The sequence below is a fragment of the Alligator mississippiensis genome, chromosome 2 (genome assembly GCF_030867095.1).
Source record: "Alligator mississippiensis isolate rAllMis1 chromosome 2, rAllMis1, whole genome shotgun sequence".
Taxonomy (NCBI): Eukaryota; Metazoa; Chordata; order Crocodylia; family Alligatoridae; genus Alligator; species Alligator mississippiensis.
Window position 1 is genome coordinate 170,649,317 of NC_081825.1, and position 108,142 is coordinate 170,757,458.

General features: G+C 47.1%; 4 protein-coding genes across 5 annotated transcripts; 3 read left to right on the forward strand and 1 right to left on the reverse strand.

Annotated features, from left to right (window-relative positions):
- Positions 1–23,742: 23,742 nt before the first annotated feature.
- Positions 23,743–44,379, reverse strand: LOC132248273 (uncharacterized). The gene is made up of 7 exons (XM_059721312.1): positions 44,302–44,379; positions 43,796–43,999; positions 37,890–37,967; positions 25,411–25,554; positions 24,906–25,070; positions 24,543–24,667; positions 23,743–23,846 (listed from the first exon to the last, which is right to left on the reverse strand). Exons 1-7 carry the CDS (start codon positions 44,377–44,379, stop codon positions 23,783–23,785), a joined length of 858 nt encoding a protein of 285 aa, XP_059577295.1. The 3' UTR covers positions 23,743–23,782.
- Positions 44,380–56,674: 12,295 nt separating this feature from the next.
- On the forward strand, positions 56,675–59,806 carry LOC102569407 (C-X-C motif chemokine 10). The gene is made up of 4 exons (XM_006270817.3): positions 56,675–56,804; positions 57,953–58,079; positions 58,383–58,472; positions 59,181–59,806. The coding sequence occupies exons 1-4, from the start codon at positions 56,744–56,746 to the stop codon at positions 59,203–59,205; spliced, it is 303 nt and encodes a 100-aa protein (XP_006270879.1). The 5' UTR covers positions 56,675–56,743; the 3' UTR covers positions 59,206–59,806.
- Positions 59,807–63,716: 3,910 nt separating this feature from the next.
- Positions 63,717–67,744, forward strand: LOC102569643 (C-X-C motif chemokine 10). 2 transcript variants are annotated; one of them, XM_059722402.1, is made up of 4 exons: positions 63,717–63,847; positions 64,570–64,675; positions 64,978–65,067; positions 67,527–67,744. In XM_059722402.1, exons 1-4 carry the CDS (start codon positions 63,787–63,789, stop codon positions 67,537–67,539), a joined length of 270 nt encoding a protein of 89 aa, XP_059578385.1. In that variant the 5' UTR covers positions 63,717–63,786; the 3' UTR covers positions 67,540–67,744. The 2 variants fall into 2 exon arrangements, with proteins under 2 accessions (XP_059578385.1, XP_006270880.1); XM_006270818.3 differs by lacking the exon at positions 67,527–67,744 and adding an exon at positions 66,308–66,755 and having other exon boundaries at positions 63,718–63,847.
- A 1,045-nt stretch (positions 67,745–68,789) lies between these two features.
- SDAD1 (SDA1 domain containing 1) lies at positions 68,790–105,530 on the forward strand. Its single transcript, XM_014607399.3, has 22 exons — positions 68,790–68,950; positions 70,498–70,602; positions 73,396–73,494; positions 73,911–74,021; positions 75,770–75,841; positions 75,937–76,037; positions 77,796–77,853; positions 78,694–78,768; positions 83,909–84,010; positions 84,761–84,830; positions 86,073–86,176; positions 92,919–92,976; positions 94,671–94,729; positions 95,714–95,790; positions 96,907–97,004; positions 97,849–97,925; positions 99,075–99,204; positions 100,373–100,464; positions 100,824–101,014; positions 102,424–102,508; positions 102,981–103,142; positions 104,982–105,530. Exons 1-22 carry the CDS (start codon positions 68,861–68,863, stop codon positions 105,030–105,032), a joined length of 2,067 nt encoding a protein of 688 aa, XP_014462885.1. The 5' UTR covers positions 68,790–68,860; the 3' UTR covers positions 105,033–105,530.
- The last annotated feature ends 2,612 nt before the right edge of the window (positions 105,531–108,142 follow it).

Genomic DNA, 108,142 nt, shown 5'->3' on the forward strand with positions numbered 1-108,142 from the left:
GCTATTTAAATCTGTTACCATCTCATCCCCTAGCTCCTAAAGAAAACTGTACCTGAAATACATTTCTAAAACTCAAACATTTCTCTTCATATTGGAATGTAAATCCTATTTTAATTAGGGACAGATTCTATTCCATAAATTAAGTATGTAAGTGGACTTACACACCTAAGTGCAATTCTGTTCATCCTTCTCAAGTTCCTGAGCAGGACTTAAGTATGAACTCTCAGGTGCCTAAGTGCCAAAGTCAAATGGGTAGAATAGAGCCTGGCCCTTATCTCCCAGAATCTACATATATCTTCATCATACGCTAGACTTGTCCACATGCCCACTGCTAATATGTACTGTAGTCTAAATCAGCATTCCTCAACGCATGGGTCATGACCCAAAAGTGGGTTGCAAGCTTATATGAAAGGGTGGTGAATAAACTTTAAAAATAGATCAACAAACTTTAAAAATGGATTCGCCTTTAAAGGAGAAAAACGTGGAAAACCATGGGTTTTCCCTTGCAGGCTGGCAGAGTTCCAGCCTGCAAGGGACTGCTTGGGGGCCCCCATGCCCCACCCTCCCTGCCCCACACACTGAAGCCTGGGGCGTGGGGGCAGGGGGCAGCGGGTTAGGAGTGAGAGGCGCTAGGTCGGATCTGGCCATTGATGTTTACAAATGGGTGCTGATATAAAAAAGATTGAGAACCACTGGTCTAGAGGATAATCTAGAGGATGGTCGAGAGGCTCTTTTCATAAACATGCTTGTCGTGGAAACACACGCAGAGTACTTTTGGGTCAGGTCAGCAGAAGCTTTTATTCAAAAGAAACTACAGCTGTAGGGAGAGTTCCAAAGTGTCATGGATTTCCCAAGCACTTGGACGGGGTCCCCCCCCCAAGAGCAAAATCAGGAGGCTTATATACTTTTTAACAGTCGCTTACAACTCACGTGATCATATAGTGAAATTAGCATGAAAAGCGGCTATAATATTACTTCATTATTTCTTTGCTGTAATCAGGATGGGAACTATGGGGGAGGCGAGGTTAGTTCACAAACCTCCTTCTTGCACCTGGAAATCTACTTTGTACATACTTTTTTGCTACCTTCAAGGCTGCGGTGAGGGAAGCAGTTGCAGAAGAGTTACAAAGAACAAACACTTGCCCTTATCTGTTCTACTGTACAGAGCCAGCAATTCTACACAAAGCGGTTATGTCATCTTATAACTAAAATAATCAAAGTTTAAGGCATATATTTTTTCTGATTCCACAGCCCCCCCCTTTGAGACTATTTAGTCTCACTTTAGCCTTAAATTTCCATTTTCATGAGCCCCTCTATTTCATCATGCAGCCTTTTATGTTTTCTTTCAATCTGCTCACACTTTTGTAACACCATTATTCTAGACTCTGCTGTGGGTTTTTTTGTCTTGTTAAAGCTTCTCCTGCTGGCTTTCACGCAGCAGAGGATCAGTTGCATTAAGACATAGAACATTATCAGAACTATCAAGACAAACAATATTCCATACAGGATTTTCTTGCCAAGGGCCCCGAAATCTGGGAGCCAGGAGGTTAGCCGAGACCACATTTTTTTTAGACCCCAGTCAGTATTTTCTGAGGCCACTTGATGTAGGACCCTTAACTGATTTCGGATTTTGCGACTGTCAGTTTCGATTCGCATGTCCTGATTGACATAGACACAACAGGTGGAGTTTATTAAGGCACATACTCCTCCCTGGGATACCAATAGGTAATCTAGGGCTATGCAGTGTTGTATAGTTACTTGTGAGATCTGGGAGATTTCTTTTTGCAGAGCCTGAATTGCATCTGCAGTGGCATTTCCCATAGCTTCCATTGTGGCTGAAATGTTAATTATGGCTAGTTCTAATTCTCTTACTCTAAGCCACGGTATGAAGGTTCTCACAAATCGATGGAACCCTGTGTTTCTGGTAGCTAAGGGGTTAACCGCCCTTTTCATGTGATGGTTGAAATTTTTTATTTGTTTCAGATATATTGCACTATGCATTTCGAAACCAGGGATAACACGTCCAAGAGTGCATGCCCCCACCCAATTCCAGGGCAAGATTTTATGAGCCCTGTTTCCTCAGAGCCAGTAAAGGCCTGGGGTAGAAAGGGTACTCAAATCTTGACAGTTGTTGTGCCATATCTGGCACTTTCGATTGATATGCATCGTATAGGACGGACCACATTCAGCTGCTATCCTGCTGGACCGAGATATATTACAAGAAGTAAAATTGGAGTCAATGTAAAATTCCGATTTGTTTGCAATGAGAGCAACATGAGGTTCCTTAGAAAAGTTGTAGACCATGAATCCTGTACAACTGAGAGAGGGTACGTTACCCAACAGGATTCCACTGGTGCTATTAGGGCTATAATCTAGAGTAGTTAGGCAATGAGGGTAGTGTCCTACAGGTGTGGCTTTATTATAAGCTTCGGTGTTGTTGGATCTGTAACAGAAAGGCGCCTCTACTCTTGGGGAGATTATCCAGTCAGCAGGGGCGGCCCTCCATTCTTTAGGAGCGGACCAATGGGCAGCTAACGAGTAGAGTCTAACGAAGCCGCCGTTTATTGTTCCCCATTGCTGGAGGGATATTGGTACTCCGATCATTGGGATTCCTTGGTGCAGGTGCGCTGGGCTGTGAGAGCATATCCAGCAGTCACTTTTATTTCCAGCTTGAGCCACCGCATGGGAGATCTGCAAATACAAATTTTTCTCACACCCCCCTTGGGTGATACTGAGATACCCAAGTGTGATATATAAGGATATCAGTGCCATTTTTAGATATAGGAGGGACAAAGAATCTTAACAACAAACATAACCAGCACCAGTAAGAAAAAGAACACTACCAGCCAAACCCAGGATGGCAGCCAAAGTCTTTCTTCGTCCTCTGGGCTCAAGTTACCTAAACAACTGATAATGTCGGCTCTTGGTCTTGATCGAGGTGGTGATCTTCCGAATGGGAGCATTCACTTTCTTCGAGGCCGAAGATGATATCTTCGTTCTTCAACTGATGAATCCAGCTGGGCTGAGGTGTTGGGTTCAGGGGAGAGGTTATTAGCACTTGCACCCTGATGCTCCTCACTTGCCTGAGTGAGGTCCTGAGGGTCTTTGTCCTTGGCCTCAGGGAAAGATCCCAACCTTGGTTGGAATACAGCTGCTTCGGGGTCCAATGGAGGTGATACCTTCTTGCAGTGCGAGGCGTGAGTCCACGTTTGGTGACCTTGGCAACGAACAGCAGAATTAGTGGTCAGAAGTACCTGGAAAGGTCCTTTCCATCTGGGTTGAAGTGCGTTTTTCCGTTGATAGACCTTTACGTAGATCCAATCCCCTGGTTCGAGGTTGTGACAGGGAACATCCGGTGGTTGAGGTAAGGCTTCTTGGACCTGTGAATGAACAGACCTGGCATATTTCATTAATGCCTTGCAATAATTTAGTACAGTTTCATCAGTTAATTGTAGGTCTGTTTGGTGAGGGGCAACAGGTGGTGTAGCTGGCATCCTCATGGGTCGTGCCATGAGTATTTCATAAGGGGTTAGGCCATGTTTTCTGTTAACAGTGTTTCTAATGTGCATAAGAGCAATGGGCAGTGCATCAGGCCATTTGAGGCCTGTTTCAGCACAAATCTTCGAAATGCGCGTTTTTAAATCAGATTTTTTACGTTCTACAGCACCACTTGATTGTGGATGATAACTACAGTGTAGGTGTTGCTGTATGTTGAGTGCTTGGCAGATGTTTTTTACTATCTGTCCTGTGAAATGGGTGCCGCGGTCACTATCTATTGTGAGGGGCAATCCAAATCTAGGGATGAATTCTTTGAGCAATTTCTTTGCTACAGTGATGGAATCAGCATGTACGCATGGGTAGGCTTCCACCCATCCAGAGAACACATCAATAATAACAAGAATGTACTCATAAGAACAGCACTTAGGTAGCTGCACAAAATCAATTTGCAGATTTACAAACGGTCCCCATGGAGGGGGATGGGCTGTGGGTGTCGTTTTTACCCGTTGCCCAATGTTGTGAGCTAAGCAGATGGGACAGGAGCTACAGTACTGTTGTGCCATGGAAGGAAAATTTGGGGCAAACCAATTTCTTTGTACTGTAGCAATCATTCCTCCTTTGCTCGTATGGGCCACAGAGTGGGTTAAACGAGCAAGACGTGGCAAAAACTCTCTAGGCGCCACCAGGTGGCCGTCCGGGGAGCGCCAGAGAGAGTCGGGGTGCAGTGAACATCCTGCACGCAGCCAGTCATTTATTTCCTTTTTTGGGGCCTGATTTTGAAGAAGGGCCAGACTTGAAAGGCTAGCCAAAGGAGACTGGTCTGCTGAAAAACAAACAAAAACAGAGTTAGGAGCCTGTGGGCCAGAAAGGGGCGCATTTCTGGCAGAACGGTCTGCCAGATCATTTCCTCGTGTGACATCATCAAAGGGTTTCTCATGAGCTTTACATTTAACAATAGCAATAGCAAGAGGCGATTGAACAGCTTCTAAGAGCGCTTTTACATAACAACCATGACTGATTTGGGTCCCTGATGAAGTGAGGAACCCTCTTTGTTTCCAGATTTGTCCAAAATCATGAACAACACCAAAAGCATACTTAGAGTCAGTATAAATGGTTGTGGTTTGATTTTTTGCAAGAATGCAAGCACGTGTTAAAGCAATGAGTTCAGCAACTTGAGCAGAACGAGCTTGGGGTAAAGAATAGGCTTCCAAAACAGCATACTGAGTGCATACTGCATATCCCGCAACTAATTTGCCTGCATCATTTCTAAGACAGGAACCATCAACAAACAAAACAAAGTCAGAGTTCGGGATAGGAATGTCCTTGAGGTCAGTTTGAGGGGTTAACAATTGAGTTGTGATAGACAGGCAATCATGAGGCTCACCATCAGAGGCAATAGGCAGAAGTGACGCAGGATTCAGAATTGAACAGCAATTTAAGGTTACATTTGCAGCTGACAGTAGAAGTTTCTCATATTTAGTAAGACGGGAATTGGAAATGTGCTGAGTTTTGCCCTTGAGCAGAAGGACCATCACAGCATGTGGAACTGCAACGGTTAAAGAGTGTCCCAAAACTAGAGAATCTGCCTTTTCAACCAACAAGGCAGCAGCTGCAACTGAACGGAGGCAAGGAGGAAGTCCCGCAGCTACGGGATCAAGGGCAGAGCTGTAATATGCAATTGGGCGATGCTTTTCACCATGCAGCTGAGTGAGTATTCCTAAAGCAATTCCTTCCTGTTCATGACAAAACAAGGTAAAGGGTTTCTTATAATTAGGAAGTCCAAGAGCGGGAGCAAGAGTGAGGGCTTGCTTAAGGGCCACAAATGCTTGTTCGGCTTCAGGAGTCCAAGGGAGGGGTTTCGGGGTGGTATCATGAGTGAATGCTTGCAAGGGTTTTGCGAAAGCAGCATAACCCAAGATCCACTGTCTATAATAACCCGTTGCACCTAAGAATCCCCTCATCTGTTTTCTAGTCATAGGTTTGGGAATGTTGAGGATAGCTTCAACTCTACTAGGGGAAAGGTGTCGTTCTCCTGCTGAGATATCATGCCCTAAATAATGTACCTTAGACTTGCAGAGCTGCAATTTAGATTTTGAGGCCTTGTGGCCTTTCTGAGCTAAAGCTGTGAGGAGTGTCAAAGTATCTTGCTTACAGGCCTCCAAAGTGGGTGAGGCTAACAATAGATCATCAACGTACTGAACAAGGGTGGACCCCCCTTTGAACGTGATAGGATCCAAATCTTTTTTTAGGATCTGGGAAAACAGGGTTGGGGACTCTGTATATCCCTGAGGGAGTCTTGTCCAGGTATATTGAAATCCCTGATAAGTAAATGCAAACAGATACTGGCTATCCTTATGAACGGGGATAGAAAAAAAAGCAGAACAAAGATCCACTACTGTGAAATATGTAGCATCTGAAGGGATACAGGAAAGAATAGTGGCAGGGTTAGGGACCACGGGGAAAGCAGGTAAAACAGCGGCATTTACAGCTCGAAGATCTTGCACAAAGCGATACATATCTTTACCAGGTTTTTTGACAGGTAGGATAGGTGTGTTGCAAGGGGAGCGTATTGGGACAATAATCCCTTGCTCAAGGAGTGAGGAAACGACAGGCTTGATCCCTTCCTCAGCTTCCTTTGAGATGGGGTACTGTGGGACACGAGGAAGTGGCTTGGCAGGGTTCAGGATGATACGCACTGGTTCAGCACTCAGCATGTGCCCCACTTCATTCGCATGGGTGGACCACAGCTGTGGAGGTACTCGTGCCAACAGTTCCTCTTGCAAGTAGGAAGTGTCAGGATCAGAGTACTCCTGGGTTAGCAAAGCCACAAGCTTGGTTTCCCTCTGTTCCGGTACCTCAAGGTAAACACCATCTGGGCTACAATAAATCACACATCCCAGTTTACACAGCAAATCCTTACCAAGAAGGTTGACAGGTGCACAGGGGCTAAGAAGAAAGGCATGATTTTCAGACAAAGGGCCAATAGAGATGGAGACAGGTTCAGAGACGGGATGTGGGATAGGTTGTCTGCCTATACCGACAGCATTTACAGTTTCAGGAGAATAAGGTAGAAAAGGAAACTCAGCAGCCTTTAGCGTGGAGCGGGACGCTCCGGTGTCAACAAGACAGGAGACAGGTTTACCAGAAATAAGGCATTCAACAAACGGACCAGATTGGTCAGTAGCAAGCAAAGGAGCAATGATGTCACTGTCCCTCAGGCTGTCCTATTCAACACTGGGAAAATTGACAGGAAGTGGAGGTGGGGGCTGGGGTCTGGGTCCTTGGCTGGGGCGGTTGGGGCATTCTGATTTCCAATGTCCTTCTTGCTTGCAATAATGACATTGGTTCCCATAGCCTGGGTTTTGTGGGCTCAAGGATCTATCTCTTCCCCTGAATCTACCCGGGCCTCCCCTTCCCCGTCCTCGTCCCCTTCCTCTACCTGGACCCTGCAACTGAGAAATCTGTAAGGCCATTAACTTAAACTCGGCATTGTCTTTAGACCGTTCCAATTTGTTATGAAAATGGTTAGCCGCAGCAAGGACTTCAGTCAAATCTTTAGTTTTCCAGCCAATAATTACTGTTTGAATTTTCTCAGCAATTTTAGGGTTAAGTCCCTGGACGAATGCTGCCACTATTGCTTGTTTAGCATTTCCGACTGGGTTATCCATTCCTGAGTATCGTTCAAATGCCTGTTTGAGGCATTCTAAATAGTCACTGGGGTGTTCATTTTTGTTTTGTTTACAGGTTTTTATTTTGGTCCAGTCTGCCTTTTTTAGGCAAATTGTGAGAACTGCCTGAACCAAAGCATTTCTCTTGTCAATAAAGTCTTGGCCAATCCCTGGGTTTTGATCTGGCCAAGTACAGGCAGCGTACAGACGTAGCATAGTTTCCTTGGGCAAAATGGATCACATGAGCTGATTAATGTCAGCCCATGTTGGATTATAACAATTTATAACAGTCTGCAATTCTTCCTGAAATTTTTCTGGGTCTTCCCTGATTTTTGGGAACTTTTGAGTTAAATTGTAGAGATCACCTGGAGTCCAGGGTGCATGCACAGTTACTATATTTTGTCCATCGGTGCCAATGCCTGGCATTTGTCTTAGGGGGTAAACTTGTGCAGTTCGGGATCTCAGATTGATGGGAGATCTTTCCATGCCTATTCCCATTCTTCTAAATACACCTGTGGTGGGTTGTGACCCAGGAGTAAATTGCCACACTGGTGATGATTGAGTGGCAGATATGGTGGATGAGTCCGGACTATTAAGCTCCGTGGATGAATTTACTGAAGGAGCTTCAGCTAATGGGTCACTAGCCTGGGCTGCAGCCTGATGTTGAACCGGTTGTTGCTGATGTGGGAGTCCCAGGAGAGCAGGGTTCGAACAAAGGTCAAGGATATCCTCTGCTGGCTCCGGTGGTGGGGGCGCCCTGGGCAATGCTGGATACATCGGAGCGGTGGCCAGCGTGTAATTTGGGGGAGCAGCCAATTTCTCCCGAACAGCTTTTAACTGCTGTTTTAATTTTTCTTGAGAGTCTTTTAGGCTCCTAGTTTGAGATTCTGTCCGCCTTTTGGACATTTCATCATACCAATAAAAGAACGCGTCCCACTGGTTTTGTGGTGTTTTGGATCCACGGGACTCTAACGCCCCTCTCAAGTGCACTATTTTATCCTGATCAAATGTTCCTTCCTGTGGAAAATGTTTCACAGGATCATCCCTAGTATACCAGTTCCACTTATCCAGGTACTTGCAAGTCTCGGGAGAATAGTGTGTGTACATAAAGTACGCTGGAGTCCCCTTAGGGGGGACAGGAACTTGTTTAGACTGACTTGTTCCCATTTTCAGTCACACAGGGAGACGTAGGAGAGGCTTATTTAGGATGTCCGGGCCGCTCAGTGCCTTGCCCCACAGTTTTTCACTGCCCAGACAAAAGGCTTCTGACCCGACACCGGCTCATAAAATGGAAATGGGGAGGGAAACACTAGAGGGATCCTTTCACTCCTGCTTTTGGCAGAAGCTACTGGGACAAGGGGTTTGGAAAAGACAAAATCACTCAGACGCCCTGTCCACTGGGTCACGAGGTTCCAGTTGGGCCCCCTTGCTTTCAAAACTGCCCTGTCAGGCAGAATTGGGGCGGCTGAGCCCAACCGTAGTCTCAGTCCTGGTCAGTGGCTCATATTTCTAAATACACACAAATGCACATTTATTCAGTCAGCCAGACCTCCTACCCCACACTGCCTTAGTTAATTAACTACAAGCCCGATGTGCTGTTGGATGAAGGTGCCTCAAACAGTTTCTCCCTAAATAAAACGTACGTTACCAGACACAAAATGGGATCCTTTACCAGACAGAAAATTTTAGCCGGCAGTAAGGTTCAGACTGACCTGTTTTAACAGGGTTCAGATCCAGTTACCACGGCCAAGTTGGGAGCCTACAGGCAGTCCTCCTCCGAAACCCCAATAGAGATTTTGAATTAGGTCTCTTACCTCTCAAGTTTGGCACCTCAGGGTTCGGGGGGGGGGCAGCCTGTGGTCCTCCTTCCTCAGCCTGTGTTCTGGATCTGAGTCACAGCACCAGGAATTGTCGTGGAAACACACGCAGAGTACTTTTGGGTCAGGTCAGCAGAAGCTTTTATTCAAAAGAAACTATAGCTGTAGGGGGAGTTCCAAAGTGTCATGGATTTCCCAAGCACTTGGAAGGGGTCCCCCCCCAAGAGCAAAATCAGGAGGCTTATATACTTTTTAACAGTCGCTTACAACTCACGTGATCATATAGTGAAATTAGCATGAAAAGTGGCTATAATATTACTTCATTATTTCTTTGCTGTAATCAGGATGGGAACTATGGGGGAGGCGAGGTTAGTTCACAAACCTCCTTCTTGCACCTGGAAATCTACTTTGTACATACTTTTTTGCTACCTTCAAGGCCGCGGTGAGGGAAGCAGTTGCAGAAGAGTTACAAAGAACAAACACTTGCCCTTATCTGTTCTACTGTACAGAGCCAGCAATTCTACACAAAGCGGTTATGTCATCTTATAACTAAAATAATCAAAGTTTAAGGCATATATTTTTTCTGATTCCACATGCTCCATCCAAGCAATCCTAGGAGCACTCCAGGGGAGTTAAACAGTGCAGTGCTACTTTGCAGGCCCCATGTTTAGTGTGATATTTTAGGCTTTCTTGTCTCCACCGAGCTCCAAATAAAGGCTTTATCATGCTCAATGGATAGTCAAAAATTCATCTGTCATTAAAAGCAAAGTCAAGCTTTCTCCTGCCCCTGATAAACAAAGTCCATTATGTCATGCCTGCTCCAGATGTGAAATGAGGGTGGAAGATAACTGCAAGTCTCTCCAGAGGCCCAGCACCTTCTATGAGAGTGGGGCAGCAGGTGTTGTAAGGTGTTTATTTTAAAGGCAGAGAGCACTGACAGGAGGAAGCCAAGGATTAATGTGTGTGTGCGTACCCATATTGCTCTGTTCTCAGTTCTCCTGTGCCAGTGATAATACAGGCTGACAGCTACTCAGGACTGTTTTCTACAGTGTGACAAATGTGCTATGTAACATTCCTTAAAGCAGGGACTGGCAACCTACAGCCCCTGGGCCAGATCTGGCCTGCAGAACCATTGGGTCTGGCCCATGGAGCTGGGACCTAGGCAATGTTCAATGACTTGGGGCCTCACCTGTATCAAGCTGCTTCTCCAGAGAGAAGCAAGAGCAAGGAGAAGCAGCAGCCACAGTGACCAAGTCCTACCTCCTGCCTGCTGTAGACCCAAGCTGGGCCATTTTGGTTCACTGCCAGGAAACATTACCAACCCTTGCTCTACACTATAGCAAAACATAGGGACCTGGCCCTGTGTCCAGAGTGAACTTAAAACTGTGGGCCATCCAAGCTGTTTGGAGGACACAGCTGTAGCAGTCATCAGGTTAAATAAAACACAGGCCTATAAAAATAACAACAACAACAAATGAATTGTGGAGCAGTAGGCAACCTCTGCAGACCCTTTGTCTGGCTCTAACCGCCTAGCAAATTAACTGAGAGACCATCTCCCAATTACTAAGTTTCTCGGTGTCAGTAGTTAGGTAGCATCTTTAGATTACAAATTATATCACTGCAACAGCTGCCCCACCAGCGCGGCCAGTGATGCTGTGTGGCAGCAGAGAGCTATGTTGTGGCAGGCCCTCAAACCTGGCTGTAGAGGGGGAATGGTTAGAGCTCTTCCCTGACAGGCCTTTCCTCTCAAAGCCACATAAGTCTGTGCCAGGCAGACGGAGCACTTAGAACCAGTGTTTAAAAGTCCTCCCAGCCAAAGGAGTTCACTGGTTTCTCAGTCCTTGGTGGACAGGGCTGGAGAATACTAGAGCTATGTGTGAAAGCACCATTCCAGCCCTGGCTCTCACTGGCCAACTGGGAGAACCGGCTGGCTGGAACCTGGTATAAAATACATTTAAACTTGCTTCCCAAATCCTCTGTCAACACTGGATGTGAGGTTGCTCCATTCTCTAGCTCCTCCCTCCTACCTCCCAACCCCCCACTCCCACTAAAAGCCAATCACATCCAGACACAGCTAAACCCCTCTGTGTTTCAGTTTCCCATGAGGCCCCCAGCACACACAGGGGCTTCACCCACACCAGTCAGCTGGGTCTGGTAGCTTAGATGTTTCACCAGTGGGTCTTGAATAAGTGGTGACTATGGTGACATTCAGTTGCAGAGGTACGGTAGCTGTAGTGACATTGTCACTGTTGCATCCGACCAGTTCAGCAAACCCTTTAGTAAAAGACACTCTAGCCATTCTCTCAGCTCGCACTAGGAAGCTCTGCAGGAAGCTGGTGGCACAGCACAGGTGACACAGAGAACAAGACCACTTGTGGGGCGCACAGCTCTTGGCAGCCTCAGTGACCTGCCATCACCACAATGCAGTGCTCAGTATCACACAAATGCCAACACAGCCTTACGTAGCAGGGCACACAGCGGGTTCCCACACAGAGGGAGCCTCCCAGCGGCACTGCAGCTGAGTACTACAATATGGCCACTTATGGCCTCAGATGGCATTTTATGGAAAGAGTTCAAATGAACCTCGCTGCACCTGCTTCTTATTGGTTGCGTGCTCTCTAACATCAATGGAAATAATGTTCTCCCTTCCTCTCTTGGAGTCTCACTACACAGCCCTAAATTGATTAACAACCCGCAAAGGCTGCTCAGGTTTCACACTGCCATACAGCCTAGCAAATGCAGCACTGTTACACTAACCCCCTTGTCCCATGATGGCCTCTCATTTGACAGCTCATTCTCTGGGAGGATGTCTTGGACTTTGTGGCACACGCTTAAGTACAATCCCATGCTTTAGCTAACAGTCATCCCTGCAAGCTGCAAGTGATGATAAGATCCAAAGTGCCAGCAGGGCTTCTGTGGGTCTATTACATTTTGCTATTGACTAAAAAATAAGTGGTTCCCAATGTTCTTAGATTCAGGGCACCCCTCCATAAGTTTTAGTAGCACCCTCCCATTTCAGTAACTAATAGAAATATAGTATGACTGTTATACTATAAGCATTACAATTATACTATTAATTAATGTTTTAATAATTGCATTACTAATCTAATATATAATATAAAATAGAACAATCACTTTTTCAGGCTGCCTCCTCCCTGACTCTGCCTGGCCCCATGCACATTTGCTCCCAGCGCTATACCTGGGCTCCCTCCACATGGGTCCAGGTCACCAATGGGGACCAGGCATCAACTGGCCAATTTCTGCCCTTAGTTATCCTAGGATAACCCTACTTTACCTCTAGTCCCAGGGTCAAAATGGACAGAAATAGCCAAGGACACCTGGCCAGCAAGCATGAGGTAGCAGACTTCACACTTGGGGATGTTACAGGGTTGGAGAGTGGATAACAAAACATGAGGCCTGAAGGAGCGACTATCCCCTTACCCCAGATCTGTACCTGAGGGGCAAGCCCAGCTCCTGCTACCACAGCTGCTCCTCAGGTATTCACACATTGGGGAACAGAACCACCTGCCCCCACGGCCCCTCCTACCAGCCCTGGGAACATGCCAGGGATAGGAGACAACCAGGCTAAAAAGCATGGCTCCGCATTCACATGGCTGCCCGCCCACAGCATTTCATGTTGCTCAAAGTGGCTGGTGCAGGGGTTGCCAGGAGGGAGGAGGCAGGAGGCAGTCATGGTGCCCCTTGTCCATGGGACTCTGGGGCACTGCACTTACCTCCTTGTATTGGAGCTAGGCACCAAAGCACCTATACAAGGATCATGCATGACCCCAATTGAGAATCACTGCAATAGATGTAGCCCTAATGACCTACTTGGAACAACTACTCACTTTATGGATTTGCATATTCCACATCAGAGGCAGCTCTTTGATTAGTCATGGAGTTCTCTTTAAGGAGAAGAGATGAGCCATTGAGAATGAACCTGCAGTAGAGAGATACTTCATAAACAGCATGGAGAACTGGGACTAGAATCCGGAGGTGCTTGCCATGTTGCACTGTAATCAGGCTTCCTCTTGCTTTCTCTCCTGTTACCCTTAGAAATCTCATGCTCTCAGCTACAGTGACCCACACAATAGGAGTGGTGGAAAAGATTGTCCCCCATACTAACTTTGTCTCTGCCCTAGTGGTTGAAGCACTGTCTTGGAAGTGGCGGGAGTGGGATGAGGAGTTGAGGGGCAGGGCAGACCAAAGAAGAAGAGCTATGTGTTTAAACCCCCTAGAATTCAGGTCTCACATTTTCTCGACAAGTGTCCTGACCACTAGGCTATTATATAATAAAGGGGCGTACCAGGCCATCCCTTGTCTTTGCGCTCCCTTCTTGTAAACCCACAGGCACTCTGTGACCAAGCTGCTAGCTCACTGCCTGAAGCAAGTCAGAGCCTCAGCTCCCAGCTGCTGTACTTGAGTCTCAATCTACTAGGCTAGGGACAGACATTAAAAAAGCCTGATCCTGAATTGGTTCAATCTTTTCAGATTAATCTAACCTGGCTAGGCTGAACCAGTTTGTAACTGAACAGGCATCCCCTCTGGACTGAGAAAATGCAGGCACATGCCTGCAGTGGCTAAGGCTAGAAGCTGGGGGGTGCTAGAGCAGCCCTCCCTTCCCTCCCATAGTGCTGAGCTGAGCAGGGGGCATGACCAGGCCTCAGCAAGACTCTCTGATTAGGGAGCCCCACCCCCCTCACAGCTCCTGACCAGCCCAGCAGGGAGTTGATAACAGCATTTATCACCCCATCAGAAAACAAAAGCCTCTCTCATTAGTTCAAGCTCTTCTTAAACACCTTTTTTCAAGAAAGGAATCAGCTGACCTGTTGATTAGCTCCAAAACCCCTAAGTGGACACTGTCCTGTCTGCCTTACACAGACACCTCTTAGCATTAGCTAGCATACCACATGCTGGCTATGGTCTGTGATAGATGGGAGGAAGAGGGGGAAATCCCTGCTTGAGCAGCGAAGTGGTGGGGGGCAGGGGAAAGCCAGGCAGACCCTGCTGTGCCTGTTGTGTCTGCCGAAGCTCCAGCCAGGGAGCAGAGGGGTGGGACCAGCCCTGCTGTGGAGCAGAGAGCCCCGCCCAGGGCTGCAAAGCATCTGGGATGCTGGGGGGGACTCTGGTTTAAGTTAAATCAGGAAGGGATCTGGGACAGACATTGCATAAACCAGTTTGACCCAAGTCAATTAAGTCTGATACTATATTCAACCAGGTTTATTTCAAACCAGTTTCAGCCATTTTCAAACTGGTTTATGTGCACTGAACATCTATTCTGTTATAGGATTAAACAAGTTTCTGATCACTTAAACCGGTTTATGCGTAATGTCTGTCCCTAGCCCTAATGGGCAGACACATATGGCAGCCACCTTGTAGATATCACCATGTATACTCTAAATGGACAACCTAGTCTAGGTCAGTTGTCTACCCCAAGTGGACAACCTAATCTTCTGCAGAGCCCTGGGGCTCCATGATAAGTCATCAGGTATTCCACAAAGAGATGGGGGCGGTGGGGGAAGGGGGTGGGTGCCAATAGTAGAGCGGGCTGAGAGTGGGGCAAGCCAGCACTGTTGAGCCAGGTCACTTGATGTCAGTCTTTAGGATGGGGTAGGGGCTGACAGTAGCAGAAGTGACATGAAAGTGTTCCACAACTTTAGGAAATTTGAAAAGTTCTGGTCTAGGTAGAGTTTCAGTCCCCTGGTGCAACCGAAGCAGCAGCCAATCCTAGGGAGAGTAGTTCAGTCACTGAGGGCAAGAGGTCCTAAATGAGAAAGAAAAAAGCACATGCAGGAAGAGATACCTGGTCAGGAAAAGACAGGGAGCCATTTCCTTCTGTAGAAACTGGGATCTTTCATTGTGCCTTCATGCATTGCACTAAAGGCTGCAAAAACAGGCACTGTAGAGGTTCTTGTGGGTGCGCTGAGGTACACTGTGTTCCTGTGCAGCAGAGGCCTCACATAAGCAGTTCCACAGGCTGGAATATTTACAAAATGAAGAAACCAACCAATGAAAACTGCAGCATGGGCTGCACACAGCTCTGCTAAGAAGGATGGCAGAGTGGGCAGGCCACATCCTGCCAATTTCCTCACAGCAGCATTTGCGCTAGGAATGGCATTTTGCCAGTGCCTTTAAAGTGCAAGGACTGAGTATTTTAGCTCCCCTCCCCTGCTGCATGTGTGGTCACGCACATGCACACATACATGCATGGATACAAGCACACACACTCCATATCTCACTTCTAAAAATAATTTCCCCCTGTTGCAGGTAAGGACCCATTTATGTGAGAGGTGGTTGGTAGATGTGCAGGCATACAGATGCATCAAACAGATACTTTTAATCCAATTACTTTTAAATCTCCCTCATTTCAAGCCTTGGCATTTCTAATGTGTTTTCTCCCACTTGTTGCAGGCTTGAAAAAGCTCACACAAGTTTTGAGTCCTTCACGACTTTGCCGCAGCCTCTATCACACATCTGCTCTCCTAAAAGAAAAAAATAATTCATATTTAATAATATTATTTTCCTCTTTTACACTGTATAATTGTAAGAAAGAGCTTGTTACCTGTGAACGCATGGTTTGACAGTCACTGCTGTAGAGTTCCAAGAGTTTTTTGAAACAAAAAAAAACAAAACCCCAAGCTATAAAAGCAAAAAGAGAACATGTATTTTTATTGCAAACATTGTAAAAGGATCTTACACTGGGTTGGTTACAATTTTTGTGCTTGACTTTTAAATGCTTGTCATTAAAATTGTCCTTTTTTTTCTGTCAGTGGCAGGTTCCATGCACGTTTTTAAATCTGGGTCAAATTTAAAGTGTATTTTTAATTTTATAGGCATTTTACTCATCCTGGCAGTGGGCCAGGGTGAGTTAATGCATTCTGAATGTGTTGACTACAGATCTATATATATTTATAGTATTATTTTTATTCTCAGTTGTACTGTATGATACCAGCCAAGACAATCAGCAACCTACTTAATTGTAAGTTTTTACCTTATGGCTGTGTTTACAGCTGGCTGTGCAAAGCTTTAGCACTGATCAGAGATGTGCAGGGAAAAGCGGTATGTGTAGCAAGTTGAAGATTTGCCTACAATAACTTGTGATTGCTGAGAGCACTCTTTGTGAGTGTTTACTGGGTGCAAAATTACATGGTATTGTTCCATGAGGAGGACTGGCTGTGTCCAGTAACTGCTTGAAATCTTTATGGGCAATGTAAACTGCTGTATAGGGAAAAAAATCCCCCAATTAAGAAATGCACATAAGTTCATGCTTAGATCAAACTGAAGTCAATTGGACTTAAACACATGCCTATGATTATGCTTTGCTTGACTGGGACCATAAAAGTTTATGCTTTTCCAGCCACTTGCTATGTAATGTACTGGTATTTCAGTACTAAAGTTAAGACAAGAAGGGAGGATTTGCCAGTCTTTGCTTAACCAAATTCTTTACTAAGTCATTTTTGAAGCAATATTTATAATGTTTACTGAGTTATATACCAGCAAAAAGAATGTCCAGGAATTTTTTTCTCTATTCCTTCTTATTCTGTGGAGGAACAATATAAAAATCAGTCTTCAGTTTCACGCAAAAGGATTGACAACTTATTATATCTACAGATGACAATCAGCCATGTCCCTGCCCCAAAAAGGAAGCTAGGCTGCAGGTTGCATTGATTTGTTCAAGAAGGAGCTTGACTGTTGATTAATATGGTGAACATCTATTCATGTTTCCCTGCAGTCTTGGTCACACTTGTGCTGAAGATGCAGTGACAACAATGTTTTTTAACATGACAACACAATATTTTGCTTGTGGAAATAAAAATATTGAGAATTCTTATTTTCTAGTATCACAACGGTGGTAGAAGGGAGAAGATGGAAACTTTCTATTCTACTTTTCAATGAAAGGGACAAAGATGGCTTGAAAACAAATTAAGTCTAAGACACGGAAATAAATCTAAAATAAATGTTGCCATTCTAAATGATAGACTAGGTCTTAAAAAAAATGATTTTAATTTTGTTCTGTGGTAATAGATGAAAGAAAATCCTACATTGTCTGTTCTGCTTTTCTAAATATGTTTAAAGATACTTTTCTATTGTAATTTTTAAAAAAATACAGTGATTATTCTAAGTAATAGCGTGCTGATTTCTTGACAGTGTTAGACTCATCTCCACACTGTGGGACTGAAAGTGCAAATTTCATGCACAGTCTTGCCCTGTGTTCATCATCTTTGCAAATAGTAGTCAGAGGATTCACCTGCTTCTTGGTGACTAGATTCGGAAGACATTCAGCCCAATTTGGTGGCCATATCTCCGAATTCTAATCGAACCAGGGAACTAATTTAAATGTCTTAATCAATTCAAAGCTCTCCGAATCTTTTCGGACAGCTTTGATGATTTGGGCAATCCCTGTTGGCTGCAGCAGGAAGCTACAGCCAAGTCTGAGCGAGTAAGTACTGGGGTGGGGGGGAGACCATGGGGGGACCCCTGCCAGCCCCCGCAACCCCCGCCCACTCCCCCAGCCCTGCCATGGCTGCCCTACCTGCCCCAGCTCAGGACTTTAAAGAAAAGCCCCAGTGCCCCGCCACTCTCCCAGCCCCGCCAACAGATTGAGCGTCCGGGCAAGCTCCGGCCCTTTAGAAAAAAAAAAGAGATAAGAGCCTGGGAAGTCACCATTACTGCAGTGACTTCAGGGCTTCGTGGGGCTCGTGCAGACCCGCCACGTGGTGCGGGGCAGTGGGGATTGCTCCTGGCTGGCATGAGTGGTGAGTCCAGGGCTTTTTCGGGTTTTTTTTCTTGAAGGGCCCAAGCTGGCCTGTGTGGGGCACCCGTGGAGCGGCTGAGGGAATGAGTGGGAGGGTCAGGAGGCTCATGCAGAGCCTCCAACACAGCGTGGGGCCATGGGGTGCAGTGGGGATCGCCCCCTGCTCAGCAGAACCCAGTGAGCAGCGCTTTGTTTTTTACAAGTGCTGGGAGCTGGGGAAGCAATTGCCAGACTGGGAGAGGGGCTGGGATCGGGGGCGGGCTACTACCAAATCTTCCAATCAGATTAGGCCAAATCGAATCGGGACTGTGATTCGAATCACCGAATCGAGTCACTATCCCCTAAATTGTCTGAATCCAAATCCGAAGCAAATACTAGCCACTTAGCACAGGCCTACTGTGTACCTATGCGTTACTCTAATTTTCATGCTGGGTAATATGGCCATGTTGCCCCCTTTTCAGATGATTATTAATTTACTTTCAGACTAAGGGACTTCATGTTTCAAACCAGAAAGTCTCCGTTCCCTTGACCGTCTTTGTGGAACTTCCTTTGACTTCCCATTCCTCTCTTGTCAACTCTGGGACCTCAGGCCCAGATTGGTGACAACCACGCACTCCCTGCCATGTGGTACCCATCCATTGTCCGCAATGATGTCCTGAGCCTGGTCAATTTTTAACTAAAGGTTTATTTCTTAATGGGAGGGAATCGGGATTTTTTAAGGGATACTGAGGGCTCAGGCTTGGAGGAGGTGATCTTCTGACTGCTTCCCCTGCAAGACAAAGGAAGAAGAGGAGGCATGTTAGGAACAGGCTAAAGCCCACCCCTGTCCCAGGGCACAAGCAGCTCCAGCTCGTGGTCCATGTTGTGGCCATGCTGGTTGTTGACTGAGGTCGTCCAGGCTGAGCAGGAGCTACCTGACCACAGCCATCCCTTCCTGCCAGTGTGGGGACACTGCCACGTCCCACAGCTGCTCTGGGCCGTTCAGACAGTGCGGGAAGGCTGTGCTGTCCCTGCACAGAGCACAGTGCCCCTGCCCTGCCCAGCGGGGGCTTCTCCCCACCCCTCTGACAGGCCCTGGATGCTCATCCCCTTGGGCTGCAGGCCTGTCTCTGCCGCAACCAGGCTGCAAAGCCCCATTCTCAGCCCAGGGCCTCCCTGGGGTCTCTGCAAAGTCATATACCTCCGGGGGGGGGGGGGGGGGGGGGGTTGGATGGTGCCTTGAGGAGAAGATCCCCTCTGGAGTGTGAGGAGTCCTCATGTGGGGGTGGGGAGTGGGGGAGTCCAGGAGGCTGTAGGAATTGGGAGAGCAGGGAGCAAAGCCACCAGAGGCGCTAGAGAGAGTGAGATCCAAAACTACTCAGGTCCCTGCCCGCAGAGGCAGCTGTGCTGAGCCCTTCCCTTCTCCAGGGAATTTGTGTCACCCTCCTCCCCATGGCCACACTGACCTGACTCGCAGCTGCCCTTCATCCCGGTGACATTTCTTCTCGCACTGCTTTTTTTTATTTATAATAAGCTCTGTTTGCTGCAGTATGATACTTTGCTGCCTCTGCTGTCTGTCCAGCCGTAACAGCTGTGGGACAGAGGAGGGAAGAAAGAGGGCATCAGGGCATGGAGCAGCGAGAGACCACGGGCAACAAGGCCCCATAGATGCATTGGCTGTACCTTGTTGCCCCTGATGCAGGGACATGTGAGTCCAGTCCTGCAGTGCACTCATGTGCACGTGCCAGGCACCACCACAGGCTCTCACCCACTAACTGCCACCACAGCGTACATATGCACACACTTTTCACCAGTGCGCGTACACACTCATCCCCAAGACGCATGTAGGGGCCACACTCCCACCCACATACTCAAGCATGTACAGACTCCCCCAGATAAACACATGGCCTTAAACACATGTGCACACACACACACCAGCCCACTAGGCCAACAGCCCCAAAACCCAGTCCTCACCAGGCCCATAGCCCACATCAGCCCAGAAGACACAGGGGATACTCACGGCCCTACCTGTCTCCTCACTTCCTGCATCTGCCCCAGCACTGCAGGATTCAGCTTGAGCAGAGGCAGCAGCCGTTCCTCCCTCTTCAGCTTTTTTTCAAGCTTTTTCCCTGCCCTCAGGGCCACTTGGGTGCTCTGGCGGAGCTTCTGGTAGTGCCCCAGGTCACTGATGGTCTGCCAGGGAACATGGGACAGTGCCCTGAGCACAGGGCCACACTTGGACGATCCCAAGGCCCTGGCAATCCCCTGCCACCCTCCATATCACCTGCAGCAGCCTTCTGCCAGCTCAGGGCCCTGGCAGGCAGCTCAGGCTCTGCCCTGTGGGGACCCCAGTGACTCCTCTGCCCTTGGGTGCAAGGATTTCAGGCCGTGCAGCCAGGCCAGGGCACAGGGGAGGGCTGGACGACAACTATAACCTGCCCGCATACAGAGCTGTTGTCAGCAGATCCAGCTGTGCAGATGCCTCACAGCCACTCACTCGGTTCTTGTCCCAGGGCTCCTGGCACCGGAGCATCTCCTCCTCCGCGGGGTCCCAAAACATGCGAGCTCTCATCCTGCCCTTGGAGGTGTCAGGCAGTGGCTGGGGACTCTCGCTCACTTGCTTTTCTTCAAGCGGGGGCAGCTGAAGAAAGACAGCAGATACTTAGCAGAAACCAACCTGAGGCCCAGCCTCTCCCCCAGCCCAGAAACAACTCCCCAGCCGCATGTGGGGAAGCTGCAGGGGCTCGTTGAGCTCAGCGCTGCCCCAGGACCCAGCACTCAAGTCCCCATGTCCTGCTTCACCGAGCAGCAGACAAGAACAAGCAGCATCACTGCTCCCCGCGGGAGAGCTCTGCCCCTTCAGTGCCCAGGCGCTAGGACAGCCCGGGGAGGAGGTTGTGGGGGAACAAGATTTGGCAACCAGGAGGAGCAGATGTGAAAAAACACCAAGCAGGTCGCTTACCTGCACAGTCTGCGAGCTGCTCCTCTCCTCCATGCCCCTGTGGCCAGGATGCTTAGGAACTAAAGGGGTGATTATCATGATGGGTAACTAAAGCTAATAAATAACAGTCCTAACTACCTACCTACTAATTAGACTAATTTTTTGAAAGACTACTACGACTAATTCCTAATATTACTGGCTACCAACACTAATTACTAAGAATACAAATAATGGAACAAAAGGAACAAAAGACAACTACAAAGAAATGCGACAACCCTCTAACTTCACCACTGTCATCTGTGTCAAGCACAGAGTGAGCAGGAAAAATCCTTTGCTCTGCTTTTATCTCTGCCCCAGCACCATCGTCACGGCGATGTGATGGCAAAGAGGACACGCATCACAAAGCCAGCGCAGCCAGGCCTTGTTGAAGCGTAGTTGGGCAGGGGCACTGGGCCAGGTCCTCCACCCAATGCACTACCAGACATTGCCATGGTGGTTAGGTGTCTCAGGGGGATCCTATTCCATCCTGAACCCCTAGCAATGCAGAGGGGCAGTTCCTCCTCCTCTCCGATGCTTCATTATCCCTTATTTGGAGGGCAAGGATAGGCTACATCGATGTGTTAATGGCTGCAGCTTGGACTAGGATTAAAATTAGATGCCCAAGTGCCAGATCCTGCTATGAACCAGGCCCTGCTTTGAGCATCCAACCTGAGCAGCGATCCACCCACGGGACAGGAGCTGGCCTTGAAGGGGGAACAGTGGAGTTGTTCTTCCCTTTTTGTGTCTTAAGTGGCAGTCTGTCTCCTGAAAGGCCCCTCGGGGTGGCACAGCCGGGAATGGTCTAAAGCAGCAGGAGATGCCCACTGTGAGGACAGGATTGCAGGGTGTGAGCATCATGAGTTATCATCATTTTTAGTAATTAGCAGCCCCTAGTTTTAGGAAAATGCTTCATTCATAAATATGGTCCTCCAAGGAATATGGAGGGAAGGTGACGTTCACAGACAGTGCAAGTACATCACTTCCTGGGCGCTCATTTTCACTGCTGATGCTTTAGGCTGCCAAGTCTTGCAAACTGGTTCTCTTTCTCCCCCTGCTGGAGTGTTTTGCTAACAAGGAACAATGTCACCACTGAGACCCCTTTACTGCTCGCCACCCCGCCCAGACCCCGCTTACCACAGCTGTGATCCCGCTGTCGCCGCTGGCAGCACAGCCGTGTCCCCCCAGCTGCCGGGGGCACGTAGCATTCACGGGATAGAACTGAGCATACTGTGTTATACTGGGGTTTGCCTTGGTGGGGGACACGGTTGTGGCTGCAGGAGAAGGTGTGCAATCCCCTGCGGCTGGAAGCCCTGGACAGGAGGGAGCTCAGTGCTGGTGCCTGCTAGGGACCAGGGAGAAGAGCAGCCCAGAGCTGGTGGGAGCCTGCCCAGCTGCCCCCAAGTTCTCGGCTGTATATGTGGGGCCGGGGAAGCCTGCAGGGCCAGGACACTGACATTGCAGTGAGAGAAGAGTTTGGGGCGCTTCGGCTCCAGTGCAGTCAAGTTTAATTTGGGGGATGATACAACCTTGTCCCCCATCCTGGGAGGCAAAAGCAGAAACAACCTGCAGCCAATGTGGCAAAGGTGGAGTCCCCTGCGCCACAGCACTGCCTAGAGCAGCCTGCAAGGGCGTGTGGACATGGGGAGGGGAAAGAGAAGGCAGGGCCAGGCATGCCAGGTGTGCCCACTGGGGCCCTGTGTGACACTTCCCCTCTCTGGGGGCTGATCCTGGGGGCTGGCACTGTGAGGTGCGAGCAGAGCTGACAGATTGGGCTGGCACAGCAGGGCAGCTGCCCTGACAAGAGATCCTGGCCAGGAAAGTCCAAGCCCCTTCATCTCAGAGTAGATCTTTATTGCGACAGCTGCAGTAAATACATCTTCTCTTTTCCTCCTTCATTAGTCAACAGCCAGAAGTGCAATGGTTTCAGTAGGCCTGTGCGATGCTTCGGAAGGTGATTCAATTTGGAGGAGATTCAGCCCCATTTGGTGGCCAAATCTTTGAATCTGATTCAAATCAGGGGATCGATTTAAAGGTCTGAATCCATTCAAAGCTCTCCGAATCTTCAGAAAAGATGAGCTGCAGCCACTCCGAGCTGGTAACTACTCGGGGTAGGGGAGGGGAGCATGGGGGGACCCCTGCCAGCCCCCTGACACCCCTGCTACCCCAGCCCCCCCATGGGTGCCCTGCGCAGGCAAGGTCTGGCCCTTTAAGAAAAAAAAATGGAGAAAAGCCCTGGGACTCACCGCTCCTGCAGCAGGCTTGGGGCATCAGGGGGTCACGGGGGGCTCATGCAGAGCCCTTCACATGGCTCAGGGCAGCGGGGAACTGCGGGGATTTCTCTCGCTAGCAGAGGTGGTGAGTCCATGGTTTTGGGCGGTGGGGGGGTCCTTAAAAGGCTAGAGCTAGCCTGTGCATGGCACCCATGTGGGGGCTTGGGGATCGAGGTGGGGGGGGGCTCAGGGGGCTCGTCCAGAGCCCCCACACAGGATGGGGCAGTGGGGGGCAGTGGGGATTGCCCCCTGCCCGTCAGCACCCTGTGAGCAGGGCTTGTTTTTTTCACAAGTGCCAGGAGCTGGGGCAGCCGTTGCTGAGCTGGGAGCAGGGTAGGAGATGGGCCTGGCCTGGTGATTCAGAGATTTGGCTTCTGACGAATCTCCGAATCAGATTCGGCCGAATTAAATCGGGACTGTGATTCAAATCACTGAATCGAGTCACTATCCCCCAAATCGACCGAATCCAAGTCCAAAGCAAATACAAGCCGCTTCATACCAGCCTACTGTGTACCTATGCGTTACTCTAATTTTCATGCTGGGTAATATGGCCATGTTGCCCCCTTTTCAGATGATTATTAATTTACTTTCAGACTAAGGGACTTCATGTTTCAAACCAGAAAGTCTCCACTCCCTTGACTGTCTTTGTGGCATTTCCTTTCACTTCCCATTCCCCTCTTGTCAACCCTGGGACCTCAGGCCCAGTTTGGTGACAACCACGCACTCCCTGCCCTGTGGTACCCATCCATTGTCCGCAATGATGTCCTGAGCCTGGTCAATTTTTAACTAAAGGTATATTTCTTAATGGGAGGGAATCAGGATTTTTTAAGGGATACTGAGGGCTCAGGCTTGGAGGAGGTGATCTTCTGACTGCTTCCCCTGCAAGACAAAGGAAGAAGAGGAGGCATGTTAGGAACAGGCTAAAGCCCACCCCTGTCCCAGGGCACAGCAGCTCCAGCTCGTGGTCCATGTTGTGGCCATGCTGGTTGTTGACTAAGGTTGTCCAGGCTGAGCAGGAGCTACCTGACAGCAGCCGTCCCTTCCTGCCAGTGTGGGGACACTGCCACGTCCCGCAGCTGCTCTGGGCCGTTCAGACAGTGCGGGAAGGCTGTGCTGTCCCTGCACAGAGCACAGTGCCCCCTGCCCCGCCCAGCCCTGCCCTGCCCTGCCCTGCCCTGCCATGCCCAGTAGGGGCTTCTTCCCACCCCCCTGACAAGCCCTGGATGCTTATCCCCCTGGGCTGCAGGGCTGTCAGGTGCTTTGCGAGCTGGGTGCAAAGCCCCATTCGCAGCCCAGGGCCTCCCTGGGGTCTCTGCAAAGAGGCATATATCTTGGGGAGGACTGTGCCTTGAGAAGAAGATCCCCACTGAGGTGAAGGGAGTCTCCCTGTGGGGGTGGGAAATGGGGGAGTCCAGGGAGCTGTAGGAATAGGGAGCGCAGAGAAAGAAGCCAGCAGAGGCGCTAGAGAGGGCGAGATCCAAAACCACTCAGGTCCCTGCCCGCAGAGGCAGCAGTGCTGAGCCCTTCCCTTCTCTGGGGAATATGTGTCACCCTCCTCCACATGGCCACACCAACCTGACTCGCAGCTGCCCCTCGTCCCGGTGACATTTCTTCTCACACTGCTCTTTTTTATTAATGATCAGCTCTGTTTGCTGCAGTATGATATTTTTCTGCCGCTGCTGTCTGTCCAGCCGGAAGAGCTGTGGGACGGAGGAGGGAACAAGTGGGGCATCAAGGCACAGAGCAGTTAGAGACCACGTGCAACAAGGCCCCACAGATGCACTGGCTGTGCCTTGTTGCCCCGGCTGTGCCTTGTTGCCCCAATGCAGGGACACGTGGAGTCCGGTCCTGCAGTGCACTCGTGTGCCAAAACCCAGCCCTCTCCAGGCCCACAGCCCTCATCAGCCCAAAAGACACAGGGGTTACTCACGGCCCTACCTGTCTCCTCACTTTCTGCATCTGCCCCAGCACTGCAGGATTCGGCTCAAGAAGAGGCAGCAGCCGTTCCTCCCTCTTCAGCTTTTTTTCAAGCCTTTTCCCTGCCCTCAGGGCCACTTGGGTGCTCTGGCAGAGCCTCTGGTAGTGGCCCAGGTCACTGATGGTCTGCCAGGGAACATGGGACAGTGCCCTGAGCACAGGGCCACCACTGGCGAAGGACTGCCTCTCCCACTCGGAGGATCCCAAGGCCCTGGCAACCCCCTGCCACCCTGCGCTTCATCTGCAGCAGCCATCTATCTGCCAGCTCAAGGCCCTGGCAGGCAGCTCAGGCTCTGCCTTGTGGGAACCCCAGGGACTCCTCTGCCCTTGAGTGCAAGGATTTCAGGCTGTGGAGCCAGGCCAGGGCACGGGGGAGGGCTGGACGGCTGGGCGACAACTATAACCTGCCCGTATACAGAGCTGTTGTCAGCAGATCCAGCTGTGCAGATGCCTCACAGCCACTCACTCGGTTCTTGTCCCAGGGCTCCTGGCACCGGAGAATCTCCTCCTTTGCGGGGTCCCAAAACATGCGGGCTCTCATTCTGCCCTTGGAGGTGTCAGGCTGTGGCTGGGCATTCTCGCTTGCTTGCTTTTCTTCAAGCGGGGGCAGCTGAAGAAAGACAGCAGATACTTAGCAGAAACCAACCTGGGGCCCAGCCTCTCCCCAGCCTAGAAACAACTCCCCAGCCACATGTGGGGAAGCTGCAGGGGCTCGTCGAGCTCAGCGCTGCCCCTGGACCCAGCACTCAAGTCCCCATGATGTCCTGCTTCACCGAGCAGCAGGCAAGAACAAGCATCACTGCTCCCCGCGGGAGAGCTCTGCTCGTTCAGTGCCCAGGTGCTAGGACGGCCCAGGGAGGAGGCTGTGGGGGAACTGGAGACCTTGTCCTGCGTTAGGAAAACACTCCAACAATGGAGAGAAAGAGAGATCCAGATTGCAAGATTTGGCAACCAGGAGGAGCAGATGTGAGAAAACACCCAGCAAGTTGCTTACCTGCACAGTCTGCGAACTGCTCCTCTCCTGCATGGCCCTGTGGCCAGGACGCTTAGGTACTAAGGGGGTGATTATCATGATGTAACTAAAGTTAATAAATAACAGTGTTAACTACCTACCTACTAACTAAACTAATTTTAAAGACTACTATGACTAATTGCTTACTGCTAATACTACTCTACCAATACTAATTATGAAGAATACAGATAATGAACAAAAGGAACAAAAGACAACTACAAAGCAATGCGACAACCAACTAACTCTACTATCATCTGTGTCAAGCACAGAGTGAGCAGGATAATCCTTTGCTCTGCTTTTATCTCTGCCCCAGCACCATCGTCACAGCAATGTGATGGCAAGGCGGACACGCATCACAAAGCCGGAGCAGCCAGGCCTTGTTGAAGCGTAGTTGGGCAGGGACACTGGGCCAGGTCCTCCACCCAATGCACTACCAGACATTGCCATGGGGGTTAGGTGTCTCAGGGGGATCCTATTCCATCCTGAACCCCTAGCAATGCAGAGGGGCAGTTCCTCCTCCTCTCCGATGCTTCATTATCCCTTATTTGGAGGGCAAGGATAGGCAACATTGATGTGTTAATGGCTGCAGCTTGAACTAGGATTAAAATTAGACGCCCAAGTGCCAGATCCTGCTATGAACCTGGTCCTGCTCTGAGCATCCAACCTGAGCAGCGACCCACCCAGGGGACAGGGGCTGGCCTGGAAGGGGGAACGGTGGAGTTGTCCTTCCCTTTGTGTGTCGAAGTGGCAGTCTGCCTCCGCCACATAGCTCCTGAAAGGCCCCTCGGGGTGGCACAGCTGGGAATGGTCTAAAGCAGCAGGAAATGCCCACTGTGAGGACAGGATTGCAGGGTGTGAGCATCATGAGTTATCATCATTTTTAGTAATTAATAGCCCCTAGTTTTAGGAATATGCTTCATTCATAAATATGGTAAACCAAGGAATATGGAGGGAAGGTGACGTTCACAGACAGTGCGAGTACATCGCTTCTTGGGCACTCATTTTCACTGCTGATGCTTTAGGCTGCGAAGTCTTGCAAACTGGTTCTCTTGATCCCCCTTGTTGGAGTGTTTTGCTAACAAGGAACAATGTCACCACTGAGACCCCTTCGATGCTCGCCACCCTGCCCCACCTCCTTCTCACCGCCACCATGCTCCTGCTGCCACCTCTGCTAGCACAGCTGTGCCCCCGCAGCCGCCGGGGACACGCAGCATTCATGGAATAGAGCTGAACATACTGTGTTATATTGGGGCTTGCCTTGCTGGGGGACACAGTTGTGGCTGCAGGAAAAGGTGTGCAATCCTGTGCAGCTGGAAAACCCATGGTTTTCTCCATTTGTCCATGGGAAATGGAATACCCAGATCCCTGGTGATTAGCCACCATTTTTACCAATCACCAGCACAATAGTTTTTTGCGTATGTTTGTAAATGCCAACACCTAAACTCACAAAGCAAGAAACCACTACAAATCTCTGGAGATTGCACAAATCACATCAGTATTACTATGCATCTCTTCATAAAAGGTTCACAGGTCTTAGGTCATTGGACATACATGAGAACTGGTCCTAGCCGTCTGTTCTGCAAACTCCACTCTCTCTTCTTCTCTCACCCAGCACACTTTTTGGTTATGGAGGGGACAAAGAAAAAGCAACATTTGGAAGACATCCCAGATACTTCTCAAGGCCAGGGACCAAACTGGTCTTATGCAGAAGTTGAGGCACTGATTGCTATTTGGGGTGAAAGGAAGATGCTCACACAATTCAAAAACCAAAGAAATAAGCCAGTGTACATGACTATTGCAGACCTATTGAAGGAACATGGCTACAATCGGGACTGGGAACAATGTAGGGGTAAGATAAAGTCCTTAAAGTGTGCCTTCCATTGTGTTAAGGACAATAATTCTTGTTCTGGTGCCTCATGCAGAATGATTCCATTTTATGACAAGCTGGCTACCATCCTTAAAAGAGATGCTGCTTTTTCATATCCAAAATACCATAATAATGTGCAGCCAAAAAAACCCAGGTATCTGGGCATGTCGCACGTTTTAAACATACTCCAACCCTTTTTTTTTCTTTAAGAATTATTATGAATGTTAACCTGTACAACACCTTCAAACAAGACTACCTCGTTGTGCATAACTTTTTTTTTGAGTTGATCACCCCAATTTCTCATGCGACTGTTTGGTGCCATCTAGCAGTTCAGCATCTGTGGCAACACTGTGAGTTGTGAGAGGCAGCAGACTGCCCACAAAGCACAGGTTATTATTAAAGCTATTCAGGTTGATTAAATACTTCCTCTTTTTAATACTGATCCAAGTCTTGGTGGTGGATGAGGACAAGGCTTTTACTAGCGTTGTGTAAGAATCCATATCTGTTTCTGTCTGCCTTACTGCAGTCTCAGAAAAACATGTGGTCTGCTTTGGAAAACAGATAGGCCAGAGGCTTACAGCCTATACCCCACCCCTCTACTCACTCCAGTTGGTTTGGTGCTATTCTTGGGAAGGTCTGAGACATCTGAAACCCCCACCAAATGGTTGAGGGCAGTGGGATGGGTTGTTAGAGAGGTCACTACCTCCCACTACCTGACAGGTAGTGCTTGTACCATATGGTCTAGGGCAGACCTTGAAGCATGAGTGGAAGGCTTTGGGGCCTGATGAGTGACCTTTCTGATGGCACAGGCTGTGTGATGGGTAGTGTCATGCACAATGTGTTGGGGACAGGGTATTCTCAGATCAACAGAGCAGTCAAAATGGCTGCTTGGGGCCTGATAGGTCATACCTGTGTCATGTGGTCTAGCCTAGGACATACAGCATGAGGGGCAGGATTTGAGGCCTAAAGGGCTGCCCTTCTGATGTCACAGACTATGTGATGGGTGGTGTCATGCACCATGTGATGGGACAAGGAATTCTGGAACCAATGTGGTGGTCAAAATGGCTGCCAAAATGGCATCTGAGGGGTTGGGGTTTCTGATGTCATGCACTATATGACCGGGGGACAAGGGTGGAATTCCTGATGTCACACATTATGTGACAAGGGCAAGGTACTGAAAGATGGCAGTCAGGGGTGGGGTTTCTGATGTCACACACCATGTAAGGGGAACAGGGTTGGGACTTCTGATGTCACCCACCATACAAAGGAATGGGGGAGATTCTGGTTCCGAGATGCCATCCGCATCCCAGATGGTGGCAGTGTGCAGGACACGTGTCAAAGATGACATGGGCTGTGCCCTATATGTTATGTATCCCAACCTTTTCCATCCCAAGGCATACTTATATTAATAAAAATTTTCCACAGCACACCTGTTAAAGCATTCCCCATCCTCATACCTAGTGTAGCTCCTTGTAGCTCATTGCCATGGCAAAATTCCACGGTGCACATGTTCATTTCTGATGGCACACTTTTGTGCCCCAGCACACTGCTTGGGAAACACTGCTATATTCTACTAGTATATACTGAGGTTGTTTGAATAAAGCTTAACAATTCACAAAAAAGCCAATATAAAAAGATTGCAAATATGGTCAAGTGAATATCATCATCATTACTATTATTTTTATATTTGACCAGTTTCTTTTGCTCTGTTATACAGGTCCTGATCAATAGAAGTCCTTCCACTGGCTTTAATAGGCTTTAGATGAAACTGAGAGCATCATAAGTGAACCAGATTCAGTTACATTTGCTCATGCTAAGCAGGACCTTAGCCACACAGTTGGCTGTAGTTCCCCTTAGAAGTATGGAATAAGAAAAAAGGACATTAAGACATCCCATAAAAATCTTTATCCAAAGACCTTTTATTTACTTACACCAAAGCTGAAGTTTTGCAATACACATCCCTTAGAGACTGACAACATAGAAGTGCTCTACAGAATGAAGTTCTATTCTCCAATACCGAAACACTACAGAATCATGGAATTTAGATATGGAAGAGACCTTTTTGCTTATTTGTGCAGAATCACCCTACTACAAAGTTTTTCTCCCTATTCAAGCCTTGTGTTATTTTTGTACTGAGGTCTGGAAGCTGCATAAGGATAGTTGTCAATTATGACCCAAATGAAGAATAGAACTAACAGTAAGCTCTACTGTTTGCATTTAATCATAAAGTTGGCTCAGGCCTTGGGGATAAAGTACAGCTATCTGTCTTTTAAAGTAATCTCAAAATAAGGGATGCCTGAAATAGAGCATTCTGTCACTTGTATGGGATTTCCGAGGCTTGTCTAATGTCAAGGACAGATATTTGGCTGTGGTGGCTGTCATGACCCAAAGGTCTGATTTTTTTGTGTGTGCGCTTCGGCACTAAGAATTATCCCCGTGGGTATACAACTTCGTTGCACAGAGGAGTTCTGCTGCGCAGAGAACCCGCGTGCAGGGAAGTGTTCCCGCCACTTTGCAGCGATCTTTGCAGGGTGCATTTCCTTTGCAGCACAGAAATGCATGGTACAAAGGTTTCCCGCTCGTCGTATGCAAATTCGTGCCCCGCAATTGGCTAGTTCTAAATTATTCACATGTGGCGGCTAGCGATTGGCCTGCTAGCCGTATAAGAGGCTTGAGCAGTTTCCGCCCAAGCTGAAGAGGACTCCGCATCCATCTCGTGGGGACTCTGGGTGTGCGCGGCAGGGTAATAGAAACCCTGTGTGTCGCTCAGAGGAGTTTGGCGGCCTGATCCACCGCCCACCTCTTCCCGTCTTCGAACGGACCCTACTATAAGATGTAACGACGAGTTTAATGCGCGCTTGTCCTGGACATCCGGAGTTTGTCGTGTTCTGTCTGCGTGGAGCCTTCCAACCTCCACGTGTGTTCGTGTTTTTTGTTGTAACCGCAACTCAAGCAAGTTCTCAGCCTACACCACGACCATCTCGGTGTAAGTAAAATAACCTTAAAATCAACCGTTACGTGTCTGTGCCTAATTCTAGCTCAGCGCCTGCCCTCTCCGACCCGGCCTGCCCGGGCTGCTGGCCACAGCCCGCGTGCAGAGCGACGAAAGCGACCCGGGGTCAGAGCCGGCGCGCACAGTGGCTAGAATAATCTGCTATTTGCAGATAAGACAGGATCTTTTGATTTCAAAATAACAATGACTTTCAGCAACGTTTGCAGTGGCTCTTTAGTTCTCAGTGACAAGAGGATCATTATGACAGCAGGAAGGAGAGATCTGAGGTAAAGTTATTGACCAAGGTGTCTGGTCTGCTATCTCGGTCCTCTCATAAGAGGATGAAGGGGAAGGGGAGTGAGATCAGCAAAGCATCCAAAGAATTCTTTTGACAACCAATTATGTTTTTTTGATAAAGCTTCCATGCATGGTGGGGTCCAGGAGGCAATGGACTCATATGCTTGAGGCCTCCAGTCCTAATCCTGCTGAACCAGGTGCTTGAAACATGGGTGCAACCCTGCAAAAGTTTTTTCTAGTTCAAATGCACTCAGCATGTTGCAGGACTCATCCCATGAAAACTTAGGAAGCAGCTACACATTACTCTTCAGAGAAAGCTGTGAAATGGAAAATATGTATTTTCTTATAAGGGAAAGGATACTAACACTTCCAGCTTTTTCCTTTCTATCTGAGTTTGACAGCTAGGCTTCAACAAGAACGTCAAAAAGACTCAGACTGAAAGGGGAACCACGAGTTGAGGGAGTTCCAATTTTCCACTCATTAAAATGAACATATTATTTAATTGTCAACAAAAAGCAAGGAGGAAAGAATGCATATGTCCCCCTAGTTAATCATGTACCAGTTGTGTCCTGAATTTATAAGCATAGCAAACAAAGGACTTAGATTTAAACCAAGGTAGTTTATGGTCTTGGTCATTGAGGCAGGGTGAGGGGGTAGAGGGATGCAAATAGCTTCATTCGCACTTTTCCCCTTACCCAGTTGGGAATCAGAGCCAGTCCCCACCCCTGCCAGTACTGCCAGAACTTCGTGTGCTCTGGTGCCAAGCCAGCAGCCTGTGCTGGGCAGGCAGGGAGCCCCAAGGAGTCACACATGGCACCCAGCAGGGGAAACCCCAAGCAGGAACTTGGGAAAACTGGGAGGCTTGCCTGAGACATGAAAGCCCTGAGTTCCCAGCTCTACCTATTACAAGTGGTACATTGGCTGGGAATTTCAAACCCAGGTCAGTACAGAAGGATAAGCATTATGGAAAACACACTCCCAAGAGCTGTGCCCAGCAAATCAGTGACACTGGTGCAAAATCTCTTGACACAGATTCTCCAGGGACAGCAGAGGCAAATGGAGGAATTGTTCCATGTGTGGCCAGAGGATCAGGCAGCCCATAGTACTTTGTTTGGGTGACAGCAAACACTAAATGAGAATCTGGAAAGCCAGCCAGGGTCAGGAGCCAGGCCTATAGAAGGATTTAAGATGCCCAAAATAGATGAGGAAGACAACCTGGTGACCTACCTAGAATCGTTCAAGAAACAAGCTTCAGCTGCTGGCTGGGAACAGGAACATAGGGCTTACCAACTAGGACCTCTGTTTGACTGGCCCAGCTCAGGATGCATATAGGGCTCTGTCACAAGAGGAGGACAGGGACTATAACAATATTAAAGAGGTTAAACTGTATAGGATGGAGGTATCAACAGAGCATTACAAGCAAAAGAAGAAAAGGAGGAAAAACAGCCATGCATATTGTTGCAGACCTTGACGCAGAAGTGGCTGAAGCCCAAAATATGATCCTTGAATAGGGTAATCGATGTGATTGTGTTGGAACAATTTATTGGGGACCTAGAAGACAGTAGGCAACAATGGATTAGGAGGCATCAACCACGGTCCTCTGGTGATGCCCTAAGGATTGCCAAAGCATTCATGGAGGCTGAAAGTGCAAGTGTTAAGGAGAAGAAACCTAAGATGTTTTCACCTATCAGCCAAGGGATAAAAGAAGGAACAGATGGGACCCACAAAGTACAACTGGGTGTGTTGCAGAGACAATCAGTGTTATAGTGGGGAACTGGGACATAATGCCCAGACATGCCCCAGGCCCTGAGGAGAACAAGTACCAATGCAAGAATGACCATATCTACCAAGTGAAGAGAAAGAAGAAACAGTCAAGCCAGGACTGATAGACTGCAGTTTCAGCTCAGCTGTAGGAAGGTCCCTGCCCTCAGTGACAATCGGAGACCAGGAGTATCAGGTGGTGATCAATACTGCCTGTACTCAGATGTAGGCCTGGCCCCAAGACTTTTCTGCCCCATGATATTGGGAAGAGACTGGCCTGACCTCAAGACAGTCCTGCAAAAGGCGACAGGGGAACACAGTACTTTCAGACGGCTAAGGTGGAAGGTACAGAGGGAATGGTGGGGCACAGAGAAAAGGTGGCTCCAGAAGGCAGTGACAAAGAGGATATGGATATAGAACAGTTGGTGGGATAAAGATGGTTCTGGACAGACCAGACGGAGGAGGAAATTCTCTAGAATGTCTATGAGAATAGTGTAGTATGCTGAAACAGTGAAGTCTTAAATCCCAAGGTGGTGGCACAGCATCCATGGTTTGAGGTAAGGAAAGACCTCCTATATCAGGTTGATAAAGGGGCAGGGGAAGATGAAGAGAGTGTACAGTTTTTGGTCCCTCAAGGCTATAGGAGGAACCTAATTCAAATAGCCCACTCCTTACCCATAGGAGACCATTTACACTGAGACAAGACAGAAGCCCAACTGTTGAAGAGATACTTTTGGCCAGATATTTATAAAGAAGTAGAAAGGTTTTGGGAAGCATGTCCAATCTGTCATGGCCCTCCCTAAGTGAGTACCTTTGATATCCATGCCAGTGATAGAGAAATTGTTCAACTGGATCATGCTAGATATTGCCAGACCATTCCCAAAGTGTAGCTCCAGGTACCAGTATATACTAATTATTGATTATGCTACCCAGTTTCCAGAGGTGGTGCCCCTACACTCAGTTACTGCTCCAAGATTACAGCAGAATTAATAAAACAGATGGCCCAAGTGGGTCTACCTAAGAAATCATGACAGGCCAAGGAATTAATTTCATGCCCAGGGTTCTAAAAGGCTTCTGCAGGATCTTACAGATCAAATACCTAAGAACGGTCACCTACCACCCTCAAACTGATGATCTGGTAGAAAGGTTCAACAAGATCTTAAAGGGAATGTTGACAACTGCCACACAGGGAGACCCTAGAGAATGAGATCAGTTACTCATCCCTATCTTATTTGCCATCTGAGAGGTGCCACAGGCTTCAATGGGATTCTCCACCTTCAAATTAGTTTATGGGTACCAGCTTCGTGGCTTACATATGGTATGTGAGGGGTGGGAGGGACAAGAGGCCAAAATGGAGATACTCCCTAATTACCTATCAAGACTACAGACGGTGTGACAACTAACACAAGAAAATCTGCAAAAGGCCCAAGGATGCCAGAAAATAAGCATATGGTCAGAGAGCAGAAGAAAAAGAATTTGCTGTGGTGGAAAAAGTCCTACTTCTGTTACTGGACCAGATAGTAAACTATTAACTAGATGGCAGGGGACCTATGAAGTCTCCCAAAGAATAGGACCAGTAGATTATGAAGTTTTATGGTCTGGGGGAAAGTGGGAGAAGCAGTTATACTGCATCAAATTGCTGAAGGAGTGGAAAGAACAAGAGGGTTGGATGATGGACCCAGACCCAGATCCCTTGGAATTAGGCCCCACAACAGGCAGCAATGTCAGGATTCCAGAGGGGAACACCCCACTGATGGATGGACATCTAATGAAGAAACAAAAGAATCAGCTAGTCCAGCTAATTGTGGAATTTCAAGATGTCTTCCAGGATGAACCCGGATTGGTTTAAGGGGTCATTCATTGCATCTATATGCTACCCAGACAGGTAGTCTGAGAACACTGGAGGTGCCTCTCACAGGGGCTATATAAAGGAGTATAAAGGAGTAAAACAAGAGATTGACCACATGATAGCCAAGCAGATTATAACAGAGTCGCAAAGCCAGTGGTGTAGCCCATCAGTAATAGTACCAAAGCCCATAGTGATAGTAATAATACCAAGGCTTTTTAAGACTCTGCATATTCTTTAGAAAGGTTAATAATGGGGACAAAGTTCAATGCTTTTCCCATGCCCTGGGTGAAGGAGATGGTGTAGAGAATTTTGCAGGCCAATTACATCACCACCCTTGATATGACCAATAGTTATTGGTAGATACGTATGACCCATGAAAACCATGAAAAGATGGCATTTGGGTCACCCTAGGGCCTCTTTGAATTTCAGATAATGCTCTTTGGACTCCACGGTACCATGGTGACTTTCCAACATCTCATGGACAAGTTATTAATTCCACATCAAAACTATGCAATGGCCTATATAGATGATGTTATAATATTCTCAGATAGTTGGCAGCAACATTTAAAAGACCCTAGGTCAGTACTAGAAGATTTAAGGGCTACAGGAACCCAAAAATGCCCAACCCAAAAAATGCCAATTAGACCAGAAGGAAACTAAATATTTAGGTTTCATGGTGGGCCAAGGATGGGTCCAACCCATGGTGGATAAAGTGGAGGCCTTACAAGCTTATACTACACTGAAAACCAAAAAACAAAATAAGTCATTTGTAGGACTGGCTAATTACTATTGGAAATTCATCCTGCACTTTTTTGAGATGATAGCATCTCTCACAGACTTGATAAAAGGCCCACAGTACAGGGAGGTAAAGTGGACTGAAGGGGCGCAAGAAGCCTTTGAGTAGGGATCCCATGCTGTTTACGCCCAACTTCAATAAACCTTTCATTCTGAAGAGTGATGCTTCGGGAGTCATCCTGGGGGCAGTGTTGATGTAAAGGATAAATCATAGTATCATAGTAGCTAGGGTTGGAAGGGACCTCAACAGATCATCAAGTCCGACCCCCTGCCTTGGGCAGGAACGGGTGCTGGGGTCATATGACCCCAGTCAAGTGTCTATCCAGCCTCCTCATAAAGACCCCCAAGGTAGGAGCGAGCACCACCTCCCTTGGAAGTTGGTTCCAGGTCTTAGCCACCCTAACGGTAAAGTAATGCCTACTGATATCTAGCCTGAACCTGCTCTCTATCAACTTGTGACAGTTATTCCTAGTTACCCCATGTGGTGCCCAGGGGAACAGGGCATCTCCTATTCCCTGCATTCCCCCCAAATAATGAAATAATAAATAATGTCCATAGCATATGCCCCCCTACTGACTGTCAATGCGAGGAAGAGATCAGTAAGGCTAACCGCAACTTGTCGTGCATCTACAGATGCATCACAAGCAGGTCCAGGGAAGTGAACCTTCCCCTCTATGCAGCATTGGTCAGGCCACAGTTGGAGTAGTGTGTCTAGTTCTGGGCGCCGCACTTCAAGAGGGATGTGGCTACCATTGAGAGGGTTCAGAGGAAGGCCACTCTCCTGGTCAAGGGGTAGCAGGGCAGGCCCTATGAAGAGAGCCTAAGGGCCTGAACCTATTCAGCCTCCACAAGAGAAGGCTGAGAGGGGATCTGGTGGCCATTTACAAACTCACCAGGGGGGACCAGAAGGAATAGGGGGAGGCTCTGTTCCCTCGGGCACCACCCGGGGTTACTAGGAATAATAGCCACAAATTGTTAGAGAGAATGTTCAGGCTGGACATCAGGAGACTTTACTTTACAGTTAGGGCTGCCAGGCTCTGGAATGGGCTCCCAAGTGAGGTGGTACTCTCTCCTACCTTGGGGGTCTTCAAGAGGTGGATGGACAGATATTTGGCTGGGGTGATATGATCCCGGCACCTGTTCTTGCCCGGGACAGAGGGTCGGCCCTGATGATCTGTTTAGGTCCTTTCTGACTCTAAGTACTATGATACTATGAAGCTGGAAGCTCCTGGACCACAAAACTCAGTATGCAGCTGTAATGAAGAGCAAGAGGGTGATGGTACAAACCGAACACCGACAAGAACCAATTAAGGAAAAAGGGAGCCATGCTTCAGGAGCAGCTGTTCCATGAAGCTAGGGTGGACCCGGAGAGTGAGGGAGAGCAGGAGAGCCCCAGCTGAAGACAGGGAAGGAGGTGTGGCACGCCAGAATGAGAGAGGAGCTGATTGGGAATGATGGGGCAGATGGGAATGGAATGATGACTGGCTGGAGAAGTTGGAGAGCTGCGGTGGAACGGAAGATGCAGATGTAGGCTTCATCATCAGGAGTGCGATCCAGGAGCTGGAGCAACTTTGAGAGCCAGAACAGTTCACTGAGCCAGACAGTGAAAAGTAAAACTTTTCTTATATTTCTTTTCAAGAAGTGAGTCGGGCTAGTGCAGCATTATAAAGAAGAAACCAAAAAGAGAAATGATAAACCCAACATTGTTTAGAGACTTAAAAGGTGTGGAATCAGAAAAAAAATAAATGTCTTAAACTTTGATCATTTGAGTTAAAAGATGACTTAACTTCTTGTGGAGAATTGCTGGCTCTGTACAGTAGAACAGATAAGGGAAAGTGTTTGTTCTTTGTAACTCCTCTGCAACTGCTTCGCTCACCACGGCCTTGAATATAGCAAAAAGTATGTACAACTCTGATTTCCAGGTGCAGGCAGGGAATGTTATTTCTCCCTTGTCTCCTCCATAGTTCTCATCCTGATAACAGCAAAGAAGTAATGAAGTAATGTTTATAGCTGCTTTTCTAGCTAATTTCACTATATGATCACATGAGTTGTAAGCGACTGTTAAAAAGTATATAAGCCTCCTGATTTTGCTCTTGGGGGGGAACCCCTTCCAAGTGCTTGGGAGATCCATGTCACTTTGGAGTCCCCCCTACAGCTGTAGTTTCATTTGAATAAAAGCTTCTGCTGACCTGACCCAAAAGTATGTTGCATGTGTTTCCACGACAAAGGGAAGGCACCTTTTTTTATTAGACTGATACTCATAAAAAAGGAAATTAGGGTCATCGAACCCAAAGGACAGGAACTAGTTGTTTTTTTTAATCCCTGAGTTTATCATGTGATGTTTAGAGAAGTATCTAGAACTTAATACTTACCTCCACTGAATAAAAGGTTGAACGGTAACTTGAGGAACCGGATCCTGTTACTTCTTTCAGCCCAGGATACGGTGGTACCTAAGAAACAAGAGAAATAAATGTAAAAAGTTTAGATAGATACCTAATAAAAGAACCTTATTATGAAGAACACACTGTGAGTCTTCATCTTTTGTCAACCAGTTCATTTTTATGAGAAAATTCAAAACACAAGGGAATTGATCGATAACCCCTTTGTCCAGTGGTATTTAAGTCATGTCCTCCTGGTATAAATCCATTAACGTCAAGACGTGGCAGGAGAGATCCGGGGTCACCACTGAAGAAAAAAAGAAGAAATGGGGGGAAAAAATCGGGTAACTTGAGATCAATCTGAGCGATGGTATATTACATACAACAAGAGACTGGACAGAACTCCTCACAGCAGCCGTGGAGAGAGAGTGCTTAGCCATCGAGTAGGGCATGGAGTTATTCCGGTATTACCTTTTGGCCTGGGAATTCACATTAGTCACATTCCACTTGAGTGGCTACAATCAAACAAGTCAGAAAATGCACAGATTATAAGATGGGCACTGTCATTGCAACTATACTGTTTCATGACAGAATACTGACCAAGCAAGAAAAATGTCATCACAGACTTCTTTTCCCATTGACATACTGACAAAGTGACTTCAAAGGAAACCCAGGACTCTGGGCACTCCAAAGCTAAGTAGAATGGAGAATGGGATGCTCACAACTTGAGGCAGGGCGGGATATGTGGCAGGGTGAGAGAGAAAGATAAGAAAATAACTTTGCTTACACCTTTCCCCTTACCCCAGGGGCAGGCAATTATTTCTAGCAGAGGGATACCTAACAAGTTTTAGCAACCTGTGGACAGGCCGCATAGGTAGCCCCACCCCTTGACAGTTGCCCCACCAGCTGGTCACCACATTGGGACCAGAAGTCCTGCCCCTAACTCCTGACCTTTGCCACCAGAAGTCCCTCACCTTGCTGCCCCACAATACTCCTTTTGGGAGGGGGGATTGCCCTTTTAGAACCAGGAAAAAAAAAACAAATCATATACTAGCAGTCAAACACCTACTAAATTTTAATTTTATCACAAAAAATATTTGTCATGACTTGTGATTTGTGTACTGTATATAGAAGACATTGCATAATAACTCAAAAATAAAATCTCACTTCTATATTTTGTGTGAGTCTGTGTGTGTGTGTATGGTGGGGTGTAGGAGTGTGTGGGTGGGTTGTGAGAGGGTGTGGCTATGTAGGGGGGCATAGGGCATGTTGGGATGGATGTATATGTTGATGAGGGTTTTGGGGGCAGGGTGTGGGTGTGAGGGAGGGTGAGGGGTGTAGGGACCCCTCTACACATTCCCCCCATGGTGTGCAGCCCCCACTGCCTGGAAGCAGCAGCAGTGGGGGAGGTCAGGGTACTCGTGCCCGGTGCAGGTGCAGCTCCAGTCAGTGATGTGCGGGAGGGAGCGGAGTCTGCCCTATTGCCGGGGCTCTGTGCCACACACCTGCAGCTCCAGCACTCACAGTAGGGGAAGCCCTGCACTGGAGCCTACTGCCTCCCCCGCTCCCTGTTGCGCAGTTCTCTGCACTCTGCTGGGAGTGGAGGGAGTCCTGCCCCCTGCTTCCCCACGGAGTCCAATGCAGAGCTTCCCTTGTGGCAGTGCAGGAGTTGCAGGTGCACAGCACAGAGCCCCTCTAATACAACTTGCCGGGCAGGCTGCATGGGAGGGCACTCCTCACCCCTAGCACAGCACTGGCCATTTTTATCACAGGGGCTCCATGCTGTGCGCCTGCAGCTCCACACTCACAGTGGGGAAGCCCTGCACAGGACTCCCTGGGGAAGCAGGGGGTGGGGCTCCCTCTACTCCCAGAATAGTGTGGGTACCTGTGCAGCAGGGAGCAGGAGAGGCAGCACGCTCTAGTGTGGGGCTTCCCTCACTGCGAGTGCTCGAGCTGCAGGCACATGGTGCAGAGCCCCCATGATAGAGCAGGCTCCGCTCCCTCACCCTGCACAGCACTGACCAGAGCCACACCCCATTGGATGCCTGCACCAGGCACGAGCACCCTGACCTCCCTGCCTGCTGCTGCTGCCAGCAGCTGGGGCTGCATGCCATGTGCAGAGTGTGTTGGGGGTTCCTACAACCCCCATCCTCACACCCACACGCACACCCTGCCGAGCTGAGTTCCATGCTCCCGTTGCCCCTCTGGGTACAGGCTCCGCTTCTGCCCAGCTGTAACTCCACCCCTGCCACCAGCCTCGCTGCTTCCCTACCTGCTGCCCCAAGTGTGCAGGTTCCAGCTGCAGCAGGAGCCCCATCCAGCAGCTTCTGGCTGGGCAGAGCCCCTCTACCCAAGAGGGTGGGAGCAAGGCCCAATAGGGTATGTTGGGGGGTTGTACACATAGATTCATAGATGTTAGGGTCGGAAAGGACCTCAATAGATCATCGAGTCCGACCCCCTGCATAGGCAGGAAAGAGTGCTGGGTCTAGATGACCCCAGCTAGATGCCTATCTAACCTCCTCTTGAAGACCCCCAGGGTAGGGGAGAGCACCATCTCCCTTGGGAGCCCGTTCCAGACCTTGGCCACTCTAACTGTGAAGAAGTTCTTCCTACCTGCTGCATGGAGACATGAGGCACATGGGTGCCTCAGTCCCACCCTCATGGGCCGAAGGGCTGGGCAGGGTGCAATTCATTGGGAGGTGCCATGGGCTGGATGAAAGTGCCTGGCAGGACATATTTTGCCCACCCTGCCTTACCCAGTCAGGAACCAGAGCCAGTCCCCACCCCTGCCAGCACTGCCAGAATGTCATGTGCTCTGGTGCCAAGCCAGCAGCCCATGCAGTCAGGCAGGAAGCCCCAAGGAGTCATACATGGTGCCTGGCAGGAGAACCCCCAAGCAGGGACTCGGGGAGACCCAGTAGCTTGTCTGAAACATGGAAGCCCTGAGTTTCTGGCTCTACTGGGAACTCCCCTCAGTTAACAAAACTAAACTCAACTGCAGAAGACTAGGATGCTGAAAGGCCGGAGGATTCTGCGTCTGCTTGGCTGGAGTCCTTAGGAAACTGCAATAAGAAAACAACTGCGATAAGCGCTGAGAGAGCTCTGGGCTGCAAACTGAAGGGCAGACCCTGGGAAATGTTGAGGGGCAGATATCCTGCCAACATTTTTTGTTGCTCATGGAGAATAGATTTTTGGGAATTCTGAGCAGGAAGCCTGGAGCCTACTACTGAAAGTCACTCCCCAGCCAGGACTGGGCAGCCGGGTGTCCTGTGAATTCTCCTAGCCGCAGCTCAAGAGCTTAAGGGGCTATATACAGACATAGAGGTTTGTGGCAGGAGTGTAGGGGCATTGGAGCTCCCAATAGTGCCCCCATCTGGTATTGTGCCAGTCTATGGGGGTAAAGGATCACAGGACAGCATTCTGGGGTGCCTGTATGTTATACCTTATCATACAGAACCCCACGGGGACTGGACTAAGACCATGTAGAATTTTGTGGATTTGAGAAAGTTAAAATAGACTGGAGATACGTGCCAGGCAAGGCAAAGGTCCTGCTGAGAAATTTCTACCATTCTTCCAACAAGTCACAGTAGGTGAGTCATAAGCTGGGACCAAACCCTTGCCCAAAGACAATAACAGGCAAATCAGCTGGATCCCAGATATGACCTATTACAGTCATCCTGGTGGGATAAGCCCTATACCAAAGGCAGGAACTTTTACAGGGTGAGCTCAGTGGCACAACTGGCTGGATGTTCTCTGTGGATCAAGCACAGAGTAGGAAACTATCACATACACCCATCTTGCTGCATCTGTAGTCCCTAGTCCCTGTCCAAAATGAGGGAACAGATCCAGGGCAATATATACCTACACAGCACAGCTTCACATGCCCACACAAAGGCCAAGACAGTGAAGAAATAGTCCTGAAGGCAGAGATCTCTGCCAAATGTCACAACATGATTGCCTTGACCTTCATAGATAAATTTCATATGCTAATGAAGAGGTACCATGAGAAGAGAGACCTATAACAAAAAAGGTAATGGCTGATCTAATGTTAGAAAAAATTAAATGGAGGCCTAGGTGATATTTAGACCATAGTATTTTTCTAGTAGAGAAGATGAGATTGGTGTATGAAGCAGCTCTTTTTTTCTCCTTCCCTATAGCAGTAAGTAGAGAGGATTCATGAGGGAAATCTTTAGCAGTCATACTTCTTTTGTAATTGTTTTAAGCTGACAGAACTCAATTATTGCACCAGTACAATAAACCATATGTTGTGGTTCGACTAAGAAAACTGAAACCATGAGAATGCATCACTTTCTTTTTCCTTTCAGGACAGTTGTTTCATTTAATGTAAAACCAAGACAATAAAATCCCAACAGGGTATTTCCAGGGGCATGGTTTTAGTAGCAGAGCTGTATTTGTGATTGTTAACAGGCAGGGGTAGAGGTTCATGCAGTACATGGACTGAACACAAAGCAAGGGAGAAAAGAGTTCTCCTTGTTACACTTTGGCATGGAGATATCATGGGAAATGGAAGGCACTCAGCACCTTGCAGCATTGGCCCCTGGTGTGCTAATTCAGACCAGAATTACCAAAATAGACAAGCTGTCCGGGGAACACAGTGGCGTAGTGGAAGATCAGAGTTGTTTGCATCCGCTTTTAGGGCTCATTCCCATGCCCAAGCCTGCTCCTTTTTCCTGTCCTTTCCCACTACTTCTTCTTTCTGTTCCTGGTCCTGTTTTTTCACTACCCATTTGTCTTCCTTTGTGACCCGCTTTAGTTCCCCTCTTGCCTGTGTTGTGTTATCTTGGTGCCTGGTTGAAAGATCATTGAGGGCAATGGAAAGACTCCCCCAAAGCAAATCAGGTTTGGATTATGTCAATGGCATTTGCCTGCCCTCGTATTTCAAGTGTGCTTTCATCCAGCCCCCACTGAGCTATCCTCTTCTTCTGTACCCACTAATTCTGCACAACCAGGTTAGCCAGCCACCCATTCTGCCTTGCAGGCCTCAAGGCAACAGACCATTCCAATGCACCAGGTGAAAGATACCCACAATTATCTGCCATTAATAAGATCAGTTGGTCCAGAGCAAGTGTGCCAGCCATACTCCTAGAATTCATACAAGAATGCATACAATAATTCATACATCTCCACATTAAATTGCCTCAAACTTATATGGTGTGAGTGTTTTGAGGAGAAATCAAAGTTCTTCATTAGAACCAGAGAAGAGAGGAAGCCAGTCCTGAATAAATGAGGCCTATGCTGCCCAGCTACCAAGTTGTTCCTGCTCAGCAGCAAGAATTAAACCAGGGCAGCGTGTAAGCTCATTTAGAGGAGGATCACACATAAGCCCAACTCTTCTGATATTGACCCATTCTCACTTCACCCCTTCCTTAGCTTATACTTCTCATGCAAGGCAACTGATGTGGCCTTACTTTCAGAGACTCAGGTTTTCATTCCTGCTGCTGAATTTAATTTTTTCCTAAACGTCACCTCTAGTCACAGGAACATGCAAATCTTTGCACAGCAAAGAGTACTCTACAAATACTACAAAGACTTTTTAGCTACTAACACAGGAAGTTACTGAATGTCACTGGGCACATCCGTATGTGCAATTAATGCACCTTAAGGTTACAGCGCAGTAACTTAAGGCACATTAAATTTGACCTGGAAGCATGTCTACATGTGCTTCTTGTCCCAACAGGAGCTGTCTGGTGCAGGGCCTGCTCTGCCCCACTGAAGCAGCCAGGGGGAGCTGCAGGCTCTGGCCACAGCTACCCAGCTGCTAGGGGTACTCTGTAAAAGGCTGCCCTGCACCTTGTTCCCTGGCCATATGCTTCTCCAGCCTGGAGCAGCTGGATGCTGTCCCCAGAGTCAGTGCCCAGCATGCCATGGCTGTTCCTCACCCAGGCCCCAGCAGCAACAATTAGCACTGTGAGCTTCCGCTTGTCACTGCACTTGCCACACTCTGCAGCCACAATGACCACTGCCTGGCCCACCTGGGCCTCACCTCTGTCCTCTCCACCCTGGTACACAGTCTTGCAGCCAGGTGCAGAGCCCAGCTTGTGACCCACTGCCCCTGGGCCACCAGCTACCAGCCCCTGGTGTGCCTCTCAGACACCAACAGGGACGTCAATGGCACCACCATGGTCACCACCACAGCCACTGTCCACGAGCTCCTGGGGCTCAAGCGCTGCTGCCTCTGAGCCTTCCCTGCCAGCTGGGACTGATGGTAGTGCATCATCCAGCACATCTGGAAAGATGACCAGTGGCTGGACTCCTTCCAAATGATCTGGCCCACATTCCAGGAGCTCGTGCAGCAGCTGAGCCTGCACCTGGAGTGGCAGCCTACTGCCATGTACCTGCCCCTTCCCATGGAGACCCAGGTGCCCATCACCCTCCTCAAACTCACCATGCCTATCAGCCTGTGGAACATCAGGGCGATTGCCAACGAAGCTGTCTTGGAGGTCTGTGGCACCCTGAAGGACATGCTGGGCAACACTGTGGCCTGGATCACTGACTCCTGGAGATGGTGGCAAGCTTCCATACCCTCAGCTTCCTCAGTGCACTGGGGACCTAGATGGGACTCACATCCCTGTCACCTGCCCACTTCAGGTGGCCAACCATACTATAGCTGGCAGGGCTTCCACTCCATCATGTTGCAGGCTGTGGTGGACCACCAAGGCACCTTTACAAATAACAGCACCGGCTGGCCTGGCAGCACCCATAACACCTGGATCTTCTGCAACTCTGCCCTGCCAGCCCTGGTGGAGAGTGGCCAGCTCGCGCCAGGTGTCCCAAACCTTCAGCCAGGTGACATGACCATCCCGCCCCTCCTCATAAGAGATCCCACTCTAACAGACAGCCTGGGGCTCTCTGTTCTTTTAAAGCAAAAGCAGTCCAGGGAGTGAGCAGCAGCTTCAGGTCACTGTGGCAATAGGGCAATTAGGCCAATTGGCAGGCGCCTGCAGGCAGCCCAGGCAGTCTGCTGACTTGAAGAGGGCAAGGCCCTGGGAGGATATAAGCCTGAGGCTTGGGCTAGTAAGCTAGTCTCTCCCTGGCAACCACAAGGTGAAGAGCTCCCAGCAGCAGGGCTCCTGAAGGGACTGTGGTGCTGCGCGTGGATCCCCAGTGAAGCTAGGGGAGCTCACTAGGATATAGCCCAGGGCTGGGAGGCTATCCTAAGTGAGGGGTGAGGGAAAGTTTTCCCTCTGAAAGGGGCAGAGGTCTGCTTCTCCTTTATGTTCATGTTATAGCTTGGGGGATTATAGTTTATGTTACAGTTTATACCATTGTTTTGGTTTGGGACTATAGGGGTGGTATACGGAGGTCCCATTAGTGCCCAAGCCCTTCCAGGGCAGATTCAAGGCTTGAGTGACTACTGAGCCTGCAGCAGGCATAGAGTGGATCTACAGAGTCAGACAGGGGCAGGGGTCTGGGGTACAACAAGACAGTGGCCAGAGGCCTGGTACCTGAAAGAGCCAAACCAGAGCTAGTGCCTCAAAGCCAGGTCCAACATAGTGGGCCCAGGCTAGAAGGCCTAGCCAGAGTAAAGGGGGAGAAGACAAGGAGGCCAAAGCCCCAACAGGAGAGAACAACAGTACTGTACCACTAGTGAGGCTTGGAGCATGGTGTAGGGAAGGACTGGAGCCACACAATTATCCCCTGAGGCTTTAGGTGTCCTGCAGGGCACAGTCAACCAGAGAGGCCCAGCAAGGGGTCTGGGGCCTGGGAACAGCATAGCAGAGACTGGTAGGGTTCCAAAGAACTGCAGTGGAGGTCCAGTTGGACTGGGGCCATGTGAAGGCCCGTGGGCAGCCTCATTATTATTATTACATCAAGGCATGGCAGGAGAGAAGGGGAGGTGCCCTAGGACAGAGTGGGGCATGGTTTTGGAGCCACCTGGGGGCTTCATGGCTGCCCCTGGGACCCCAATGAGCTACACCCACCTACCCATGGCTGCTGTGACTCACGCTTCTGTACACCAACCAGCTTGACCCATGGCCAGGCACACTTGAACAGGTGCCAGGGTCACAGTCACGCACTCATCGAGTGCACCTTTAGGCACTTCAAGGTATGCTGGCGCACCTTCACTACCTGCCTCAGGGTCACAAAGGCTAACATCCCCCAGGTCATGGCCACAGTCTGTGTACTGCACAAGATCTGTGAGACCCAGGGGAGCTCCAGCTGCTTGCAGGGTCCTGGGGTGTGGAGACCTGGCACCTGGCCACACGAGCAGTGGCTCGCCCTGGGGAGAAGCTGGAGCTGGCTGTGAGTGGGGCCAACCCTGGCCTGTCCTCCCTCCTAGGCCAGGGTTCATAGGGCCCAGAGTTGCTGGGGCAAGTGCCAGTTCCGGTTGTCCAAACTGGAGGCCAAGACCAAGGGCAGGGGATGTGCTGGTTCCTGCTACTGCTGGCCTAAGGGGTCCTCCCCCAACAAGTACTCATCAGAGCTGGCCCACAGTGGGGGCTCTGGGAGCCCATCTGTGCTTAAGTAGATGTATCACCCGTGGCATAGGTCCCTGGGAGCCAGCTCCTGCATGCAGGGCATGGTCCTGTGGGAAACCCCACACTGGCAATTATGGTCCATGATGCAGACCCACTAAGCCCACAGGGCCTGCACCTTAATGTGTCACTGCTGCCCGGACCACTGGTAGCCATGCTGCCATGTGCAGGCTGCCATATCATCATAAATAAGGGCATTCACCTGGGTAGCTCAACCAAACTGCCTCTGGACATTGGCCTCATCCCAGACTTCTACAAGGTCTTATCTGCTACCCAGTTGGAGCCTCAGGTCATTGTCCCTGGGGTCAGGGATGCTGCCATTACAGGTGTTGGCAGGGGCTGCGTGGGCTCCAGCAAGGACTCTGGGTGCTGTCGGATCTTGCACATGCCCACAGCAGAGGGGCACCATGCCCAGAGGCCTGGCAGCTGCAGGGACAGGCCCTGGGGGGTAAGGCAAAGGGCCTGTGGAACTGCTGACAACACATGACCACAGTGCCCAGGGGCTAGGGAGCAGCAAGCACAGGTCCTGGGGGCCAGGGCAGGGCAGGGCTCTGCAGTGCTGCTGCACATAATGCCCAGGGGCAGGCAGTAGCTGGTACAGGCCCTGGGGTTCAGGCCAGGGGTCTGGAAGACAGCCTAGGACTGCTAAGGATCCATCCTTGCCATGTGGCTGGAGGAACTCCCAACCACATTGCTCTGCACCAGGCAGGAGGCTAGCTCCCTGCAGCTGTGGTTAACTGGGGGCAAATCTGCTCCCGGTCAGCATCTACATGTGCACTACCATGCAGTAGCTAATGCGCAGTTAATCTACTAGCTGTATTTACAGGTAGTAAAATACTGTACATTAGCCTAATTTACTGCACAGTAGTTTCTGCACACAGTTACATGGTGACACTTTACTGCACAGTAGATTAGACGTACCCACTATGTCTTTAAATCAGGGTTTCAACCATACCCTACCAAGGTGTTCACTTTTAATACACATGGTCTACGAAATGACTGAAGCATGCCTCCATTTTTCAGCGTGTGTGCGGTCAGACCTTGTGTCATGGTAATTCAAGCTTGCATTGCAACTACCTCTTCGTATTGTTAGCCTCCTCTGTTTTAACAGACTGTTCAACCTTGCTCAAAGTGACACAGTTTATTACTGTCAGTTACAGTCAGGCTAGAGTTTGTGAGCCTGAACAAATATCCAAAGGAGGCAGATGGATTTGGTGATACTTCTCTCTGGAAGGACATGGCTGTCCATTTTCATATGCAAGAGGAATGAGCTAGGCAGCAAGAAGGTAGGAGGGAGTCTGCCTAGCCTGAAATGATGAAAAACTTCAGGTTCATGAGATCAGACAAGAGGAAGATGCTCTCAGGACTTGTTAATTTACAGATATCTGTAACTTGTTTTTTAAAAGGAAAATGACTGGCTAAGAAATTCCTTTGTTAAACTTGTGTTCCTTGAACTCTGGAACATTGTCCCTGAAAGGCCTAAGATAGAAACCAGAGTACCCATAGCAAGGTGCTAGATTTTACCCAGAACCAGTGAGTTTTCAAGCCTATAAGACCCAGTAGCTAATCCACAGTTACTGACTGGTGACCAGTCAGAGAAGTCTGGTTTAGTTTGTTGCTCCATCATACCAGAAGCATAGACTTTCAAATGTAATTCCCAGAACAAACGAGTAAATTGTTGTGTTTAATGTGTACAAAGGTCTCTGGCTAGCTGCCTACATAACCTCTGTTTTTTTCTGTTATGTGTATTGTACGTAGTGTCCTGGTTTTATCTCTGAAGAGGGAAATTCCTGTGCTATTATGGTCTCAAGTTGTGAATAGGGATTTTTCTCAGCCCATTCAGGACAAAAAGTTTATGTATCGGGTTATAGGTCCTCAAGTTTATATTAGGGTTATACTTCCAAATTCACCTCTTCTCTGGGACATAGTTCTGTTAAAAGAGAAACTCTGAGATCACAAGGGTTAGCACGTATCTTCTGTCCACATGTGCAAATTTTTTTGTAGCTCCTCTCTGAGGACTGGTCAGCCTACATTCTGTATCACTTTTGCAGAGAACCTCTGTTACCCACTACTTTGTATCCTGACAAATTAAAGAGTCATTACCATGCACTGATCACTGAATGTTGAGTGAAAAGTTTAGTTATTCTTGAGGGTCATGTGAAACAGGATGTTATTTCCTGCTAGGGCCCACTGTGTTCTATGCATTTTGCCAGTATAAGAACTGGCATTGTTGGATATTACCATCTAACCCAGGACCACAGGTTAAATCCTTGAGCCCAGGTTAAATCCTTAAATCTGTAACAGGCTCAGTCTTTGTGACTCAATGACCGAAGGGCTAGTACAGCATACACTACAAAGCAAATTACCCATAAATCACTCCTTCAAATAGTTTTCAGTCTAGAAGATGTCTGCCTTTTATGGATCCTAGTCAAGTAGGGCTGGAAGGGATCTCACAAGGTCATCTAGTCCAACCTCCTGCTCAAAGAAGGATCATCTGTGACAAAGCAGGGTCATCCCTGATGTGGGATAAATGACATTACCAATACAATTTTAACAGTCAAAACAGCATTGGTCACATCTTTTTCATGCTCTAATGCAGTTACTGTTTATGTAAAACAACCAAACTATCACTTCATACAGTGGTTGTCAGCGTACCCCTAGGGGGTTCTTAAAAGGGTTATAGTGAGTACACAGAACTGATGTGGCTGATAATTGCTATGTGCGTGAGTGAAGCTGCAGCGCAGCATGTGGCTGCCCAGGAGCACAGCCTGGCCACGTGGAAAGCAGCCAGGTCCGGCTGGTAAGTCTGTTGTGGGGGAAGGGGCATGGGGCAGGGAGTGGGGCAGGGGCAGGGGCAGAGGTAGGGGCTGCCCAGTCAGGGCAGGGCACGGGACTGAGCTGTGTGCAGGGCAGGGGATGGCTCCCACCACTACATGCACTCCGGGAGGGCATGGGGGGGCATGTGCCCCCAGATCTGCACATGGGGCACAGGCAGGCTGCCACTGTGGGCTACAGTGCTGGGCTTTTCCTGGCAGGGGGCACAGCTGGGCTGCACTCAGGGTGGGCAGCAGTGGTGCTGGGAGGGAGGTTTGCAGGGGTCTAAGGCAAATTCTGATGTGGCTGCAGCCCCACCCCCACCCCATAGCCCCACTCCTGTAGGCCCCTGCAGTGAGGGAGGGAGTAGAAATGGGGCTGGAACAGGGGCAGGCACTGCCCAGCCAGGGCAGAGTGTGAGATGGAGCACAAACAGCCCATCCAGGGGAGAGGGGGGCATGTCCCATTGCTGCAGGCAACCCAGGAGAGTATGGGGCTGTGTACCCCCAGATCTGCGAACAGGGTGGGGCAGGCTGCCACCGCGGGCTGGGGCTGGGGTATCACCAGGCTGTTCTCAGTGGGGGTGTTTGGCTGGGCTGTGCTGGGAGGAGGTTTGGGGGTGGGAGGGCTACGGAAAATTTTGGAGTGGCTGCAGCCCTTCCCATAGCCCCCTCCCAGCACTGCTGCCACCCACCCCGAGTGCAGCCCAGCCCAGACTCTGCTGGGAAGAGCCCAGCACAGCCCAGGTCCCAGCCTGCCCCATACATAGATCTGGGGGTACATGCCCCCCATGCCCTCCCAGGGTGTGGGTATATGCCCCCCATGCCCTTTCAGGGTGTGTGTACAGATGGGAGCCAACCCCCCTGCACAGCTTAGTCCTGTGCCCCGCCCTGGCTAGGCAGCCTCTAACCCTGCCCCAGCCCCACTCCCTCCCCCACCGCTGGGAATGGAACAGTATTCCAACAATTTCAACTACAGGAGGTAAGGAAGTCATATTTGATATATCTGTAGATGCATCTGGGCTGCACTGAATGCTCATATTCACCTGTTTATTCCCCAGGATCTCTAATTTACCATGTTCTAGAACAGAGGCCCCCTCATCTTGTACATTTTTGTTCCTAGGTATTTTTGGTCATATTGCTATGGACATTAGTCATGTACATCCAGTTTACCAAGTAATCCAGAGGGTTCTGTATCAGTGACCTGTCTGCTTATTTACTCTTCCCCCTATAGGAAACTTTATCAATAATGGTTGCATGTTTTCTTTCAGGCCATTGATAAATACATGAAATATCTGTTGCTCCCGGAGGGACATAAGATAGCTCAGAAAAAAGATATTCCTATTCTAGAATAATAGTATCCACATAGGGAGTTATACAGGTATAACTAAAATGGTGTATTAAACATATATAAATATTCTGGTAACATATTCCATGTAGACAAGCCCAAACTCAGTTATTCAGGACATAGTTAGTTTGATACAGGTGTTTGTTAGGGCTGTGCGAGGCTTCAGACAGAGCTTTGGATCCGAAGAAACTTCAGACGCTTCGGGGTCCAAAGTAGCCTGTCTGGGTCGAAGCGCTGCCTTGTTCGGCTTCCCCAAGCGGGTCGGAGCTTCCAAAGAGCTTCGGAGCTGCCTCAGAGCTGCCTCGGAAATCCGGCCATAGGGTATAATGGGGAAACAATAAAATATCTATAACTTTGTTGTTTTTTGTCCGATTTTGGATGAGATTTTCAGGAGTGGTAGACTCTGCAGAGAGCATTAAACCAAGTTTCAAGAAGATAGGTGCAGGTGTTTGGGGGGAACGGCACCCCAAATTCTTGAAAGCAAAACTCCTGTTACGTCTATGTCTCACAACATAGCAGGGTGAAAACTGCAGGGGTGGGAGCTCTTACTGAGGCCACAAAGCCTGCCAAGTTTCAAGAAGACTGGTGTAGGGGTTTGGGGGGAACTGCCCTGCAAGGTGCGGACAAGCAAAACTCATGCCATGGGTGCTGTGGGACTGACTGTCTGTGCTGGGGCGGGGAGGGGAGACACTGCTGCAGGCCTGGCTGCTAAGCTGCTGTGTTCCCAGTTACCAATCAATCAATCCTGATTCACTCAGGGATCAGGGACTCAGGGACCAGCTCAATACACAGGACCTAGCTACTACATAACGACTTGACGAGCATCAGTTAGCACCTACAAAACCAGGCTAAGGAGAGGAAAGATTCAATACAGACAATCAACTGGCCCAAGACAGACACAGTCTTGGCACGTTTTGTCTGTCAGCAGCGAGGGGTGCAGGGCCCCAGAACCCCCCTGCACCGATCTCCTCCACACCTGGCAGGTGTTGTGGCCTCAGCAGGGGCCACCAACCCTGCAGCTGTCACTCCACTGCGCCATAACTCATGCAGTGTCACCCGTGGCACGAGTTTTGTTTGTCCGCAGCTTGAGGCGCAGTTCCCCCCGAAACCCCTGCACTGATCTTCTTGAAACTTGGTAGGCATCGTGGCCTCAGTAAGAGCTACCAGTCCTGCAGTTTTCACCTCCCTGTGTTGTAACACATAGACATGTTACATGAGCTTGCCTTTCAAGAATTTGGGGTACAGTTCCCCCCGAAACTCCTGCACCAATCTTCTTGAAACTTGGCAAGTTTCATGCTCTCAGCAGAGGATAACATTCTTGTGAGTTTCATCCAAATCAGACAAAAAACAACAAAGTTATAGATATTTCATTGATTCCCCATTATACCCTATGGCCGGATCTCTGAGGCGGCTCCAAAGCTTCAGCCAGATCAAGGCGGAAACCCAGTCCGGATCTCCGGATCAGATCTCACCTATCCAAAGCGGCCGGATCCAAAGCCGGATTGGATTGCTGCCAACTCGCACAGGCCTAGTATTTGTAACAAAAATCTCACACAAGAAATCCTCAGGAGAAATTCAACAGTCGCCATCCCTCCATCTGACTTTCTTTAGAATACTCCAGCACCAACATCCCCTTTTTAGACACAAGGATCAGTATCCAGAAGGGTAAAATACAGACCACAGTATACAAGAAACCCACAGACCAACATACATATCTGCACAGAACCAGCAATCACCCGAAACACACCAAAAAAGCTGTGATATACAGCCAAGCCCTCAGATACCACCGCATCTGTACTGAAGAGAACACCCGGGATCGCCACCTCACCAATCTTAAAAAGGCTTTCACCCAGCAAGGACACTCCTCCAGAGAGGTAGATCGCACGTTTGAAAGAGCCACCTGGATACCACGTGAAGAACTGCTGCAGTACAGAAGAAAAACACCCACAAATCGCACACCGCTGGTTATGACCTATCACCCATCCCTTGAACCTGTACAGAAAATCCTCAACAAATTGCAACCCATATTAGAAAAAGACCCCATTCTTAAAAAGATCTTCCCAGAGCCACCCATCCTAGCCTTCAGACAAGCACCAAACCTCGCCAACCTCATCACCAGAAGCAAACTTCCTCAAGCCCAGAACACACCAAAAGTATCCAGACCGTGCCAGGACAAGAAATGCAAAACCTGCCCCCACATCTCCACCACCCCCACAATTACTACACCCCACAACAGAGCCATCAGCATCCCAGGATCTTACAGCTGCACCTCCAGAAATGTAGTATACCTCATCCAATGCACCAAATGCCCTGATGGAAGATATGTAGGAGAGACCAGACAACAACTGCGCACCAGAATGAACGCACACCGGAAATCCATCAAAGACAGAAACACCCAATTACTGGTGGGGGCACATTTCTCACAGGAGGGTCACTCTCTTTCCAATCTCTCAGTCCTGATCCTCAAGGGAAACTTACACAACACTTCCCAGAGACAAGCCTATGAGCTCCATTTCATCAACCTGCTGGATACTAGAGATCAGGGACTAAACATAGACACTGGATTTTTGATACATTACAATCTGCCTGGCAACTGACTCCCCAGCCCAGCCCAGCCTCTGGCTTCTTTACTTTTCATTCTATCCAGGAAGAGCACACACCAACTGCTGAAGCTTCCTTAGCCTGACGCAGGGTTTTTGAACCCGAAAGCTTGCTTAATAACTATTCTCCAACCATTTGGGTTGGTCTAATAAAAGATATCAAATTCACCCAAGGAACCTTGTCAGGACTAATTCCACACTTAGAACATGGCTTCTATTTAACCTGAATGTTTTTTATAGCATAGTATCTCTTTTTACTACACAGATATTTGGTACTAATGGCAAGAAGTTTCCTTGACCTTTTCTTCTTCTGGTCTCATGCTATCTGTTTGGCTTGCCATTCTACTAGGGAAATGATTAGTTAAAGTAGAAATTCCCAAGATACAGTGTTACAGCAACTGTGTAGACACTATGGGAACAAAAACTACTTCTTTTAATTGTAATTAAATCTAGTTTAGTGAACCTAACCAATCTGATTACTCCTTCGAACGAGTTAATTTCATGACAGTTGCTACACAATTGGTGTGATGTGGACACTGTTTATTTTGATTATCCAAATTGCCCCACTGCTCCTAAATCTATTTGTTATATCTACCTGTGGTCTTTCACTATGTAGCCCTTGTTCAGAAAAGTGTTCTTATTCAGAAAAGTACTTAAGTTAAACATGTGATAAATTCCCAATGAAGCCAACAATACATGGATCTTGTCTATACTAGCCTGCTTCTAATGCCAGAAATTCTTGGCAGCAGCTACTACATTTCAGGCACCAGTGGGTATGCACAAAACCCGTGGGTTTCCGGTGGCTCCACATGGCTCCTGCCAGAGCCCTGTGACTGCACTATAAGAGCTACCTTTCATTTATGATTCAGGTACCTAACTTTCCTCAGTCTTTCAGAAAGTTGCAATCCTCCTGTACAGAACTTGACGGGTTGACAAAAGCACTCTGATGAAACTGAGGATCAAAAGAGAAGTTAATGTAAGACATGCTAGGCCTGTCTACATGTGAATATTAATGAGACACAATAAACTTCAGCACAGTTTATGCCAGTTTATTGCTCCTGGGCACAACATTTACATGTGTGCCTGGGACTGCAGCACATTGAGCCAGGGAGGTGCAGCCCCAGGTGGCAGGGAGCCCTAGGGGTCAGTCTGCCAGCTTGTACTTCTCCGACTCGGTTCAACATGCTGCAGAGGGGCTGACTAGGGCACAAGGGTGCTTACGTATGGGGCTAGCCAGCAGCCAGCCCCTGAAGCACCCTCATGCCCCAGCCAGCCCCCGTCAGCATCTACACATGCGTTGCAGCAGAGTAAATAACTGCCATAGGATAGTACTTGTATCTGGCAGTACAGACTTACAGTGGAGCTAATTAGTTTACTCCAACCCATGGGTGACTGGTGCCTCTTGAGTCAGGGGGCACGTGCCCCCCCTCACACCAGTCAGCAACCAGGGGCGGGGGATGTCCCCTGGCAGCTGATCTCACTAGCCAAGGAAAGGGGGTCCCTCTGCCACTTCCAGAAGCAGTGCGGCCATTTTTGGAAGTGGCCCCGCTCCCCAGCTTGTGCTCTCAGGGTGGGCACTGGTGCTCCCACCTGCCCCCCTGCCTGCTGGCTAAACAGGGAGCATGGCCTGACAGGGGGTGCACTGGCACTCTCAGGGGTGCCAGTGCACCCCCTATGTGTTGCCACTGCTCCAACCTAATAGCTCTGCATGTGTAGACCAGTGATGCTTTACTGGAGAGCCAAGTAGGCAATTCAACAATAAGCATCTTGTGTAGATGTGCCCCCCTGTGGAATACAGGTATAATGGACTGCAATGGGAAATACTGCTGTAGGGCCTTAGCTCATACCCTTCAGACCCATACATTTGTAACTTTATATTTTAGGTGCTTTTACAGCAAAGGGAGGGAAATATATAGTGTGTAAGAACTGAATAGTATCTCAGGCAGCTCCTGCAGCCAATCTGGTTCCAAACATACTGGCATCTATCTTCCCTTTGGATTAAATCATCAAGGCTGGGGGAGGAGGGGAGGGGCGGGTACTGGTGTGTGGGCAGCTCAGTCCATTCTGTGCCCAGGATTTTGCAGCCTGGAGAAGTCACTCCAGCTTCGCTTTAACTTTCAAACAAGGATTACAATCAGCATCTCACTCGGCATAATTCGCTTGTCTCGCAAGACAGACGGATGCCTATTACTACCTTTAAAAAGTATTTGACCCCTCCAGTGGCTCTCACTGTCTTGTTATGTTTCTGATTCCTGGTAGAGGAGCAATTTGTATCTACAGGTGGGACCTACATTTAGTATTCACTGTTAAGTGAACCCCACTGAGCCCAGTTGGCTCTTACTTGGTGTGAAAAAATACAACACGAACAACTGTGATATGCCAGATTTCACAGCTGTAATTCACACTTGCCTATATAGTGGGAGCCATGAAAATATCACTTTGCCAGCTAAACAGACTGGGCATTGCATGATCTGTGAGGGAAAGCCCCAGTAGATAATAACTCTGGAATTTTTTTCCTCTGTGCTACTTGTTCCTATTTCATTGAATCTCCTGATTTCTGAGAAGAAGATATATAGGTTTCACTTTCAGTCACTCAAGCAAGGCATGCTTGCCATATGTGACAGGGCTATTTAGGGAGCAGCGCTGCCTTGGACTCCTGAAGAAGCAATTCATTGAGGGAGTTCAGGAAAGGAAACAGTCCCCCAAAACACCTCAAGGATGGGAAGGGAGCAAAGAAAATGGGGCTCAGTCATGTCATCCCCAATCCTGAGGATGACATGAATAAGCAATAACAATTGGGCCCTTCAGGTTCAAACCAACACTGTAAAAGCACCTAAAATATAAAGTTACAAATGTGTTATTGTCACAACCATTCTCATTAAATATGCAAAACCTTTCCATTTCAGTCTGAGAAGTTGATTAAGATTTGCTTTTAGACAACATGTCATGGGTATCATTGTGGTTTCTGAAACAGTATCTTCAATTTAGAGGGTATGTGGATCAGGAGCATTGTCCCACTTCGGGGTGTTAGGGTATCTAAAAATACCCAGAGAACTAATGTTAAGTGCAGAAAGCTTTCTGGCTTGTTACTGAGGAAGATGTCTAAGTGACATACAAAAGTCAGGCACATTTATACTGGCAGAAAAGAACTGAAATAACAGCTCCCTCATATCTCTCTCTCTCTCTCATCCAACAATATTGATTTGGGGGGCTTTTACTTCAGGAATTCCCCCTGTATTGTTTTTTTTCTGCAAGAGTATGAAAGCAGTTGCCTTCCTGCTTATACATGATATGTAGGGTTAATACTTCCTAACACTCACTGAAACGAAACTTGCTTCCTTCTGGGAAATCAGCATTTGCAGTGAAACAGGCAAAGAGAAAACTTTGCTGCTGGGACTTCCCCACACAGGCAGCATAGCCCTGGATTGGATTGTCTTAGCTGACACAGCAAGAATTCAGACCAATCAGCACCAAGTAGGGAAAAGGTTTTAGAGTATAAATATGCACTGGGAAACACTTTCCCTAAGCCACTTCCCAGCTTCTCTCAGATATTCAAGAACAATACTGAGGAACCTTCGCTCTCATCACCATGGACAGAACGGCTGCTGTTGTCCTCTGCTCCGTGCTGCTGCTTGTGGCTGAAATCCAAGGTAAGAGGGAGGGGTACAGAATAGATTTGTTTTTTTGTTTGAGTCATAAAACCCAAGGTGTGATAACCTGGGCACGCTCTGTAGACGATGCCTGCTTGGAATGCACCTAAAAGGGTCATGGCTGGAGAGGCTGTGTTGTGCTGCTGTTACTGCTCAGCACTTTCGTTCACTCTGTTTGTGCTGTGACATGCAGGTCTAAGCACAGTGTAATCCTGCCATCATAAATGCAGGATGGGCAGCTTAGTTGTGGCTGTCTCAAAGAGAAGCAGGTGCAGGCAGGGATGGATTTCTGCCCATGCCCGACCCTGTATTGTAGGGGTATGGAAGCAGCTGCGGCCCATCACCTTCTGTGTCCTGTTTTAAGCTCTAGGGAAGGATAGTGAAGGCCTATTTCACAGCACATGGAAGTCAAGGCTTTCAGTGGCTTGTTGAGACGCAATAATGGTTGCCCCAACTGCTTGCTCTGCTTGTTCACTCCCATCCATTTTACACCAGTGGGTATCCCTAGACCTTAACTTTGGGGTGACTCCCCAAAGACTCCCAAACAGAATCAGGCCCACCGACTTGCAGACAAGGCTGGCAACACAAGTCCATGATCTCTCAAAGGAAGTGGTTCAGAAGGGTTTCACGCAAACCAACTAACCGGAATAAGGCAGTACTGTCATTATCATGACAGTGTGCTAAACTAAGTGGTCCCAAGCTAGCAACACAGGACATATTATGTGTTAGCCCTGAAGTGAAGCAGAGATTTTTCAATCACTCAGGGCATTTATACGTGTGCTCCAGGGTGGGGGCGGAGAAGTGGGGAGGAATATCACATGTATCAGCGTCCGTATGCTGAAAAATGGTGGGGGGGATGGACACTTTAACTAAAACTCTTAAAATGATCTTTAGTTAAAACACCCCACCACCATTTTTCAGCACGGGGACACTGATACACATGACACTAGAGTATGCTGGAGCACAGTAATTACCATGCTCCAGCAGACTCAATTAATTGAGTCTGCTCCAACATGCTTTAACTACAGCAGGTCAGAGAAGCCTCACTGAACATGTATAGGTGCCTTCTCATTCCATCATAAATACATTTTAGATCTTTCATCTTTGGGTCTGATCTTGTACTGATCTCTCTGTCTTATTTCCACTAGGAGCTCCAAATGCTGGAAGAGGACGATGCCTGTGCACAGCAAAAGGTTCTAACTTTCTTCCACCAAAATCCTTGGCAAAACTAGAAGTGTTTCCAAAGAGCTCTTCCTGCGAGCACCTTGAGATCATGTGAGTAACACTTCTATTGCTCAGCTAGCCCTTTCCCCACCAGAGGGGTTGCTTCTGACAGTGGCAGAAAATGCAAGATCTGGTAGAACACTGGCACACAGCTGTGCTCAGTGCTCTATAAACACGCCAGGTAGTCAGAGCTTCCCTGGGTGACCTGTGTTTATCTTTTTCCCCCTTTATGATAACTGTCAAATTACAGTCACTGTAGTCTCTGACTTCTGATGATCAGAATCTGATGAGAGATACAAGGATGATGGCACTTTTTCCCTGAAATATTAATTCTCCTTCCTTTTTTTCTTTCAGTGCCACACTTAAGGACTCTAAACAGCAAGTGTGCCTGAACCCGGATTCGAAATGGGTGCAGAAAATAGTGAAAAACCTCATCAAGAGCAGGTAGGTTTGAGCTCAGTCTGCAAGGAAATACCCTGAGAGCTTGGGGCTTGCCTCATTCTTACACATCAACAAGTCCCTCTCCAGACTCAATAGAGTCTGTTGGTCTTTGAAGTGTCACAGCCCACAGCTAAATCACTGTCCCCAGTAGCCACAGAAACCTCCTCAGAACTCTTCAATGTGCTCATTTGCCAAGAACAACCTGGCATGTACCCAGAAAACACACTGAATACCCTATGCCATCTCTGCATGGTGCTCCTCGTAGGGGAGCAAGTGAAATGCCAGGGTTTGAGTTAGCCCTGTAGGGAAGACCAGAACCTGTATCTCAGAAAAAAACACAGGGTCTAATGGATTGTGGGGGCAGGGGAAATTTTCACCTCATTCTGCAACCCTCATCTAGGCCTTGGTACTTTCTCAGGAGAAGCCATCATGAGATGTGCAAGGGTTAAGGGCCAGGTTGTGCTATACCCACAGTCTCAGGGCGATATTTGGAGTAAGGAGCTGAAAAGTATATTAGTAGCAGAACCTTGTCCTTTGCATTTAACTCTCTGCTCTGCCCAGAGCGGCAAGGCCGCATGTGATGAGCTTGGTTCTGATGTCACTTCCAGCAGCATCAGAAAGGGGAAAGAAAAGCCGTCCTCTGATGGATGGAATCTGGAAAGATGCAATCCCTGCTCCAGTGATAACATTCAATTGTGTTTATTCTGACAGGTCTAAACGTGGCAGCGCCCTGTAAGATAGATGATGCACCAGCAAGAGATGTCTCAATGAACTAGCAATGTCACAGAGATTCAGGGTGTTTTCTGTGAGCGTCTTTTATCCAGCTCTACAGAACACTGATGCTGCAGCTGAAACTTTAACTGTGGTCTTCAACACTAACTCATGCCTCTGCTAATGTAACCTGTGAGTGATGACAGTGCTGAAACGCCAAGCATACCTCAGTCAAACAAAGTGATGGACTTAATCCTCAGTAACAGAGAGAGCAGCTTGAGCTGACTTTGGTCAAGGGGGTCAGCTCATGGCTAAAAGTGTAAATACTCAGATGGTTTCTGCTTCCTTGATCAGCAACTACTTCCTGGACTAGCAGAAGTTGGATTTTCCAGTTATCATTATAATTCCTAATGCTGTTCCCACTGAGCTTATGCTGAGTGGTCCTTATGGACACAAGACTCCAAAAGTAGTTGTTATGCTAAGAGAAACTAACTTAATTCTTTGATGTATATATTGTTTCATGCTATAGTAATGTACATAATGTAGAAATGGTTGTATGTGTGGGCTGCCAAGTACTTGCCCACTGGGTCTGTTAATAAAATAAAATATGTCTTAGAATATAAAAAGGATGAGGCTATTTATTTAACCAATGTATAAATATTTCTTGTGGGCCATAAATGTGTATGAGCATTTGCCAAATGTAAGCTGATGAACTTGCAAAACTGAAGTGACTTAACTAACAGTCAATGGGTTCATCTACATGAGAAGCTTTACTGCACAGTAGATTAGTCTACTGCACAGTAAAGCATCACCATCAACACGTGCACAACATTTAAATTAGTTTACTGAGCAGTTAGCTAGTACCTGTAAATGCAGGTATTTAACTAATTATGCAGTAAGTACTGAGCCATGAGGCTGGCAGTTTCTCCTGCTGCCTCCTGTTGCCTGTCCCAGCCTGGCCTTTAGACCCCTAGCCTGGCCCCTGGGTCTATGCCAGCTACTGCCAGCCCCTGGGCACTGGGTCTTAGGGGCATGCTGGCCACAGAAGGCCCACCATCACCTGGCTCTGGCCCCCAATGCCTGCCCCACCGCCTGGCTGCCTCCCAGGCACCTCTGCTGTAGACACATGCCAAACCCCAGTGGTACCTGGAGTCTCTTGCTGAGCCCCCGAGGTCTTTCAAAGCACATGATGGCGGCCTCACCAATGCCACAGACAGTGTCCCAGGGCGCTAACTGGTCAGAGGGAGAGACTGCCAACCTTATCGTACTATGGGGTGACACCAGGGTGCAGATCCAGTTTTCCTGTCTGCTCAAACACCCAGATATATGAAACCATGGCAGCCCAGTCTGTGCAGCAGTGCCGCATAAAGATCCAGGCCCTGTGGGCCCAATGGGTCCATGTCACAGACCATAACCACTGGTCTGGCGCTGCCCTTTATACAGCAGCTGTTCCACATCCTGGTTCCCAGGGACCCAGGACGCAGCCATGCGGTGCACAGCAGCACAGACAGCATGCCAGAGCCTCCACCAGGCCCCAGCAGTGACAAGCAAGTCTGCAGACAAGGGCCCCACCGGGTGCAGGTCTCAGTGCACTTCCCACCCTCATCTATCAGCTCATGCAGCCCAAGTCAACTACTGCTTTGCTGACTCTGGGCACACAGCCCCAGTGAGGAGGACAGGCCAGGGATGTCACCAGCCATGAACAGCTCCAGGTCCTCCCCAGAGGGAGCCACTGCCTGGGCAGCCAATCGCCATGCCTCTGTGCTCCAGGACACCACCTTCAGTGGCATATTGCCACCTTCAGAGACAGACTTGGGCTGCTGGAACAGCCTGCCATGCCCATCCAATAAGCCCCACACAGGGAGGAGGCCTGGGGGAAAGGGGGCACCCACACCAACTCTCCCACCTGCCCCTGGGCTGCACACCTGGAGGCAGGGGCCCCATTCAGAGGGTGCCCCCCTCCCTTTCCTGCCCCTGCCCCCCCTCCCCACCCTGCTTGGCCAACCTCGCCCCTGCCCCCTAGTGTTCCCTCCCACACACAGGGAGGTGGGAGAAAGTCCACAACTTTACTGGGCAGCCAGTGTCCTCTCAGTTAGGCAGCCAGTGGCCTGTCATATGCAGAGAAACTCATTAATGGCACCAGCGATCTCCTCCTTGGCTGCAGGGATCAGGCACTCATAGCATAGACACAGATACCCCCCCAGGCAGCGGCACACTTTGTGGGGAAGCGTGGGCTTGTCTGGGTTGTTGTCAAAGCTCAGGGCCCCACGCTAGGTTCTCAGCTGCACCTGGGGCACCATGGTGATCAGCAGCAGTGGGGCACAGTGGATCAGGCTCCCCTTGCTGCACTCAAATGGCCTGGCACACTTGGGGTGCAGATGGGGACACTCTCAGCAGGGGCACATTTGGGGTGCAGACCACATGCAGTGTGGACCCTGGCCCACGCTGCCTCTCTGGAGAGGCCCGCCGGGGGGAGGGCATCACCAGCAACGTGTCCCAGCTGGGTAGGAGACCCTCACATCCTAACCTTGGGCCTGGTGCCATGGAAGCAAACTGCCTGGCCTGCAGGAAGAGAAGGGGGGAAGTTGGTTTGAAGTAGTGGCAGCTGCTGCCAGGAGTCAGCCTGGCCTGGCCTCCCCTGCGGGGAGATTGGGAAGGCAGGCTGGTGGTGGTAAGCACCAAACAGGCTGTCTGCCCCTGCGAAGGGAGCGGGGATGGAAGGCTTGGCCGGTGGCCGCCTATGGCAGGGGCCACCTGGCTAAATTAGCATGGTCCCTGGGCACCTGCGCACATCCAACCTGATCAGAGGCCAGAGGCCTGTGAGGAGGGAGTTAGAAGTTGATTCCCCCATCTGGCTCTGCAGAGCTGTTCAATGCAAATATAGCAGGTGAGCCTTTAAGTGTCATTTCCAACACAGTGTAACAAACCCCTGCAATGTCAGGCATGATCACTACAGCCAACAAATGGTCTTCTCACTTTTATATAGAAAGTGCTAGGGATTAGGGTCACAGACCAACAGGCCAAAGAGGAAGGACAAATACAGGTAAATAGACATTCACAGTATAACAACATTCACTTAAAGGTCAAGTAAACAGGTCATAGTCAGTACCACTGGAATGCATACATTCAGCACATAAAGCTCCTTCCCCCACCTCCGGAGGTTTTCCTAAGAATCCTCCTTTAGTCCAGAGTCACTCTGTATAGGTCTCTAGGTCGGGGGCCATGTGCAATCAGTCTATGGTTCATCTGCGCTGTGCAGGGGCTTGCCTCTCGCTTCATTCATTCTCAGATCTCCTCTCCCATCCAACCTGGGCTCCCTAGCACGTAGCCAGCCTGGACTGTGTGGTTGCTTCCTTTTCCTGCTTCCCCAAGTTCTCTAGGATTTGCAGTCTGGCATCACAGCAACAGAACTCTGCATGATTGCTCATCACTTCCTCTTCCTGCTTCCCGGTGCCTCTGAGATTTGTAGTCCAGGGTCACAGCCAACAGGACTCCTCAGGGCTGCTTCCTTCTGTTACACATTCATCTCACATTCCCAATGCATACAATGCATTACATTACACACCACTTATGTTACAACTGGTTGGTGCCTCTGCTATTGTAATCTCTGGGTGATGATAAAGTGCTGAAGCACCAAACATATCTCAGACTGACATTCTGAAGTGATGCAGCTATTCAGTAGACTCCCAGAATGAAGCCTGAGCTGCATTTAATACTTCTGGACTACCAGAAGTTGGATTTTCCATTGTTATTTTTATGCTAAAAGAAATGAACACTTAGATGTACATCTTGAAATCTAATTTTCTGTTTCAGAGAGGCTAGAAGTCACTTCAAACTTGGCATTGGTCCTTGGCATTTATTGTTAACTTACATAATTTATTGTCTTAAAGAAAAAATACCCTCTTTCCCATGGCTCTGTGGGAGTCTCACACTGACAGGTGGATCCGGCAGAGGAGAGGAGAGAACCTAAGCAAACACAAATGCTGTCTGGTGAACAAAGTCCTGAGAGCTTACCAGTAAGATGGGGCAGCTCTTGGGTTTTAAACATGAAGACAAATATTAAATATGCTGTGTCCTTCACAGTCATATGCAATTTATACATAACATTTTGATCCATGTTTCTCAGCAAAATTCCTGGGAGACATATAAACCTTGAGTATGAGCATTTGAAAGAACACACCTCCACCTCCTACCCTCACAACTATAGTTATTTGTGACTTTGACTTCCAGAATTCCCCATTTTATTTTCTTCTGTGAAGTCCCCAAGGCAGAGCAGCTCTTTATATGGATCAGTGCTGGCTACTTGACTCTTTCAGAGCACTGAAAGTAAAACATAGCCTTATGAGAAAAGAGCCATTTCAATGAAAAGGGAACAATCAAAATATCTAAAAGAATTCCTCAGGTCTGGTGATTATCAGGACTTTCCCACAGACTGTATAGTCCCAGATAATTTTATCTGACAAGGCAATAATTCAGACCAATCAGCAACAAGGAGGGAAAAGCTTTTAGAGTATAAATATACATTGGGAAACACTTTCCCTGAGCCACTTTCCAGTTTCACTCAGATACTCAAGAACAATACTGAGGAACCTTTGTGCTTGTTGCCATGGACAAAACCTTTGCTCTTGTCCTCTGCTCTGTGCTGCTGCTCACTGCTGAAATCCAAGGTAAGAGGGAGAGGTACAGAATAGACTCTGAGGTCTGTCTGAGTCATAAAACTCAAATTGATAACTTGGGAAAGCTCTGTAGAAGGTGTGTGCTTGGAATGCACCAGTGGCAAAAAGCCAAGGAGTGGTTGTGTTGTGATGCTGCTCACCGCTTTGGTTCACTCTGCTTGTACTGTGACATTCAAGATGGGCAGCTTGAATGCAAGGTGCAGGCAGGTATGGATTTCTGCCCAGGCCTGGCCCTGTATTGAAGGGGTAGGGAAGCAGCTGCAGACCATCACCTTTGTGTTTGTCCCATTTTCAGTCCTGGGTTCCACAGCACACTGAAGTCAGTAGGGTGTCTCCCAGGCTTTCAGTGGCTTCTTAGGAAGCAGTAACAGTTACCCTAACTGCTGCTTTGCTCATTCACTCCCATCCCTTTTACATCAGTGGGACTTTCAGACCAGGCTGACAAGACAGGGGTGGCCATCATCTCCCAAAGAAAGTGGTCTAGAGGGGCTTAATGCAAACCAACTAACAGGAACAAGGCAGAAGACAGCTGTTTTTAATGTGGCACTGTGCTAATGTAAATGGGCGTAAGGGAACAATGCTGAATACATTTTATGTTGGCTCAAAGTGAGGCAGAACATTTTCATCTCTTTTCTTACACTTTAAATATATTTTGTGCTCCAACCTCAGTGGGATGATATCCTTCTGATCTATCTTGCGCCTGTTTCTTTTAGGACGATGCCTGTGCACAACTAAAGGTTCTGACTTTGTTCACCCAAAATCCTTACAAAAACTAGATATGTATCCTAAGAGTCCATCCTGCGAATACATTGAGATCATGTGAGTAAAGATGCCATGGCTCCCTCCAGAGTCTACTTGTTGTAAAGGCAGAAAATGTGGGGTTTGGGAAAATACTGGCAGTCTGCTGTATAAGGTATATACTAGAGATACATAGGGTAGATAGAGCTTATCACAGTTTGTCTATTTATGTTCTTTGCTAATGCACTGTGCTAATCCACTGAACACTCAGGTCACCACAGGATCAGACTCTGCTGATCAAAAGCTAAGCATAGATACAAAGATGATGGTGAACTTCTCTTTGAATGAGTAGGGAGAATTAAGTATTTTTTTTTTTCTTTCAGCGCTACACTGAAGGGCTCTGGACAGCAAAAATGTCTGAACCCTGATTCCAAGTTGGTGAAGAAGATGGTGCAGAACCTCATCAAGAAAAGGTAGGACTGACTTAAGGGAAAAAGGAAATACTCTGCTTCCATGTATCAATAGGGTATAAATAAGATCCCTTTCCAGGCTCAATAGATTTTTTTTTTGCCAAAGGTCATTGTTCTTGCCCAGTTTATGGCTAAACTACTACCCACAGAATCTGCAGAACCTGTTTTTTACCCCATAGGATACATCTACACATGCACTTTACTGTGGATTAGACTAATTAGATCCACAGTAAAGCGTCACCATCTACACAAGTGGTGGTATTGGGGCACAGTAAACTAATTAACTCCACCACAAGCTAGTACTGTCCCTGACAATACTGTATTATGGCAGAGTAATTAACTGTGGTGAAATGCACACGTAGCTGGTTATAGGCATAAATTGTGCCCAGTCAGCTCAGCCAGCTGAAGGCCAGTCTCCTGCCTGCCAACTAGCCATACAGCTTTGCAGGTCTGCACCCTTGTGCCCCAGGCAGCCCCTCCACTGCCTACTGGCACTACCCAGAGCCCAGGGCTGACTCCCCATACTCCTTACACTGCCCTTGCTCAAATTGCTGCTGTCCTGGGAGCACATATAGATGCTGCATCTGGGAGCAGTTTATTCTGGCTTCAACTGCTTCGGAGTTTATTATCTCGCATTAATTGTTCACGTACATGCATCCACTGTATCATAGTGCCTGGAGCCCAGTCATATGGATCTGGAGAACACAGAATACCTCATTTCATATCTGCGTGGTGCTTCTCACAGGAAAGCAGGTCAAATGCCTAGCTTTGTTTCAGAGCTGCAAGGAAAACCAGAGTAGCTCAAATAGCATGTTGATGATCTCAGTCTCAGGACTGAACTTTGTTTTGCTGAACTAAGGAATATTTGCTTTACTCTGTATTGCCCATTTGGTTTTCAGCAATTCATTGGGGATGACCAGATGTGTCACAGGTTATACAGGAATGCTGTTAATAAGTGCCACACTTGCATCTTTGGAGTAACACTTTGACTAGTCACAGAATAAATTACTAATCCAGGTCACAATGATAGAATCTGGTTATTAGCAGATTTACTACTTCTCTGCAAAACAAGAAACTATTGCATTGCCCCTGGTTTTGATTTTACTAGAGTAAATCTGGAAAGAATGCGGTGGAGTGAAACTGTGTAGAGCTGGTTACAGGAAAGGGAAAAAGTATAGAAGAAACCATGGAAGAAACAGATGGTACTCCAACAATAAGTTTCCTGCTGTGTTTATTTTGACAGGTTCCTAGCAAAACTTCCCAGTAAGTGGGCAATTCTTCAGTGAGAGACATGCCAATGGACTAGCACTATTGGAAGGTTTCAGCTAATCTGACACACACTTCCCAAAGCAATCTTTATTTTAAAATTAGTTGCCTTAATTATTAAATATGCATCTTGCTTCCTTTTAATCTATATAATGTTACATGCAATTGTAATTAAGAGGTAAGTGAAAAACATGGCCATAGGCTTTCTTAATAGTATTATACACATCTTATCATATCAAAGCAACAATGCTCTGTGTTTAACTTACATGCAAACTTTATTTTTAATGTCAATGTACATGACTATCTATTAAAAAGCAGTATAACACACTGGTGGAATTGAATTGCCTTCACTAATACTCTTTGTGCTATGTCATTCTCCTTGTAAATCCAGATCAGTAAAAGTGAATAAAAAGCACTGAAAACTATGACAGATGCTTGCATTGTTTTTCCTCTGTACTATGTTTGCCAAAATTTCATTCATTTTTCTAATACAGTATGTTATTATTAGTACCTGGATTTGAGAATTAATATGAATAATCTGCCAAACTGTTTCTAATGATAGAAATACAACCCCAGAAAACCTCAACCGCAGGCAGATTCTAATTACCTAGAACAGTTTGGACCAATCTCCAATCCACTGAACTTCACAGATACCTGGTACTTTTCATTCCATCCAGGAAGAGCACACACCAACTGCTGAAACTTCCTTAGCCTGACGAAGGGTTTTTGAACCTGAAAGCTTGCTTAATAAATATTCTCCAACTATTTGGGTTGGTCTAATAAAAGATATCAAATTCACCCAAGGAACCTTGTCTGCCTATGTCCTTAGACCAACATGGCTACAACCTAAACCCCTGCACAGATACCTGGTGACTTTCAAGATGCAGGAGGTATCTGGCACCTCCCACACACACACATCTATTCTCTCTTTCCGCTCTCCCCAGTGACATATCTGCAGGAGGAAATGGGTATCATAGCTTAACCAAAGGTGAATTAGTCTGGGTCTGGTGAAGCAGGGAAGGAAAGTGATTTTGCAAAAATCTTGTTGGTCTAATAAAATATATCATCTCTACTACGAGTCCCGATTGCCTTTTCCTCTAGACCAATATGGCTACAACCTGGATACCTGACACATGGAAGATATTGAATTTTAGCCGATTTATTAAAAAATGAAATCTTCATATTTTCCCAAGCAGGAAGCAACTGTGACCACCTGAAACCTGAGATCCTGCTCCTGCCTTTGTTTCAAGGTAATTTGCATCATCACAGATCCTCACAGGAGGTGAGAGGCTTCATACCAGCTATGAACTGACTGCTCAGAGGAGTTTTCCATCTAGTGACTCCTCTGTGAAATCCTATGAAATATGAACTTCCATATCTACCCCAGAGAACTTCTACAATCTTTTCTCCCATGCCTGATGAAGGGTGTTTGTGCCCAAAAGCTTGCAATTAAACTTTTTTTGCAAAAATATTGTTGGTCTAATCAAACATATCATCTTTACTATGAGTCCTGATTGCCTTTTCCCATGGCCGACTGGTGCCACTTTAGTTGGTGGGGCACGTGGCCCCCCGCGACCAGTCTCGCTACCCAGGGGGAGGGGTGCCCCCAGCAGCAGAACTCATTGTCCGGTTGATCATGGTGGCTGATCACTGCAGCCGCTTCCAGGAGTGGCTGCGGCCGCTTCTGGGAATGGCTGCAGCGATCTGCCGGCGCTTGCAGGGGAGGCACTGGTGCTCCCACCTGCCCATGGCCTAAGCAGCAAGCGCGGGTGATCAGGGGTGCACTGGCACTCTCAGGGGGTGCGTGTGCACCTCTATGCACCTCCTACATGTCGCCACTGCCTTTTCCTCTAGACCAGGGGTGGGCAATTATTTTGGGCGGAGGGTCGCTTACTGAGTTTTGGCAAGCCATCAAGGGCCGCATGACAGGCAGCCCAGGACAGGTAAATATTAATTTTCTAAATGTTTTAGGGGCCCCGCAGGCTGGACAGAATGGCCTGGCGGGCCGCATCTGCCCCCGGGGCCACATTTTGCCCACCCCTGCTCTAGACCAAATCCGCTAGGAGGATGCCCCAGGCCTGACTCCTGCAGACCCTCAGGTTGACCTGCACTGATCTGGCAGCACAGGGGAGGCCTTGTAGACCCTGCTGCATCCCAGCTGTGTGACCCAAGCACACCCGCCCAGAAAACTTAACACCAGTGTAGAGCAAAGCCCGTCTTCTTGGCCATGAACTCCTATTTACAGATTGGAGTCTGCACACAGGTAAGTGCTACGCTATGTTGTGCATGTCCCACTAAACACAGTCGCTGCTGCTGACCCACCTGCCCAGCCCTCTGCCTGGGCGCTCCGTTCAGCGTTCATAACCCATTTTCCAAGCCTACGCCCGGCGGTTGCTTCTAGAGCAAGCTTGTCCCAGCGCAACTCCCGTACTTCTCAAACCAACATGGCGACGCCCAGGGGAAGCCCACGTGGTTGCGCCGGGCGGGGCTCCGACTCGTGGAACCGGGCAGCGGCCCTTTCCCTGCTACCATGTCCGGCCGCCACGGCAACAAACTGCCCAGTAACTTGCCACAGCTGCAGAACCTGATCAAGCGGGACCCGACTGCCTATACTGAGGAGGTGAGAGAGCGCGGGCGCCCGGCCTCGCACCCCGGCCTCATATCCCCTCCCTGGCTGCCCTGGCGGATAAGGGAGATGCAACGGGCATTTGTTGTGGTCTTTGTGGTTTAAACACAAACAACATAGCTTATACCGTCTCCCGTCCCCCGCTTCCCCAAGGCTGAGGATGACTTGAGAGGCCGATTTTGTGCCCCCCCCCCCCCCCAGTTGGGTCTTTACTTTTGCAGAACGGCTATTTAGAGAATAAACAGGAAGGATTTTATGGTGGAGTGCCTCACTGAAAACAAGTCGCTCCTCTCCGCCCCGACTAGCTACATCCAAGCTGAAACATGCAGTGCTTTGTTTCTGTGGCCCTCAATGGCATATTTTAGAGTAAAAATAAAGGATTTTTGGTGAAGACCTACTGCCATTTATAGTGAAGATAACTGTACCAAGATGGCACCCCTCTTTTTTCATTTTTCACTTTGAAATCGTCTCCCTGAGCTTTAACAGCTATTACTTTCCTTCAGCCATTTAATACTTTTGGTGTAAAAGAGGGTTCCTCTGCTGGCCTGCATACTGCGGTGTGCTTATTGGGCAGCATGACTGAATGTGAGGATTGCTTTAATGCAACAGTTGTGTTTAATACCAAAATTTGGGGGTGAGAGCTGTATTTGGTCCCTAGCATTAAGCCAGGGTGCAGAGGTAGCTTTTGAATGGGTGATGCAAAGTGCTATGCAATGTTAGCGCTGTTAGGTGTGCAAACACGACTTGCAATATAAACAGAGCAAAACTCCCCAGGATTTCAATGGTATAGGATCCTATACTTAGGGCACTATTACAGGCAAAAAGGAAATGGCTACAGTAAACATTTATTGTGAATGATTTCCCTCCTGTGAAGATAGGCATCTTTTGATAACTACCCAATGCCAGTTTAAGATCTGATCCACATGACATGGCAGGACTCCCTTACAGCAGTATTATTATTTTGGATACTCCTTGAAAATTGTCTTCTCTAGACAATCAAGACAGCTCTGTAGCTGAATATCTAGCCATAGAGGAGATAGGAGATCAAGGAAACACTTTTAGATCTACTTGCCACATTTACTCTGCAGTGGTTCTTAACCTTTTTAGCCTCAAAGCATCCCTCAGAAAATACCAGCGATTTGTTTTCGTTAATTTTTGGCTATTAAAAAAAAAGAGAGGCAGAGAGCGCGCAAGCTCAATTCTGTTGCAAAAAAATTCAGAAAACTCACAAAAGGTCAAAGAATGTTAAAAATAAGGTACTCCTATTTGAAACCAGAGGTTATTTTTAACATTCTTTGACCTTTTGTGAGTTTTCTGAATTTTTTTGCAACAGAATTGAGCTTGCGCGCTCTCTGCCTCTCTTTTTTTTAATAGCCTGTAATAGTGCCCTAAGTATAGGATCCTATACCATTGAAATCCTGGGGAGTTTTGCTCTGTTTTCAGACGGTTAGATATGGGGGCCTCAAATCTGTTTTGCTATTTGGAACGGAGAATGTCTTTTGGAGTAATGGCAACTAACAGTGAAATGCTGTCATTTTTAGTTTCTTCAGCAGTATCATCACTACCAGTCCAATGTGGAGATTTTCAAACTTCAACCCAATAAGCCCAATAAGGAGCTGGCTGAATTGGTGATGTTTTTGGCACAGGTAAGATGCAGTAATCCTGGAAAAAATGTATTAGATTATTAAAAGAGACCTCCAGAACCTTTACCCTGGATAAGATAAATAAATAAAGAAAATAATGATGTGATTTATCTGCTGTCCTTCCCAACAAAAGCTCCGGGTGGCTTACAATAAGAGGACAGAATAACTTACAAACCAAGAGTGTGACGAGAACAAAACAACTTAAAAGGGAACTATAATATCCATGTAAAATGGAGTCGTCCTAAACAATACCTCAGTCTAGCTTTGTTTGCCAAGTGCCTGCCCAAACAGGAAGGTCCTGCAGTGCTTCTAAAAGATGTCCAGGCTAAGGATCTGCTGGGCCTCAAGGGAAGGAGTTCCAGAGCTGAGGAGCAACTGCTGAGAATGGCCTCCCATGCATTTCCTCAAAGTGTTTCATAGTTTCATAGTAGGTAGGGTCGGAAGGGACCTGAGCAGATCAAGTCCGACCCCCTCCCATGGGCAGAAAAGAATGCTAGGGTCAAAAGACCCTGACTAGCTGAATATCTAGCCTCCTTTTGAAGACCCCCTGGGTAGGAGCGAGCACCATTGCCCTTGGAAATTGGTTCCAGATCCTAGCCGCCAAGACTGTGAAGTAGCAACTCCTGATATCTAAATTGAATCTACTCTCGGTCAACTTATGGCCGTTATTCCTTGTTACTCCCAGCAGTGCTCGGGGGAACAGGGACTCTCCCATAGCTTGCTGGTCCCCCTTGGCCAGTTTGTAGACAGCCACCAGATCCCCTCTCAGCCTTCTCTTGTGGAGGCTGAACAGGTTCAGGTCCCGTAGCCTCTGCTTATAGGGCCTGCCTTGCTGCCCCCCGATCATGTGGATGGCCCTCCTCTGGACCCTCTCGATGCTGTCCACATCCCTCCTGAAGTGCGGCGCCCAGAACTGGACGCAGTACTCCAACTGCAGCCTGACCAGTGCCGCATAGATGGGGAGGATCACTTCCTTGGACTGGACCTGCTTGTGATGCATCTGTGGATGCATGACAAGGTGCGGTTAGCCTTCCTGACTGTGTCCCCACATTGGCGGCCCACGTTCATTTTGGAATCAATAATGACTCCAAGACTCTTTTCTGCCTCTGTGCTGACGAGAAGGGAGTTCCCCAGCCTGTAGGTATGCTGCTGGTTCTTCCTCCCCAGGTGCAATACCTTGCACTTGTCAGTATTGAATCCCATCCTGTTCTCATCCACCCACCCCTGTAACCTGTCCAGATCTAGTTGCAGCCAGTCCTTCTCCTCCAGTGTGCCCACTTTTCCCCACATCTTGGTGTCATCTGCGAATTTGAACAAGGTGCTTTTCACCCCCTCGTCCAAGTCACTGATGAAGATGTTGAACAGTGCGGGCCCAAGAACTGAGCCCTGGGGACCCCCCACTGCCCATGTCCCTCCAGGTTGAAAATGGCCCATCCACCACCACTCTCTGGGTGCAGCCCTCCAGCTAATTTGTGTCCCGTCGGACTGTGTAGGCATCGACATAACAGTCGCCTAATTTCTTAATGAGAATGGGGTGAGAGACAGTGTCAAAGGCCTTCCTAAAGTCCAGAAAGACTACATCCACCACGACACCTGCATGCAAGGATTTTGTGACCTGGCCATAAGAGGCCCCCAGGTTGGTCTGACAGGACCTACCTCTAATGAACCCATGTTGATTGCCCCTACGCATGATCTCCCCTGCTGGTCCCTCACAGATGTGCTCCTGGATAATTTTCTCAAAGAGCTTCCCCAGGACCGAGGTAAGACTAACGGGCCTGTAGTTTCCTGGGTCCTCCTTCCTCCCATTTTTGAAAATGGGGACCACATCGGCCCTTTTCCAGTCCTTTGGCACCTTACCAGAGCACCACGAGTGCTCGCAAAGCTGTGCCAGGGGTCCTGCAATGACCTCTGCTAATTCCCTCAGCACTCTGGGGTGGAGGTTGTCAGGACCTGCTGATTTGAAAATGTCTAGACCCACCAGAAGTTCCCTGACTCAGTCCTCACTGACCCTGGGCCTGGCAGTGCCTCCCCTGTGTCCGTCGGGGATCCCAGTGCATGGGATGCCCTGGTCCCTGCTCAAAAAGATGGAGGCAAAGAAATTGTTAAAGAGGTTAGCTTTGTCATCTGGTGTGACCACCAGATTTCCTAGCGTATCCTGCAGAGGCCCCACGTTATCCAGAACCTTCTTTTTACTCCCTATGTATTTGAAAAAGGACTTCTTGTTATCCTTATCTGGGTCGCTAGTCCCAGTTCCATTTCTGCCTTGGACTTGGGGACTTGGGGTACTGATGGTACTTGCAAGAAGTTGTTCCCGGCTCATGTGAGGCATTGCAGTGGGGTGTAAGGAAGGTGGTCTTTTAGGTAATGGGCTGAGGCTGTTTAGGGCCTTATTTGAAAAATGTGGACTGTTTAGCCTTGCTAGTTCCCAAAATGTCCCATTTGAAAAACAACACATCTGTGATAAATGCTGTAGGAACAGTGTAGTCTGTTAACTGGAATGCAAGTAAGTCTGTCTGTCAAATATGTGGTGCAATTTTAAATAGCATGTTTACCTCTTTTAAAATTTCAGCATTTTAATTAGTACCCCAAAGAAACAACATTAAAGAGCTGGAATGAAACTAAAACAAAATTAGTTGCCCTCTGTTTCTTGCTATTCGAGCTATTTATATTCAGTTGATAATGATCTTATTTAGGGTAAAGGTTTTACCAGGTGACTTTTAGTTTGAACTTTTATATCATCATATATATGGCTACTGTCTATGATAGAGACTTCAGTAAAGTCTTTTTTTTAAACAGGTAGGCCACTGCTACCCAGAATATCTTACTGACTTTCCACAGCAACTGAAAGAGCTGCTTTCTTACCACCACACAATCTTGGATGCAGATCTTCGAATGGTAAGTCTGATATTTATACAACTGATAGGGTCCTTGAAGACATTATATCAAGGTTTTTTTTATTTTAAGTGTAATTCAAGATATTTTGCAAAGCTACTATTAATTTTGGGTGTATCCATCTTGTAGTGTCCAGCTCTCTGAAAATCAGGTCCCCTTAAGATGTTTCAGATTGAGCAGCCAGAAATCAAGGCAGACATGTTCTTGTTGATAGAGAAGTGGTACTTTGGATTATAGTGCTGCTATACAGATGGTAACTGTCTTCCAAGGAACTACTTATTTTGAAAGCGTAAAGTTAAGTGCACACACGTGTCTCAGCAAGACTAGTGATTTGCTTTTAGAGATGCATAATAAATTATTTTGTTTACACTTTGGAGATTATTGAAATTGTATTTCTTATCATTGCCTCTGTCTTGCAGACATTTTGCAAAGCTTTGATTTTATTACGAAACAAGAATCTAATAAACCCTACAAGTCTTCTGGAACTCTTCTTTGAACTTCTGCGCTGCCATGATAAACTTCTGCGGAAAGTGAGACATAAAATAAGAAATGTTTTCCTGTTCTTGTGCCATTAGTGTTTTTCCTGCTTCATAAGAAGGAAGGGCAAGTAATGAACCAGTATGAGAGACCTGTTTTTATTTTACTGTCAGCTAAATATGTACATTTACTTTAATTCTACTTGCTCAGGCACTGAAGATGACATGCTTTGATCCTTACATATGCTTCCTAATGAAGTGCAGTAAGCACGCAGCTGTTTGTTTAAGCATCTAATTTAATGTGGGAGACTTATAGTACTGTTCTGCCTTTTGAGCTTTGGCAGCCTGATGTGCTTCTAGCCAGTATTGTGAAGATGGACACTTTAATTAAAACAATAGGTTTGGAAGAGACCTTAAAAGCCATCTAGTCAAACCCCCTGTATAGATGAGGGACCTAATTTTTTTAAACACATGGCCCGTGGGCAAGATCTGGCCTGCAGAACCTCATTATCCGCAGACCCCTTCTCCTCACCCAGCATACCTGATCTGGCAGCTGCTTCTGCTGGACTGGGACCCATGCTACATGCAGTGCTAATTTTCAAGTTGATGGAGCAGGCATTGCAGTCTGGCTGGGTAGCAACATCTGTTCTGTATGCAGCAGTCATCCTGGCCAGACTGCACCACCTGTAGCGCCTGCACTGAGATGCATCCCACATACGATGCCTGCTCCAGCAAGTTTAGGACCTGAGCTACACACAGCACATATCCCAGACCAGCTGGATCAATTGCCAGATCAGGTATGCTGGGGCAGTGGAGCCATGAGTTTGGCTGGATGAGTTTGACACCCCTGTCCTAAACCATCCCAGACAGATACCTGATCAGCCTCTTCTTGAGAACTTCCAGTGAGGGAGATTTTACATAATACAAGAGGGTCAGTTTTCAAGATGTGAAATGTGAGAGAGAGTAATATGAGACAGTGTTTGCATAGAATGCATGTTTTTTTTTAATTGAGGGTAATATATTGGTCCTTGGAAGTAGTCGTGCAAGTCTCATTGACTTCATTGTGCCCAAATGATTATAACTCTGCTTGGGCTTGAGTGACGCTGGTTTAATGGAAATGTGGTATGCTCTCAGCTAAGTGACAAACAAATGTATTCATGTTTATTTAAGAAAAAAATCGCATTGGATTACGGGGGGTGAGGGGGCAGTGGCATAGGGAAATGCCTTGGGCATAAGTTAAAAAAGTTCTTAATAACTCCTGAAAAAAGTTCTGGAACTGATTTCTAAAATGATAAGACAAGCAGTCTTATCTTGTGATGCTTTTTCTGTTCAGGTGTGGTAAATAAACTGGAAGTTTTGAGTTCTGAATTAAAAAAGGCTACTATTAAACATGTTAAATACCTGTTTTTTGCAGAAAAAGCAGATCAACTGAAACCAAACTTATTGCAACAGATCATCAAAATTTATCTTAACTTGCAGAAGAGGTATAAGTTGTAAGAGGAACTTTTTATTGCAACTTCATTTTATATTATTCAGTTCCACGTGACCTCCATTCTCTTAAGACATGAATACTTAAATGCTTAAATTGAAGTCAGTGGGGCAACTTGCCATGTATAAAATTAAGTACATCCCTGTCCCTACCCCCACCACTGTGGTTTTTAATAGAGCTTCTTTTGCAAAAGTTATTAGGTCTCTTGTCTTGTAGTACTTACCAGGCAATAGAGAATTAACATTGTGGTCTCCCGGGTGCAGATATTTAATATTCACATACTACTTTATGGATATTTCCTTTTTGCTTACAGACTCTGTATACTCACATTGTAACGGACATCAAGAATATAAACGCTAAACACAAAAACAATAAAGTGAATACAGTAAGTATACTGGCTTTCATGCTCGTTTCAGATGAACCCTTTTATATACTGTGAAAAAATTAACTTAAAAATTGTTTCCCCAATTTGTTTTTAAGGTGCTGCAGAACTTCATGTACACTATGCTGAGAGACAGCAATCCCACGGCAGCCAAGATATCTCTGGATGTGATGACTGAACTGTACAAAAGGAATATTTGGTGAGTTTAAACCCAAACAGATTCCTGGTTACGCTGGGACAGCCCAACATAGCAATTTTAGTTGTATGGAACGGTACAATGGGGAGCATAATATTGAGCATAATGGGGAGCATATTTATCTTAGTGGGCTGCTGTTTCCCCCAAAAATCTAAAAGGACAGAAAGAGGACATGTAAGAGATGCTGTTCAAGAAGAATCGTAAATACTTTACTTCAAACAATGTATAAGTACATTCCTTGTATTCGTGTTTTTTTCAGAATATCATTAATAAATTAAATCATGAATATAGCTGCGCTGTGGTGAGTGATAAAAATCTAAATATGGCTGACTTGCAAGTGGTGAAATAGACATTGCATGGGTATGATGAGATGAGGAGCCTTACCTGTTTGTTCTAGGTCACTGATTCTGAGCCAGGGGTTTGTGAGATCCTTTTAAGGGTGCTCCAGGATGCTGTTCAATATTAGTACTATTGGGTGTGTGACACTTGCATGTGAGTCACAAGATAAACTGAAAGATTTCAAATAGGAATCCATGGTGTCAAAAACATTCTAACCTGTTGTGGTCCTTCTGAATTCTTTGCAACAGAAGAATTACTCTATTCTTTTTCTCTGGTTGAAAAAAATGAGTGAAAGCTAAGAGTTGACATTTTCCATGCGGTGCCTTGACTCTAAAAAAGGTTGAGAACCACTGTTCTAGGTGCTTGGTGAGTTAATGTCTATTTTTTCTGTGCAAATAAGTACTGTTACTGTCATGGCAAAGTAAACTGTATTTGCTGCCAATCTAAAATTTTCAGAAGATCCTGGCAGGACTTTGCCAATGCTGCTCTACTTGTGCAGAATTCACATTATACCTGCTTCTACTGGTATCAATAGCTGGAGCATGGAACAGTTTGTCAGAACAAGTTTGATTTGGGGAGTTTTTATTCACATGTTTTAGGTCATGTATGTGTTGTACAGGCAGACAAATCCTATATAGCTACACTTGAGTTGGTAGCACTAGAACAGCAGCATAATAAAGCTCTTAGTAAAATCCTGAGGAAAGAAATATTACAACAGAATAAAATCAGGGGAAACCTAAAATATAATTGACAAACTCACTTAGAGGAGCATATTTGAAGCAGATTGAAGTTCACTCCAGGGAGCACTATTTATATAAGCTTTACAGATTTAGAGCCAGAACATATTCCACCTATTCTGCCCTGCTCTAATCCATGGAAAAACTGTTAATTTAAAAGGTTGGCAAATCCCTCTCATGCCCACATCACAAAAAAGCAGGCAGAAGGCTAAAATGATGGAGTGGCACATAAGTGTTTCGCCTCTGTACGTTAATGGACTTTCAGGGCACTGTAGCAGAGTGGAAAAGGATTCCATTAGATACCTAAGTTCACTTAGGCTCCTAGTACATGGAGTAGAATCTGGCCCTTAGTTTCTGTCAACCACTTTCATTGAGAATTTTTTCAATTCTCAATGTTTCATCATAACAGGCAGTTTCTTAATAGTTGTAATGTTTGTGCCTTCTATCATTTGACAACTTCACTGGTTTCAGAAGCCAAAAAGTGGTGCATTTCAGTGCTGTTTAGTCCATAGTATTTGGTTAATCACATCTCAAATGTAGCCCATAGTATTTGGTTTAATTCCAGTAAGCTGACTTTTCATGTAGCTTAAGCGTATCACATGTTTAAATCATGTTCTTAAGCATATTTGAAAAATGGCCACATTTTATTCCCATAAATCATGAAGATGTTTATGGTTTGTTCTAGGAATGATGCCAAAACTGTAAACGTCATCACAACTGCCTGCTTCTCCAAAGTCACAAAGGTGAGAGAGAAACTGATCTAAAATCATGGTATATTTTGCTCAAACTCTCTCCCTGATATGGATGTAAGTTCCTTTTCTGAATGCTCTTCACTCACAAATTTCATTTACTTAGGGGTCCAAATAGCAGTATCACAGCACAGCTTTATCACAGAGATGGAGAAATAGGATGTGATTCTTGGCTGTGGAGCAAGCCAAGTGTAAGCAGTCTTGAGATTCCATGCCCTCTTTTCACGGGCACTTCTAGCCAGAAGTAGACTTCAGGGGCGATGCCTCATGTTGATTGGTGCTGTTGGGCTATCTTCTCACCTGAATGTTGAAAATAGTATTCTATCCATGATTTGGGTGGATCTGAGGTCTTCTGCATATACACTCTCCGAAACAGCCCTGTACCTAGGTACTGCAGTGATGGCCATTCTAAGATGCTCATTGTTGACTGAGATTGACCCATTCCATGATGAAGGTCCATTGACTGTTCCATAAAACAACATGTATAGACAGATGAAACTCTAGTTCTGAGCCTAGGAGCTTGACTGCCCGAGTTACTATGGAATCCCTAATGGTCCAGAGCAGTAAAACTAAAATTGTACCAATGGCGCCACAAATCAGGCTTTGCAGCTTCACCTGAGTCAGTGTTACAGGCCTGCTGGAGAGTTGTAAATATCCAGCTGTACTTGGACCATAGGTATGCCACTGCTTCCAGCAGCAAAGGCTGACAGCATGTCTGTGCAAGATGGACAGACTTTTCAGTCTGTCTCCAAGCTGTTTCATAAGCAACTGGTGTTTCTCAGTGTGACCTAGCATGGGATATTTACGTCCCTCTAAACTTGCCCTGTTTTTCAGATATTAGTTGCTGGTTTGAAATTCTTTCTCGGGAAAGATGAAGATGAGAAGCAAGATAGTGACTCAGAGTCTGAGGTGAGTCCACAGGGGGGTAACTCTGTTGTTGCTTTCTCATTCTGCTCCTATATTTTACTGCGTTGCTTTCTCTCTTTCATTCATGAGTCACCCCTCCCCACCTCCACCCCGGCCCATTTGTCTGTTTTGCTTGCGGGCTTTCTTACCCACCAAGCATTATTGGTAGATTCCGTCTCCCCACCCCACTTCCCAACGAAAAAGGTAAAGATAGTGTCATGCCTTGAGAACACTGTCCTCTGATGATAGCGAGATTGGTGGCTGAAAGATATTGTGGCTCACAGCATATTAAAATATATTTTCCAACTTATTTTTAAAGAGGATCTTTAGCACATGCATGTATTCAGACTATTTAAGCATGTGTTCTTAGGGCTTCCCTTGTCCTCCCTTCCCCCATTCTTCTCAGTTTCCCACTTGCTGGGAGAGCTGACTGCTGCTCTTACTTTTAGGCACTGCTGTTATGGGAGTGGGGAAAATTCTGATCCTTTCCTGCCATGTTACTGCAACCAGCACTAAAGCATTTCTCATTGGCAAAGTGACACTAACATTTACATAATTACTTAGCAGGTGAGTTGTGTGCTTGCTTAGTCAGAGAAGCTTACTTCTGGCAGACATTCAGTTAAAGGCGCCATAGGATCTGATGCACAATGCCAGCAATTGCACCTCCTGCCGTGATACACATGTATTGCAAGAAGCATAAGCAGAGATCAGATCCCAATTGCTCCATATTGCTGGTGCAGGGGGAGTTTGGGATATTGATCCTGGACTCCCCCTGCACTAGCAAGTAGGAAACCAGTCAGCTGATCCCTAGTCCCAAACTTGGGAGTGCATCAGTATCAAGGATTCTGATCCACCCATGAGGGTGGGAGCCTTGATCAGCCACTAGCCTTGGCTGGGAGCCCCAGTCAGATGATTGGCCTGGCCACATGTGCAATTTAAGTCATGATGGAGACCAGCCATAAAGTTATTTTGCATATTTTGTGTAATAACTTTGTGATTTATTCCTTGCTTTATTGGACCATTAATTGCATTAATGTGTGGCTGGGTTACTACCTAAAACATGATTAACTGGTTAATCACATCTCAAGTGTATTTGCCAGGTGCCTTAGTAACACAGATTAAGTCACTGTTCTCTTTTGCTAGTACTCTTGCCAAGTAAGCTTAATTCTGTTTTGCCCTTTGTGTGATTGGCAGAATTGTTGAGCCCCAGTTGCAGAATCTATATGATCAGTTATGTGCCAGTCAGATGGAAGGCAGCTTGGCTTGTAGAGTTTGCATGGCTGGGCATTCCAAAAATATCTTTATATGAAATTTACTAGATTTAAATATGAAGGGTTTGAGAGGCGATAAACAGAACCACATTCTTTCAGTGGCACTTGACAGAGTATAAGCACATTTCTAGCATCTTCATGCCAGCCGTGTCCATTGTTACTTGGCACATGGTGGAAACATCCCTATCTCTTTCTGCAAGATGTAATGACCGTGTGCCCACTGGGTCAGAAACATATGCTGCACAATCCCCAAACTATTCAACTCTTACTTTGAGCTACTATAAATGATTCTATGGAGTATTCAGAGCTTTAAACTGAAAGAGAATTTGAAGCTTTTTGCAGTTACTTCCTCTTTAGGGTCTTCAACTTCATTCCTAAACACCTCTCTCACCTCTGTGATGATATTAACCATTAAGATTGGAACTAGAGGTCTTTCATGGTAAATATTGGTGAATTGGTTTGTTCAGACAAATTCCTGTGGAGAAGTAATCCTGGAATGATAAGACTGAAATCACATATTTTATGTCTGTGCATCATAACTGTGTACAGGGGGTGTTATTTATATACCTAAAAATATGAATGTGTATAAGGCATGTGGTAGCTTTTCCATCAGTAGACAAACATATGTAGATGAGCAAATAAATTACCTAGAATTCTAGCGCTTTGCACCTGATTTGCTGTAACTTTTTTCTTATGTCCACCGTATTCCACTCTTAAATGCAAGCAAACCACATAGATTCATAGATGTTAGGGTCGGAAGGGACCTCAATAGATCATCGAGTCCGACCCCCTGCATAGGCAGGAAAGAGTGCTGGATCTAGATGACCCCAGCTAGATGGTTATCTAACCTCCTCTTGAAGACCCCCAGGGTAGGGGAGAGCACCACCTCCCTTGGGAGCCCGTTCCAGACCTTGGCCACTCGAACTGTGAAGAAGTTCTTCCTAATGTCCAGTCTAAATCTGCTCTCTGCTAGCTTGTGGCCATTATTTCTTGTAACCCCCGGGGGAGCCTTGGTGAATAAATACTCACCAATTCCCTTCTGTGCCCCCATGATGAACTTATAGGCAGCCACAAGGTTGCCTCTCAACCTTCTCTTGCGGAGGCTGAAAAGGTCCAGTTTCTCTAGTCTCTCCTCGTAGGGCTTGGTCTGCAGGCCCTTAACCATACGAGTGGCCCTTCTCTGGACCCTCTCCAGGTTATCCACATCCCTCTTGAATTGCGGCACCCAGAATTGCACGCAGTACTCCAACTGCGGTCTGACCAGCGCCCGATAGAGGGGAAGTATCACCTCCTTAGACCTATTCGTCATGCATCTGCTGATGCACGATAAAGTGCCATTGGCTTTTCTGATGGCTTCGTCACACTGCTGACTCATGTTCATCTTGGAGTCCACTAGGACTCCAAGATCCCTTTCTGCTTCCGTGCCACCCAGCAGGTCATTCCCTAGGCTGTAGGTGTGCTGGACATTTTTCCTCCCTAGGTGCAGCACTTTGCATTTCTCCTTGTTGAATTGCATTCTGTTGTTTTCTGCCCACTTGTCTAACCTGTCTAACCACTATAACTCAAAGTCTGTTTCATTCAAATTTAATGTCACTGTATCTAGTCTATCCATACAGGAGCAAACAAATTAAACATTTACAGGTTTCCCTCACTTTATGTGGGTTCTGTATGTGCGAGTTCACTCTTATGCGATGACCTTTTTTATACCAAAAATTTGTTATATGTGAGGTAAATTCACTCTTATGCTATCAGTGTGGTGGAAGCCCAGTCAGCCTTTGTCCAGTGTACTGTGGGAATGACATGCACCAAAATGTAGTCTCCTGTGTGGATCTGTGCTCCTTGCTTGTTGTCTGCGACACGCGTTTCTGTAATTGCCATCCCCATTATAATAGTGCCCTGTGCTTGTGTGTACTGTATGCTGTTGGGGGGTACCAAAATAGTCTTGTAAAAGTGGTAGAAATGGGTCTGGGAGTTAGTACAGTTGAGGTCTTAGAACATATCCCTATTTGTTACATTGTAAAGTGGGTTCCCTTTATGCAAATTTGAATTATGCGCTGTTTTCCAGGAAAGCATGTACAGCATAAAGTGAGGGAAACCTGTATTTTTCAAAAAACTGTGTGATGCTTTAGGGCTATCTTGTACTTTTACATGGACAAAATCTATCACTGCTTTATCTTGAGTAGAGATTTAGGGACTGAGGATCGAGTTGTCTGATAGTTTAAAGTAAGAAATGACCAAAGGCTTCATATGGACTTGAGAGAAGGCATTGGATTGGGACATGGGGAGTCAGGGTTAGCTTTCCGGCTTTGCCATGTTTTTCCCCTGTGACTCTGGACAAAGCACTCGTCTCTCTGTGGCTTAGGGCCACCTGCGTGAAATGAGGAGAATAGTAGGGCTGTGCGAAACCTTGGCAGCCGTTTCATTTTAGAGGTGTTTTGGCCCATGTTGGTGCCCAAAACACCAAATCCAAGACATCTCCGAACCTAAATGAAACCATCTAAAATGTTTCAGAAAATTTTGGAGTTTCAGAGCAGGGCTTGCAGGGAAACAGAAACTAAGGGGGGGGACTGCTCTGATGTTGACATCTGTAGCTGGCCAGTGTCTGCAAACTGTCCCTGAGGTCCCTTCCAACCCCAGTGCTGTGGCAGAGGGACAGCAGCTCGCTGTTATCCTGCATGCAGATCCAGGGTCCCGCACCCCCCCAGGAGAAGTTTGGCATAGCCCTGCAGCCCTCCCAAAGGGTGTGGGCCCCTAGATCTGCATGCAGGATGACAGCATGCTACCGGCTGGGGCCAGTGCCAGCACCCAAGTCTGCTCGGCGCAGTCCGCGCTGAACACCAGAAGGAACCCAATGCTGGCACTGGATCCAGCTGTCCGCGGCAGCCTGTTGTCATCCCGCATGCAGATCCAGGGGCCCATGCTCTCCAGGAGGAGTCTGGCACAGCCCCGCAGCCCTCCTGGGGGGCATGGGCCCCTGGATCTGTGTGCAGGATGACAGCATGCTGCCGCTGCTAGCAAGTGATATGAGTTTTGCTTTGAACAGTTTGAGGTGCAGTTTCACAGAAACCCCTGCACCTGTCTCCTTAAAACTTGGCAGGCTTCACGCCCTCAGAAGGGGCTACCATCTCTTCCATTTTCATCTGAATCAGGCAAGAAATGACAAAGTTACAGGGATTTTAGTGATTCCCCATTATAGCTTATGGCCGAATCACTGAAACAGCATTGAAACTCCAAAACGGAGTCGGACGAATTGAAACAGAACAGCAATCCGAAACACCAAAATGAATCACCGTCCCTCTGAAACATCCAAATCAAAAACCGAATCGAAACCTAGGCATTTTGCACAGCTAGCATGCCCCTACCATACTTTATGAGGCGTTATGAGGATAAACTCACTATGTGCATGGAAATTGAAATGATGAAGGTCAGACAAGTGCCTGAATGTTTAAACCTTCTCTTTTGAATAAATCCTCTGAAATATGTTTCCTTTAGATTACCAGTTGTCAGTATATTTGGTATTTATCCAGATTCTCTTAAAATGTGTCACTTGTGACCTGGTTATTTTTGAGGACTATGCTATTGTTGCATAATTTGGATTAATACTGTAATCTGATGTTTTCCTTCTGTTGCTCTGCTGTTACCTAGTTGTAATCCCTGTGGCGTTATGAATTCTGTTTCATTACCTCACAATTTTAAATGTCAGTGTCAGGCTGGTTACATGGTGAGTTTTTGAGGAGGAAGAGATTGTGCAAGTTAGCTTTGCATTTCTAAAAACATGGTACACAACCCTAACATTCATGCATATCTCATGTGATTTCTGATATGAAGCCTCATTTGTTTGAATCATTCTCTCCTGATACTACATTCTGAAGGACGATGGGCCCACGGCCAGAGACCTCATGGTGAGATACGCAACAGGAAAAAAGACCACCAAACATAAGAAGCGGTTAGAGAAAGCCATGAAGGTTTTGAAGGTAAGGGAAGCTCCACTGACAGAGTGATTCTGAAAGGTCCATTCATAGCAGAATCTAAACATAAAGTTACTAGCGGTGGCTTGAAAAAGGGAAAAACACCGCACTTCTAAAGATGATTATGAAGTGAATGATGCTCAGATTAAGAATGAAGTGAGCAATTGAATCGGGCTTCTGTGGACAACATCCCATTATCCTTTTTTGAGACCGTTAATCTGTGTCAAATTCTCTTCTCCATTCATTTACTCATGTGAGCCCTTCAAGCCTGGGAGTTGTATTCCTTCCTTCTGTCCATTTTTAGAAAGGCTGCCCTTCATCATGGTTTTAAGAAGAAACTCTCTTTGCTGTCACAGCAGACAGTTACCTGGAAAGCCACTCATTTAAAACTGGCTCATCCAACTTAGATTGTGGGTGGATTCTGCCTGGACTGACATCCATCCTTGGGATATACTGTAATTACGCAGAGTTTTGTCCATTTATCTGAATTACTGCTCCACAGATCCAAGTGGTGAGTCGAGAATTATGATCTCTATTGTGTATGTTTTAAGAATTTGAGCAGGGCTTTAGGTATGCTATTTGTTCCCTCTTTAAGAGGATTCCTAGAGTTGAAAGCCTTATTTCTTAAGAAAGATTAAAAATATGGATAAGGTTTTCCTGTTCCAGGGAGGTTAAGTGATATGGCAGCTTTTTCTGAAATTAACTCGCCTGCAAATCTTCCATGGTAAAGAAAAATATCCTTTTCATGCCCAATAGAAACATAAGAAGAAGAAAAAGCCAGAGGTGTTCAACTTCTCTGCTATTCATTTGATCCATGATCCCCAAGGTAAGCCCAATATCCAGGTAAATTCTCTCAAGCTATATTTGCCTTGGAAATTTTAATACTTGTGTTAAATCCCAGGTCCTGATGTTCAGGCAAAACTTTGTGATGAGAGCATACAAGCATTGCATTTCTACCAGTGGAATCACGGTTCCACCAGTAGAAACTCAAAGGGTACAAGTGTTGAACCAGTTTCAGTCAAACCAGAAATGTGGATCCTGTACTTCTACCTCCTCTGACCAAAGTAGAATTGGCCTCCAATAGAATTGGTACCAAAGAAATGTATGCTTATATGCTTACTTCTCCAATTGAAGTCTCCATACTGCCATGCAGCATCCCAGCATGCATTGTTCTATTCCCCGCCAACCCCCTGGGCTGTGCAGCTGTCAACCTTCCTCCCACCTGGAGCAAGTGGGTAAAAGTGACCTGCCAGCACTGGACCCCCAACCCAGCAGCAGCCTGCTGCACATGACCTGACCCACTACCTCCCCACTGCTCCTTCACTGCCACCTCCCTGTTCCTAGAGCCTACTTGAAAGGCCCTCCATCAATGGGTTCCATTCCCTGTCTGTGCTCTTTGAAGCAGGGGGGTGGAGGAGAAGGGGTTGCCTGATCCTGCCCCCTGTACCCAAACAGCATAGACTGTGCCTGTTATTTCCCTCCATGCCTGTTCACATGGGCCAGCTCTTCCTCATTGCCTGGGTGAGCTTCCTTGCTGGAAAGCTCACTGCATTCCTGGGTCTGGATCCTCAGCCTCTGATGAGTCCCTCAGGGTCTGGGGTGGGTGTGGGGAATGTTTCCAGCAGTCCTTTTCAAATCCAGAAAGGACCGCTACTATAATTACTTTGACTTTGTGTACAATGCAGGGAATAGAACACTATTTTATAATTTCTGAATTAAGGTCATAACTTTCATTTGAACCATGGTTTATAGTTTAAAGACTTCAGTTGCTGGAATATTCACACCGTCCCTCAGAAAATACATTTACCTCATTCATTGGTAGCCTTTCTTGTCCCCAGTTTCAGGCATTTTTGAGCAGTTTTTGTTCTCGCCATTCTGGTATGGTATCCAGTTCATGTTTTGTATGACCCACCCAAGCTTTAGAAAATCAAAGAGCAGTTGACTACTTAATTTTGGGGCTGTTTATTCTACAGAGTCTCTTGGGGCCTGGGAATGAGATGCATTGTACTTGGTGGCCCTTCAATCCTCAACATTATTACTTACCTCTGAGTTTTCATGTTTCTTTCAGACTTTGCAGAGAAACTGCAAAAGCAGCTAGAGAGCTCTAAGGAAAGATTTGAAGTGAAGATGATGCTCATGGACCTTATATCTAGATTAGTCGGAATACATGAGGTACAAATTATATTAATTGCAATGGGATTCTGGGTTCCCATGTCCAGAGTGGACCTGAAAGTCTTAATGCAGCCAAGAGGGCACTGTGGGTTCATGTAGAGCAGGAGTGTCAAACTCGTCTAGTTCTGCGGGCTGGATGAGTGGTGCAGAGTTGATCCATGGGTTGGATGAATGATACGTGGAAGTGGGCCCATGGACCCATTCCCTTACCCCCACCCTCCACCGCCCTCCAGAATATATCCAGCATATGCAGCATTTGCTCTGGTCAGTCTGGGACTGCACTGCATGTGATGCCCATGTGGACCTGGTCCAGGACACATGGCTCATACAGCATCCGCTCCGGCCAGTCTGGGACCAAACTGTGAGTGGGTCATCTCAACTCAGAGGCAGCAGTGGGGGCCAGATGATGGGGCTTTGTGGGCTGGATGTGGCCCATGGACTGCATTTTTGACACCTCTAATGTAAAGGAATTCCATCCATGGAGACAAGCATTCAAACCTCATCTTATGTAGATATCCTAAGCCTTGATCATTGGTTTGGCCTCATTTTTATTGCTTGTGGACTTAGTTCTTTGTTCATTCATTTCATGTAAGCAGCCTTGTGTTGAGAGCGTCAGCAGCATAGCAGCAGTTGTATTGTGGGCTAGTGTTCTCTTTATAGTAGTGCCCCAAAGAAGTGTCTGTTCCACAAGCTGGCTGACGTTGACTATCTCTTAGAAATACCATTCATCACAAACTGGCAACTGCCTGCTAACAACAACACAAATAAAAACCACAGTGTAATACATACACAAAGTCACCAGTGTCGTCTAATTTCACCTTTTTCCCTTTGGGCCTAGGAGGAAAGATGCTCTTGCAGCACATGCTGAAGGTGTACAAATTAGAGGTGCACCAATACTTCAGTCCCATATCATATCAGCACCAATATAAGGAAAATTGACATTATTGGCAACATCTTTTTTTGGTGATGTGGCCAATAACATTGCCAGTAAATGACATGTGCATGCGACCAGCCACAGCACAGCACACAGGCAGCCAAGAGTGCAGCCTAGCAACTTGGAGAGCAGTGTCCACCTGGTATGTCTGTTATGGGGGAAGGTGGGGGGAGGGAAGGAGCATTGTGGAGGGGTGCAGATTGAGGCCCCTCAGTGAGGGAGGGAGTGGGCCTGGGGCAGGTGCTGTACAGCCGGCAGAGCTGTGGTTTGTCTGGGGGGGCACAATGAGATGGGGACAGCTCCTGCTGCTGCATGCACCCCAGGAGGGCACGGGGGCGTGTGCCCCCTAGATCTGTGTGCAGGGTGAGGGCAGGCTGGGCTGGGGCTGTGCTTGGGGTGGGCGGCAGTGTTGGGAGGAGGGGCTACGGGGGAGCTGCAGCTACCCCAAAATTCACCGTAGCCCCCCCCATAGCAGCGCTGCTGCCACTTGCCCCAAGCGTGTCCCTGACCCAGCCCCTCCACTGGGAAGAGCTCAGTACCAATGGCAGCCCACCTTCACCCTGCACACAAATCTGGGGGGGCATGTGCCCCCTCATGACCTCCTGGGGTGCAAGCAGTGACGGGAGCTGCCCCCACCCCGCGCCCAGTGGACAAGCCATGGCTCTGTGCAGCGCCTGCTCCTGCCCCAGCTCTTCTCCCTCTTTCACTGTGGGGGCCTCGATCTGCCTCGCCCCTTCACCCGCAACAGACATATTGAGCTGGGCGCTCCTCTCCAAGCTGCCTGGCCACGTATCGACAATCGGATCGGCATCAGCCAATGTGGCTTGTTAAAAATTGGTCATTGGTATTGACCCAAAAAATCTCTGTCGGTGCACCTCTACCATAAATTTGGCAGCACTTGAGGTATTTGGCTAATACTGTGTGCATGTGAGGGGAAAATGTACTGCCTTGCTCACTCCATTGCTGGCTCCTGTTTTGGAAGAAAAGCAAATCACCTGATTTTATAACAGGTGGAAGATCTGAAATTCTGATTTTTAAATATTGAAGAGAAATGTTTGGGTTTAGTCAGTTCATATCCTAGCAGGCAAATGTCCATTTGATAAAGAAGCCCACTCTTTTGTTCAGCAGTCTTGTTAGAGAAGAGATGTGAGTAGTCAGAGAGACTAAACTATTCTCTCATGCCTAAAGATGACTCTTCCATTTTGGGATTGAGACAAGTATTTCTAATAGTAACATGGCACAATTTAGAGACACTTGATCAATTACCTCAATCTGACTGTAAGGTCAGTGAGTTTTTCCAATTATTTGAATGAAATTAGAATTGGAGCCTACTTTTTTAAAGAAACTACCTCTCAGGCTCATCATTTCTTGTTTTCTTCACTCAGCTCGAGGTATGATAAACAGGGATCCTGGTTTAAAAATCCCAAATTCTCTGATTTTAAGCCCTATAAAATCCCCATTTTTCCATGGTTAAAATGAAATGCCACTATATATAGCTATTAGTTGAACACAATGTTTTATTGATATATTTATCATTTTAAAGCAATTTGGAAGCCTACCAGCGCATCAGTCATTATAATAAATTTTAAATGCTGATATATTTTTGCATTTGATTTTGGGGTTTTTTTATCATGGAAAATTGGAGCTCACCCTGTCCCCTTGGCTGACCAGGACTCAGGTCCAGCTGTGGCTGTCTCGCCTGCTGCATTGTGGCACAGCAGCCCTAATATGCCAGTGCCCTGCCCTTGTACATGCTGTTACCCCTCACTCCCAAGCCATAGAATCAGAAAATTAGGGTTGGAAGGGACCATAGGAGGTCATCTAGTCCAACCCCCTGCTCAAAGCAGGCCCATCCCCAACTAAATTATTCCAGCCAAGGCTTTGTCAAGCCAGGCCTTAAAAACCTCCCAGGATGGAGATTCTACCACCTCTCTAGGTAACCCATTCCAGTACTTCACAACTGTCCTACTGAGAGAGTTTTTCCTAATATCCAACCCTCCCTTGCTGCAACGTGAGACCACTGCAGCTTGTTCTGTCATGTGTCACCACTGAGAACAGTTTGGCTCCATCCTCTTTGGAACCCCCTTCAGGTAGTTCAAGGCTGCTATCAAATCCCCCCTCAGTCTTCTGTTCTGCAGGCTAAATAAGCCCAGTTCCCTCAGCTTCTCCTCCTAAGTCATGTGCCCCAGTCCCCTAGCCATTTTTGTTGCTCTCCACTGGACTTTCTCTAACTGGTCCGCATCCTTTCTACAGTGGGGGACCGGATGTAGCTTCACCACGGCTGAATAGAGGGGAATAATTATTTCCCTTGATCTGCTGGCAACGCTCCTACTAGCAGCCCAGTATGCTGTTAGTCTTCTTGGCAACAAGGGCATGCAGTTGATTCATACTCAGCTTATTGTCCACTGTAACCCCCAGTTGCTGCTAGCCCGCTATCCATTAGTCAGCTAGCCCCAAGCCTGTAGCGGTACATGGGCTTCTTCCATCCTAAGTGCAGGACTTTGCATTTGTCCTTATTGAACCTCAGATTTCTTTTGGCCCAATCCTCCAATCTGTCTAGGTCACTCTGAATCTTAGCCCTACCATCCAGTGTATCCACTATTTCCTTCCCCCCCTCCTCTGCACCCCACCCCAACTTGATGTCATCTGCAAACTTGCTGAGGGTGCAGTCCATCCCATCTTCCAAACTGGTAATGATGTTGAACAAAAACAGGTCTAACTCTTGGGGCACTCCACTTCATACTGGCTGCCAAGTAGACCTTAAACCACTGATCGCTACCTGTTGAGCCCAGCGATCCTGCTTCCACCTTACAATCCTTTCATCCAACCCATACTTCCTCTGCTTGTTTGCAAGTCTTGGGAGACTGTATCAAAAGCTCTGCTGAAGTCAAGGTATAGCACGTCCACTGCTTTCCCTGCATCCACAAAGCCAGTCACTTCATCAGAGAAAGCAATCAGGGTGGTCAGGCATGACTTGCCCTTGGTGAATCCATGCTGACTGTTCTTGATCACCTTTTTCTCCTCCAAGTGCTTAGAAATGGATTCCTTGAGGACCTGCTCCATGATTTTTCTGGGGACTGAGTTGAAGCAGACTGGGCTGTAGTTCCCTGGATTCTCCTCCTTTCATTTCTTAAAGATGGATACTATATTTGCCATTTTCCAATTGTCCAGGACCTCCCCTGATCGGCATGAATTCTCAAAGATAGTGGCCAGTGGCTCTGGAATCCCATGAGCCAACTTCCTCAGTACCCTCAGATAAGGGTGACCAAGTTGCCTTCCACTTCTACATCTGCCACCAATTCTTCCCTGTTTGTGAGACCAGCTAGAGGCTATGTTCTTCTTTACCTGCTTCTCACAAACAGGGAAGAATTCATGGTAGATGTAGAAGTGGAAGGCAACTTGGGCAGCAGTGGCCATGAGATGATCAAGTTCAGGATCCTGACAAAAGGAAGAAAGAAGAGCAGCAGAGTAGGACCCTGGACTTCAGAAAAGCAAGTAAAGAAGAGCATGGCCCCTAGTTGGTCTCTCCAGCACTTGCAGCAGGAAGTTGTCTCCAGTACTGTCCAAAAACTTCCTGGATCTCCTGTGCACTGCTGTATTTCCCTCACAGCAGATGTCAGGGCAATTGAAGTTCCCCATTAGAACCAGGGCTTGTGATCTAGAAACTTCTAGTTGTCTGAAGAAAACCTCATCGCCCTGGTCTGGTGGTCTATAGCAGACACCCACCATCACATCACCCTGGTTGCTCTTCCCTCTAAGCTTTACCCAGAGGCTTTCAGTGGGCCTCTCTCCAGTTTCATACTGAAGCTCTTTTACATACAGCGCAACTCCTCCTCCTCTTCTCCCCTGCCTGTCCTTCATAAACAGTTTGTACCCATCTGTGATGGTGCTCCAGGCATGCAAGCTATCCCATTAAGTGTGTCATTCCAATCGCATCATAGTTCTTTGACTGCAAGGGCTTCCAGTTCTTCCTGATAATTTCCCAGGCTCTGTGCATTTGTGTACAGACACCTGAGGTAACTAGCTGATTGCCCTACTTTCTCAGGAAGAATGAGGAGGCCTCCCCTGTTGCCCCCACCTTGTGCTTCCTCCAGGTCTCCCACTTCCCCTCTTCCCTCAGGTCTTTGGTCTCCATCCCCTGGCAAACATAGTTTAAAGCCCACCTCACTAGGTTAGCAAGCTTGTCTGCCAAGATGCTCTTCACTCTCTTTGTCAGGTAGATCCCTTCTCTTCTAGCAGTCCTTCTTGGAACAACATTCCTGATGACACTGTTTGCATATCCTCGCATTGATCAGCATATATCCACTTCTGCCAGGGTCCTTCCTCTTGACCAGAAGGATCGAAGAGAACACCACCTGTGCCCCCATCTCCTTCCCCCTTGTACCTAGAGCCCTATAGTCGCTCTTGATCTGCTCAGGATCACCTTTGGTAGTATCATTGGTCCCCACATGGATGAGCAGCATGGGGCAGTAGTCAGATGGTTGGACTAGGGGGCATCTCCAGCTCTGCCAGTGCCCCTCACTCCTGACGCGCAGCTCTCTGCCTCCCCACAACCCTGCCAGAGGAGGTCCCCAGCTCCCAGGGCTGTGGAACCGGTGGCTGCATACCATCCATTCCCTACTCTGCAGGCACCAGCTGCAGCCAACCAGCAGCGCTCAAGTCCTGGCTGCTGTCCGTGGGAGGCAGTGGCTGTTGTGGCTAGAGCAAAGTGTGCGCACGCCCCGCCCCGCGCGGGTGGCATAACCAGAGTAAACCGAGTGAAGCCCATGGGGGTAGAGGATGTAGGCTGCCCACTGCGCAGCTCAGGGCTCCCTGCCCTCCCTGCGGCACCCTCTGTGGCCCAGCAGGCAGGATCCGGCACAGGAAGGAAGAGTGGGGTGGTAAAACTCAATGTTATCACCATCAGGAGCCCCGCACCAGCCATGGTAAAGCGCCCTCTGTCTGCCTGGTAGTAGCAGGGGTGGCAGTAGCAGCGCAGAGTTGTGCCCTCCTGCTACTGCTGGGTGGGCAGAGGGTGCCTCACCTTGGCGGGTCTCAGCAGCACTGAGCCTCCCTACCCCGCTCTGCCCTCCTGCACTGGGTCCGGCCTGCTGGGCCACAGAGACCCTCAGGGGGAGGGTAGCAGGGCAGGTAGCCCACATCCTCCCTCACCCTGTGCACAAATCTGGAGGGGCATGTGTCCACCTGCCCCAGGAGTACATGCAGTGGCAGGGTGCCAGCCCCCCGGACAAGCCACCCATGTGTCTGTTCTGTTCCTCCCAGCCAGGCCTCGTGTCCATGAATTCCCACTTGGGCCCTAGGCAGCCCCCCAGTGGCTTGACAGCACCCCCAGCCCCAGTTGCCAACCCTACCCCACTCTCTCCCTCACCATGGCTGCCTCAGTCTGCACCCCCCACCCCCCCAGACTTACCTGCAGGCAGCAGAGGGAGCTGCTCTCTACAGCTGCCTGGCTGTATTGCTGGCCACATGCCTGCGTGCATGTGCACACAAGCATGTAGTGTCCCCTGTGCCTCGTTCCCCCAGCCCCAACCAGCCCCTTGCAGGTTTGAACTTTGTCAGCCTTCAAGGGGAAACCCGTGGTTTCTGTCATGTTTTTCTCCTTTAAAGGAGAGAATGCACGTTTTTCTACAGCAAACAGAAAAACCGGATCCCTGATGATAAAACAACAATATTGCCCAGTAATATCCTTACAAGCATATCATGATATTGATTTAAAAAATATTGGAGATTTTGCACCACATCTGTTCAGACATCGTCAAAAATGCTATAGCTGAGTGTCTAATCTAGTATAAACTTTCCTTCCCACAGCTTTTCCTCTTTAACTTCTATCCCTTTGTGCAGCGGTTCCTACAGCCACATCAGAGAGGTAAGCAGCTGCCTGCAGAATACTCAGCTTCTGGCTGGCTTCTTGCATTCTGTGTTCTCCAGTTGGTACATGGGCACCAAGTCTCTAGCAGTGGGGCTGTAGAGTTAACAAGCTAGCATGCCTTGTAAAATGGAGGTGCAGGAGGAGGACTGTACGGGCTCTTGTTCCCAGCTCTTGTTATGAGCTAAAGGACCTGATTTCCAAAGATGTTAGTCACTTTTAGCTCAGAGTGAATTAAAATGAGAACTGCATGTATTCAGTACTTCAGAAGTTGGGGCTAGGTATAGAAGTTACACTTAACATGTAACAAAAAGTTACACTTAACAGAAAGTGCTTTAAAGCTGTATTTGTACAGACATCCATGGCACATAGAGTACTTAAAAACGGTGGGTCCCACTCTAAGTTTACTGTGGATCACTGTGGTATCAGAATAATGCACTTTACCTTACAGCACTTTATTGAATGTCTGTACTGCATCCCATACCGAGTTAAGGTAGGTTACATTCTGCTGGCATCCCAGAGGCCCATCCCTGGGTGCCTTGCTAGCCTTGGCAGGTGCTCATCTGCTCTGGGTGAGCACCGGTCCAGCCCCACCCCCAGACTGTCTCAGAGAGGAAATAAAAAGGCTCTGTCTCCTCCCTGTGTTGCCAGGTTGGAGAATGGAGCCTCTCTGATGCCAGACCCAGCCTGGCCCCAACCCAGACCCATGCCTGCAAGCTTGGGGTGTGGGATCCACACAGCAGAGAAGCTCCATTCCCCCAGCTGCAACTTCTGGCTGCGCTGCTTTTTGCCGCACCAAGAATTGGAGGGAGGGCAAGGTGGGGGTGGGGAGAACAGAGCCTGGCTGCCACACGGATCCATTCCCCCAAGCTTGCTACCTCGTGTCTTGGTGGGGGCTGGGCCAGGTCCACGTGGCAGAGAGGCTCTGGTGCCCTAGCTGCAGCTAGGAGCCACTTCTTGCTACCCTGGGAACTGTGGTCAGGGGGTGGAAATGGAGTTTCTTTGCCATGTGGACCTGGTCTGGCCCCCACCAAGACCCATGCTTGTAAGTTTGTGGGGGGAGATCTGCATGGCAGAGGACTCTGTTCCCTGCCTTCTCACCCCTCAGCTACCTGTGCTGACAGCAGCCAGCTGGTAGGGTGGCAGCGCTGGGGAGAGGGTCTGGGATGGCCACTCAAGGGCTGGGCATAGCATTCTCGCACCGCCTCCTGGGAGGTGTGTGCCCCCAGCCTGCTGGTCTCAGCTGCTGCAGGCAGGCTCTGAGCCCCCTGCACTGAATAGCGCATGTGTTCTGTTTGGTCCCGATCTAATCTAGAGCACTTTGAGTAAAGCACTGTACTTAGAGCGCTTCTGTCTCTGGCTTCTTGAATGACTGTACACAGCCAGGAATTTTCTCCAAAAGTAGAATTAACTTGCGCCTAAGTTAACCAAGCCCCACAAGCAATTCAGAACTCTTCAGAAAAGTTGTGGGTGCCCTTTGCCACACCATAGTTCAAGCTGAGATAATCAACATTTTGGTCTAATGGTTAGTCATGATGAGTGATTCTCTAGTTCTTTAGGGTCCCAGATTGACTCTTGTGAGTGGAATTTGAGCACACAGGACATAGACCTAGCAGTAGTGCCAGGAAAAATGTATAAACTTTCAAAAACCAGAATGGCTGTCTACCCCAAAAGTCACCTCTTTTCTTTTCCAGAAGTGACCAAGATACTTCTTTTTGCTGCACAAGCTTCGCATCAGCTGGTGCCACCAGAGGTCAGGCATCTTCTAAATCTTGTATTTTAATATTAACAATAGGTTGCATGCAAACTTGTGACCAGAGAGCGACACTTGTCTAAAATTGCATTATGGTAGCACCTAAAATGGTGGGTGCCGACCTTTTTAGCAGGCATGCCACTTCAGTCTGCTTCCTCTACCTGATCTTACCTGATCTGCTGCTCTGTTTTGTGTTTCCTCTTCTATGTTCCCTGCCCAAACTCCTCCTCTCCTTTATGCTTCTTGCCCTGTCCTCCCTGCCTGATCCCCTACTCCAGGGTGGGCAAAATGCAGCCCGCCAGGCCATTCTATCTGGCCTGCGGGGCCCCTAAAAAATTTAGAAAATGAATATTAATCTGCCCTGGGCTGCCTGTCACGTGGCCCTCAATGGCTTGCCGAAACTCAGTAAGTGGCCCTCTGCCCAAAATAATTTCCCACCCCACCCTACTCTGTCTTCTACTTCCTGCCCTGTTGGCTGCTGTGCAGCCTGTCTCCTCTTTCATCTATCACTTGCCACACCCACTGACTGTCTGTGATGCTTTTCACCATGAATTTATACACTCTTGCAAAAGCAAAGTTTGGAATTTTTTTTACTGTGGGTTGGACTAACTTCCCCATTGTGCTGAGTGCAGTACCAAGCACAGGCACAAAGCAAAGAGATTGTTCATGCGCCAAAGAAGTAATGATTTTCCCAGCAGTTCCTGAAACATGCTATTATTCAGATGCAATGTGAACCCTATTGGTTATTTAAGACAAATCCAGGGTGTGTTTTTTATAAAAATTGAAATAATTCTCTCTGCTTTGTGGGATGTGTGCATCATATCATAAACATGCTGCATGGATTAGAATGACTTCAAAAGTGGCCTCTTTAAGGGCCAGCCCTCAAATTTTGAGTGAGTTGGCCTTTGCGGACCTTGTATAGAAGAGAATAGAACTACCACAAGAGTGGTTCAATCTGGCTTAATGTTTATTTCTCTTTTTCAGATTGTCCAGTCAGTATTAATGACCATTGCCAACAATTTTGTCACTGACAAGAATTCTGGGGAAGTTATGACTGTGGGGTATGTATAAAAACTTGTGAAAGCCCTTTCTGTTATCTGAGAGGACGACAGGAACCTGGAAACACTGTACAAATGATAGAAAAAGAAAACGCCCATTGAAATAAAAATAAATTAAGAATATTTTAGCACGTATATCATGCTTTTGACGTGCAGTGCATTTTGAATGTGTTAAATTGCTTTTTAATTGCCTGAAAACGTAATGGTTTTAATTTTTAGCCTGTGATACTAGTTCATTGTGCAGAGAGATTTCTCTTTAACAATGTAATGTTCTAAGTCTTAACTCTTTAGAATTCAGATCTTGAGGAATGCTTGTATGTATTTCGTATGGATGAACTATTTATCTGTAAACTAGCACTCTTATGAGCTCGTAGAATCTAGTTTTTGCCATCATAGTCTGCTAATGGCTGAAATTATACAACCACCAATGAATTTTTAAACACTCTTGCAAAAGCAAAGTTTGGACTCTTTCCTTGACCTGTAAAACTGGTGTGTATTCCTGAAAACCATAATGTAGACTAGGGTGTATAACTAGCTGCTTTTTTTTTTTTAAATAAGCACTTTTGATGAACCACAAGAACATACTTTTCAGGAGTAAAAGGGAGCTAGTCAACTGTAGCTACTAGCTCCAGCTATGTTCTTAGCATTGTTTTTTTTTCTAATGTGGTTTTAAGCATAGGCAAAATGAAGTCTTGGTGTGTGTGTAAATGTACTTTAAAGGGAATTCATGAGTATACAAGTCTCCAGGGTGGACTGTCCCTGCAGATAGAACCATGGGTAAAATGCAGAAAGACTCCTCATGACTCCACTCAGCATAGGTATAGATAATGTATAGATACAGACAAGACAAAAAGCAAAAAAACCTTAATGTTCAGAGCTGTTGAACACATACAGCTTATGCATCTGAAAACTGATCCTAATTGTGGCTCAGAGAACCCTCGTGCTAGTGATACAGGATAGTGAGATGAAGTCTCTGATGCACTCTTCTTGCATTGTTCAGGGATTGTTTGGGTCTCAGACACATTAGTTCAGTATGACACTACCACCCCCTGGCCAGCCAAAATCTCTCTCCATTGTGTTACTGAAGCAAAAACAAAATTTAAACCATCAATTTTTCAGAATTAATGCTATAAAAGAGATAACTGCAAGATGTCCTCTGGCCATGAGTGAAGACCTACTGCAAGACCTTGCCCAATACAAGTCTCATAAAGATAAAAGTAAGTTTTTACTGCCTGCAGGCATAAAAGGATGTTGGGTTTTTAACCATGTCTATCCTGTAAGTTCTAATATTGCATCACATGGTCATAGCCAATAAAATAGTGGGGAATAGTCTTTCTAAGCTGGAAAATTGAGGACAGTTTTTGTGTTGGTCTCCTTCAAATCTGTCTGTCTTGGGTGTTTTCTCATGCAAGAGGCTAAGTTCTTGGAGCAAGAGGGGGGGGAAGGAGGCATAATTACATAGCACCAATGAACTGAAACTTAACTAAGGCTTGATCCTGCACTGTTAAAATTGATCTGAACTTTGCCATTGACTTTAAGGGGTGCAAAATCAGTTCCAAAATGATCATTAATTATGTGAGTTATCTTTGAAAGTTGTGATGTAATCCTGAGAGATTTTGTTTTTGAACATAATGGACATAGTGGCGGCAGCTTTAATTTTGAAGAAGGATTTTGTGGACATTGTGCAACTAAGCAGAAGTAGAAGAGGACAGAGAACAGCCCTGAAAGATGATGCCTTAGGGCTAAAAGAAGAGCTAAAGAGTTGAATAGCTCAGACTGTCAGAAAATACATGGGTTGTCATAGTAAAACTAAAAAATAATTTCTTTGTCTTCAGCTTAACCACAGCTCAAATACTAGATTTAAAAAATAGAATTTTTTGTGGTTTGCTGGTTGTGCTAAAAAATTGAAGAAAAACTTTGTTTCCCAATTATATGAAATGAGCACTTTCCCCCCTTGAGAAACGGCCCCTCCTCACCTCCAACCTGATGCTTTCCTTTTCATTTGTTCCAGATTCTGTTCTTTTCCAGTGAATTTAGTTATTCCTTATTTTTTTTCTATAGATGTAATGATGTCTGCAAAAACTCTCATACATCTTTTCCGTTCATTGAATCCTCAGATGCTTCAGAAAAAATTCAGGGTAAGAGGTGTTCCTGTTTGGTTTAAACTTGTTCTGAAGCATGAGCTTGTAATATCAGAAAGAAAAATGCAATAACTTGTGTATTTCAGCTGGGGTTGTGGTTGACTCTTAAGGATGTGTGTTACTTTTTACCCTACTTACCTTTTATGGGTTATGGCAGGGATGGGCAATTATTTCAGCTGGAGGGCCACATAATGAGTTTTGGTGAGCTGTCAAAGGCCACAAGGGTAACCCCACCCCTTGACAGGTGCCCTGACCCCTGGTTGCCATCTTGGGACTAGAAGTCTCACCCCCTAACCTTTGCCATCAGACATCCCTCCCCTTCCCCCAGAAGTACATCTTTTTTGGGGGGTGGGATGCCATCTTTGACCTGGAAAACAGTCTTATACTAAAAATCAAATATCTACAATAACATCTTTTAATTATATTTAAAAAAATATTTGTCCTAATTTGTGTGTTTGCGCAGCATGTATAGAGGTGATTGCATAATAGCTGCAGAGGGGCAGGAAAGCAGCTGCTGCTGCTGGTGGACAGCAACGGAAACCCCGGGGGCAGGAGCTGAGTCTGGCACCACCAGCTGTCTTGGCCTCTGTCCCATGCCTTCCCGGCAGGGCTGCAACCAAGGTCACACTGGTTCTTGCTGCTGCTCCCACCCCACGTGCCCAGCACGTCAGCAACAGCTCTGCCTGGAAGCTGTGCCCGCTGGCCAGGGCTGGGGCCCACTGGCAGGGGAGTCTGGGAGCACAGCACATGCTTTCCCAGGCAGGAGCAGATGAGACTCAGCCCCATGTAGGGCACAGCAGGGGCAGCTGCTGGCTGGCCCGGATGCAGTTAATTGCTGGAGGGGGGTACCCACCTGCTGGCCAGATTCAATCAGCTGATGGGCCAGATTTTGCCCACAAGCTATATTTTGCCCACTCCTGGGTTATGGACCTGTTGTAGCAATGCTTGTTTATTTCCAGTTTATAACACGTAAAAGTAAGACTAACCTGTAGTTATTTGATCCATGCTTTCTCAGACTTTGGGAGTATATATATGCACTTGACTCTCTATTAATATTGGCAGATAACTTGCTTTATCGTTGAAGAAAAAACAACTTTTAATTTTACAGAGAGTTGGTTTTAAACTATGTGCTCTGTTTACATACAGGGTAAACCTACTGAGGCCTCATTAGAAGCCAGAATCCAGGAGTATGGAGAACTGGATGCCAAAGATTATATTCCAGGAGCAGAAATATTAGAGGTTGAGAAAGAAGAGGAAGGAGAAAGGGAAGAAGAAGGTTGGTTAGTTGTGTGTATTTCTGTGCTCTACAGCAATGCCACTAAAATTCAAATATTATATAAAAAATCTTGTAACCTCTTTCTTAAAATTGTCATGGTGGAGTCTTGAATAACCCAGGCCTCATCTGTATCTGTTCAGTGAAGCAGCAGTGTTAATGCCCTCTTTTTGGTTGACATTAGCTCTGTGCTGCTTTGACTGTAAGAGATAAGAGGGTCACCTTTAAGGCTTCTCCTTAAAGATTCATCTTTAAAGCAAAGTGTATCATATGTCTTCAAAACTGCATGTTCTCCCCACGGGAGACATATGTTTGGTTATTAACTCTGAATAAGCAGGGGTGTTGTAAATTGGGGTTGATGCGTCTTGGAAGGGCTGGGTACATTGAAAGTGTGTGTGGCTTCTGCCAGTTTCTGTACATAAAGGGAAGGAAACAAGCATTACTATCAAAGCATATTGGAAAAACAAAATGTCGATACCCAGGTAAAAATTAGGGTCCTATTTCTTTACTTTTCTGCAATACTTCGTATGTCTATCAGTCTGTTCAATTACAATTAAGTAAAATACCACTCAGACTGTTGAAAATATGTGATTCTTTCATGTAACGTGTGTTGCTTTGATATTCAAGGAAACTAATTGGATGTTGGACACATTAAAGGAAATAGATAGATACATATGTATAAGGTGCCCTGCACAGTAGAATAATTACTTGACTTGATAGTTTCAGATTGCTACAGGCCATTACTGCTGCTCTGTGTGCTTGTGTGTGTGCACGCACATGCATGCACACACACATGCATGCACAAATGCAGAAATCTTACTGATACTGAGACGCAAATAATTTTGAGTAGGGCAGGGATTTTGTAGGGTATCTAAAACATTATGGATATTGTTTAAAAATATGTAACTTTTTAAATAGTAAACAGATTTCTATAGTAAGTTGGCAAACAATGCTTTCCTGGTATTTGAATAATTTCACAAACGATTCAAATGGAAGTCAAACGGAAGTAATTTAAAACTGCTTCTCTGGCAGCAGTGCATGTTTGCAGGAAGAGATATCATGGATGGAAGCAAGAGTTTGTGTTCCAGTTCTAATTTTTTCAATTATTTAGAGGGTACACTATTGAATGTAGTTTTAGTTAGTGGGTCTGTGCACCTTTTTCCTTTTGCAGATGGATGGGAGAGTGCCAGCACAAGTGAGGAAGAGGATGAAGATGGAGAATGGATTGATGTGCACCATTCCTCAGATGAAGAGCAGAAAGTAGTGAGTTGTTTTTTTTTTCTTTTTAATCACTTCAATCCAAGTCTAAATGCAGTCTTCAGATACTCAGTTTGATTCTCTACAAGCTTATACAGTAATTTAATTGCTTACTTTTGCACACAATGTGTATAAACACTTCTAAATCAACAATGTTGTTGCACCCCGTTTGCACAAGTACACATGCGTATTCATGGATTGAAGCAGATAAGAATCAGCCTCGTGTGTATATATAGGTTTCATGCCCCTTCGTAGTTTGGAGGAAAGAAAAGGGCCTTGTTCTATAAGACAACAGCATGCAAGTTAACTCCACTAAATGATTGTGTAAAGGCCCTGATGGTCCTCCTATGTGCCTTTGGTAACAGGCAGAGAACATCAAAAGCATGCCTGTAGAAGAACAGAAATCCAGAGCTGCAGCTGTTAGCACAAGCAGGCTTTTAACTCAAGAAGACTTCCAGAAAATCCGCCTCGCCCAGCTTTCCAAAGAACTCAAATCTGCACCAGGCAAGGCTATGAAGAGGAAGAACATTGAGATAGACAATGAGGAGGAGGAAAGGTAAGCAAAAGTACTGATGTGCATTTATCACCTTTCCCGTGAGGTAACAAGGGTATTATTTATAGTACCTGAGAGCCCTAGTCAGGTACCTGAGAGCCCTAGTCAGGGACCAGGACCCCATCATACTACATGCTGTATAACTAAATAACAAAGATGGTCTCTTCTGACAAAGATGCTGTAATCTATGTATGAGACAGCGGAATTCACGGGAATGCTGCTGTTGCTTCTAAGGGCCAGTTAGAATGCTGCTGTTCTATGCAGCACAGTTCAGATACTCATGCTACTATCCAGGAAGTATCAGATTAGCTAGACTATCCATATTATCAGCCAGGTGGTCGGTAGTGTAGGGTTAAACACAAATCCAAAGTGCGTTTTTATACCACATTTTACACCTTAAGTGCTGATATATCCCAAAAGTCTTCCCAGTTATAGATTTCTGTAACAAATCATATTGCCAATCGTGCCACAATGAACAAGTTATGTTACTGATCATGAACTAAACACACTTCATTGCCCACATGGGACTGAATGAACCTGACAGTTTTGCCAATTTATTTACAACAGGTGCTCAGCCCGTTTTGTGGGTCAGATTCAGCTCACGGAACCCTATCACCAAGCCTGCAGGGCTGCTCATGGGTTTGGAAATTTAGTGGCAGGGGAGCAGTGACAGTGTAGATGTGTCATTCCCATTCTGCCTAATTCCTGGACCCATGGGAAGCCCCACAGGCTGAACAGCATAGTCCTGCATGCTAAACTGAGCATGCAGAGCCCAAATTGGGTGTGTGGGGCTTGTGAGAGGTGGCATGGGACCTGATCTGGGAATGCAGGAGCTGTGCCCACACCATTCATCCAACCCACAGGACCAGAAGCTTGATTACTACGGATATACAGTATTCCTACATGCTTTTTGTATCTATGGCACCAGCCTTGGTCATGCTGTCCTATATGCTTCTCTTATCTATCAGTTTATACTAATCCTGTCCATACCAGAGTGTTCTTAAATAGATTCCAAATGTTTTGGTGCTTCCTTTTTTACTTCCCCTGAACTTCAGATGTGTACCTTTCAACTCCTACTGCTTTGGGTCCTGCCTTGTGGCTTAAAGAAGACAGGCAAATGGGGAGCTACAAGGAATCTCTTGATAGGTGGTCAGTGGGCTGAGAGCCATGCTTGTCCTTTAAGATTTTTGTGGTGAAGGCAATAAAGTAATTTTAGAGGTTTATGAGGCAGTCCTCCCATGCAAGGGAGGTAGCCCAGGAGAAAGCACAAAGGTGTACACTTGAAAAGTTAAAGAGCAGGCAATTATGTCATTGGAAGCAGAAAGGGAATAAGAGACGATAGGGAGGATGAGGATGTGATGAGCTCATGTATGAAAAGTAGCCAGATGATGAATGTGTTTCCATTTTTGCAGAGGAGAGCTGCTTTCACTCCGGGACATTGAATATCTACATAAGAAACCCAAATCTGACAAAGAAACAAGGCTGGCAACAGCAATGGTAAGGACCTTTAATGTTTCAGATCCTGTCTCTCTCTAGATTTTTTTCAAGGGATTCATACTTTGCAAGCTGGGAAATTACAAGAACTCAGAAGAGGGAGATTCAGAGGATATCAAAACAGTTAGGTAGATGCCTTCCTGCTGCTAGTATTTTGGAAAATCTCTGCCCACTTAAGATTTTTTTTTTATCCTAACACAGACCACTGCTGAGCTCAGTTAAGTACCCTTCCTCTGACCATGAGTGATGCTTAGCGTTGGGTTTTTTAAAAACCTTTTGGAGACTTTTATTCCAGTCATTTACAACATGTATGAAACCAGCCCTGGGCAAAACAGGTTGAATCTGTACTTATAGTTGCTGGTGTGGAGAAGTGTACAGGGATAAATTGTGATCACAGCAGAGGTTAGCTAGATGTTGTGAGTTGTGTGAGAGGAAATCATTCTGCAGGTTTTTTTAACAGCGATTTCTTCCTTAGGCTGGAAGGACAAACAGAAAAGAATTTGTGAAAAAGAAAACCAAAATGAATCCATTTGCCAGCTCCAGTAACAAAGAAAAGAAGAAGAAGAAGAACTTCATGATGATGAGATACAGTCACAATGTTAGGACAAAAAATAAAAGGTCCTTCAGGGAAAAACAGGTTGGTATGCTGCTTACACCAAGAAACAAGTAAACCTGAGACTTCTCAGTGATGCTCTTTTCTGACAACAGTGTAGAATTTGTTACAGAAAAATGTTCATCACTTGCTTAGGGGACTTTTTATGTATTTCAGGATTTCACAGTATCAGGACTTAGTGCAGAGGAACATATAATAGATTGCATCTCTTCAAACAATGTCTGTTTGCTAGTACACCCAGTAAAGAAGGCCCTTCTACAGGTGGAACATTCCTTTGCCTTAGTATGCATGTTGGAAATCTGTGTTCTAACAAGCCACAGGGTGGAGGCCTCTTGTCAAAGGAACCACCTTATATCATGGCTTTCCCTTGTCAGTGTAATAAAGACAGGGTTATGTTGTAAAGTAGTTGCTAGGGTTGTAGCATGATTTGGGAATGTAATTATAACCTGGGTTGGTTCCCTAGCCTAGGGCCAGTGATTCCTAAACTTTTGATACCTGGGGCACACTTTTTTTTTCTGGGTTAAAATTCGTGGTGCACTTCACTCTTAAACCCAAAAAGGGGGTGAGGGTGGGGTGGTGTTTCAAAATACGTAACATTTCATTCCTGTGCCAGAGGAAATTGTGCATCTTTCTTTAAGTAAAGGGCTAGTCTATACTAGTGCTTCTCAGCCTTAGCTTCTAGGCCCCCCTCTATAACTTTTCTGAATTTTGTGGTAGCCCAATTGAAAATCACTGAGAGATCTAAATTCAGAGAAGATGTGGAGGGAGAGACCTTGAGGCTAAAAAAGTTGAGAGTCATGATCTAGCTGGTGCTTCTTAAGGGCAATGAGGGAAGGACCTTTCCACAATATGCCCTATTATTTCCAGTTTGCCCCTCTCACCCCCTGGTCTGTACCTTGGGGAAAGGGCAGTGCCTGCTACTGAAGCTGTTCCTTCAGGGTTTCACATGCTAGTGAGCACCCCTACTACTTCTCCTACCAGTCCCAGGAGTATGAGGGGGAGCAGAAGGGAAAAGCCAGATTGCAAAATTAAGCTCTGCCTATGCATCTACCTGCCTGTTGCGAGCAGAAAGTGTTGCTGGGAGAGGCATGGGGGTTGCCTGGGGGCAGGGAAGGGTGGGGAAAGGCAGCAGTAGCAGTGGTAGTCAGAGTAGTCCCCAGAGGAGCAACCCCAGGCACTGCTGGAGTAGCTGGGGCAGGTGCAGGGTACTGGATGGGAGATGGAGTGCATTTGCCTTGCCACAGGATCTTGTGGCATGCTCCCATCATTCTTGCGGAGCACTACTGCCAGGGAAGCCGGGTAGGTATGGCAAATTACTTCCTTCTCCCTGTATAAGAAAAAATAAGATGGGCTGATACTTGTTATGGGACGAGCATTTAGTGTAGTGGTTCTCAACTGGCTGTCTCCAGGCTGTAGGCTTCTGCTGCCAAGTGGAACTGCCCCATGCACCTCTACTTTCAGAAAGCACTTGTGGAGCTGGACAGTGAAGTAGCTGCAGCAGGAGGGTGCACTCCTGCATGCATTAGATGCATCTCAGTCTGGCTTTGCTCACGCCTCCTGGAAATGGCTTCACAGGGCAGCAGCAGCAGTGGCACCCATGCCACAGCACCCTTGAAAGGCATCCTGGTTAAGAACCACTGACCTAAAGGTTTTTCAGTTTTCTTTATGCTTATATGATGATCTCATCTGCTAACATTTTTCACCCTAGAGGTGACTGACAGTGATCAGTGGGATATTTGTATGAATATCTGTATGAATACACATCAGAGGAAGGGTTCTGTGTTACAAGTGGGTTTTTTTAATTTCAAAATACTGCAGTACTCCACTGTTTACACAAACTGATGTTTTATCTTTGTATTACAGCTGGCTTTACGAGATGCACTCTTGAAAAAGAGAAAAAGGCTTCTGAAATAACCGTTAAAACAACAAAAGAAGAGATGGTTTTATATTATTGTGGGGTATTACCCTAGAAATGTTTGTGGTGTTATATAAAAGTACAGGATAACCATTGCTGAAAAGCCGAATGTTGATTGCCTGCAACTGAATAGAACTGATGCTGGAATGTGACTCCTTGTGACAGTACTTGTGAGAGGAGCAAAGAGGCCTTAATATTCAAGATCTTGATTTCTGGAACATTTTCTGGAAGGGAAACAATTTAACTTTCATTGACTATAACTTATTTCCAATTAACTAGTAATGTAAATATTCAGGTAAAACTTTTGACAATTTGGTGTTTGCTTTGATTAATAAGTCCGGTAATGGGAAGGACAACAGAAGTCCTAAATCAAACAATGTAAAATATGTGTGCGCACACACACACACACACGTTTGTGTGCATGTGTGTGTGTATCTTGTTCTTTGTCTTAAGGATGGAATTCTTGTGGACTTTAAAATAAACCTTTTCTAAATGGTCATGTTTACTTTCCTCTCTGGGTTTAAAACAACTGGTTTCACAGTTTGTCCAAGTCAGTGAAATGATCGTGGTTGCACAAAATTCTAGAATGCTGTGTTATAAAGCAGGAGTAAAGATAATAGGTAAAAAAGATGTGTGTTTTCATTTTTTTTAAAATGCCTACATGTAACAGTAGTGAGCACCAACATCTGCCTGTACAAATTTGTTGAATGGGGTCTAAATCTGTACGGAAGCTTAAATGAAGTACATACACATCCTTATCCACATCTGACAGCCTGCCCTTTTATTCTGTGGGAAAGTTTTGCTATACAGTTTTTTTCCCCCCAGGAATAATTTATGTTCTTTTTCTGCCATGGCTTTTTTCTCCAACTTTTTTCCTTAGCTGTTCTATTTCAGGGGGGTTTTATTGAGGCTTTTTAAATATAGACGTTCATTTTTATTCCACTTTTCCCTATATAGGATCACAGGAAAATAGAGCTAAAAGGGACCTCATAATGTCATCTAGCTCAGCCTGCTGCTCAAGGCAGGATCATCCCAGACTAAACCATCCTGGCCAAGTGTCTGTCTAACCTGCTCTTGAAAATTTCCAGGGACTCCACAACTGCTCTAGTTAGCCTGTTCCACTGCTTGGCCACTCTCATAAGAGTTCTTCCTAATCTCCATCTTAAATTTCTTCTGCTGCAGCTTGAGGCCATTGCTTCTAGTCCTATCGCCTACAGCAGGGGCAGGCAATTATTTCGGCTGGAGAGCCACTTGCCAAGTTTTAGCAAGCTGCTGAGGGCCACATGGGTAGCCCTGCCCCTTGACAGGTGCCCTGCCCCCTGGTCACCATCTTGTGACTGGAAGTCCCACTCCCTAACCCCTGACCTTTGCCACTAGAAGTCCCTCCCCTTGCCCCCAGAAGTACCCCTTTCAGCAAGGGGTTTTGCCATCTCAGAACCCCTTGTTGAAAATACCAAATTAGATTCTAAAAAGCAAACATTTAAACATTCATTAATTTGGTTTCAAAAATATTTTGTCCTGATTTACATGTATTTATGTAGGGTACACCAAGATGACTGCACAATAGCAGTCTTGGCAGGTCGATAAAATGGCTTGGCAGGTTGAATCCAGCCTGCAGGCTGTATTTTGCCCAATCCTGATCTACAGCCACAGAGAATCGTTTATCTCCATCCTCTCTGTAATTGCCCTTCAGGTATATGAAGCCTGTTATCAAATCCAGACTGTGGGGCATGAGGGAGCCCCAGCTCCAGCAAAGGACATGCAGTGGTGATGGTGTGCCCTACTGCCTGAGTTGGAGCTGCCACTGCCACCTGCCCACTGCTACAGCAGCAGCTCCAGCACAGGGCATGGGGAGGGGCCTAATGGCTGGAGAGATGGGGCCATAGCAGTGGCAACTGGAGGGTGATGGGGGCTGCATCAGCCCTTGCTTACCTTCCTGCCACCATTAGCCATTCTGCAGCAGGCCACTCCCCTGGCCATGCCAGTAGTCATAGGGGGGTCCCAGGATTTCTGCCCTCTGAGGCACAGGCACAAACTATCAGGTAGCGAGTTTGTGACCCTTCTAACATCCTGCCCCATCACCCTCAACCAATCAGTGGTGGTTTAAAGGGCATCAGATCTCCCAGGGACTCTTGTCAAACCAATTGAGTCAAGAACTGTGCACAATTTTTCAGAAGAAATCACTTCGACAAAGTATAGATAAAAAAATTGCTAAAAATCAAACATCTTCTATAAAAGATTTTAATTTTATTTTAAAAAATAACTTCAGTAGTGTATGTAGAGATGACTGAATAACAGTGGCAGCCTATAAATACATCAGGGGTGTGCATCAGGATCTGGGAGAACATCTGTTCACCAGAGCACCCCAAGGGATGACAAGGTCCAATAGTCACAAACTCCAGCAAGACCATTTTAGGCTGGATATAAGGGAAAACTTCTTTACTGTCCGAGCCCCCAAGGCCTGGAACAGACTCCCCCCAGAGGTGGTGCAAGTACCTACTATGGACATTTAAGAAACATTTGGATGCTTACCTTGCTGGGATCCTTTGACCCTAGCTGATTTCCTGCCCATTGGGCAGGGGGCTGGACCCAATGATCTTACGAGGTCCCTTCCAGCCCTAATGTCTATGAAATAGCTCCTGTGCAGTGGTGATGTTAGGGGTGTAAATATCATTAAAAAAATCCATTTAAACTTTTCTAATTTTGTCACTTAACCATAACAGATGCAACACAAACCTACCAGTCATTCCTGTTCTCTCGCCTTGTTAGCCTCCACAACCTGCCACTGGGGGCACAGAAGCCTTGGCAGGAGGGAAAATGGGGTGGGGGGGTGGTAAGCAGAGGGATGCATATTTGCTGCAAAACAACAGTTTGCTGCCTGCCCAGGAGCCAAGGAAATACTTCCCTCCCAACTTGACAACAACTCAGGTGCCTCTTGCTTCCCTGCCCTGGGGCCACCAGCACAGCCAGGGTCAAAGGTCACAGGGCTCTCGGCATGTCTCAGGGCATTGCCCTTGCTCTGCCCTTACTAGTCATGTAGATGCCCTTACTGTAACAGCTGCCCACGTTTTCAGGGAACTTGGCCAGGTAACTAGGTGGGATCTGCGAT

Bases quoted from the DNA above. Each gene is read 5' to 3' on its own strand.
- SDAD1 (XM_014607399.3), top strand. From the start codon at position 68,861: ATGTCCGGCCGCCACGGCAACAAACTGCCCAGTAACTTGCCACAGCTG. The intron at 70,603-73,395 runs GTAAGATGCAGT...TTTTTTAAACAG, and splicing joins TGGTGATGTTTTTGGCACAG to GTAGGCCACTGCTACCCAGA. The intron at 86,177-92,918 runs GTACAAATTATA...TCCTTCCCACAG, and splicing joins GATTAGTCGGAATACATGAG to CTTTTCCTCTTTAACTTCTA.
- LOC132248273 (XM_059721312.1), bottom strand. From the start codon at position 44,379: ATGTCCTTCAGGGTGCCACAGACCTCCAAGACAGCTTCGTTGGCAATC. The intron at 44,000-44,301 runs GTGAGTTTGAGG...GGTGTCTGAGAG, and splicing joins TCCACAGGCTGATAGGCATG to GCACACCAGGGGCTGGTAGC. The intron at 23,847-24,542 runs GTTGGTGTGGCC...TTTGTCTTGCAG, and splicing joins GAGGGGCAGCTGCGAGTCAG to GGGAAGCAGTCAGAAGATCA.
- LOC102569407 (XM_006270817.3), top strand. From the start codon at position 56,744: ATGGACAGAACGGCTGCTGTTGTCCTCTGCTCCGTGCTGCTGCTTGTG. The intron at 58,080-58,382 runs GTGAGTAACACT...TTTTTCTTTCAG, and splicing joins TGCGAGCACCTTGAGATCAT to TGCCACACTTAAGGACTCTA. The intron at 58,473-59,180 runs GTAGGTTTGAGC...TTATTCTGACAG, and splicing joins AAAAACCTCATCAAGAGCAG to GTCTAAACGTGGCAGCGCCC.
- LOC102569643 (XM_006270818.3), top strand. From the start codon at position 63,787: ATGGACAAAACCTTTGCTCTTGTCCTCTGCTCTGTGCTGCTGCTCACT. The intron at 63,848-64,569 runs GTAAGAGGGAGA...TGTTTCTTTTAG, and splicing joins GCTCACTGCTGAAATCCAAG to GACGATGCCTGTGCACAACT. The intron at 65,068-66,307 runs GTAGGACTGACT...TTATTTTGACAG, and splicing joins CAGAACCTCATCAAGAAAAG to GTTCCTAGCAAAACTTCCCA.